General features: G+C 40.9%; 1 protein-coding gene across 1 annotated transcript; it reads right to left on the bottom strand.

The window, feature by feature from the left end:
* Positions 1-18,109: 18,109 nt before the first annotated feature.
* LOC142143202 (uncharacterized) lies at positions 18,110-109,481 on the bottom strand. Its single transcript, XM_075200915.1, has 5 exons — positions 109,019-109,481; positions 108,730-108,813; positions 107,933-108,136; positions 91,156-91,222; positions 18,110-18,392 (listed from the first exon to the last, which is right to left on the bottom strand). The coding sequence occupies exons 1-5, from the start codon at positions 109,479-109,481 to the stop codon at positions 18,110-18,112; spliced, it is 1,101 nt and encodes a 366-aa protein (XP_075057016.1).
* Between the last annotated feature and the right edge of the window lie 34,698 nt (positions 109,482-144,179).

The following is a 144,179-nucleotide window of genomic DNA, read 5'->3' on the forward strand; positions in this document are numbered from 1 at the left end:
TGACCGTACGCTGGGCCCGGAAGGGACAGTGGAGAATGGTTAAAGCACTGGGCCAGATGGAAAGCCACACGTCCTCCCACCCGGTAAGTCCCCGTCATACCCGAAGGTTCCAGAGGTAGTGGTTGGGCTCCTCGCTGGCATTGCAGCACAGCCCTTTTGAGTTCCGGGGGGTTACCCACAGTTCCATTTGGGTGTCTGTTCCTGAGTTCCGGCAGGTTAGCCTGATGGTTCCAGGGCAGACAGTATACCGTGGGGTAGGGCGTGGTTTACCTGAGTTCCAGCAGTGTTACTGATGGTTCCAGGTGGAAACTGCCAGACTCGGTGACGCTTTGCTGGCAAGTGTAACCCTGTCACTTAAGCTGCTGGGTGATGCTCACCACTTGTGACTAGGCAGTTTGGGCGAGAACGTTCTCTGTCCTAAATACTCTCTGCCCCCATGTTCAGGCTAGAGTAAAACGGGGTGATGATGCGTGGAATCGAGCGAGTGTCTCCGTTCCAGGTCATAGCCCCGGTCATAGCCCCGGACAGCCCCTTCTCTCTTCCCCTTTTCCCTACCTTGGTGTGCACATCTCCCGCTTTTGTCTTGTCTGCAGGAGGAAGGGGAGCAATCGAACCGAAGTACAGTGGTGGCTTACTGCAGCCGGGGAGAGCAACACCTTTCATAGCAGTCCCTTGGGATCAGGTGAGTACCTTTAGTGTAGACCAGGGGGGCTGCCCCTGGTCTATACTATATTTGTGTGAAATGATAACCATGTTGTATCATAGCCCCCCACTGTCTAAAGTGCCCCGACCCTCCCAGTGCCTTTTGATAAATCCCATTATAATCAGTCAGGTATGTAAACAAAATAAAGTGCTGTAGGAAGAAGGAACATATAAAATAAAATGCAATATAAAGTGAGGCTTTTTGCCCTGCCTCCCACATAATCATTTCCTCCCAAATATAAAATCAGTTAAAGTTTCTGAAGGTAGTGGGATATTACAAAGTGGTTCTGAGGAGTGTCACATTAAGGACCGGGATGTTTAGAAGATCTTATTCCATTTGAGTTATCAACTGCCATTGCTATTAACTGTCAACTGGCATTGCTGTTGCCATCTCAGTTCCTCCTTTGGCGATCTCCACTGCTTCCTTGGTGACAGCTGCTGCTGCCATGGGGTACATATGTTCTGGCTATGTTTCCAGCAGAGAACATGATACTAACTAAAGTCAGACTCCAGGCTACTTACAGCTACACCTAGTTGGCAGTTAATAACAATAGTGTCAGTGCAGCATAAAAGCAAATGCCTTCTCCACAACAAAAAGAGGATAGCAGTTCAGTTATTATAAATGGTAAATGACAATTATGCTCAACATGGCATAAAGCTTGTCTGCAGTACTACCTCAAAAGCTATCAATTATCTAGATGAAGTTATCCAAAAAACAAAACAAAAACTGAGGAGGATAAATTGCTTTACATTTCTTGACACCAATCACATGACAGTTTGAAAACTTTTCAGGGACTAATTATTTCTGTAGGACAACTACTATCATTTCAATAATGTATGTAATGTCCGGTCATGGATTTGTCTAGCATAGTGATTATCCAACTGTGAGAAAATCCTCGCTAGTCATTTGAGATGAGGATTATTTGCCTTAATAAAACAGCTATACAAATTGGATATGGCAAGGTGCTCAAACCTGAATGGGAATAGACAAAAAAACAGGAAGAAATATCTAAATTAAGAGCAAGTGAAAACACTATTTCTTATCAATATTTATTAAAAACTGTATGTTACTGTTAACAAAAAAATATCATTTAATGAGGGATGCCAAACATATACAAAGCAAGAGCTTCCACATAGATGTGGCACATGCATGTATTTGGCAGCAGTTCAGTGACCATGATAGCGCACTTTGCTAGTAATGTTTCAAGAGCACTGGTGTCTAAGGTGAAATTAGTATGGAGCACCAATGAAAAAACATCATCAACAAAGAGCAACAGTGAGCAGAAGTGCACACTGTGATATCCATGCAGAGTTTTCCACCACCAACAACCAGGAGTCAGTTGAGTAATGGACCTGACTGCTTTTAGTTGACTTTGCAAAAACATATACTATGTGGATTTATACACAGTGATGTCACAGTAGCTCGAATGACTTCATCATTAGGAAACTGTCCTGAATGTATGGGAGAAGTTTCAACAGTCTGTAATGGAGATAATATGTAATCAATTTTAGGGTTTTATACATATTTGTTCTGAGCCTGATGGGACCTGGATGTGGGCACATACTCATTTGTCCATAGGAATAATAGTTTCTTTGTTGAATTAAATGATATAAGTTAAGCCCATTGTGGAAACAAAATAGAGCAAAATGACTAATACTTTTAATTTTTAAATCAGGCATTGAAGCTCTTACGGCAGGAAATTGTTCTCTTTCTCGGTATCATGGTATTTTTTGCAAACACAAACTGTCTCTGGAAACTGCTTTATGTTCTTCTCCAGCTCCTGTGAGACACAAACTCTGTTATAAAGACAGATACCTGCTAGGCAGACATGAACAGGTTTAGTGTTTGTCATGAGCCGCGGATCCACTGCTGGCCGCCGCGGCTCGTTTCTGTCTGCTTTGGGCGTCCCGGTCCTCACCATGACGACCGGGACCTCACTTCCATCCCGGTTGCCTGGGCAACAACCGGGACGTTTGGTTCTCCCTGCCGTTGCGCTTGGCCATCTGTCTAACAGCCGGGTGCGCGCGCAGGTCTGTATGGGCTCAGCTTCCTATGGCTGATTGGGGGAGATTGTATTAGCCATTGCTCATCTCTTCCGGATATGAAAAAAGGTTCATATTGCCCTCAAACAGGCCTTGTTCAAGTCTAAACATTATGCTGATCTGCATCGCGGACCATGTCGTTTTAAAGTCTGTGACAAAATCTGGCTGTCTACACGCAACATCAGACTCAAGCAGCCCTGCAAGAAGTTAGGTCCCAGATTCATTGGACCCTTTGTCATTACTAGACAAATTAGGCTGAATTTTCCTCCTTCACTCAAGATCCCGAATTCCTTCCATTGCTCCTTACTAAAAGCTGTTACATGAACTCATAAGTTCAGGCCACATCAAGTCCATAGGCCTCATCCTGTCACAGTCAAGGGACACCAAAAATTCATTATCGAAAGAATCCTCGACTCCAAAAAGGTCCATAGTCAAGTTCACTTTCTGGTCCACTGGCAGGGTCACGGCCCAGAGGAATGTTCTTGGGTGCCACAAAGACATCTACATGCTGACAAACTTATTAAAGACTTCTTTAGGAAATTCCCTGGGAAGCCAAGATGTCGGGGTACCTCGACCCCTCCTCAAGGGGGGGGGGGGGGGGTACTGTCACAAGCTGCGGCTCCACTGCTGGCCGCTGCGGTTCGCTTCTGTCTGCTTCAGACCACCATGACGACTGGGACGTCACTTCCACCTTCTCCGTCCTTGTTGCTCGGGCAACAACCGGGACGCTTGGTTATCCCTGTCACCGCCACCGGCCAGCTGTCTAACAGCCGGGTGAGCGCAGGTCTGTATGAGTTCCGTCTCCTATGGCTGATTGGGGGAGATTGTATTAGCCACCTGGGTTGAGTATTGCAGCTGAGCACCCTGCATTTTCATTGGGCCACATGACTATTAAAAGCAGGGAGGGCTTAGCCTCACTGCCAGTTATAGCTTTCAGTCTCTGGTTGCTGACCTGCTCCTTTCCTCTGCTTCTGTGCTATTTTGGATTGATTCTTTGTGTATGACCCCTGGCTTGCTTACTGGACTTTGTTGGATTGCCTGTGACTCTGGCCTCTGCCTGTTCTCCGGATTCGTTGGTTTCTGCCGGCCCTGATCCTTGCCTGACTTCACTCAGCTGCCTGCTGTTGCCCCTCTGACCTCGGCCCGTTTATGGACTCCACTACCTTCTACCATCAGGCCCTCGCCTGCGCTGCAGTAATATTATAAACTTGTACTACTCTGAGTTAAGATCTGGGGCATCTGAGTACCTGTGAGCGCGTACAGCTCTATGGGAAAGACGGCTGCTATAGGTGAAGACCTCTCCTGCCTGTTCTACGAGTTTATGATATTTTCTGTCAGCCCTAACAGTGTTGTTTTCAAAGAAATTCCTCTATGTTATGTGTAAATGGTTATAAGCTTCTATATCCATGTAGGCAGTAGTTGGACAAGACCAAAGTCCACATTCTAGCACAATTTTAAAACCACATTGTCATGGAAAATGTAACCATTAAAACCAGGATATAAAACTATATTGTAAATAAGGTGAATGGGGATTTGACTATAGATAACCCTGGAGCCAATGTCCCATCCCCATTGGGATTTTGGGGCATGCACGGGCTTCTTCTGATACAGAACATTCATCTTCAGACAGATGAATTTTGTCCTAGTTTGACTTTATCAGTGGTTGTATATTATGTGAGTTCTACCTTGTTTGCAATACGGTAAAAACCTGAAGTAACTGATTGGTCCTGCCTTTGTAATAACACAAATGTGGAAAATACAAGACAAAGCGACTGGAAGTGTACTGGACATTTCAATGTTAAGGTTTAGTACATGTTTATTATGAGCCTGTTGGGACCTAGATACAGGCACATACTCATCAATCCATAGGAATAATTGTTTCTTGTTGAATGAAATGATGCTAGATAAGCCCATTGTGGAAACCAAATAGAGCAAGTGAGACATTTTTTTTTAATTTTTGAATCAGACGCTGGAGCTCTTCTTGCAGCAATTTGTTCTCCTGTTGGGTATCATGGGCTTTCTTTTTCTCAAACACAAGCTGCCTCTGGAAAATGTTTTGTGGTAGTTCAAGGGTCTTCACCAGCTCCTGTGAGACAAACTCTGTTATAAAGACAGATGACTGCTAGGCAGAGAGGAACAGCTTTACTATTGTTTTCAAAGGAATTTCACTATGTTATGTGTAAATGATTATAAACCTCTATTTCCATGTAGTCAGTATTTGGACAAGACCAAAGTTCACATCCTACCACAATCCAATTGTTTGTTTTAAATCACATTGTCATGGGAAATGTAATCATTAAAACAAGGATATAAAGGTATATTAGAGCCCATGGGACCCATTCCTGGGGCATGGCACGGGCTTCTTCTGATACAGAACATTCATCAGCAGACAGATCAGTTTCAACCTAGTTTGACTTCATCAGTGTTAGTATGTTACATTAATTCTATCTGCTATGCAAGATGGTAGAGACCTGACAAAGCAACTGATTGGCCTGGCTATGTAATAACCCAAATGGGTTAAGGTGGAGCACTTCAGGGGCGAATGGAGAATTGTCAGGGGGGGGGGGGGGTTCCCCCCCGACCCCCAAAAAAAACCCACCCCCCGCGAGAGCTGCTCCGTTTCTTCAGAGCTGTCCTATACAACAGCCGCGGATGCTTCTTTGACAGCGCCGCGGCTGCTGTATAGGACAGTGCAGCTATAGCGGCCACTTAGTTAGCGCAGGGGGGGTTTCTGGAGACTCAGAAACCCTCCCTGCGTGCGCCACTGCACTTCAGACAAAGCGACTGAAAGTGTACTGTCAGAATGCATTTATTTCCACTTCCATTTTTTTCCTCTCCAAGTAGGAACCAGCGCATACAATCAGGAAATAAAATTACACCCAAATCATACTTATAGCCCAATATGAAAGCAGTTTTTCCCCCAACCGTGTCTACTCTGTTCCTTTTACTTAACAATCAACTCCTATTTCTAGGCTATAAAGCTAAATAGTAGAACTCAACAACACAGGAAAGTATATAATATTATAAAGTATGACAGAGACATATAAATAGTTCACTGTCTATGTCCCCCTTACCCTCCAATACCTTAATTAACATACTTAATTTAAACTAGCTTATCTAAAATAAAACCATGGAGACATAAATAAGGCAAATTAAAAGGTCACAGTTTTATTAAAACTTAAATAACCTTTTTGATGGTGGAGAAAGGGCACTGCGGTACAGCTCCCAAGCTGAGACTAGTAAGCAACTTAACTAAGGCGAAACAGCGGTGTCTCCATTTAACAGTTGATCTCCATCCCTAAGTGTGTAGTATGCGCTACTTGGCGTCAGTGTGCCTGTACCCCCTCTAACTTACTCTCGTCCCCGATCACCGGGCCGGACAAGGGACCCTCCTCGCTGAAGGGCCGGAGAGTTCCTGCTGCCTTGAAGAGGACAGTGACCTGTGGCCAAAGAAAAACTAGCGCCTTCTCAGCCGCTGATCGCAGTGCCTTCCTACCAACTGTGCCTGTTCAGTGGCGAATCCGAAAAGCGGTTAAAACTTCCAAAACTAGTCTAGCTATTCTTAGGTGTGGGCGGGTTGGATCTCGTGAAGCAGAGTGATGCAACCAGGAAGTGTTGGAACCTGTATGCACTACCAGGACCCTCCCAATATACCATCATTGGTCGGGCTACGACTACAGTTAACCCATTAAAGGTAAGTGTAAATTCGGGTGAAATAACTGTCACTATTTAAGTGCGTTTGGCTTAGGACCTCACTTATCATAAATAGTTCACTGTGTATGTCCCCCTTATCCTCCAATACCTTTACTTAATTTAAACTAGCTTATCTAAAATAAAAACACGGAGACATATATAAGTTTGGCAAATTAAAATGTCACAGTTTTATTAAAACTTAACCTTTTTGGTGGTGGAGAAAGTGCACTGCGGTACAGCTCCTAAGCTGAGACCAGTAAGCAACTTAACTAAGGCGAAACCGCCGTGCATGTGACAAAACCGCCGTGTATCCATTTAACAGGGGATCTCCATCCATAAGCGTGTAGTATGCGTTACTTGACGTCAGTGTGCCTGTACCCTTTCTAACTCACTCTTGCCCCCGATCGCCGGGCCCTCCTTGCTGAAGGGCCGGAGAGTTCCTGCTGCCTTGAAGAGGACATTGACCTGTGGCCAAAGAAAAACTAGCGCCTTCTCAGCCGCTGATCGCAGTGCCTTCCTACCACTCTGCGCCTGACAGACACCGCAGCCCGCCATAATCTAACCACACATGACAGCACACCTTCTCGAGTCCTGCTAACAAATAATCCTATGGCCTCTTCTGTAAGGTGAACCCCATCCCATCTAAAAAGGTGAGGTGAACCTGTCCCTAGCCCCGGATGATTGATCGCGAGACCCCCTAATAATCTGGCTACCTTACGAACGGTGCTATTCAGCTTCCTCGCTTTGGTGGACATGGTGGTCTTCAGAGGAATGGCGGACCTCCATGCTAGTTGGGGAATTAAAGCTGACCAGCCGATGATAATGGCTGGCCACCTGGAGTGAATCCGCTGTAAATCTTCCCTAATTTGTATAATCAGGGCGAGGGATTTACGTGTCCCTAAATCGTTACCCCCGGCATGGATAATCAGTACGTTGGGAGCACCCCGCTGCCTAATTAGGAGAGACAACCAGGGCAGGAGGTCGTGCCATCGCAGCCCCCGTCTACCAAGCCAGAACCCAAGAAAGAACTCTGTCTTGACATATGACTTGCTTAGCTCGCAGGCCTGAACCGGTGTGTGCTCTAGATTTAGCCACAAGCTCCAAAACGCGAAATGCGCCATAAAAAACGCCAAGGTAAAGGCCGTGTGGAACAATAAGCATTCATATACGTCTGACGTGACCTGCCCTAGTGTATGCATCACCCTAGCCAATATGGGGATGGTTATGGGGAGGTGGGGGTCTGCCGGTGTGGGCCCAACTTTGGACCATCCTTTTCATCATCATCATCATCATTTATTTATATAGCGCCACTAATTCTGCAGCGCTGTACAGAGAACTCATTCACATCAGTCCCTACCCCATTGGAGCTTACAGTCTAAATTCCCTAATATAGACACACACTTACACACAGACAGAGAGGGAGACAGACAGACAGAGAGGGAGACAGACAGGGAGAGACTAGAGTCAATTTTGATAGCAGCCAATTAACCTACCAGTATGTTTTTGGAGTGTGGGAGGAAACCGGAGCACCTGGAGGAACCCCACGCAAACACAGGGAGAACATACAAACTCCACACAGATAAGGCCATGGTCGGGAATCAAACTCATGACCCCAGTGCTGTGAGGCAGAAGTGCTAACCACTAGGCCACTGTGACTGAGAAATCCTTTTAAGGCCTTGGAAATAATAAAGCTTTTAGTCACGTCTAAGGAACCCTGTAAATGTGCCATGAAGGAGATACCCGCCAGTGTGGATGACATGCTAGTCTTCAAAGCCCCCCGGGAGTACTTATCCCACATAAATTCGATGATGGCCTCCTTCTGACCTAGTTTGGACTGGTCCATGTGACTGAGAAATTGTACCCATTGGCTCCAGGCTGCCCGATATGTCTGCAGAGTCGAGGGTGCTAACGCGAACTCAACCAGTCCCCTTATGCCGCTTGATGATCTGCCAAACACAAGAGGGATAGGGAAGGTCGCGGCTGTCGGCCCGGGGAGCCAACTCACGGAACCTATTCCACTGAAAGCAGAAAAGTGCATTGGCAACGTTGTTTTGTACCCCTGGAACGTGTGCCGCGTTGAAAGAAATGTTGTGTTGGAGACATCGTAGTATAAGGTGGCGCAACAGGGAAATAGCATGATGTATTGAAGCGCTTATTTATAGATTTAACTACCCCCAAATTATTGCACCAAAAAACTATGCGCCTGCCCTGCAATGAAGTCACCCACAGTTCCATGGCCACAACGATAGGGAATAGTTGAAGCACTAACAGATTCTTTGTTATATCCCCCGTGTGCCAACTAGCGGGCCAACGTTTCGCGCACCAGTGGCCATCTGTCAGGTTTGCACACAAAAAAGTGGGTGGGATCCTGCTGTCTTAATTGGGATTGGCTAGCGTTCCCTAGAGGCGCGGAGTCTAACAGGGTGGAAGGTATTCACCAGGGAATCCCGCAAGGGGATGCTTGAAGGGGGGGACTCTGAAACGTGCCGGGCGGGGAGCGTGTCTCTTGGGTCTGGGCATGGTGCTGGAGGGGAGAGGGGGGTGATGCGGAGAGGTGGGAACAGTAACTGGGCTGAAAGTGGGTTGAAGTGGTAGGGTGGAAGAGATAAGGGAAAGGGGAGAAGAGGAGGGGGGCGGAAGAAAGGGTTTGGACGAAGGGGTTAAGTGAAAGGAAAAAGAGGTGATATAAGAGGTGCATGAGGAAGAAGGGGAAAGATGTGTACTGTGCTGGAAAATAATAGTGTTGAAGGAGCTAGGAAAGACAGAAGAGGGGATTTTGGTACATTTCTGAATCTCTTGCTGCAGGCTCTCCCACTGGATACAGGATCACGTGAAGCAACCAGGAAGTGTTGTAACCTATATGCACTACTAGGACCCTCCCACTCTACCATCATTGGTCAGGATACGACTACAGTTAACCCATTAAAGGTAAATGTAAATTCGGGTGTAATTACTGTCACTATTTAAGTGTGTTTGATTTAGGGCCTCACTTGTCATACTTGTTTCTGCAACACTGTTTTATACAGAAATCAAACAATGCCTCATTAGGAAAAAGGAATACCTGGAATCTTCTTTCTTGTTCTGCTTTCTAAAAGAGACAACTTTCTTAGCTCCTCCCATTCAGCAAGGTGTCTTTTTTTAGAAAGCTGCTTTATCTGCTTTAAAGCACCATTTGTCTTGTACAGTTTTTCCTCAGCGTTCTTCAATCTTTTTTTCTCAGTATTCCTCTCACTTTCCTGGGAGTTCCTTCAATGTCCGGATCTCATTATTATGCCGTGATATGAGCTGTGAGGTCTCATTTTCTGTTACTTCAAACTTGCTAAGGATCTTTTCTTGCCTGAACTACAACCTCTGTGAGATCTTGTTTTCTTTCTGAATTTCTTCTACTTTAATTACAAGAGTTGAGCTGACAGGACCATCAATGTCGTTTGGAGGGTAATTTTTGTTTAGGCTCTGGGAACAAAATCTACACCGTAGTTCCCTTTTATGGGATGGATATTTAAATCTCACTTTCTTTATAGCTGTTATGACAAATAAGAGAATATTGATACGTTAATCTTAAGTTTGACAAGCAATAGGATCCCTTTCCAATTTGGTCACACAAGTGAGTGGCTAATATTCGGTGAAATCCAGGTCAAGAAGCCAGAGCACAACTTGATAGTGCAATTGGCACATGACATAAAAAAACAGCCACATAGAAGTGACCTACTAACTAGAGTTATGAACAGGGCTGCCAAGTACTGGTACAACAACTTCATGGGGCCCCCTTGTAGTTAAGAATGTAAAAAAAAATTGCACCGCCGGGGGCATGGCTATTCATCATTGGGCGCGGCTACCAGGTGAGAAGCACTAGGCCACCCTCCTACAGAAAAAAAACCTGCATTATTGTGTACACAGTTGAACAGTCACCAAAAATTGTGATTGGCCCACTAGAATCACATTTCACAGACTCTCCTGCTCTCTCCTACCTGTTCTTGCCCCTTTACCACCTGTGGCTGCAGGTTTCTTTAGTTGCGGCTTGTCTGGATGCTGGAATGTTGGGGGCCCTATTTGGAAAAAAAATCGGCACATTTAGAAAATTATAATCAGCCCTGGAGTTAAATCAATAGCACCCACAATGAATAATTAGGCCTTCCTCCAGCCCCAACATTAAAATAATAGTATTCCCATTTAATAAATAAACCTATTTCCCTTCCTCCAAACAGCCCCAGCATTAAATTAATAGTATTTAGATATCAGAAATATACTTATTTCCCACAACCATCACTGCCATTAAATAATTCATAGTCACATTTAATAAAGAGAGCTCATTCTCCCCAAACTCACCCCCACATTCAATTGCCCCCAAATCACCCCATCTTAACTTAATAGTCCCCACTATTAAATTGCCACACCATCACCCCATAAACAAAATTGCACCCAATAATTAGCCACCACCTACCTCACACTATATTTCCACAAGTCTCCTGTGCCATCACACACACATTACTGTGCCCCTTCAACACCACGTTGTGCCCCCTTATGATCACACTGCGCCCTCCATGCTGCTTTTCCCCCTTCATCACACTGTGCCATGCTGCTCCCCCCTCTCCTTCATTACACTGTGCCATGCTGTTCCTCCCCGACTTCATCACACTGTGCCATCCTGCCCCCCCCTCTCGTTAATCACTGTGCTATACTGCTCTCCCCTTCATCACTGTGCCATACTGCCCTCCCTCTCTTTCGTCACTGTGCCATGATGCTCCCCCCTTCATCACACTGCGCCATCTTGCCCCCCTCAGGGGCGCACGGAGTATTGTCGGGGGGGGGGGGGGGTGTTTCTCCTCGCCGACCCGAAAAAAAGAAAAAAAAAAACCAGAGAGAGAGCTGCTGCACTCCGTTTTGCCAGCGCTGTCCTAAACAGCAGCCACGGCGCTGTCTAAGAAGCGTCTGCGGCGGTGCTGTATACAATACAGCACCGCCGCGGACGCTTCTTTGACAGCGCCGCGGCTGCTGTATAGGACAGTGGCCACTTAGTTAGTGCAGGGGGGGTTTCTAGAGACCCAGAAACCCCCCCTGCGTGCGCCACTGCCCCTCTCCTTCATGACTGTGCCATGTTGCTCCCCCTCTCCTTTATCACTGTGCCATCCTGCCACCCCTCTCCTTTATCACTGTGCCATGCTGCTCCCCCCCCTCTTTCAATGTGCCATGCTGCTCCCCCCTCTCCTTCATTACACTGTGCCATGCTGTTCCCCCCCGACTTTATCACACTGTGCCTTCCTGCCCCCCCTCTCGTTAATCACTGTGCCATACTGCTCTCCCCTTCATCACTGTGCCATCCTGCCCCCCCTCTCTTTCGTCACTGTGCCATGCTGCTCCCCCTTCATCACACTGTGCCATCTTGCCCCCCTCTCCTTCATCACTGTGCCATGTTGCTCCCCCTCTCCTTTATCACTGTGCCATCCTGCCCCCCCTCTTTCAATGTGCCATGCTGCTCCTCCCCTCTCCTTCATCACTCAATGCCTTTCTGCTGCCCCCCCTTTAATCCTCACACTGTGCCTCTCCCCCCTTCCTGTTTCATCATACTGTGTCTTTCTCCCCTTTTTTCATTATACATTATATTTTCCTTATTCCCAGGGGCGGATTGGTCATAGGCCTTTTTCGGAAGTTTCCCGGTAGGCTGGTGGCTTAATTAGGCCGCCCGGAGGCTGCCTCATGTATTACTTTTACTATTGCTACCGGGCGTGGGGTGGAGGCCGGCAGTACTGGTGGATGAACGCGGGGGGGGGAAGCTGTGAGATGCGGGGACCAATGAGTGGCACTTGGGGATCTTAGCGGAGCCGGTGGGGGCTGGCACTACTGGTGGAAGATTGCAGGGCTTGTGTGTATGTGAGATGCAGGGAGTGATGAGCGGCACTTGGGGATCTAAGCGGAGCTGGTGGGAGCTGGCACTACTGGTGGATGATAGCAGGGTGTGTGTGTGTGTGTGTGTGTGTGTGTGTGTGTGAGATGCGGGAAGCGATGAGTGGCCCTTGGGGATCTAAGTGGAGCGGGTTGGGGCTAGCATAGCAAATTGCTGGTAATCTATTGCTGAGTGGGAAGATGCTTGATAAATGTCCATGTGTGATGACATCATACACTTGTGCAGATCCAGTGTAACGGCGGTGGGGGGTGGGTTGGAGGAAGAACATTTCCTCTGACTTCCTTCACATGAAGAAAATGTACACTACATAGTAGGTATGTAAATGCTGGTACTCACAATAACATACTCACTAGCACCATATGTAGACTATAAATGTAGATTATATACATGTATCTAGCTCATCTCTGAATATATACTGTCCCACTGGCAGCATAAGTAATCACTTGCTAAGTGTAGAAAAATAAACAGTATTGCTGCAGATATAGAATTCTATGCTATCTCTACCAGAAGAAAATAATTGTTAGTCATGTACTTCAATATATAAGCCCGGGTTGCCCAACTAGCCATTCGCCATAAAATGTTTTGGTCCCCCACCATCCAACTTCTATGGCTCTAGTGCAGTGGTGGGCAACAGGTGGCCCTCTGATCCTCCACCTGTGGCCCTCAGGGGGGTGTTGCCATCAAAAGATTGTATACTGTTTGGTATCCGCTGTCGGCTTCCTTGCCAGGAGGTGGTCCAGTCAGTGGAGAGATACAGGTGATTTGCAAAGCTGTCTGCTGCTGGGTTGGGGGCTGCGGAGGCTTTTTACAAGACTTCATCATGCAGTGATAATTTGTACTCAAAATGGAATCAGGATCAAATTAAGGTAGGAACAACAGGTAACAGACTAATGTGCTAATGTAAGGAGTACACATAAAATACACAAATTATCCTGTTGAAGCCTTTTTCTTATTAATGGGTATTTGGTTTCCTTACATCAACATTACAGAGTTTCATAGCAATAGCTGATATGTGCCTTCAAATTACAACCTTCCATCTACAATTGGTCCAAAAAAACATATAGTAATATTTGTAAAAATTGTGATATACTATACAACCTGTAAGTTAATTGTGTCCCTGGATATCTTATGGTAAGTTCTTTTTTAAAAACTACAGGTACACACACTGGGCGCGCACACATACAGGGACAGACACACTGGGTGCACACATTTACAGGGGACAGTATGGCGGTTACAGGAATGCTCTCTGCATTGTATGGTGGACACAAGAATGTCCTCTGCATTGTATGGAAGTTACTAGGATGTTCTTTGTACTGTAGGATGGTCATTAGGATGCTCTCTCTATTGAATGGTGGTCACTAGGATGCTCTTTGTAGTATATGATGGTCACTAGGATGATCTCTCTATTGTATAGTAGTCACTAGGATGCTCTTTATATTGTATGATGGTCACTAGATTGCACTTTCTGTTGTACGATAGTCACTAGGATGCTCTTTGTATTGTATGATGGTCACTAGGATGCTCTCTCTGTTGTATGGTGGTCACTAGGATGCTCTTTGTATTCTACATTGTAACTGCATTATGGGGAACAGGTGCAATCTCCTAGCATAGATGGTAGTGTACATAAGTAGAGAAGTCACACAAGTCCAAGTTTCTAGTACAATTGGCCTCAGCCAGTTTTATTAAACAGAGAAAACAAAAACTTTCAAAATAAACCCCTTGCCAGTCTGCCACTAACTGAACACACACATACAAAACATAGAGTTAATTGCTTATCATTTGCAGAGTCTCTCAGGAGGCATCCAACCTCCTCCCTCCTGCTTTTTAAACACACACACACACAGGTGCAGTTGCAAATCAGCCTACGCTTAGGTTGGAGGCCCAAATGACCCAGAATGGTCTTCTGGGCCTCCAATCTGATGATGAATGGAGCCCACCCTCTCTCTCCATTCATAACCCCAGGGACCCATACCAGTTTTTCCTACAGCTGAGAAACACACTTTGGGAAGCTTTTTCCACACACATAATCTTCATGGTGTTTTAATGTACACAAAGCAGAAAGCCTGGGACATATGCCTCTGCCATTCAGCACTTTCCCAGTGCTTCTGTCGCAATATGAATCTCTAATACTGGCCAAATTATCATGTGGAACAGTATAAACTTTGCAATACAATTTGTATGGCGCATCCACAGGAGTATTTTCTTTTAATTCTTGTAAAAAAACATTTTTGTGATTGTTCATGTTAGTGTGTACAAGTACCCTTAACCCCAAGAAGAGGGGTTTGGGAGGAATAGAGGGAATTGGGAGAGTAGAACCTCTTCTTAGGTTTAGGGTACACATCACCATGGTTGGGACACCCTAAAGTTTTGCTTACAGGTGGGCAGAGGCAATGTGTCTTTTCTTTAATTTACATTGTTAGTGTTATGGCCACCAATGCGTCATAAACTTGTAGAGATAGCAGAAGAGGTCTTCACCTATAGCAGCCGCCTTTCCCATAGAGACTGGTTATGCTCACAGGTACAAATATGCCCCAAGGTCTTACACTCAGTGTAGTACAAGTTTATGGTCACACAGCAGCACTCAGGAGTGAGAGGTAATACACGGAGTAGGGACAGGCCAGAGGTCTGCAGACTGGAACAGAGAAGATAATGTCTGATTGGCCTAACGGAGCACAGGTGGAGACGTCAGGTACAAGCAGGGTCAAGGCCACAGGCAATGGTTCTGAGTCCAGGTACAGGTAGAAGGTCAGGGCCACTAGCGATGGTTTAGAGTCCAAGTACAGGCAGCAGATCAGAGCAACTAGCGGTGGTTCAGGGTCCAGGTACAGGCAGAAGGTCAAAAACGACAAAGCAATCCAAAGGTATTCACCCAGAGCAGGACAGCAAACTGGTGTCAAAACACTATAACTGGCAGTGAGGCTCAGTCCTCATTGCCTTAAATAGTACTGAGGGCCAATGAGTATATAGGGTGCCCAGCCGCATAATCAGCCAGGTGGCTGTAATATAAATGGGCCAATCAGCCAGGGAAGGCTGAGCTTACACAGCCCTGCGCGCGCGTGCCCGGCTGTTTGACAACTGGCTGGGCGCGGAGGCAGGAAGCCCCAGGCGTCCCGGTGTTTGCTTAGGCAACCGGGGCGAGGAAGCCGGAAGTGACGTCCCGGTCATCATTGTGACGACCGGTACGCCCGCAGTGGAGACAGGCAAGCTGCGGCGGCCAGTAGTGGAGCCGCGGCTCTTGACGGTTAGGGAAAGTTTTGAACCAATGGGAGATCCAACTACTATTCAATTAATGCTAACCCTGTTATCTCCCTGCTGATGAATTAAGCTGCTCCACTCACAAAGTCAATGCATGTACTCCACTCACTGGTGTGCTGACTCTGCCTGCTTGTGTTTGCTTTGCCTACTTGTGTGTTAGCTCCGTCAACTGTGACAGGTGGACTCTGCCTACCATTGCATAATGCATTTGCCTTGCCTAACACCGATGTGCCTAGGGCTAATGGAGTGCTAACTCTGCCTAGTATAGGCTCTGCCTGCCATTTATTTGGTCCCGACTACATGAGGCCACTTTCAAACATTTATCCAGGGCCACTTTAAGTTCCCAATCTGCCCCTGCTTCTTCCTCCCCCTTTTCCACCATACTGTGCCCTTCTCCCCTATTTTTTCCTCATACTGTGCCTTTCTCCCCCACTTTTTCCTCACACTGTGCTTTTCTGCACATTCCTCCCTTTGCCTCCGTTCTTTTACTTACCTTTGCATTAGCTTCTTTCATCTCTTTTATTTTCGGTCATCTCTGCGCTGCTCCTCACTGAATGTTGGGCGTGACTTGATGATGTCACGCCTGACATTCAGTGTGAACGGAGCAGGGAGGAGGGAAGAGGGACGCCGGTGTCGCAATCACGTGGGTATATGTATTTTTTTAAAAAATGTAACTACCCTGCTCCCCCCACCAACAAAGGGGTGAAGCTCCGCCCCCCCTCAAAAAAAGAAATAAAATAAAATATTTAAAAAATACAAATAATAAAAAAAACATGGACAGTGAGAACCTGGGCCGGGCCCCCTGGAATCTCTGGGCCCGGGTAATTAGTACCCGCCCCACTCCCCCTCTCGGCGGTCCTGGTTATGAACACAGGCAAAAATGATCGATTTTAACTGGATAATTCTCAGGGACCTGATCATTTTGGGACCACACACGTATCGATATCAGAATCAGACAATTTTCCAATATCAGTGCATGAGTAGAAAGCCTATAGATATTCTCTTATCTACATATATGAACATTATTTTAGTGAGGAAATTATTTTTTTAGCTACTAAATAAATATAGTAATCTCAGAAAAGTTTTTCTGGTGCTAATTGAATGTCACTATTTTACTTTAACGTTATCTAATTCTTATCAAAGACTTGGATTGTTTATATACACTACAACATTTCTGTCACACTTAACTCACAATCTAAACAGTATCGTCCCCAAACATTACTTTTAGGGCACGATTTAAGTGCAAAACAATAAAAAATACAGATGTTTTAGAACCCTTTCTAAATGCTTACTGGCTTTATTTATAGATATTTCATGAAGAAACTACCACCAAGAACAATAACCTTCACCCCCATATTGACAGACAAATTGTTCATTTTACATCAGTGACCTGAGATTACTACAAAGTGACTCAAAGCAAATGCCAAGTCCACTCTGATTTTGATAGGACTGGAAGGTCACACCCAGCCTATTTGTAAAGGAAAAATGTGTTTGGTCACCTGTAGCCAAATTGGGAACAGATCCAGACTTTCAGGAGTTATGAATTACAACCAGATCACAGAGTATGTGAGGAACTTTAACATTATTCTTACCAATACATGGTCTATTCATAAACCAACTACTGTTGATTAAATATTTCAATGCATACTGCAGATTTCATTTTAAAAAAAAGCATATGAAGTCTGGGACATACACCTACATTGTTCCCAACTAACTTTGTTACAGTAGACCAGACGTTACTGTGAGCCCACAAAGATGAACAGCAGCTAGTAATGGCAGCTGTGAGTTTACGTGCATGTCATCATTGTTGGACCCATGAGGGCAGTCAAAGTGACTGGTTTGGTTCCTGTGACTCTTATGGCTAAAACACATAGTTACAAATTGGTCATGTTCTTTAATGCAGACATATACTTGTAAAAAGCCTTAAAAGGCTAAATGTGGTCTGAGGGCTTTAAAATCATTAGCACAAATAGTTTATTGCACTAGTGATTTCAACCCTGCTGATATCAGACAGATAACAGTAGGGGAGAGTATATGCACTGCATAAAAATATTACTACTGCTGGAAGAACAGAACATTCGGAAACAGGTACCGTTACTTATGTACCCTTATACCCTTTCGGCCTATTATGCCAATTTAGATTACAAAAAAACACTTTGCAGTTGATAAACTATGTCTCTTTAGTTGATCTGTTACATCTGAATTGTATCTGAATTGTCATAAAGTTATACATATTTTTTGACTGTAAATAACACATTATAAGAAATGTAGATATACCTCATGATAAGGAATTTATAAATGGATGGAACATACTGAGAAAAAAATTGATAAAACACTTAAATTGGTTATGTACTGGAGTGACAGATCTAATTTTGTAGCTAGTCTTTTTTTACTTGGAGCTGGGTGTTGATGATCTGTCAGACCCATATGCTGTGTTATCACCATCATCACCAAAATAATAAGAGTCACTATATTCATCAATAATAATAATAATAATGATAATAACTATAATCATCAATATCTGGACTTATCCTGAGTGCCTCTATCTCTTCCCTTGTTAGCCATAGTCATATCTTGGTCATCCTTCATGTTGCTGCTTCTATTTTTCTTTGTAGTGCAGGCCAGTTTGCTGGTAGACTCCCAGTAAGATGTACCTGTTCCTTTATGTCCACCAGTCTCATCATACTGAGAGTAAGGGCTGCTGCTATTTACATTCTTATAAGCAAGGCTGTTTTTGTCACACTCCGAACGGCATTCCGGCACCTTTTTCACAAGGGTTTGCGGCTTCTCCACCGGCCTTTAAAACAAAAAAAATCAACGCAAACACCTTATGTCCGGCGCGGCTGCGCCCTCCTCCCTTCTCCATTTGCAATGAATGTCGGGCGTGACGTCATCACGCACGTGGCGCCCGACATTCATTACAGACGGAGCAGTGAGGAGCGGTCAGCCACAGTTTGAAAGAAAGGGGAGATTAAAAAAAAGGCAAAGGGGAGAAAAAGAATGAGAAAGGGGCTCATAAAAGACATAAAAACAGCATGATGTGTGCAGTGTGAATGTGGGGTGACCTAAAAGGTTTATTATATAATTTGTATTAAAAGAAGGAAAGCATTATTGATTTTTTTTTATTGCAGGGGGGCTCCAGACATGCTAGCACCAGCCCTGTCTATAGCAGCACCGCATCTGTGTGCGTCCTGCTTCCGGCAGTGACGTCACTCACTCTGTCAGTGAGAGGAGCCGCGAGCTTGCAGCGAAGTGAGAAAAGAGCATGTAAGGTAAGTACAGAGCATGTAGCATGAGCCTGCTTTGTAATATGTAGGTGTTATTTAAGGTTCTCCATCAAGGTGCCGTATTGTCCTTTTATGTCAGGTCAAGTTTTTTCCAGTTTAAATTATAATTTTAAACCATTACATCCGTATTTAATATGGTGAAAAGCAGTATACTTAACAGAGAGGAGCTGCGTGCAACAAATTAAAGGTATGTTAAGAACTGAATATATATTTTTTTTCATAAAATATTAACAAGATGTGAGTTCTGCCTCCTTTTTTATTACAAAAATAAGCACTGCTTATAAGTAAATTACGCTGATGATGAGGATTCTGGGTATGCTACATTACATATGTTCTACAAGGTAATAGGTTTAGTAAACAAGACAATAGATTATAAATAAAACACCTATACACCTTTCCCTGAGAAATGTCCGCCTTTGGGTGCCATATCTCCTGTAAGAGGAAGTGTTACATGTCTGTGTCTGCCCATGTAGATTATTATGTAAGGTTATTACAGGAATGTTTAGATTTTAGACTAGCAGTTCCCAATTTTATTGATGTTGTGATTCATGTGTGACTCTCCTGCCATATGATTAATATTTTATAACAAACCAATGTTAAAATGACTGAAATGTCTCATAGGTAACTGCTCACCTTTGCTGTTTTAACTGCCTTCTGATCCATCCTTTTCATACCACATTCTTGCTATGGATTCCAGCTACATATTTTACCTAGTATACAATGCTCTGTTCCAATGTTTTTTTACATAATATAAATAAAGTTTATTGTAAAAGAAAAGTAAGCATGAACTAGAGGAACGGAGCTCTGTACCAAGGAAACTGGTTAGGTTGGGAGATATAGGTTGGGAAGTTCGTTTAAACAAAAGCTATTTTTTTTTTTTTTTTATTGAAAAATGTAGCTGAAATATGGCTTATTTATGACATCTTTTAAAAGTTATAATTTCAAAAGTCTTGTGATATATCTCAACTGGACTTGTCATACACAAATAATTATATTCTTGACCAACTGCTTTTCAAAGAGTGTGAGTTAGTTTATAAAAAATAAATAGCAGTTTATATGTACTATAGGAATACCAATATCATGTTTACATGTTTATAGTAGTAATAATGATGCCAGAGGTAGATGACGTGTGGCTCTGCAGCAGTTGTGGTCCCAACAAGCCACTGTAGCTGAAATACCACTATTCTGCCTACTGTTGGTCTAAGCTGAATAGCAATATACAGTAAGTAAAGCCTCTAGACCACACTTATCATGTAATAATTTCAGTAACTGTTGTTATATTAGTCAAGCAACCAAAGAACAAATATTTTGCTCCCATTCTTACTATTCTTTTATTTCAGGTTCTCTTGTATGTACATTATTATTTCCCATGTTATTATTATTAGCTTTCATTTATACGGTGCCACAAAAGGTCTGCAGCACCGTACACAGAATGCATTGGATGAAACATAACTGAGTATATAAACAAAGTGCAATTAAACTAAATTAAATTAAATTCACAACCCAGCTGAAAACTAGTACACCGGAAAATACAAGAAAACTTTAGAGACTAGAAAAAGGAAGGTTGAGGGGGGTGCATACTAAAGCAAGCTGAACCTGCACCCAAGAGTGTGAGGGAAATTAACAGGATCAGAGACCGTGATGGGGATGCAGAGGCAGGGGAGTAGGAGACAAAGGGCAGGGACCCAGTGTCAATGTACAAAAAGGAGGCTGAAATTACACGAGGATAAGACAGACCTGCTCGGGGAAGTTTACCATCTAAAGAGAGGGGGCAGACTAACAGGAAACACAAAGAGAGAAGTCAGGGTGAGGGGACTAGAAGTCTGTAGGGAGAGATGAGCGAGTAATATGGAAAGTACCATGATTAGTGAAGAAAGATCATAAAGAGGCGGGATGAGGAAAGGACAGAGAAGGTCAAGCAGAGGAATGGTAGGTTGTCCTGAACAGGTGGGTTTTGAGGGATTGTTTGAAGATTTGCAGGCTAGGGTATAGCCTGATAGAACGAGGGAGATTGTTCCAAATAAGGAGGGCTGCATGGGAGAATATAGTTCCCATAGTTATTAGCAATAAAAAAAAGGGTGTTGCAATTACAGCACTCCAGGGTGGAAAATATTCTAGTTCCATCTTTGAGCATGTAGTATGCATGTTATTTGCTTTTATTGGAGCCATACAACTTGTGTAATTCACATTTAATTATGTAATGTAATTACCATTCAGCTGTTGTCCTTTTTCACTGACAAGTGCAGGTTCTGGTCAGATTTTCAAATTTGCTCAGGTCCAGCCTTGCAGAGTTCCCCTCCTGCTGCCTCTAGAGCAGGGTTTCCCAAACCCAGTCCTCAGGGCTCCCCAACAGTGCAGGTTTTCCATATCTCCTTGCTGGAGCACAGGTGTATTCATTACTGACTGACACATTGTAACAGATCCACAGGTGGTCCTAATTATGTCACATGTGATCCAGAAAACCTGCACTGTTGGGGAGCCCTGAGGACTGGGTTTGGGAAACCCTGCTCTAGAGTATGTCTGTCATTGTTGGAAAAGATCTTTGACTCTGAAAGCCACTCACTTGTATTACAGATAACCTCCAGCAATGAGGTAGTGATGTCACTCCTCACAGGAGCTGATCATGTGTTAGATAGGTAGCCCTGATTGTCTTCATTCACTGACAGATTATATCAGTAATTATATATAACCAGGGCAAAATTAAAATGTGCAACTCTTATGTATATAAGTGTACCAACAATTAATACACTTTTTTAGCCCATCGCCATTCCTTTGTCTCATTTCTTCTTATCCATCCTCCATGTGGGAATAAAAGGAGCAGAGGGTGTACAGATTTTCTGAATAAATTCATAGTTACATATTCTCCTAGAATATCTGGAAAATTATTGGGAGACCTCATGGACTCCTAGGAGAGCAGCTAAGCTTCCAAAATAGTTATCACTGGCATGCAAAGTGAGCAGGGATGTGTCCTGATGATCACACTGATCATGACACTGTGTACTGTATTGTTCTCCTGAAATATGCCCTTAAGGCGAAGTGCTTATACCAATGTGGTTCATGAAGACTGGCTGAAATATGCATATATGTCTATTAGGAGGTGTTAATCCTCACTGATGATGATGACTTACTATAAAACCAGAACATGTGCGGCTGATGCACAGGCGGATGAATGTCGCGGGATGTGCACGGCTCTACATATAGTCAGCTTTTCTTCAATGCACTTTGTTTAAGTATAAGGTACTCCCATTTTTGCAACCAACTCTGCATCAGCCCCATAGTATTCAGTAATATGAACATGCATTCCCCTTTACAAGAGCTACAATGCCAGTGAGAAGTAAACCTCAGTAGTCGATCATCTACATACTGTCGCAGTCAGCAAATTGGATAAAGTCATTTCAATTAAAGTCTAGCAAACTTGGTTGTCTTTGTCTGAAAAGATGTGTACGGTACGCTACGGCGTACAAGGGCACGCTACGGTGTGAAAGGGCGTACGCATCCACTACACGTGGCAGCAACAGTAATTGGTCTTTTACCATACATTCGCACAAACACGCATACTTATAAAATAGTACACATTAATGGTAGTTGCAACACATAGTCAGTTATGTCAAAGTATAGTAGTATTTATATGTTATATCAGAGTTACATGCATATTAGTGAAATGCACGGAACGGGTTGAAGGAATAACATCATGAGTGGTATCATAATGAACCTTGTTACATATCCTACTGTTTGGTTCACTCTGCGAGGGAATCGCAGAGTGCATACACAAGTTATGAATGATAGGGAATTATGAACTACTTAAGACTAAGGAATCTTGGCGGGAAGAGCAGAGCATACCCCCTGCAGAGATGACCCCCTCCTTTGGATTCCTTAGGATGAACCAGCCAATGATTGACAACCCCTTGGACATTCCTGAGACTTGGACCAATAGATGCAAGCTATACCATCTTCATTGTATTACTGTATTTGATTGTGTATTTAAGCAGCAGCTTGGGATCCAGTATGCAGACATCTTGTCCCCAGACTTCAGGATTGAATGACTGCACTGGGTCCAGAGCGCCTGCGATAAGTAACGGCTGTATTTACTATTACTTCGCTTGAGCATATTATTCTACTTATTGCGAATAAATCTTTGTGCATTGGAAACACAAATCGAGGTTCGACAATCGTTATTGGTTAGCGACAATACGCACATAACAATTTGTGGGCTCGTGAGCTTTGGAGGTTTCGTTGCCGATGATACGCAAGACCAACGGATTTCGGTTCCGCAGCAAAGGTTGGAGACGCGTCATATATGGGTAAGAAGGCATTGTGTTCAAAACCTGAATTTTACTCTGTGTTGTGAAACCGAATGTCCATTTTGCATTATCTAGGGCACGCTAACTAGAACCTAGGGACAAAAGAGAAAACTGTTTCTTTTTTCTGTCATTGTGCGTTTTAACTGTATTGCATTGCTTAGCGTATGTGCATTTCCTGCTGTGCGTACGCGAACTTCCGGTAGATTTGCCACGTGGTTAAACAATCGTTTTGATAGTTATTGTACATGTATAGTATAATTACTTGTGAAAGCCTCTGAGATATTACTGTTGTTGGGAACTTTTGATTTTCTGCGCAGAAAAGGTGTATAGTGTGTGATGTTGTAACGTAGATACACTGTTCATTATTCATTGTGCTCAGTTGCTGTCTGACGAGGCGGATTGCCCAACTGAAGGACGGTATACAGGGCCGGTATACCGAATGCGAAAACCGGGTTTTCGCAAAGCTCTACCAATAGATCGCAAGGTTTGCTAATAAATAGTATTTGTAGGCAGTGCGATCTAACCGCATCTTTAGTGCGAATTGGTGAAGCAGCTAGGAGGAATTATATTGGAAAGGCTGGTTGATTGTATCGACTTTGTTCTCCCAGTTATAATAAACTCAACAGATTTTTGTGGTTGAGCCAGGGTATCGAGGAGCTGATAGCCCTTGGGGCCCACAGTGATATTTCTGTATTAGGGATCCTCGCCGGATGCAAGAAAAGCGAGTGAACGCGGCTAAAGGAAATACGTTCACCGAGCATTAGAGATCTCTAGCTGTGATTGTAGCAACAGAGTTGGAATTGTTAGTCGGAAGGAACAGAGCATCACGGTGTGTCTGTGTTCCGGGTAGAAGGTATATTGTTCAACATGGGTGCTAAGCATACGCTAGAGATGGTCAGTGTACTGCCTAAGGAAGGCCCTATTGGTTCAGCGAGGTTTCTCATGTGTAAGAAATATGGTGCATATGCAACTTTGTATTGTGACACGTTGGTCAAGATGACCAAAGATTGTGATAGGCCTTTACCAACAATAGGAAGATTTAATGCAGAGGTACTAAATACTGTAAAAGATAAAGTATGGTTGATCAAGTCAACAAAAAAGAGAAATAGACATAATGATTGTTTAAAATTGTGGCAAATGGAAGGTAACACGTGGCAGAGCAGCGAATACAATCCGGAAGTAGGCGTGGCGAAAAGTGCGCGCAAGGTGGATGTAACCGTTGAGAAGTGTGGCGAACTCAGCGCAAGCGCGCCCCCGCCACCTTATGTGGCGGGAGGGGTAAGTACAGCCATTGTTAAAACTGAAAATAGAAAAATTGCTAAGTTGTATCCTGTTTTAAGCCAGTTTAAATCAAGTGTATCTGAAAATGAAGATGAACCCACTGTGATTTCGGCCATTGCCCATGCTGTTAGTGTACTAGAGGCTCAGCGCAAGTACGAGAAAATGGCTGAGATAGGTGAGAGTAGCGTGATCACTAGGAGTGAAAGCGTTCTAAATCTAGAACCAGCAAATCCTGTAGTGTCCCCTGAAGTCAGTGTACCAGAGGGTGCGTTCCCAGTCCGCACAATATCAGTTCCCAATGGGAAACCGGATAAGGATGGTGTAGTTCCTTTAAGAAATGTTACAATGCATTGTCCCTTGACTAGATCAGAATTACGTTCCATTATGACTGATTTCCCAGATCCTAAAAAAGAGTTGGCTAAGTGTCAGAAATTTGTTAAAGACTTAGGAAATGCCCATGAACCAACCAATAAGGATTGGCATGTAGTGTTAAGGGCGTGTCTTCCTCCCAATACTAACATACAAAAATTCATTGAAGATTGTTTGTTGGAGGAAGATGACACCTTGACCGATGAGATTAACCAAAAGAATATAGAACAAATTGTCAAACACTTAGCCATCTATTTTCCAGTAGTAGTAAATTGGAGTAAGATTTTCCCCATTAAACAAAAGGATAGTGAAACAGCAGCAGATTACTTCACTAGAGCTATAGCAGCGATAACACGGTTTACTGGGATATCCAACATAAGTGAGGACCCACATCACAGAGAGGTAGGTGTAGAAGTACTGATGGATGGCCTTAGAGAAAATTTAAAGACAAGAGTACAAACCACATTACCTAATTGGAGAGGTGTCACGGTAGACTCTCTTAGGGAGTCTGCTGTGGAGCATGACAAAAACCTTTTTAGAAAAAGGGAAGAGAAAAGTGATAGGTTAATGACGGTAATTATACAGGCTCTAGAAGGGGTGCATACACGACCACCAGCATACAACCCATATAACAAGAAACCTAAAGTGATCAGGTGTTTCAACTGTAACGAGGAAGGACATTACATGAGAGATTGTAAAAAGGAAAGACTCAATACACAGAAGGGTGGGTCACATAGATATCCTCCAAGGAGGGATTCACATAGACTAGAAGACTCACATCTACCCGCGCATATTACAGCAGCAAATGCTGAGCGGGAAATCAATAGTCAGCGCTAGGGGTCAGGTCATACCTGTAGTCTACAGCCAGTGAGGTTAACTGAGAGTCAGAGTGAAGAACCAAAAATGATAGTTGACATAGCTGGTAGGAAAAAACTTTTCTTGTAGATACAGGGGCGGCCCGATCTGTGATAACCTCTCCTTTCAATCTACAGGTGACCAGTAAAACCATTCCAGCTATGGGGGTAACGGGAAAAGTGTTACATTATCCTCTAACTAAACCCGCTGAAGTTGCTATTGGGCCTCTGCATACTAAGCATTCGTTTCTCTTGGCTGCAGCGGCTCCTACTAACTTGCTAGGGAGAGACTTGTTATGTAAAATGGGATGTGTCATATACTGTACTTCTGATGGTGTGTTCTTAGATATACCGGAGAAGGTCGCACATGAGGTACAGGATATATTGGATACCCCTCAAAGGTTAATGTTACACTCTCCTGTTATAGAACAAAGTCCATTTCAAGTAAAGGGGATGTTGCTGGAAATACCAGGTTCCCTATGGACCAGAGATGGACAGGACACTGGACTGATGGCAAACGTAGCCCCTGTCATGGTCAATCTAAAAAGTGGTAGGATAGCTCCAAAAATCCCACAGTATCCATTAAAACCAGAAGTGGAACTAGGGGTATATCCTGTTATTGAGAGGCTGTTACAACAAGGGATTTTAATTCGTACAGCCAGTACAGCAAATAGTCACATTTTCCCTGTGAAGAAGAATGGGGGGAGGGGCTATAGATTAGTCCAGGACTTAAGGGGAATTAATAAAGTTGTTGAGAGCCAATTCCCCGTAGTGCCGAATCCAGCTGTCATCCTCATGCAGATTCCACTGTCTGCCAGTCATTTTACTGTCATTGATCTATGTTCTGCTTTCTTCTCAGTCCCTCTTCACCCTGACTGCCAATACCTTTTTGCATTCTCCTACAGGGGAGTGCAATACACATGGACCAGACTACCCCAGGGGTTCATTGACAGCCCCAGTATTTTCTCCCAAGCCTTACATGACTGTTTGCAATCCTTTCAACCCCACAATGGGTCTGTTCTAATTCAATATGTGGACGATTTGTTGTTGTGCTCTGATTCTTTTATGTCATGTTTACATGATACTAAATTGTTGTTGCTTCATCTTTCACAAACAGGGCACAAGGTGGCAAAGGATAAATTACAGCCATGTCAGACTAAGGTCAAATACTTAGGACACTGCCTCACTAAGGGGCTAAGACACCTGACAACCGACAGAATTGAGGCCATACAACACATGACTCTGCCGCAGAGCTAGAAGCAGATTCGTACTTTCTTAGGGATGTGTGGATACTGTAGATCCTGGATCCCAGGTTTTTCTATTCTGGCATTACCATTGCAGGAGCTAGTCTCTTCCTCAAAACCAGAACGTGTTGTACACACAGAAGAGTCAGAGCAAGCGTTCTTTAATCTTAAAGATAGTCTGACTAGAGCACCTGCATTGGGAATACCTGATTATGAAAAGCCTTTTGAGCTATTTTGTACAGAAGCTAATGGTTGTGCAGCAGGTGTCCTCGCACAGAAACATGGTGACGCTAGCAGACCGGTAGCATACTACAGTGCACAATTAGACAATGTGGCAAGATCACTCCCAACATGTCTCAGAAGTGTAGCAGCAACGGCTCTTCTGGTGAGTAAGAGCGAGGAAGTAGTATTAGGACATAATTCAACTATCTATACACCCCATGCTGTATCAGCTCTGTTAAATTCAGCCCAAACCAGACATGTTTCTTCAGCTAGATTCACAAAGTGGGAACTAGCCCTGATGGCACCCTCAAACATCACCATCAAATGATGTAGCACCTTAAATCCAGCTACATACCTTCCGTATGTGTCTCTAGAGACACAATGGGTGGGAGGTGAGGAGACCCTGGTTGATGATGAGTTTGGGAAGAATACTGACATGCATGACTGTATGGAACACCTGAATCAGACCTTTACTGCAAGGCCCGACATATGTGACACCCCCTTAGAAAATGTAGATTTTACGTTTTATACAGACGGAAGTTGCCATAGACAGAGACAGGAGAGCTATGTACTGGTTACGCTGTTGTAGACGATCAGGATGTGGTAGAAGCTGAACCCCTTGGTCCACCTCACTCAGCCCAGGTGGCGGAACTAGTAGCACTAAGGAAAGCTTGTGAATTGGCAGAGGGTAAGTTAGCCAATATATATACTGACTCTAGGTACGCCTTTGGGGTAGTGCACAATTTTGGGGCCCTTTGGCGTCTTAGAAACTTTACAACAGCAGCAGGTACACCAGTGGCACACTCACAACACATAAAAGGACTTCTGACTACAGTTACCCAGAACAGTAGCCGTCATAAAGTGCAAAGCCCATACCTTTGAAGAAGACCCAGTGTCATTGGGCAACAACAGGGAAGACGAAGCTGCTAAATGGGCAGCAGGGCAACCTATGACTGTATCGACCAAGACTATAATGGTTTTTCAGACATTAGACATGCAGAAATTAATTGAAATGCAAGATTTGTGTTCCCTGCAGGAAAAGGCGGTCTGGAAGGCGAAGGGATGTGGTCAAGAGTCCTCAGGACTCTGGAGGGATGGACAAGGTAAGCCTGTAGCTCCCCGAACATACTATCCAAGCCTTGCTGAAGCAGCACACGGTCTGACTCACCTGGGTAAAGAAGGTATGTGCAAACTGGTGAGAGCATACTGGTGTGCTCCCGGACTTTCCTCTCAGGCTGTTAGGAAAGCAATGTCATGTCTTACTTGTTTGAGGAAAAATGTTGGGAAAACTATTCCAACTGAGCCATCCCACATCCCTCCTACAGACGGACCTTTCCAGGTAATGCAAATTGACTATATCCAATTACCACCGTGCAGGAATTTAAAGTATGTGTTAGTGTGTATTGATGTGTTTTACGGTTGGGTAGAAGCATATCCGGCAGCCACTAATACTGCTGTGTTCACTGCAAAGAAAATTGTACAAGACTTTGTGTGTAGGTTCGGTATCCCTAGAATCATTGAAAGTGATAGGGGTACCCATTTTACTGGTGATATCTTCCAAAATATGTGTAAACTCATGGGAATCAGTAGCAGACTTCACACCCCTTACCGACCACAAGCCAGTGGTAAGGTGGAGAGAGTAAACGGTACTATAAAGAACAAGCTGGGTAAGATAATGGCTGAAACTGGGTTGGCATGGCCTGAGGCTTTGCCATTGATCCTCCATAGCATTCGGACCACTCCTAGACCTCCTCTTAATCTGTCCCCCTTTGAGATACTGTTCGGACGACAACCTCATTTGATCGTGAGTCCACAAGGCGACTTGAAGTGTAATAATGAAGTGACTGTACAATATCTTATAAGAATGAGTAGACAGCTAAAACAACAACAACAAAAACTAAAAATGCTGTCACCTGGTATGCCAGAAAAGAACTGTCATGATGTTGAACCTGGAGACTATGTTATGATCCGCAATTTATTACGTTCAGGTTGTTTAACAGACCGTTGGGAAGGCCCGTACCAAGTGCTGCTGACCAGTACTACATCACTGAAGGTTGCAGAGAGAGACACTTGGGTCCATTCCACCCACTGCAGGAGAGTCCATAATCCGGAGAAAGTGCAAGATAAAACGAAGACCGACGACACAGAGCTGTCACTTGTGAGCCTGTTCCGGGAGACCTAAAGCCTGCAGTCGAGACACCTGAACCAGAGACGTTGCCTCAGAATTATCTTTCCAGCGATGGAGTGGCGGTTTTTGTTTTTCTTTTGTTCCAGGATTTTCCTTGTTTTTACTCTTTCTAGGACATTCTATTTTTGTGAAGGAGGATGGAGGACGGAGGAGAGTTCTGGGAGTGATACGGATGAAATGGAGGCCGAAGAAAAATTAATAGGATACTCAGAGCAGCCCATTATCAAACTTGGTCCAGGGGTTATGAAAAGGTCTGCTTGCTCAGGAACTCGGAGGCAGTGTGAGGGGCTATTGTCTGATGAGTATTGTATCTGCAAGTCCTGCGACTCCCTAGTTGAAGAGAGATGCATCCAACGATGCCAGTCCCCCAGTACTCTGAATATAGGCGGGCATCCTTTGGAGGATTATCACTCCCTGGTGGGTAAGGTGCTTAACCAAACTGAGTGTTGGGTGTGCTCTCACGTGCCTCAAGGGCAGCATAATATAGGACTAGTGCCATTCCCTCTAAACATATCTGAAGTACTCGAATTGAGGGGTGGGAGGCCCATAGACGGGAGGTACAATAACACTAGGTCCCCTAGTCTGACGCTTCGACAATACTCCATAGGCAGATCTTTGCTGTGCCTAAATATATCTCATGCAAAGCGCCTGGAGAATTGGGAGGTTGACCTATCAGATCAGACAATGGCTTGCCACACTCATTTTAGAGGGAGACTCACAAGGTCACTACTAGGCAGGAATGTTGATGGAAGTCACAAATTAGGGCATATAACCAAACATAAGAAGGTATCCATTGGAAAAGTCTCTACAGATAAATGTAAAAATGTCATTAATGCCGACACGTGTCTAGAACAAATGGAGACACTGGGCATGGGTAGTTTTATCAAAACTCTGTGTGATATAATTCATGGGCATACTGCTCCTTATGTTCTCCCTGATGATGTGTATTTTGTTTGTGGGAGGAAAGCTTATTCCTGGGTGACTCCGAGTTCCAAGGGCTTGTGTTTCTTAGCTAAACTGGTTCCTGAAATCATGACTATTACTCATGAAGAAATGGTTGATATTCACAAGACTACATCACCACTATACATAAACACACAGTATGAACACCGTGGCAAGAGAAATATGATTCCTGGTGAGGAACCCATAGCTACAAAATTGATTAGTGAAACTGCTGGTTTCCAAGTTATGGTTGCTCTAGAACTCACCAGGACCGCTCGGGGAACATTAAACTTTAAATATATCCAAGACCTAGCTAAATTAATAGATAATATCACCGAGATGTATGATGACACTTTCAGGTATACTGGAAGGGAGCTACAAGCGTACAAGAAGGAGTTGGTGCAACATAGACTGGTACTAAATTATCTCACCTCTATTACTGGTGGGTACTGTGTGACACTGGCCACCCAGTTCGGTGTCAAATGTTGCACGTACATTACTAATAATACGGATGACCCTAAAGAGGTTATAGACCGGAAGATGGATGAAATTTTACAGCTGAAATGGGAATTTCGAAAGAGCCATAATTCTTCGTTATATGAGGTCGGGGAAAAGGTGGCGGGTTGGTTCTCGTGGTTGAACCCTGTGAAATGGTTCTCCGGTCTGGGGGAGTGGGTACAGGAAATGGTTGCTAGTGTAGGTAAGCTCCTTCTCCTTATACTGGGTGTCATCTTAGCAATTGGTTTAGTTGTCAAATGTGTTCCTACTGTGTTGAAGTGTGGAAAACGGTCTCATAGGAGTAACACTGAGAAAGAGACTGAAAGGGTGGTACCAGATACCGAGATCATGGTCTGTGAAGAAGTATTGTATAATCCTGAACTTGAAACGGTGATTGGGTGATAGTTTATTACACTATCAAAGGGTGGAGCTGTCGAAGTCAGCAAATTGGATAAAGTCATTTCAATTAAAGTCTAGCAAACTTGGTTGTCTTTGTCTGAAAAGATGCGTACGGTACGCATCGACGTACAAGGGCACGCTATGGCGTGAAAGGGCGTACGCATCCACTACACGTGGCAGCAACAGTAATTGGTCTTTTACCATACATTCGCACAAACACGCATACTTATAAAATAGTACACATTAATGGTAGTTGCAACACATAGTCAGTTATGTCGAAGTATAATAGTATTTTTATGTTATATCAGAGTTACATGCATATTAGTGAAATGCACGGAACGGGTTGAAGGAATAACATCATGAGTGGTATCATAATGAACCTTGTTACATATCCTACTGTTTGGTTCACTCTGCGAGGGAATCGCAGAGTGCATACACAAGTTATGAATGATAGGGAATTATGAACTACTTAAGACTAAGGAATCTTGGCGGGAAGAGCAGAGCATACCCCCTGCAGAGATGACCCCCTCCTTTGGATTCCTTAGGATGAACCAGCCAATGATTGACAACCCCTTGGACATTCCTGAGACCTGGACCAATAGATGCAAGCTATACCATCTTCATTGTATTACTATATTTGATTGTGTATATAAGCAGCAGCTTGGGATCCAGTATGCAGATATCTTGTCCCCAGACTTCAGGATTGAATGACTGCACTGGGTCCAGAGCGCCTGCGATAAGTAACGGCTGTATTTACTATTACTTCGCTTGAGCATATTATTCTACTTATTGCGAATAAATCTTTGTGCGTTGGAAACACAAATCGAGGTTCGACAATCGTTATTGGTTAGCGTCAATACGCACATAACAATACACATTCACATGTATGAATTATCCATCCAGTTGGTGTAAGACAATTATAAATCTGAAATTATAAATTTAGGTGTTTATGAAGTGTGTAGTTATTTTAGCATAGAAGACAATGATGCAAGAATGTAGAGGACTGGGTTTGGCTGTTTCTATACATTTAACTGGACTGAATGTTGACATGTTTAATTTGGAACTGATTGAATGCTTCTTCCAATGGTTTCACATAACTTACCTTCTACTAGTGAAAGATATGCAATATAAAAAGCATCCTAGTTACATAGAATTTAGAGAGAATCCTAGTGGACAATACAAATCATACATTATAGTAAAATCATAAAATATGGAGAGCATTACAGCAATAACCTCATATTTATATTGACACGTTGTAATCACTAGACTGTTGCATCTTAGGTGTAGCAAAGAGGGAGGGGCTTTATTATCTCCCCAAAAGCTATAGGGTTCTCTCTTCTCAGATAAGGTTTGGGGTTTCTTCATTTTCTGATGATAATGGTGTACAGTCATGGCCAAAGCTTTTGAGAATGACACAAGTATTGGTTATCACAAAGGTTACTGCTTTAGTGTTTTTAGACCTTTTTGTCAGATGTTGCTATGGTATACTGAAGTACAATTACAAGCATTTCATAAGTGTCAAAGGCTTTTATTAACAAATACATACAAAGTTTATGCAATATTTGTAGTGTTTACCCTTCTTTCTGAAGACCTCTACAATTTGCCCTGGCATGCTGTCAATCAACTTCTGGGCCACATACTGACTGATGGTCGCCTATCGTTGCCTAATCAATGCTTGAAGTTTGTCAGAATTTCTTGGTTTTTGTTTGTCCACCCGCCTCTTTAAGATTGACCACAAGTTCTCAAAGAGATTAAGGTCTCTAGAGTTTCCTGGCCATGGACCCAAAATTTCACTGTTTTGATCCCCGAGCCACTTAGTTATCACTTTTGCCTAATGGCAAAGTGCTCCATCATGCTGAAAAAGGCATTGTTCTTCACCAAACTGTTTTTGGAGGGTTGGAAGAAGTTGCTCTTGGAGGATGTGTTGGTATCATTTATTCATGGCTGTGTTCTTAGGCAACATTATGAGAAGACAATATGCACTTATGACCTACTGGTTTCAGTTTATTTCTACAGACTGATATTCTCCAGCTTATTATTCATTCTAGATATGTAATATAGTATCATCATTTAAAGCATATAAACTATGTACACTATGTACTACAACTTCAAGTGAAGTATTGCCATTGGGACATATGGGCCCCTCTTACTGGGGTCCAAATTCTTCATATCAGTGAGAAACACACATTACACTGCCACTGATTGCCTCCTGTTATCAAGATTTTAGGGTGTCCAGTCCTGGAGGTGGGTAAGCCCTGCCCCCAAGAAAAGGTTACACCCTCCCAATGCCCTCTGTACCTCTTCTTGGGGGCAGGGTTCTTTTCAAATATGAAAATACATCATTTGACACATAACTGCCATTACTTGTAAACTCTATGATCAACAACTCAACACATGCTTTTTTTTTTATTGAATTAAATAAAAAATATGCCAGAGAATTTACCATGTAAAATGCATTGGAATCATGACAAAGCAGGTGTTGTGCTATTTTAAATAATAATTTACCATGTACTAGTGATAGATATGCAAGATAAAGATCATTCTAGAGACATACAATGTAGAGAATTCTAGTGTACAATACAGATCATGCATTATAGTGAAAATCCTAATATATGGGTAGCATTACAGCAATAACCTCATATCTATATTCACACGTTGTAGCCACTAGACTATTGCGTCTTAGGTGGAGGAAAGAGGGAGGGGCTTTATTATGTCCCCAAAAGCTATAGGGTTCCCTCTCCTCAGATAAGGTTTAGGGCTTCTTCATTTTCTGATGATAATGGTGTGGGCAGGTTTGCAGTCGATCACGTGGTTAACTTTGTTATCCTAAGGTATGGACGAAACCCACAAGCAATATCATCAAATAGATCTTCACAATATGCAGAAGCTAGGCAATTACGTTTTAGCTGGAGGAGAGAGCAAGGGGATTTATTATGTCACCCAAATCAATAGGGTTTATTCTCCTCAGTAAAGATTTTGGCCATCTTCCTTGTCTGGTGATGGTGTTGTAGGCTGGTCTGTAGTCGATCCCGTGGTTGTCGTTGTTATCCTTTCAAATGATCATCACCGACAGGCAATAAAATCGAATACATCTTTACACATTTTCACCACTAGGTTATTGCTGCTTAGGTGGAAAAGTCATCAATGACCAATACATATTCAAAATTTTGACATTCTTAAACATTTTGACTTTCTGTCATATGTATAAGACTTACAATATTTGCAAATACAAAGATAACATCATCCCACATTTTCTGGTATGGGACACCATGAGAATCATGTGATCAAGAGAAGACAATATGCACATATGAGCTACTGGTTTCAGCTTATTCCTACAGAACGATATTCTCCAGCTTATTATTCATTCCAAATATGTAATATAGTATCATCATTTAAAGCATATAAACTATGTATACTATATACTACAACTTCAAGTGAAGTATTGCCATTTGGACATATGGGCCCCTCTTACTGGGGTCTAAATTCTTCATATCAGTGAGAAACACACATTACACTGCAACTGATTGCCTCCTGCTATCAAGATTTTAGGGTGTCCAGTCCTGGAGGTGGGTAAGCCCTGCCCCCAAGAAGAGGTTCCACCTTCCCAATGCCCTCTGTACCTCTTCTTGAGGGCAGGGTTCTTTTCAAATATGAAAATACATCATATGACATATAACTGCCATTACTTGTAAACTCTATGATAAATACTCAACACATGCTTTTTTTTGATTGAATTAAATAAAAAGTATGCCAGAGAATTTACCATGTAAAACGCATTAGAATCATGGTAAAACAGGTGTTGTGCTGTTTTAAATATCAATTTACCATGTACTAGTGATAGATATGCAAGATATAGATCATTCTAGAGACATACAATGTAGAGAATCCTAGTGTACAATACAGATCATACATTATAGTGAAAATCCTAATATATGGGGAGCATTACAGCAATAACCTCATATTTATATACACGCGTTGTAGCCACTAGACTATTGCATCTTAGGTGGAGGAAAGAGGGAGGGGCTTTATTATGTCCCCAAAAGCTATAGGGTTCCCTCTCCTCAGATAAGGTTTAGGGCTTCTTCATTTTCTGATGATAATGGTGTGGGCAGGTTTGCAGTCGATCGCGTGGTTAACTTTGTTATCCGATGGTATGGACGAAACTATAAGCAATATTATCAAATAGATCTACACACAATGCAGCCACTAGGCAATTGCGTCTTAGCTGGAAAAGAGAGCAAGGGGATTTATTATGTCACCCAAATCAATAGGGTTTCCTCTCCTCAGTAAAGATTTTGGCCGTCTTCCTTGTCTGGTGATGGTGTTGTAGGCTGGTCTGTAGTCGATCCCGTGGTTGTCGTGGTTATCCTTTCAAATGATCATCACCGACAGGCAATAAAATCGAATACATCTTTACACATTTTCACCACTAGGTTATTGCTGCTTAGGTGGAGAAGGCTGGAGGAGCTGTATTGTGACCCCAAATGCTACATGGATCTCTCTCCTCGGTAAAGATTTTGGGACCCTTCAATATTTGTAGATGGTGATGTAGGCAGGTCCATAAAGATTTCCTGTATGAACTAATAGAGACAGGAACCCCAAATCTTCTTACAAATTCTATCAGTATTTTCCTATAACACAGTGTTGACTTCCACATTTACACTTGGATAGGGTTTAGTTAAACAAGTCATCAATGACCAATACATATTCAAAATTTTGACATTCTTAAACATTTTGACATTCTGTCATATGTATAAGACTTACAATATTTGCAAATACAAAGATAACATCATCCCACATTTTCTGGTATGGGACACCATGAGAATCATGTGATCAAGAGAAGACAATATGCACATATGAGCTACTGGTTTCAGCTTATTTCTGCAGAACGATATTCTCCAGCTTATTATTCATTCCAGATATGTAATATAGTATCATCATTTAAAGCATATAAACTATGTATACTATGTACTACAACTTCAAGTGAAGTATTGCCATTTGGACATATGGGCCCCTCTTACTGGGGTCTAAATTCTTCATATCAGTGAGAAACACACATTACACTGCAACTGATTGCCTCCTGCTATCAAGATTTTAGGGTGTCCAGTCCTGGAGGTGGGTAAGCCCTGCCCCCAAGAAGAGGTTCCACCTTCCCAATGCCCTCTGTACCTCTTCTTGAGGGCAGGGTTCTTTTCAAATATGAAAATACATCATTTGACATATAACTGCCATTACTTGTAAACTCTATGATCAAAAACTCAACACATGCTTTTTTTTGATTGAATTAAATAAAAAGTATGCCAGAGAATTTACCATGTAAAACGCATTGGAATCATGACAAAGCAGGTGTTGTGCTGTTTTAAATATCAATTTACCATGTACTAGTGATAGATATGCAAGATATAGATCATTCTAGAGACATACAATGTAGAGAATCCTAGTGTACAATACAGATCATACATTATAGTGAAAATCCTAATATATGGGGAGCATTACAGCAATAACCTCATATTTATATTCACGCGTTGTAGCCACTAGACTATTGCGTCTTAGGTGGAGGAAAGAGGGAGGGGCTTTATTATGTCCCCAAAAGCTATAGGGTTCCCTCTCCTCAGATAAGGTTTAGGGCTTCTTCATTTTCTGATGATAATGGTGTGGGCAGGTTTGCAGTCGATTGCGTGGTTAACTTTGTTATCCTATGGTATGGACGAAACCTATAAGCAATATAATCAAATAGATCTACACACAATGCAGCCACTAGGCAATTGCGTCTTAGCTGGAAAAGAGAGCAAGGGGATTTATTATGTCACCCAAATCAATAGGGTTTCCTCTCCTCAGTAAAGATTTTGGCCGTCTTCCTTGTCTGGTGATGGTGTTGTAGGCTGGTCTGTAGTCGATCCCGTGGTTGTCGTTGTTATCCTTTCAAATGATCATCACCGACAGGCAATAAAATCGAATACATCTTTACACATTTTCACCACTAGGTCATTGCTGCTTAGGTGGAGAAGGCTGGAGGAGCTGAATTGTGACCCCAAATGCTACATGGATCTCTGTCCTCGGTAAAGATTTTGGGACCCTTCAATATTTGTAGATGGTGATGTAGGCAGGTCCATAAAGATTTCTTTTATGAACTAATAGAGACAGGAACCCCAAATCTTCTTACAAATTCTATCAGTATTTTCCTATAACACAGTGTTGACTTCCACATTTACACTTGGATAGGGTTTAGTTAAACAAGTCATCAATGACCAATACATATTCAAAATTTTGACATTCTTAAACATTTTGACTTTCCGTCATATGTATAAGACTTACAATATTTTCAAATACAAAGATAACATCATCCCACATTTTCTGGTATGGGACACCATGAGAATCATGTGATCAAGAGAAGACAATATGCACATATGAGCTACTGGTTTCAGCTTATTTCTACAGAACGATATTCTCCAGCTTATTATTCATTCCAGATTTGTAATATAGTATCATCATTTAAAGCATATAAACTATGTATACTATGTACTACAACTTCAAGTGAAGTATTGCCATTTGGACATATGGGCCCCTCTTACTGGGGTCTAAATTCTTCATATCAGTGAGAAACACACATTACACTGCAACTGATTGCCTCCTGCTATCAAGATTTTAGGGTGTCCAGTCCTGGAGGTGGGTAAGCCCTGCCCCCAAGAAGAGGTTCCACCTTCCCAATGCCCTCTGTACCTCTTCTTGAGGGCAGGGTTCTTTTCAAATATGAAAATACATCATATGACATATAACTGCCATTACTTGTAAACTCTATGATCAACAACTCAACACATGCTTTTTTTTTATTGAATTAAATAAAAAGTATGCCAGAGAATTTACCATGTAAAACGCATTGGAATCATGGCAAAACAGGTGTTGTGCTGTTTTAAATATCAATTTACCATGTACTAGTGATAGATATGCAAGATATAGATCATTCTAGAGACATACAATGTAGAGAATCCTAGTGTACAATACAGATCATACATTATAGTGAAAATCCTAATATATGGGGAGCATTACAGCAATAACCTCATATTTATATTCACGCGTTGTAGCCACTAGACTATTGCGTCTTAGGTGGAGGAAAGAGGGAGGAGCTTTATTATGTCCCCAAAAGCTATAGGGTTCCCTCTCCTCAGATAAGGTTTAGGGCTTCTTCATTTTCTGATGATAATGGTGTGGGCAGGTTTGCAGTCGATCGCGTGGTTAACTTTGTTATCCTATGGTATGGACGAAACCTATAAGCAATATAATCAAATAGATCTACACACAATGCAGCCACTAGGCAATTGCGTCTTAGCTGGAAAAGAGAGCAAGGGGATTTATTATGTCACCAAAATCAATAGGGTTTCCTCTCCTCAGTAAAGATTTTGGCCGTCTTCCTTGTCTGGTGATGGTGTTGTAGGCTGGTCTGTAGTCGATCCCGTGGTTGTCGTTGTTATCCTTTCAAATGATCATCACCGACAGGCAATAAAATCGAATACATCTTCACACATTTTCACCACTAGGTTATTGCTGCTTAGGTGGAGAAGGCTGGAGGAGCTGTATTGTGACCCCAAATGCTACATGGATCTCTCTCCTCGGTAAAGATTTTGGGACCCTTCAATATTTGTAGATGGTGATGTAGGCAGGTCCATAAAGATTTCCTGTATGAACTAATAGAGACAGGAACCCCCAATCTTCTTACAAATTCTATCAGTATTTTCCTATAACACAGTGTTGACTTCCACATTTACACTTGGATAGGGTTTAGTTAAACAAGTCATCAATGACCAATACATATTCAAAATTTTGACATTCTTAAACATTTTGACTTTCTGTCATATGTATAAGACTTACAATATTTGCAAATACAAAGATAACATCATCCCACATTTTCTGGTATGGGACACCATGAGAATCATGTGATCAAGAGAAGACAATATGCACATATGAGCTACTGGTTTCAGCTTATTCCTACAGAACGATATTCTCCAGCTTATTATTCATTCCAAATATGTAATATAGTATCATCATTTAAAGCATATAAACTATGTATACTATATACTACAACTTCAAGTGAAGTATTGCCATTTGGACATATGGGCCCCTCTTACTGGGGTCTAAATTCTTCATATCAGTGAGAAACACACATTACACTGCAACTGATTGCCTCCTGCTATCAAGATTTTAGGGTGTCCAGTCCTGGAGGTGGGTAAGCCCTGCCCCCAAGAAGAGGTTCCACCTTCCCAATGCCCTCTGTACCTCTTCTTGAGGGCAGGGTTCTTTTCAAATATGAAAATACATCATATGACATATAACTGCCATTACTTGTAAACTCTATGATAAATACTCAACACATGCTTTTTTTTGATTGAATTAAATAAAAAGTATGCCAGAGAATTTACCATGTAAAACGCATTGGAATCATGGTAAAACAGGTGTTGTGCTGTTTTAAATATCAATTTACCATGTACTAGTGATAGATATGCAAGATATAGATCATTCTAGAGACATACAATGTAGAGAATCCTAGTGTACAATACAGATCATACATTATAGTGAAAATCCTAATATATGGGGAGCATTACAGCAATAACCTCATATTTATATACACGCGTTGTAGCCACTAGACTATTGCATCTTAGGTGGAGGAAAGAGGGAGGGGCTTTATTATGTCCCCAAAAGCTATAGGGTTCCCTCTCCTCAGATAAGGTTTAGGGCTTCTTCATTTTCTGATGATAATGGTGTGGGCAGGTTTGCAGTCGATCGCGTGGTTAACTTTGTTATCCGATGGTATGGACGAAACTATAAGCAATATTATCAAATAGATCTACACACAATGCAGCCACTAGGCAATTGCGTCTTAGCTGGAAAAGAGAGCAAGGGGATTTATTATGTCACCCAAATCAATAGGGTTTCCTCTCCTCAGTAAAGATTTTGGCCGTCTTCCTTGTCTGGTGATGGTGTTGTAGGCTGGTCTGTAGTCGATCCCGTGGTTGTCGTGGTTATCCTTTCAAATGATCATCACCGACAGGCAATAAAATCGAATACATCTTTACACATTTTCACCACTAGGTTATTGCTGCTTAGGTGGAGAAGGCTGGAGGAGCTGTATTGTGACCCCAAATGCTACATGGATCTCTCTCCTCGGTAAAGATTTTGGGACCCTTCAATATTTGTAGATGGTGATGTAGGCAGGTCCATAAAGATTTCCTGTATGAACTAATAGAGACAGGAACCCCAAATCTTCTTACAAATTCTATCAGTATTTTCCTATAACACAGTGTTGACTTCCACATTTACACTTGGATAGGGTTTAGTTAAACAAGTCATCAATGACCAATACATATTCAAAATTTTGACATTCTTAAACATTTTGACATTCTGTCATATGTATAAGACTTACAATATTTGCAAATACAAAGATAACATCATCCCACATTTTCTGGTATGGGACACCATGAGAATCATGTGATCCAGAGAAGACAATATGCACATATGAGCTACTGGTTTCAGCTTATTTCTGCAGAACGATATTCTCCAGCTTATTATTCATTCCAGATATGTAATATAGTATCATCATTTAAAGCATATAAACTATGTATACTATGTACTACAACTTCAAGTGAAGTATTGCCATTTGGACATATGGGCCCCTCTTACTGGGGTCTAAATTCTTCATATCAGTGAGAAACACACATTACACTGCAACTGATTGCCTCCTGCTATCAAGATTTTAGGGTGTCCAGTCCTGGAGGTGGGTAAGCCCTGCCCCCAAGAAGAGGTTCCACCTTCCCAATGCCCTCTGTACCTCTTCTTGAGGGCAGGGTTCTTTTCAAATATGAAAATACATCATTTGACATATAACTGCCATTACTTGTAAACTCTATGATCAAAAACTCAACACATGCTTTTTTTTGATTGAATTAAATAAAAAGTATGCCAGAGAATTTACCATGTAAAACGCATTGGAATCATGACAAAGCAGGTGTTGTGCTGTTTTAAATATCAATTTACCATGTACTAGTGATAGATATGCAAGATATAGATCATTCTAGAGACATACAATGTAGAGAATCCTAGTGTACAATACAGATCATACATTATAGTGAAAATCCTAATATATGGGGAGCATTACAGCAATAACCTCATATTTATATTCACGCGTTGTAGCCACTAGACTATTGCGTCTTAGGTGGAGGAAAGAGGGAGGGGCTTTATTATGTCCCCAAAAGCTATAGGGTTCCCTCTCCTCAGATAAGGTTTAGGGCTTCTTCATTTTCTGATGATAATGGTGTGGGCAGGTTTGCAGTCGATTGCGTGGTTAACTTTGTTATCCTATGGTATGGACGAAACCTATAAGCAATATAATCAAATAGATCTACACACAATGCAGCCACTAGGCAATTGCGTCTTAGCTGGAAAAGAGAGCAAGGGGATTTATTATGTCACCCAAATCAATAGGGTTTCCTCTCCTCAGTAAAGATTTTGGCCGTCTTCCTTGTCTGGTGATGGTGTTGTAGGCTGGTCTGTAGTCGATCCCGTGGTTGTCGTTGTTATCCTTTCAAATGATCATCACCGACAGGCAATAAAATCGAATACATCTTTACACATTTTCACCACTAGGTCATTGCTGCTTAGGTGGAGAAGGCTGGAGGAGCTGAATTGTGACCCCAAATGCTACATGGATCTCTGTCCTCGGTAAAGATTTTGGGACCCTTCAATATTTGTAGATGGTGATGTAGGCAGGTCCATAAAGATTTCTTTTATGAACTAATAGAGACAGGAACCCCAAATGTTCTTACAAATTCTATCAGTATTTTCCTATAACACAGTGTTGACTTCCACATTTACACTTGGATAGGGTTTAGTTAAACAAGTCATCAATGACCAATACATATTCAAAATTTTGACATTCTTAAACATTTTGACTTTCCGTCATATGTATAAGACTTACAATATTTGCAAAAACAAAGATAACATCATCCTACATTTTCTGGTATGGGACACCATGAGAATCATGTGATCAAGAGAAGACAATATGCACATATGAGCTACTGGTTTCAGCTTATTTCTACAGAACGATATTCTCCAGCTTATTATTCATTCCAGATATGTAATATAGTATCATCATTTAAAGCATATAAACTATGTATACTATGTACTACAACTTCAAGTGAAGTATTGCCATTTGTACATATGGGCCCCTCTTACTGGGGTCTAAATTCTTCATATCAGTGAGAAACACACATTACACTGCAACTGATTGCCTCCTGCTATCAAGATTTTAGGGTGTCCAGTTCTGGAGGTGGGTAAGCCCTGCCCCCAAGAAGAGGTTCCACCTTCCCAATGCCCTCTGTACCTCTTCTTGAGGGCAGGGTTCTTTTCAAATATGAAAATACATCATTTGACATATAACTGCCATTACTTGTAAACTCTATGATCAACAACTCAACACATGCTTTTTTTTGATTGAATTAAATAAAAAGTATGCCAGAGAATTTACCATGTAAAACACATTGGAATCATGACAATACAGGTGTTGTGCTGTTTTAAATATCAATTTACCATGTACTAGTGATAGATATGCAAGATATAGATCATTCTAGAGACATACAATGTAGAGAATCCTAGTGTACAATACAGATCATACATTATAGTGAAAATCCTAATATATGGGGAGCATTACAGCAATAACCTCATATTTATATTCACGCGTTGTAGCCACTAGACTATTGCGTCTTAGGTGGAGGAAAGAGGGAGGGGCTTTATTATGTCCCCAAAAGCTATAGGGTTCCCTCTCCTCAGATAAGGTTTAGGGCTTCTTCATTTTCTGATGATAATGGTGTGGGCAGGTTTGCAGTCGATCGCGTGGTTAACTTTGTTATCCTATGGTATGGACGAAACCTATAAGCAATATAATCAAATAGATCTACACACAATGCAGCCACTAGGCAATTGCGTCTTAGCTGGAAAAGAGAGCAAGTAGATTTATTATGTCACCCAAATCAATAGGGTTTCCTCTCCTCAGTAAAGATTTTGGCCGTCTTCCTTGTCTGGTGATGGTGTTGTAGGCTGGTCTGTAGTCGATCCCGTGGTTGTCGTTGTTATCCTTTCAAATGATCATCACTGATAGGCAATAAAATCGAATACATCTTCACACATTTTCACCACTAGGTTATTGCTGCTTAGGTGGAGAAGGCTGGAGGAGCTGTATTGTGACCCCAAATGCTACATGGATCTCTCTCCTCGGTAAAGATTTTGGGACCCTTCAATATTTGTAGATGGTGATGTAGGCAGGTCCATAAATATTTCCTGTATGAACTAATAGAGACAGGAACCCCAAATCTTCTTACAAATTCTATCAGTATTTTCCTATAACACAGTGTTGACTTCCACATTTACACTTGGATAGGGTTTAGTTAAACAAGTCATCAATGACCAATACATATTCAAAATTTTGACATTCTTAAACATTTTGACTTTCCGTCATATGTATAAGACTTACAATATTTGCAAATACAAAGATAACATCATCCCACATTTTCTGGTATGGGACACCATGAGAATCATGTGATCAAGAGAAGACAATATGCACATATGAGCTACTGGTTTCAGCTTATTTCTACAGAACGATATTCTCCAGCTTATTATTCATTCCAGATATGTAATATAGTATCATCATTTAAAGCATATAAACTATGTATACTATGTACTACAACTTCAAGTAAAGTATTGCCATTTGGACATATGGGCCCCTCTTACTGGGGTCTAAATTCTTCATATCAGTGAGAAACACACATTACACTGCAACTGATTGCCTCCTGCTATCAAGATTTAAGGGTGTCCAGTCCTGGAGGTGGGTAAGCCCTGCCCCCAAGAAGAGGTTCCACCTTCCCAATGCCCTCTGTACCTCTTCTTGAGGGCAGGGTTCTTTTTAAATATGAAAATACATCATTTGACATATAACTGTTATTACTTGTAAACTCTATGATCAACAACTCAACACATGCTTTTTTTTTGATTGAATTAAATAAAAAGTATGCCAGAGAATTTACCATGTAAAACGCATTGGAATCATGACAAAACAGGTGTTGTGCTGTTTTAAATATCAATTTACCATGTACTAGTGATAGATATGCAAGATATAGATCATTCTAGAGACATACAATGTAGAGAATCCTAGTGTACAATACAGATCATACATTATAGTGAAAATCCTAATATATGGGGAGCATTACAGCAATAACCTCATATTTATATTCACGCGTTGTAGCCACTAGACTATTGCGTCTTAGGTGGAGGAAAGAGGGAGGGGCTTTATTATGTCCCCAAAAGCTATAGGGTTCCCTCTCCTCAGATAAGGTTTAGGGCTTCTTCATTTTCTGATGATAATGGTGTGGGCAGGTTTGCAGTCGATCGCGTGGTTAACTTTGTTATCCTATGGTATGGACGAAACCTATAAGCAATATAATCAAATAGATCTACACACAATGCAGCCACTAGGCAATTGCGTCTTAGCTGGAAAAGAGAGCAAGGGGATTTATTATGTCACCCAAATCAATAGGGTTTCCTCTCCTCAGTAAAGATTTTGGCCGTCTTCCTTGTCTGGTGATGGTGTTGTAGGCTGGTCTGTAGTCGATCCCGTGGTTGTCGTGGTTATCCTTTCAAATGATCATCACCAACAGGCAATAAAATCGAATACATCTTCACACATTTTCACCACTAGGTTATTGCTGCTTAGGTGGAGAAGGCTGGAGGAGCTGTATTGTGACCCCAAAAGCTACATGGATCTCTCTCCTCGGTAAAGATTTTGGGACCCTTCAATATTTGTAGATGGTGATGTAGGCAGGTCCATAAAGATTTCCTGTATGAACTAATAGAGACAGGAACCCCAAATCTTCTTACAAATTCTATCAGTATTTTCCTATAACACAGTGTTGACTTCCACATTTACACTTGGATAGGGTTTAGTTAAACAAGTCATCAATGACCAATACATATTCAAAATTTTGACATTCTTAAACATTTTGACTTTCCGTCATATGTATAAGACTTACAATATTTGCAAATACAAAGATAACATCATCCCACATTTTCTGGTATGGGACACCATGAGAATCATGTGATCAAGAGAAGACAATATGCACATATGAGCTACTGGTTTCAGCTTATTTCTACAGAACGATATTCTCCAGCTTATTATTCATTCCAGATATGTAATATAGTATCATCATTTAAAGCATATAAACTATGTATACTATGTACTACAACTTCAAGTGAAGTATTGCCATTTTGACATATGGGCCCCTCTTTCTGGGGTCTAAATTCTTCATATCAGTGAGAAACACACATTACACTGCAACTGATTGCCTCCTGCTATCAAGATTTTAGGGTGTCCAGTCCTGGAGGTGGGTAAGCCCTGCCCCCAAGAAGAGGTTCCACCTTCCCAATGCCCTCTGTACCTCTTCTTGAGGGCAGGGTTCTTTTTAAATATGAAAATACATCATTTGACATATAACTGCCATTACTTGTAAACTCTATGATCAACAACTCAACACATGCTTTTTTTTGATTGAATTAAATAAAAAGTATGCCAGAGAATTTACCATGTAAAACGCATTGGAATCATGATAAAACAGGTGTTGTGCTGTTTTAAATATCAATTTACCATGTACTAGTGATAGATATGCAAGATATAGATCATTCTAGAGACATACAATGTAGAGAATCCTAGTGTACAATACAGATCATACATTATAGTGAAAATCCTAATATATGGGGAGCATTACAGCAATAACCTCATATTTATATTCACGCGTTGTAGCCACTAGACTATTGCGTCTTAGGTGGAGGAAAGAGGGAGAGGCTTTATTATGTCCCCAAAAGCTATAGGGTTCCCTCTCCTCAGATAAGGTTTAGGGCTTCTTCATTTTCTGATGATAATGGTGTGGGCAGGTTTGCAGTCGATCGCATGGTTAACTTTGTTATCCTATGGTATGGACGAAACCTATAAGCAATATAATCAAATAGATCTACACACAATGCAGCCACTAGGCAATTGCGTCTTAGCTGGAAAAGAGAGCAAAGGGATTTATTATGTCACCCAAATCAATAGGGTTTCCTCTCCTCAGTAAAGATTTTGGCCGTCTTCCTTGTCTGGTGATGGTGTTGTAGGCTGGTCTGTAGTCGATCCCGTGGTTGTCGTTGTTATCCTTTCAAATGATCATCACCAACAGGCAATAAAATCGAATACATCTTCACACATTTTCACCACTAGGTTATTGCTGCTTAGGTGGAGAAGGCTGGAGGAGCTGTATTGTGACCCCAAATGCTACATGGATCTCTCTCCTCGGTAAAGATTTTGGGACCCTTCAATATTTGTAGATGGTGATGTAGGCAGGTCCATAAAGATTTCCTGTATGAACTAATAGAGACAGGAACCCCAAATCTTCTTACAAATTCTATCAGTATTTTCCTATAACACAGTGTTGACTTCCACATTTACACTTGGATAGGGTTTAGTTAAACAAGTCATCAATGACCAATACATATTCAAAATTTTGACATTCTTAAACATTTTGACTTTCCGTCATATGTATAAGACTTACAATATTTGCAAATACAAAGATAACATCGTCCCACATTTTCTGGTATGGGACACCATGAGAATCATGTGATCAAGAGAAGACAATATGCACATATGAGCTACTGGTTTCAGCTTATTTCTACAGAACGATATTCTCCAGCTTATTATTCATTCCAGATATGTAATATAGTATCATCATTTAAAGCATATAAACTATGTATACTATGTACTACAACTTCAAGTAAAGTATTGCCATTTGGACATATGGGCCCCTCTTACTGGGGTCTAAATTCTTCATATCAGTGAGAAACACACATTACACTGCAACTGATTGCCTCCTGCTATCAAGATTTAAGGGTGTCCAGTCCTGGAGGTGGGTAAGCCCTGCCCCCAAGAAGAGGTTCCACCTTCCCAATGCCCTCTGTACCTCTTCTTGAGGGCAGGGTTCTTTTTAAATATGAAAATACATCATTTGACATATAACTGTTATTACTTGTAAACTCTATGATCAACAACTCAACACATGCTTTTTTTTTGATTGAATTAAATAAAAAGTATGCCAGAGAATTTACCATGTAAAACGCATTGGAATCATGACAAAGCAGGTGTTGTGCTGTTTTAAATATCAATTTACCATGTACTAGTGATAGATATGCAAGATATAGATCATTCTAGAGACATACAATGTAGAGAATCCTAGTGTACAATACAGATCATACATTATAGTGAAAATCCTAATATATGGGGAGCATTACAGCAATAACCTCATATTTATATTCACGCGTTGTAGCCACTAGACTATTGCGTCTTAGGTGGAGGAAAGAGGGAGGGGCTTTATTATGTCCCCAAAAGCTATAGGGTTCCCTCTCCTCAGATAAGGTTTAGGGCTTCTTCATTTTCTGATGATAATGGTGTGGGCAGGTTTGCAGTCGATCGCGTGGTTAACTTTGTTATCCTATGGTATGGACGAAACCTATAAGCAATATAATCAAATAGATCTACACACAATGCAGCCACTAGGCAATTGCGTCTTAGCTGGAAAAGAGAGCAAGGGGATTTATTATGTCACCCAAATCAATAGGGTTTCCTCTCCTCAGTAAAGATTTTGGCCGTCTTCCTTGTCTGGTGATGGTGTTGTAGGCTGGTCTGTAGTCGATCCCGTGGTTGTCGTGGTTATCCTTTCAAATGATCATCACCAACAGGCAATAAAATCGAATACATCTTCACACATTTTCACCACTAGGTTATTGCTGCTTAGGTGGAGAAGGCTGGAGGAGCTGTATTGTGACCCCAAATGCTACATGGATCTCTCTCCTCGGTAAAGATTTTGGGACCCTTCAATATTTGTAGATGGTGATGTAGGCAGGTCCATAAAGATTTCCTGTATGAACTAATAGAGACAGGAACCCCAAATCTTCTTACAAATTCTATCAGTATTTTCCTATAACACAGTCTTGACTTCCACATTTACACTTGGATAGGGTTTAGTTAAACAAGTCATCAATGACCAATACATATTCAAAATTTTGACATTCTTAAACATTTTGACTTTCCGTTATATGTATAAGACTTACAATATTTGCAAATACAAAGATAACATCATCCCACATTTTCTGATATGGGACACCATGAGAATCATGTGATCAAGAGAAGACAATATGCACATATGAGCTACTGGTTTCAGCTTATTTCTACAGAACGATATTCTCCAGCTTATTATTCATTCCAGATATGTAATATAGTATCATCATTTAAAGCATATAAACTATGTATACTATGTACTACAACTTCAAGTAAAGTATTGCCATTTGGACATATGGGCCCCTCTTACTGGGGTCTAAATTCTTCATATCAGTGAGAAACACACATTACACTGCAACTGATTGCCTCCTGCTATCAAGATTTAAGGGTGTCCAGTCCTGGAGGTGGGTAAGCCCTGCCCCCAAGAAGAGGTTCCACCTTCCCAATGCCCTCTGTACCTCTTCTTGAGGGCAGGGTTCTTTTTAAATATGAAAATACATCATTTGACATATAACTGTTATTACTTGTAAACTCTATGATCAACAACTCAACACATGCTTTTTTTTTTATTGAATTAAATAAAAAGTATGCCAGAGAATTTACCATGTAAAACGCATTGGAATCATGACAAAACAGGTGTTGTGCTGTTTTAAATATCAATTTACCATGTACTAGTGATAGATATGCAAGATATAGATCATTCTAGAGACATACAATGTAGAGAATCCTAGTGTACAATACAGATCATACATTATAGTGAAAATCCTAATATATGGGGAGCATTACAGCAATAACCTCATATTTATATTCACGCGTTGTAGCCACTAGACTATTGCGTCTTAGGTGGAGGAAAGAGGGAGGGGCTTTATTATGTCCCCAAAAGCTATAGGGTTCCCTCTCCTCAGATAAGGTTTAGGGCTTCTTCATTTTCTGATGATAATGGTGTGGGCAGGTTTGCAGTCGATCGCGTGGTTAACTTTGTTATCCTATGGTATGGACGAAACCTATAAGCAATATAATCAAATAGATCTACACACAATGCAGCCACTAGGCAATTGCGTCTTAGCTGGAAAAGAGAGCAAGGGGATTTATTATGTCACCCAAATCAATAGGGTTTCCTCTCCTCAGTAAAGATTTTGGCCGTCTTCCTTGTCTGGTGATGGTGTTGTAGGCTGGTCTGTAGTCGATCCCGTGGTTGTCGTGGTTATCCTTTCAAATGATCATCACCAACAGGCAATAAAATCGAATACATCTTCACACATTTTCACCACTAGGTTATTGCTGCTTAGGTGGAGAAGGCTGGAGGAGCTGTATTGTGACCCCAAATGCTACATGGATCTCTCTCCTCGGTAAAGATTTTGGGACCCTTCAATATTTGTAGATGGTGATGTAGGCAGGTCCATAAAGATTTCCTGTATGAACTAATAGAGACAGGAACCCCCAATCTTCTTACAAATTCTATCAGTATTTTCCTATAACACAGTGTTGACTTCCACATTTACACTTGGATAGGGTTTAGTTAAACAAGTCATCAATGACCAATACATATTCAAAATTTTGACATTCTTAAACATTTTGACTTTCCGTCATATGTATAAGACTTACAATATTTGCAAATACAAAGATAACATCATCCCACATTTTCTGGTATGGGACACCATGAGAATCATGTGATCAAGAGAAGACAATATGCACATATGAGCTTCTGGTTTCAGCTTATTTCTACAGAACGATATTCTCCAGCTTATTATTCATTCCAGATATGTAATATAGTATCATCATTTAAAGCATATAAACTATGTATACTATGTACTACAACTTCAAGTAAAGTATTGCCATTTGGACATATGGGCCCCTCTTACTGGGGTCTAAATTCTTCATATCAGTGAGAAACACACATTACACTGCAACTGATTGCCTCCTGCTATCAAGATTTAAGGGTGTCCAGTCCTGGAGGTGGGTAAGCCCTGCCCCCAAGAAGAGGTTCCACCTTCCCAATGCCCTCTGTACCTCTTCTTGAGGGCAGGGTTCTTTTTAAATATGAAAATACATCATTTGACATATAACTGTTATTACTTGTAAACTCTATGATCAACAACTCAACACATGCTTTTTTTTTGATTGAATTAAATAAAAAGTATGCCAGAGAATTTACCATGTAAAACGCATTGGAATCATGACAAAACAGGTGTTGTGCTGTTTTAAATATCAATTTACCATGTACTAGTGATAGATATGCAAGATATAGATCATTCTAGAGACATACAATGTAGAGAATCCTAGTGTACAATACAGATCATACATTATAGTGAAAATCCTAATATATGGGGAGCATTACAGCAATAACCTCATATTTATATTCACGCGTTGTAGCCACTAGACTATTGCGTCTTAGGTGGAGGAAAGAGGGAGGGGCTTTATTATGTCCCCAAAAGCTATAGGGTTCCCTCTCCTCAGATAAGGTTTAGGGCTTCTTCATTTTCTGATGATAATGGTGTGGGCAGGTTTGCAGTCGATCGCGTGGTTAACTTTGTTATCCTATGGTATGGACGAAACCTATAAGCAATATAATCAAATAGATCTACACACAATGCAGCCACTAGGCAATTGCGTCTTAGCTGGAAAAGAGAGCAAGGGGATTTATTATGTCACCCAAATCAATAGGGTTTCCTCTCCTCAGTAAAGATTTTGGCCGTCTTCCTTGTCTGGTGATGGTGTTGTAGGCTGGTCTGTAGTCGATCCCGTGGTTGTCGTGGTTATCCTTTTAAATGATCATCACCAACAGGCAATAAAATCGAATACATCTTCACACATTTTCACCACTAGGTTATTGCTGCTTAGGTGGAGAAGGCTGGAGGAGCTGTATTGTGACCCCAAATGCTCCATGGATCTCTCTCCTCGGTAAAGATTTTGGGACCCTTCAATATTTGTAGATGGTGATGTAGGCAGGTCCATAAAGATTTCCTGTATGAACTAATAGAGACAGGAACCCCAAATCTTCTTACAAATTCTATCAGTATTTTCCTATAACACAGTGTTGACTTCCACATTTACACTTGGATAGGGTTTAGTTAAACAAGTCATCAATGACCAATACATATTCAAAATTTTGACATTCTTAAACATTTTGACTTTCCGTCATATGTATAAGACTTACAATATTTGCAAATACAAAGATAACATCATCCCACATTTTCTGGTATGGGACACCATGAGAATCATGTGATCAAGAGAAGACAATATGCACATATGAGCTACTGGTTTCAGCTTATTTCTACAGAACGATATTCTCCAGCTTATTATTCATTCCAGATATGTAATATAGTATCATCATTTAAAGCATATAAACTATGTATACTATGTACTACAACTTCAAGTGAAGTATTGCCATTTTGACATATGGGCCCCTCTTTCTGGGGTCTAAATTCTTCATATCAGTGAGAAACACACATTACACTGCAACTGATTGCCTCCTGCTATCAAGATTTTAGGGTGTCCAGTCCTGGAGGTGGGTAAGCCCTGCCCCCAAGAAGAGGTTCCACCTTCCCAATGCCCTCTGTACCTCTTCTTGAGGGCAGGGTTCTTTTTAAATATGAAAATACATCATTTGACATATAACTGCCATTACTTGTAAACTCTATGATCAACAACTCAACACATGCTTTTTTTTTATTGAATTAAATAAAAAGTATGCCAGAGAATTTACCATGTAAAACACATTGGAATCATGACAAAACAGGTGTTGTGCTGTTTTAAATATCAATTTACCATGTACTAGTGATAGATATGCAAGATATAGATCATTCTAGAGACATACAATGTAGAGAATCCTAGTGTACAATACAGATCATACATTATAGTGAAAATCCTAATATATGGGGAGCATTACAGCAATAACCTCATATTTATATTCATGCGTTGTAGCCACTAGACTATTGCGTCTTAGGTGGAGGAAAGAGGGAGAGGCTTTATTATGTCCCCAAAAGCTATAGGGTTCCCTCTCCTCAGATAAGGTTTAGGGCTTCTTCATTTTCTGATGATAATGGTGTGGGCAGGTTTGCAGTCGATCGCGTGGTTAACTTTGTTATCCTATGGTATGGACGAAACCTATAAGCAATATAATCAAATAGATCTACACACAATGCAGCCACTAGGCAATTGCGTCTTAGCTGGAAAAGAGAGCAAAGGGATTTATTATGTCACCCAAATCAATAGGGTTTCCTCTCCTCAGTAAAGATTTTGGCCGTCTTCCTTGTCTGGTGATGGTGTTGTAGGCTGCTCTGTAGTCGATCCCGTGGTTGTCGTTGTTATCCTTTCAAATGATCATCACCAACAGGCAATAAAATCGAATACATCTTCACACATTTTCACCACTAGGTTATTGCTGCTTAGGTGGAGAAGGCTGGAGGAGCTGTATTGTGACCCCAAATGCTACATGGATCTCTCTCCTCGGTAAATATTTTGGGACCCTTCAATATTTGTAGATGGTGATGTAGGCAGGTCCATAAAGATTTCCTGTATGAACTAATAGAGACAGGAACCCCCAATCTTCTTACAAATTCTATCAGTATTTTCCTATAACACAGTGTTGACTTCCACATTTACACTTGGATAGGGTTTAGTTAAACAAGTCATCAATGACCAATACATATTCAAAATTTTGACATTCTTAAACATTTTGACTTTCAGTCATATGTATAAGACTTACAATATTTGCAAATACAAAGATAACATCATCCCACATTTTCTGGTATGGGACACCATGAGAATCATGTGATCAAGAGAAGACAATATGCACATATGAGCTACTGGTTTCAGCTTATTTCTATAGAACGATATTCTCCAGCTTATTATTCATTCCAGATATGTAATATAGTATCATCATTTAAAGCTGATAAAGAGTGCATAAATAACCTATTATTGGGACTAAGGGTGGTAACTAAATACTTGATAATCTGGTTTTCAGCAGTTGGCCAGTAATTAACATATGAAAGCCTATAGCAAGCTTCCAGACTCCGCCCACAAGAGGTGTTTAGTAGACAAAGAAATTAGCCTGGACACTTTTACTCCATGCTGGATTTCGGACTGATAGGTAATGTAGCTTCTAGGTGAACAGGCCTACTTAGGCCCTGACTAGTATGGAGTGTGCATGACATGAAAGGTGAGTGTGAGCATGTTATAATGTTTTGTTGAATGGAGGACATAAGAATGAATGATTATTTGTTGTAAGTGATATGAAAGTTTAAGTGAGAATGAAAGTTTGGATTGATTGGATTGATATGGACAGAGTTATATGGACAGAGTTACATAAATGCATGCCTGGTTGGGATAAATGAAAGCATTTGTGTTTATACATAGTTAATGCTGTGCTGTGACTTGTGGAGTGCTGTACTATACATAGTCTGGATCCTGGTTGGGATAAATGATAGCATTTGTGTTTGAATTTGGATCGATTTGTTAGGCTTTGGGAATGGAGACGTTTGTGCTATGTGTGAAATATCAGGTGTTAAAATTGGCCAGTGGACATTGTGCGTTTACTGCTGAATATAGAGCTATTTGTGGTGGATTGGCTAAATACTGCTTGTAATGAGTAATGGGTCTGTACTGAGTTCACATTGTTTAGTAACTGTAATTGTTTAGTAGGCCTTGTGGGCCTACAAGCATGGCAAGTCAGCCATTTTGGATGGTGACTACATTGCATAGAAAGTGATGGATTAGGAAGTGATCAGATTGTGGTTAAGTGATCAGATTGTTAGATATGCATAGAAAGTGCAGGTTATGTTGGTTTATGCATAGAAAGTGTAGTAGTTTGAACTGGTTGAAACCATGTGCTTGAAAATGGCTGCTAGACTTTAAGTGAGGTATGTTTGTGGTCTGTATGGATTCTCCCCCCCCCCCCCTTCACTACACAATGCACACACACACACACACACCTTTAGACAATAGTTAGTCAAAATACACACAATTACATATATATCTATATTACAGGCAATAAGTATGATATATATTGCACTAAATCTATATTGTGTGTACAATATTGTTACGCTGTTTATTGTTCTATAATATAATACAACACACTTTAAACAAATCCTATATCTTGTCGTGATTATTCTTGAAACTTGTTGATATAAAGAAATATAAAAATTATATTTCATGGGTTAATTCAGAAATACCTTTTGCGAGGAGTTGTTAACGGTATTAAATGGTCATACATATATTTGCCAGTATATTAAGGAGATTGTAACCCAAAAAGGAGAAAAGGAAAGATACTTTCCCAATGGCGAGCCCCAGCCCGAACTGTTTTTTTTATATAATTTTTTTGAAGATATAGTGGTGAAATTACTGTTATATTGTAAACTTTTTTTGTTTGATAGAGGGGCGGGAACGAAGGTGGTAATATTTGTGTGATATTACCGTACGCCTTTTCTAGAAAGCGGTTTTGACAAGTAACATTGTTTCATCTGTGTCCTGAAAGATAAATAATTAATTACAGCGAATCTAGATTATGATTTTTAATTTTTAATTTTCATAATGTGTTGGCAAATAGACGTTTAATAACGGGAGTTGTATGTATCTGTTGAACAATTCTGTATTTTTAGGTGTACTAAGATGGCTATTGCTTTGTCTTCACTTATAATACAGGGTAGTTGGAAGGACTTGTGTTTACTTAGCGGTTATATTTATAGTTTCAATCTGATTCTGTGGACTGGGGGGACAGATACTCAGGAGAAAATCCTTCCTTTTTAATCCCCAGAATCAAATTTAGTTATAACTTCTCCTGTGGAAATTTATATTTTAATTAGGACTTTTTGCATAACCAAATTTGCAAGTTATGTGATAATTAGGGATCATTTAAATCACATAATAATTACACCTTGTCTACAGAATAGGTTTGGAGAGGTAGTTTTGGATACTTGGCGGTTTTTGTGAAGGGGTGTGTGAAATCTGGGTAATATAGAACCCTGTCAAACAAAAGAATCGCGGGAGTAGCGCTCACGGATTCTTAGCAGGAACGCATAAGCGTGAAAGCTGGGACACCCTGTCCTGTATTGTAGTGGTAGGAGGTGATTGTTTGGAAGATTGTGTAGAGAGAGGTCTCTAAAGTACATCGGAGATGTCACGGGTGCGTATTATTCGACGTGACGAAAATAGCGAAAAAGGCGCAAATTGTATTATACGCCGATAGTTACTTTGGGTTGATACAATATTTTTATGTTATATGGATAGATCAAGTTGCTTGTATCTTGTAGATTAAGTATACTAGGTAATCCATAGAGGCATTCCGATATGTAACTTCTGTAGAAACACGCCTATGACAGTTGTTTAGTGGGTACGGCTACGGCGACACTTAAATTATGAGCGGATCATGCGCAATGGTTCCCCGGTAAAGCCATTATTAGCGATTTTGGCTGGGTGCAACCAGATCTGCAAAACGAATTTACCAATCATTATACGATTGAGAACAGCATTTCCACTCAGTAGACAGGGGGATACTCACACACATTATTAACACACAAGTCTATAACATGGAACATATGGATTTTATTTTTTTAATTACTTTGGAAACTCGCAAAGTGTGGTATGTTTAACCTGTGTGTTTAACCCTGCTAAAACGTATAGTGATCACCAGTAGTAAGCTTATAATCAGGTTATGTATTGATAAGCTAGGTGTAATTACGTGGACCGTATCACAGGTCGCGGCAGGTAAAATATGAATATTTATATTATTCAAGATGCCACAGATGTAGTATGTCTAAATCAAGGTCTTTTAGTAAAGCAGGTCACAGGTAGGTATGTACATGGCTGCAAAAGACTTGATTTTAGATGGTAAAAAAATATTACATTATAAATTCTAAGAAATAAGGTATTATATGTACTCAGAGCATTGAACACTTAATTGCCCTTGTAACATAAGTAATAGGGAATAATAAGTAAAATTTGGGTTTTGTCATTGGAGATAGTTGAATGTATACAAGGAGACGTCCTTGCTGTTAGGTCAACAAATGAAAATTGATTTAGCCCTTGCAATGTCTGAGATATATATATATGCATTTGTTTTAAAACTGTATATGAGGACATATGGGATAATAGAGAGGTGGTATTTAAAATCCTACTCATTTTAAAAACCCAGGTATATACAGGTAATTTATAATGGTATATTGTAAAGAACAAATAATATTGGTAACAGACACACTACCTAGTGGTTACAAATATATATTGCAGCCCCTTCATCAGAGTTTGTACTCTGGAAATGGGCGGGATAAAATATAGATCTGATCATTTTACATGTCATTATTTTGGAGGTGTTTGGCAACATGTAGCATTAGAATTAATGAAACCCCTGGATAATGGTAATGTGTTTTATTGCCTAGGGATAAAAAGGTGGATCCTAATGCACAGTGGTATATGCCACTCAAAAGTGTGACATGAAATTTCCACTTATGTAAGGTTACACAGCAACTGATAAATGCCATCAGAACTGTTGTATCATTACATAAGGACTAGGTAGGGAAACACACAATTGTATGTAGACATGGTTAAACTAGAGTCAAGGAGAAACCCAGGGCATGAATATTAGTGCTTGTTGATGACAGACACAAATTTCTAAAGTTTGTGTTCATAAATACCCATAAAACCGAGTTAAATAAAATTAAACCCCAGTGAGTAGTAGTTTTATTCACCAGGATCAGGGGGACTGATATGGATCTTATAGTAGATTAAGCAGTGATTGTTTACCAACTGCAGTAAAAGTTTTAAAACAAAATAGTAGTTTAGTGATTTTGTTGCATTAATCTTTGCTGGCCAGTAGGGGCAATAGCGCACCTAAATCAGTTTTCTTTCTTAGAGAGAGAACATCAGTAGTGGATATACAGATCCGCTACCCAGCAAAGATGGTTATGTACAAAATGTCTAATGCTTTTAAGTGTTTAAAGAGGTTCTTTAGAGGGAAATTGCCATTACCAATATACTAAATGGGTAAATCTCTAAACATCGTGTGTCCTTGGAGATATGATAAGGTAAGATGACGTTATGTGACATAAATGTATTATGTATACTCACATTTCTTTCTGTCTCCGCAGGTAACTAAGAACAGGATTCCTTTGTTTCTCCTTCCCAACTGATACATAGATCATTGGAAATGAGAAAAAGGGGGATAATGGTAATGCTAAGAAAGGTATAAAAATTTGAGTTTCCCAGGTACATGGAAACTTTGAAGGAATTTTTATGGTATTGTAATAAGATAAGTCAGTCTACAGATCCCTGGTGCCACCTAGTGGTCAAAAATATGTGAAGTTTAGTCCATAATACTCGCAAAGGACAGAAAAATGTTTGGTTTTTTTTCAATTCCATAATGATGGTAACACCTGGAATGAAATTCGTAAGTCATCAGAGGGGACGGGATAGGATTCTAACCATGCTCGGAAGGGAGAATTCCCAGAAGAGTATTTTTGTTTTTCTTCCCCTATTAGGAACCAAGAAGTGGACAGCTGCAGAGGATATCGGAATGCTACAAGTGGACCGGACGCAGGAACGACAGATGGGTAGGAAAAAGTAAAAATTTCAAAACAACTGATATTTTTCTTTTCTTTCCTACAAGATGGATGAGAATTAAGACGGTGCCCAGCTGTAGCAAATGATATCCCTGACAGATGACACGAGATCCTGAGATGGTCGTTAAGGACACAGAATGGCAGGACTTGGACACAGATGAGATCCAAACCAGATGTCAAAGATGACTGTACCCCACAAGACCCCCCCCATTGTACTTGGCGAAGATGATGACATCATGAAGAGACACCAAAGATGGAACAACCTTCGGACCTTAGATTTATTTGTTGAGGGATAATTTATTGGGGAGTACCTTGACATGTGTTGATTTTTTCTCCTAAGACTAGGTTTTTTTCATCAGACATGGCAACGTAGGAGATCCATTAGCGTCTTCCCCCATTCTTTCTTGATATTTGTGCTAAAAATTGCCTTACCATAATTAATTCCAAACTCAAATATATATATTAATATGTAGCCTTATTGACCACCTGTTCACACACACTCATACATGTTACATACAATCACTAGGAACACTAGGGACACTGATAAGAGATGACAACAGATATCTGTCAGTCTAACTGTAATGACAGAAAACTGACATCAGGGGGAATGATAAAGAGTGCATAAATAACCTATTATTGGGACTAAGGGTGGTAACTAAATACTTGATAATCTGGTTTTCAGCAGTTGGCCAGTAATTAACATATGAAAGCCTATAGCAAGCTTCCAGACTCCGCCCACAAGAGGTGTTTAGTAGACAAAGAAATTAGCCTGGACACTTTTACTCCATGCTGGATTTCGGACTGATAGGTAATGTAGCTTCTAGGTGAACAGGCCTACTTAGGCCCTGACTAGTATGGAGTGTGCATGACATGAAAGGTGAGTGTGAGCATGTTATAATGTTTTGTTGAATGGAGGACATAAGAATGAATGATTATTTGTTGTAAGTGATATGAAAGTTTAAGTGAGAATGAAAGTTTGGATTGATTGGATTGATATGGACAGAGTTATATGGACAGAGTTACATAAATGCATGCCTGGTTGGGATAAATGAAAGCATTTGTGTTTATACATAGTTAATGCTGTGCTGTGACTTGTGGAGTGCTGTACTATACATAGTCTGGATCCTGGTTGGGATAAATGATAGCATTTGAGTTTGAATTTGGATCGATTTGTTAGGCTTTGGGAATGGAGACGTTTGTGCTATGTGTGAAATATCAGGTGTTAAAATTGGCCAGTGGACATTGTGCGTTTACTGCTGAATATAGAGCTATTTGTGGTGGATTGGCTAAATACTGCTTGTAATGAGTAATGGGTCTGTACTGAGTTCACATTGTTTAGTAACTGTAATTGTTTAGTAGGCCTTGTGGGCCTACAAGCATGGCAAGTCAGCCATTTTGGATGGTGACTACATTGCATAGAAAGTGATGGATTAGGAAGTGATCAGATTGTGGTTAAGTGATCAGATTGTTAGATATGCATAGAAAGTGCAGGTTATGTTGGTTTATGCATAGAAAGTGTAGTAGTTTGAACTGGTTGAAACCATGTGCTTGAAAATGGCTGCTAGACTTTAAGTGAGGTATGTTTGTGGTCTGTATGGATTCTCCCCCCCCCCCCCCTTCACTACACAATGCACACACACACACACACACCTTTAGACAATAGTTAGTCAAAATACACACAATTACATATATATCTATATTACAGGCAATAAGTATGATATATATTGCACTAAATCTATATTGTGTGTACAATATTGTTACGCTGTTTATTGTTCTATAATATAATACAACACACTTTAAACAAATCCTATATCTTGTCGTGATTATTCTTGAAACTTGTTGATATAAAGAAATATAAAAATTATATTTCATGGGTTAATTCAGAAATACCTTTTGCGAGGAGTTGTTAACGGTATTAAATGGTCATACATATATTTGCCAGTATATTAAGGAGATTGTAACCCAAAAAGGAGAAAAGGAAAATACTATAACAAAAGCATATAAACTATGTATACTATGTACTACAACTTCAAGTGAAGTATTGCCATTTGGACATATGGGCCCTTCTTACTGGGGTCTAAATTCTTCATATCAGTGAGAAACACACATTACACTGCAACTGATTGCCTCCTGCTATCAAGATTTTAGAGTGTCCAGTCCTGGAGGTGGGTAAGCCCTGCCCCCAAGAAGAGTTTCCACCTTCCCAATGCCCTCTGTACCTCTTCTTGAGGGCAGGGTTCTTTTCAAATATGAAAATACATCATTTGACATATAACTGCCATTACTTGTAAACTCTATGATCAACAACTCAACACATGCTTTTTTTTTATTGAATTAAATAAAAAGTATGCCAGAGAATTTACCATGTAAAACGCATTGGAATCATGACAAAGCAGGTGTTGTGCTGTTTTAAATATCAATTTACCATGTACTAGTGATAGATATGCAAGATATAGATCATTCTAGAGACATACAATGTAGAGAATCCTAGTGTACAATACAGATCATACATTATAGTGAAAATCCTAATATATGGGGAGCATTACAGCAATAACCTCATATTTATATTCACGCGTTGTAGCCACTAGACTATTGCGTCTTAGGTGGAGGAAAGAGGGAGGGGCTTTATTATGTCCCCAAAAGCTATAGGGTTCCCTCTCCTCAGATAAGGTTTAGGGCTTCTTCATTTTCTGATGATAATGGTGTGGGCAGGTTTGCAGTCGATCGCGTGGTTAACTTTGTTATCCTATGGTATGGACGAAACCTATAAGCAATATAATCAAATAGATCTACACACAATGCAGCCACTAGGCAATTGCGTCTTAGCTGGAAAAGAGAGCAAAGGGATTTATTATGTCACCCAAATCAATAGGGTTTCCTCTCCTCAGTAAAGATTTTGGCCGTCTTCCTTGTCTGGTGATGGTGTTGTAGGCTGGTCTGTAGTCGATCCCGTGGTTGTCGTTGTTATCCTTTCAAATGATCATCACCAACAGGCAATAAAATCGAATACATCTTCACACATTTTCACCACTAGGTTATTGCTGCTTAGGTGGAGAAGGCTGGAGGAGCTGTATTGTGACCCCAAATGCTACATGGATCTCTCTCCTCGGTAAAGATTTTGGGACCCTTCAATATTTGTAGATGGTGATGTAGGCAGGTCCATAAAGATTTCCTGTATGAACTAATAGAGACAGGAACCCCCAATCTTCTTACAAATTCTATCAGTATTTTCCTATAACACAGTGTTGACTTCCACATTTACACTTGGATAGGGTTTAGTTAAACAAGTCATCAATGACCAATACATATTCAAAATTTTGACATTCTTAAACATTTTGACTTTCAGTCATATGTATAAGACTTACAATATTTGCAAATACAAAGATAACATCATCCCACATTTTCTGGTATGGGACACCATGAGAATCATGTGATCAAGAGAAGACAATATGCACATATGAGCTACTGGTTTCAGCTTATTTCTATAGAACGATATTCTCCAGCTTATTATTCATTCCAGATATGTAATATAGTATCATCATTTAAAGCATATAAACTATGTATACTATGTACTACAACTTCAAGTGAAGTATTGCCATTTGGACATATGGGCCCTTCTTACTGGGGTCTAAATTCTTCATATCAGTGAGAAACACACATTACACTGCAACTGATTGCCTCCTGCTATCAAGATTTTAGAGTGTCCAGTCCTGGAGGTGGGTAAGCCCTGCCCCCAAGAAGAGTTTCCACCTTCCCAATGCCCTCTGTACCTCTTCTTGAGGGCAGGGTTCTTTTCAAATATGAAAATACATCATTTGACATATAACTGCCATTACTTGTAAACTCTATGATCAACAACTCAACACATGCTTTTTTTTTATTGAATTAAATAAAAAGTATGCCAGAGAATTTACCATGTAAAACGCATTGGAATCATGACAAAGCAGGTGTTGTGCTGTTTTAAATATCAATTTACCATGTACTAGTGATAGATATGCAAGATATAGATCATTCTAGAGACATACAATGTAGAGAATCCTAGTGTACAATACAGATCATACATTATAGTGAAAATCCTAATATATGGGGAGCATTACAGCAATAACCTCATATTTATATTCACGCGTTGTAGCCACTAGACTATTGCGTCTTAGGTGGAGGAAAGAGGGAGGGGCTTTATTATGTCCCCAAAAGCTATAGGGTTCCCTCTCCTCAGATAAGGTTTAGGGCTTCTTCATTTTCTGATGATAATGGTGTGGGCAGGTTTGCAGTCGATCGCGTGGTTAACTTTGTTATCCTATGGTATGGACGAAACCTATAAGCAATATAATCAAATAGATCTACACACAATGCAGCCACTAGGCAATTGCGTCTTAGCTGGAAAAGAGAGCAAAGGGATTTATTATGTCACCCAAATCAATAGGGTTTCCTCTCCTCAGTAAAGATTTTGGCCGTCTTCCTTGTCTGGTGATGGTGTTGTAGGCTGGTCTGTAGTCGATCCCGTGGTTGTCGTTGTTATCCTTTCAAATGATCATCACCAACAGGCAATAAAATCGAATACATCTTCACACATTTTCACCACTAGGTTATTGCTGCTTAGGTGGAGAAGGCTGGAGGAGCTGTATTGTGACCCCAAATGCTACATGGATCTCTCTCCTCGGTAAAGATTTTGGGACCCTTCAATATTTGTAGATGGTGATGTAGGCAGGTCCATAAAGATTTCCTGTATGAACTAATAGAGACAGGAACCCCCAATCTTCTTACAAATTCTATCAGTATTTTCCTATAACACAGTGTTGACTTCCACATTTACACTTGGATAGGGTTTAGTTAAACAAGTCATCAATGACCAATACATATTCAAAATTTTGACATTCTTAAACATTTTGACTTTCAGTCATATGTATAAGACTTACAATATTTGCAAATACAAAGATAACATCATCCCACATTTTCTGGTATGGGACACCATGAGAATCATGTGATCAAGAGAAGACAATATGCACATATGAGCTACTGGTTTCAGCTTATTTCTATAGAACGATATTCTCCAGCTTATTATTCATTCCAGATATGTAATATAGTATCATCATTTAAAGCATATAAACTATGTATACTATGTACTACAACTTCAAGTGAAGTATTGCCATTTGGACATATGGGCCCTTCTTACTGGGGTCTAAATTCTTCATATCAGTGAGAAACACACATTACACTGCAACTGATTGCCTCCTGCTATCAAGATTTTAGAGTGTCCAGTCCTGGAGGTGGGTAAGCCCTGCCCCCAAGAAGAGTTTCCACCTTCCCAATGCCCTCTGTACCTCTTCTTGAGGGCAGGGTTCTTTTCAAATATGAAAATACATCATTTGACATATAACTGCCATTACTTGTAAACTCTATGATCAACAACTCAACACATGCTTTTTTTTTATTGAATTAAATAAAAAGTATGCCAGAGAATTTACCATGTAAAACGCATTGGAATCATGACAAAGCAGGTGTTGTGCTGTTTTAAATATCAATTTACCATGTACTAGTGATAGATATGCAAGATATAGATCATTCTAGAGACATACAATGTAGAGAATCCTAGTGTACAATACAGATCATACATTATAGTGAAAATCCTAATATATGGGGAGCATTACAGCAATAACCTCATATTTATATTCACGCGTTGTAGCCACTAGACTATTGCGTCTTAGGTGGAGGAAAGAGGGAGGGGCTTTATTATGTCCCCAAAAGCTATAGGGTTCCCTCTCCTCAGATAAGGTTTAGGGCTTCTTCATTTTCTGATGATAATGGTGTGGGCAGGTTTGCAGTCGATCGCGTGGTTAACTTTGTTATCCTATGGTATGGACGAAACCTATAAGCAATATAATCAAATAGATCTACACACAATGTAGCCACTAGGCAATTGCGTCTTAGCTGGAAAAGAGAGCAAAGGGATTTATTATGTCACCCAAATCAATAGGGTTTCCTCTCCTCAGTAAAGATTTTGGCCGTCTTCCTTGTCTGGTGATGGTGTTGTAGGCTGGTCTGTAGTCGATCCCGTGGTTGTCGTGGTTATCCTTTCAAATGATCATCACCAACAGGCAATAAAATCGAATACATCTTCACACATTTTCACCACTAGGTTATTGCTGCTTAGGTGGAGAAGGCTGGAGAAGCTGTATTGTGACCCCAAATGCTACATGGATCTCTCTCCTCGGTAAAGATTTTGGGACCCTTCAATATTTGTAGATGGTGATGTAGGCAGGTCCATAAAGATTTCCTGTATGAACTAATAGAGACAGGAACCCCAAATCTTCTTACAAATTCTATCAGTATTTTCCTATAACACAGTGTTGACTTCCACATTTACACTTGGATAGGGTTTAGTTAAACAAGTCATCAATGACCAATACATATTCAAAATTTTGACATTCTTAAACATTTTGACTTTCCGTCATATGTATAAGACTTACAATATTTGCAAATACAAAGATAACATCATCCCACATTTTCTGGTATGGGACACCATGAGAATCATGTGATCAAGAGAAGACAATATGCACATATGAGCTACTGGTTTCAGCTTATTTCTACATAACGATATTCTCCAGCTTATTATTCATTCCAGATATGTAATATAGTATCATCATTTAAAGCATATAAACTATGTATACTATGTACTACAACTTCAAGTAAAGTATTGCCATTTGGACATATGGGCCCCTCTTACTGGGGTCTAAATTCTTCATATCAGTGAGAAACACACATTACACTGCAACTGATTGCCTCCTGCTATCAAGATTTAAGGGTGTCCAGTCCTGGAGGTGGGTAAGCCCTGCCCCCAAGAAGAGGTTCCACCTTCCCAATGCCCTCTGTACCTCTTCTTGAGGGCAGGGTTCTTTTCAAATATGAAAATACATCATTTGACATATAACTGCCATTACTTGTAAACTCTATGATCAACAACTCAACACATGCTTTTTTTTTATTGAATTAAATAAAAAGTATGCCAGAGAATTTACCATGTAAAACGCATTGGAATCATGACAAAGCAGGTGTTGTGCTGTTTTAAATATCAATTTACCATGTACTAGTGATAGATATGCAAGATATAGATCATTCTAGAGACATACAATGTAGAGAATCCTAGTGTACAATACAGATCATACATTATAGTGAAAATCCTAATATATGGGGAGCATTACAGCAATAACCTCATATTTATATTCACGCGTTGTAGCCACTAGACTATTGCGTCTTAGGTGGAGGAAAGAGGGAGGGGCTTTATTATGTCCCCAAAAGCTATAGGGTTCCCTCTCCTCAGATAAGGTTTAGGGCTTCTTCATTTTCTGATGATAATGGTGTGGGCAGGTTTGCAGTCGATCGCGTGGTTAACTTTGTTATCCTATGGTATGGACGAAACCTATAAGCAATATAATCAAATAGATCTACACACAATGCAGCCACTAGGCAATTGCGTCTTAGCTGGAAAAGAGAGCAAAGGGATTTATTATGTCACCCAAATCAATAGGGTTTCCTCTCCTCAGTAAAGATTTTGGCCGTCTTCCTTGTCTGGTGATGGTGTTGTAGGCTGGTCTGTAGTCGATCCCGTGGTTGTCGTGGTTATCCTTTCAAATGATCATCACCAACAGGCAATAAAATCGAATACATCTTCACACATTTTCACCACTAGGTTATTGCTGCTTAGGTGGAGAAGGCTGGAGAAGCTGTATTGTGACCCCAAATGCTACATGGATCTCTCTCCTCGGTAAAGATTTTGGGACCCTTCAATATTTGTAGATGGTGATGTAGGCAGGTCCATAAAGATTTCCTGTATGAACTAATAGAGACAGGAACCCCAAATCTTCTTACAAATTCTATCAGTATTTTCCTATAACACAGTGTTGACTTCCACATTTACACTTGGATAGGGTTTAGTTAAACAAGTCATCAATGACCAATACATATTCAAAATTTTGACATTCTTAAACATTTTGACTTTCCGTCATATGTATAAGACTTACAATATTTGCAAATACAAAGATAACATCATCCCACATTTTCTGGTATGGGACACCATGAGAATCATGTGATCAAGAGAAGACAATATGCACATATGAGCTACTGGTTTCAGCTTATTTCTACATAACGATATTCTCCAGCTTATTATTCATTCCAGATATGTAATATAGTATCATCATTTAAAGCATATAAACTATGTATACTATGTACTACAACTTCAAGTAAAGTATTGCCATTTGGACATATGGGCCCCTCTTACTGGGGTCTAAATTCTTCATATCAGTGAGAAACACACATTACACTGCAACTGATTGCCTCCTGCTATCAAGATTTAAGGGTGTCCAGTCCTGGAGGTGGGTAAGCCCTGCCCCCAAGAAGAGGTTCCACCTTCCCAATGCCCTCTGTACCTCTTCTTGAGGGCAGGGTTCTTTTCAAATATGAAAATACATCATTTGACATATAACTGTTATTACTTGTAAACTCTATGATCAACAACTCAACACATGCTTTTTTTTTATTGAATTAAATAAAAAGTATGCCAGAGAATTTACCATGTAAAACGCATTGGAATCATGACAAAGCAGGTGTTGTGCTGTTTTAAATATCAATTTACCATGTACTAGTGATAGATATGCAAGATATAGATCATTCTAGAGACATACAATGTAGAGAATCCTAGTGTACAATACAGATCATACATTATAGTGAAAATCCTAATATATGGGGAGCATTACAGCAATAACCTCATATTTATATTCACGCGTTGTAGCCACTAGACTATTGCGTCTTAGGTGGAGGAAAGAGGGAGGGGCTTTATTATGTCCCCAAAAGCTATAGGGTTCCCTCTCCTCAGATAAGGTTTAGGGCTTCTTCATTTTCTGATGATAATGGTGTGGGCAGGTTTGCAGTCGATCGCGTGGTTAACTTTGTTATCCTATGGTATGGACGAAACCTATAAGCAATATAATCAAATAGATCTACACACAATGCAGCCACTAGGCAATTGCGTCTTAGCTGGAAAAGAGAGCAAGGGGATTTATTATGTCACCCAAATCAATAGGGTTTCCTCTCCTCAGTAAAGATTTTGGCCGTCTTCCTTGTCTGGTGATGGTGTTGTAGGCTGGTCTGTAGTCGATCCCGTGGTTGTCGTTGTTATCCTTTCAAATGATCATCACCGACAGGCAATAAAATCGAAAATATCTTCACACATTTTCACCACTAGGTTATTGCTGCTTAGGTGGAGAAGGCTGGAGGAGCTGTATTGTGACCCCAAATGCTACATGGATCTCTCTCCTCGGTAAAGATTTTGGGACCCTTCAATATTTGTAGATGGTGATGTAGGCAGGTCCATAAAGATTTCCTGTATGAACTAATAGAGACAGGAACCCCAAATCTTCTTACAAATTCTATCAGTATTTTCCTATAACACAGTGTTGACTTCCACATTTACACTTGGATAGGGTTTAGTTAAACAAGTCATCAATGACCAATACATATTCAAAATTTTGACATTCTTAAACATTTTGACTTTCCGTCATACGTATAAAACTTACAATATTTGCAAATACAAAGATAACATCATCCCACATTTCCTAGTAAGGGACAACCTGAGAATCATGTGATTAAGAGAAGACAATATGCACTTATGAGCTACTGGTTTCAGCTTATTTCTACAGAACGATATTCTCCAGCTTATTATTCATTCTAAATATATAATATAGTATCATCATTTAAAGCATATAAACTATGTACACTATGTACTACAACTTTATTATTTGTATTATCTTTAACTTATAAGGCGCCACATAGGGTCCGCAGCGCTGTACATACAGAAAACAGAGACCCAAGACACAAAATGATACAGAAAGAACAAATATATATATACAAACACAGGTAACAAGGTAAAGCACATCAAATTATTTCTGGGACAACTTCAAGCAAAGTACTGCCATTTGGACATATGGGCCCCTCTTACTGGGATCCAAATTCTTCCTATCAGTGTGAAACACACATTACACTGCCACTGACTGTCTCCTGCTTTCAAGATTTTAGGGTGTCCACTCCTTGAGGTGGGTAAGCCCTGCCCCCAAGAAGAGTTTTTTCCCTACCAATACCCTCAGTACGTCTTCTTGGGGTCAGGGTTCTTTTCAAAAATGAAAATACATCATTTGACATATAACTGCCATTACTTGTAAACTCTATGATCAACAACTCAACACATGCTTTTTTTTGATTGATTTAAATAAAAAATATGCCAGAGAATTTACCATGTAAAACGTGTTGCAATTATGTCAAAGCAGGTGTTGTGCTGTTTTACTTAATAATTTACCATGTACTTGTGATAGATATACAAGATAAAGAGCATTCTAGTGACATACATTATAGAGAGACTCCTAATGTACAATACAGATCATGCATTATAGTGAAAATTCTAATATATGGGGAGCCTTACAGCAATAACCTCATATTTATATTCACGCGTTGTAGCCACTAGACTATTGCGTCTTAGGTGGAGGAAAGATGGAGGGGCTTTATTGTGTCACCAAAATCGATAGGGTTCCCTCTCCTCAGTAAAGATTTGGGGCGTCTTCCTTGTCTGGTGATAGTGTTGTAGTGTGGTCAGTAGTCGATTCCGTGGTTGCCGTTGTTATCCTTTCAAATGATTACCACCCACAGGCAATAAAATCGAATACATCTTTACACATTGTAATCACTAGGTTATTGCTTCTTAGGTGGAGAAGGCTGCAGGAGCTGTATAAATGCTACAGGGTTCCTCTGTAAATATTTTGGGACCCTTCAATGTTTTTAGATGGTGATGTATGCAGTTCTGCATTGATGTCCTTGGTGAATTAATATAGAAAGGTTCCCTAAATCTTCTTACAAATTCCATCCGTATTTTCCTACACCACTCTGTTGGCTTCCACATTTACATATGGATAGGCCTTAGGTAAACAAGTCAGCAATGACCAATACATATTCAAAATTTTAACATTCTTAAACATTTTCGTCATATGTATAAGACTTACAATCTTTGCAAATGCAAAGATAATATCATACCACATTTCCTGGTATGGGACACCCTGAGAATCATGTGAGCAAGATAAGACAAAATGCACTTTTGAGCTACTGTTTTCAGCTTATTTCTACAGAACGATATTCTCCTGCTTATTATTCATTCTAGAAATGTAATATTGTATCATCATTTAAAGCCTATAAACTATGTACACTATGTACTACAACTTCAAATGAAGTCCTGCCTCTTGGACATAAGGGCCCCTCTTACTGGGGTCCAAATTCTTCCTATCAGTGAGAAACACACATCACACTGCCACTGATTGCCTCCTGCTCTGTAGATTTTAGGTTGTCCAGTCCTGGAGGTGGATTAGACCTGCCCCAAAGAGAGGATTCACCCTCTTAATAACCTCTGTACTATTCTTTGGGGCAGGATTTGGAATATTACTTTATTTACTTTTAAACTCTAGGATCAACAACAACTAACAGATGCTTTTGTTGGTTCTAATTCTTCTAAAACACTACTATGAATTTGCCATGCAAAACATATTGCATGTAAGTAAAAATATGTAATATGCTATTTTGCATATCATAATTTGTCATGTGCTAGTAACTGATATATACCATGGAGAGCATGTTACATGGTATGCATAAAGCATCTTACTGTCTGATATACAATACAAAGAGCATCTTACTGTCTGCTCTGAAATATAGAGAGCATTCTAGGTAATGTTTACAATGGCTAGAGCATTCTGTGATCACCATACCATGCAGATTGCTTGTGCGTGTCTTACTATACAAAGAGCACCTTAGGTGTTTTCTAATTCTCTGGCCAAGTGAAGACACTCTGTATTCGTGGCCGGAATCTACAAGGAGAAAATATGTGGTGATTGTGGGTTGTTTTTGACTTAAGGATTTAAAGCATGAGGAAATAAGAGGCTCTCTTTTGATTTTAATGATTAAGAACTTCGTGAAAAATAGAGTCTTTAATTTAAATTATGGTTTTATCACAATACCTGTTTTTCCCCAATATTTTTATCAAGCACTACTGGTCCCAGCAGTCACTTTATACCAAGGTATGCTGGTGCTTGTAGTTGTTAAAGCATCAGAATGCCAATTTGGGTCTCACTAACCAACATGGAGAAATTTTCCCACACTATGAACAATCAGAGTAATGCCACTCTGTATTGACTAGTCTGACAGGCAGTAGCGGAGCATATCCTCAGCATCCTATATGTTTGTTCTAATTTCAAAAGCATTTAAAGCCTGGAGAAATAAGAGGAGACCCCAAGGATTTAAGTAATAACTACATTGGTTAACAACAGTCTGTAGGGGTGTTTTTATTTGTCTGAATAAAGGCTGTTTTGCAATGTGCCTGTGGCCCCTTATGCAATACTGGCTAGAAATGGTTAAAGTAGTCTTTGTGCTTCGCCACATGACCTGGCTACTCACATATGTGCAGTGAAACTGGAAGCCCTGACTTGGGCTTTCAGTTCCATTTGTTAAAATTGTTTTTAAAAAGTATTGAAAAAAAGCATGAACAAACGCCATCCTTAGATCCACAAAATAGTTTTTTGCATTCGGAATGGATTGGCTGGAGACTGCTTTGCATACGGAAAATAAAGTAAACTCCTTTTTTGAAATATGGGAAATTTTTATTCAAATTTTCTCATGTTTCAAATTTACAAGTTGGTATGAGAAAAGGATAAAGGACAGGTTTAAATACCCCCCCCCCCCCTATTCAATTATCAAATGAAGTAGGTTCTATGTAGAATGTGTTTTATTTTTTTTGGAGTAGGCATAGACTCCATTTAAATAAATTAACTGCTCCTGGAAGATGTATTTAAAAATGTATTTACAAATGTATTTAAAATTGAGTAAAAATATTTAATTGAATATGTAAAGATAATAAATAATATTTTTAGTATTCTGTTAAGTTGCTTATGTATTGTATAATCATATTGTGTGATATAACTGTAATTTATATTTTATTTTTCAAATTAATAATAAAAAAAACCAAACTTAATTAATTTGCTGGCATTCTGATTAAAAATACATTAAGCATTTTTTCTATGAATATAATCTGCTATCACCATCCTATATGCCATACCTAAGCAGTTCTTTGCTGCCTGGGATTGCTGGAACCAGTAGTGCCACACACAAAAATGCCTTTTTACAATACTTGTCACTGTTACCCCAAACTCAAAATGTTGGGAGAAGCCTCAGTTCCACCATTCTGAACTGGCTGGGACTGTGTTACCTTATGACAGGGTGACCCCATGCTGCAGATTATCCAGTTATAATGTGACCAGCCCAGCCTGTCATAGTCTGGTACTGCATGCTTTTGAGGAGGGATCCCATACTATCCATCCCCCGCAATTGCCACTACCAGCCAAGCCTATTTGTGCTGATGCTTAGGTCACTATTTTTTTAAACAGTAAAATGCTATTAATCATCATAAAATTGATAATGATGATAAGTATCTCACATGTGCTGTTGCTTCATGATACGCCTTAAACATATATTCATGAGGAAATATGTTTATTTTGAATTTATTTTGAATTGCACATATTGTAAAATATATACAACTCAAAATAAACACGTAAATGTGCTCTCTTTGCGGCATGTGTTTTACTCTTTGATTTGGACTCAAATGCGTCCACCTCTTATTGAGGCCACATCTATACACTGTATTTTGAGTTGCATGTATGTTAAGATAAGTGGAACTAAACATATACATGTAAGACCGCCTGTCTGAAGTCCACAACATTATGGTCAACTCTAAATCAGGCCCTAAGTGTAGAAAATGACAGTAAAATTACATGCGATCTTAGCAATATGTGTGAAAGGTAATTTTAGTTGTGGTGTTTTGATTCTAAGCTAAATAGTATAATTCTAATAAATACATAAAATAAACATATATCAGACCTGGAAATATTTTCTCTTCATTGAGGACATTCACCAGTTCATTTTTTGTTGTAGTTTTGTTTGTGCTTCTTTGAAGGGTCCTGATATTTCTGATTGTACCTGATGAGCCAGAGCATTTCCTGATCTATAATTAATCCTGGACCAAGTAACTCACTTGCTGTGAAGAAAGTGACTGGGTGCACTGGGCAGGAGACACTATCTATACTCCCACTGAGCTGACATCACAATGTGGAGCATCATAGTTGGTAACCGTGGTAACCAAGCAACTGATCTACTGCTTGGTTACCATGGTAGATACTAACATCACATACTCCATGTTGTAATGTACAGTCACCCCCAAATCATATCATAACATATATGTGTCAGTTGTAGAGTTAAAAAATATAATGTACTCACTAAATATATAGGGACACTCCATTAAATCAAAGAAATCATATATTCTGCAATTGCAAGCAAGGACGTGACCAGGCTAAGGATAGTACATGGTATAACATATTTCTACTTCAGGGTCATAGTAAGTATAACTTCTGTTATTATTTCTCTCTTGTTAACTCCAATTTTATGATTTGTTCTTATTTGTGAATTTATTGCCATTCTTTTAACAGGACTGTGACATTTCAATGTGTCCAGTTTTCAATTGTAAAGTGCTACAGAATATGCTGGCGCTATATAAATAAATGATGATGATAATTAAAATCTATATAGTGTTGTGAATCCCAGACAAGCCTAGGGCATCAGGGTTTAGTGGTGGGTATGTATGTGGTTCCTGTAGATGGACTAGGACCAGAAAAAGTGATTGAAATTTTGGTATTTATTTTCTACTTTTCAAAATAAATGAATGCATTAAAATACAAAACATTTTTAGCACAATGACATCTATACTATACTGCCAATTGTGGGCCTGATCCTGAGTTGGCTACATATTCCTTAAAATTTACACTAAAAAAAGCAGCATATAAAAATAGCTTATTTACGCATATGCGCCAATATGTCAGATACACTTACACCTAAATCAACCCTAAATGAACAGGTGCATATAATGTATATTAGTTTGCTAATGTATAGTGCAGCATTTGCCATATTCATAAATTAACGCTATTCATAATTAATAAAGATCATATTGTACTTGAATACAGTAATGTGAGATTAGCAATTCATATTTCTGGTGCACTGCCACTCCCCATTAACAACTGTTTGGGTTTATGTGTAACATTATTATCACTGCCTTATTAAGTTTGTATTAATTGTCTATGTATTCGCAATTTACAAATGTTATGTGATTGTCCCATTTGTAACCAATAAACACATTTTTTTACCTCAATATATTTTCTCTTCACCGAGAACATCCACCAGGTCATTTTTCAAGTTGTTCTAGTTGTGTTTGTTCTTGTTTGAATGGTCCTGATATTACTGATTGTACCTGATGAGCCAGAGCCCTTCCTGATCTATAGTTAATCATGGACCAAGTAACTCACTTGCTGTGGAGAAAGTGACTGGGTGCAATGGGCTGGAGACACTAACTATACTCTCACTGAGCTGACATCACATTGCGTAGCATCATAGTTGGCAACCGTGGTAACCAAGCAATTGATGTGCTGCTTGGTTACCATGGTAGATACTAATATCACATACTCCATGTTGTAATGTACAGTCACCCCCAAATCATATCATATTGTAGAATATAATACACAGTATATGTGTCAGTTGTACAGTTCAAATATATAATGTACTCACTAAATATAATAGGGACACTCCATTAAATCAAAGAAATCATATAAAGCCTAACAAAATCATTTACACATATTTTGCAAACTGGTGAAAACATAAGATAATAGGGTTCAAGTAAAGCAAAGACCTAGGCACTCTCTGAAGCAGCAGCAGATTTAAAGTTAAGGTGTCCCTTTAAAAACCTCTAAAAGGTGATTCACGTAGGTGAAATAAATCAAATGTAGGCAGGGCCAACACAAAAGTAGGCTGGTTAGCAGACTGTTCTCCATAGTCACACAGATGGTAGGTGAGGCCAATGTAACACGCAATGGTAGGCACCAATAGTGACCATCACTCAATACAGAGAGATTCATAGTGTCTACCAAACAATACAGGGAGCATCCTAGTGAATGCAATACAATACAGAGAGCATCTGAGTGATCACCATATAATGCAGAGAATAATTCACAGACACACACCCAGTCTGTGCTCAGGCTCCACCATGAGGGGGAACCACACAATACATACCAGAGAGTTGTTTACTTATCCACACAGCTTCTTACCTGTCCCATGTTCCCAAATATAGCCCCCACAGCTCATATCCCTTAGGACTTTCCAGCAGCCAGTTCTACAGCTGCATGTGCCACAGAAGCTCAATTCACGTTGAAGATATGGTAATTGACATTCTCTATTTGTGCAGAGAAAAAGAAAAGTATAAAGAAAGTAGGTCACAGAACCTAATCGACCAAAGGGACTTCCTGTAGCTCCTAACCTTCAACTCCTTCTTACTAGTTATACATGTTCCCCCTAATCCACCTTACTTGCTGAACAACCACTCTTCACTAGCCCCTACCTCCTTGCTTCCACCTCCCCTCACCTTCCCTCCAAGCTTCCACTCAGCTACTCGATCTCTTATGAAATCTTTTCTTCCCTAACTCTCCTAAGCTCCTCATCATCATTGATACTTGTTTTTCGTCCTCTGACACATATCCTACACCAGGGGTGGCACGCAGCTCCCTGCATTCTTTCACGCCGCTCCCTGCATTCTGGCACCCCAGCCAACTGTCAAAATAACCTACCTCACCAACACTGAACTGCTGTGCATGCGCAGTTCAGTTCATCTCTGCGACACTGAACTGCTGCGCAGTTCCTCTCAAGCTCCATTGCGGAATGGATCCACGCTGTGTCTGCAATCGGTAAGTTGCATAAACGTAGTTTGACTTTGAAATAGCAGTACCTATTTTTTGGTACAGCAGCAACAGTGAACGTAGTTTGACTTTGAAATAGCAGTATCCTCAATTTGGAATACAAAGCATCACATAAGTTGGTAAGTTCCACTCAATATATGAAACAGAATATATTCCTTATCTCATGAGATCGTTGCAGAGAGGAACAATTACCTACACCTTCTATATATTCATAACAGGTGAGGCCAATCTTTATATAGATGAAGATATTCTTGCATATGGATCCAATATGATACAGATACCCAAATAATAATTAAAAATTAAAAAGTATACATTTCCAATATCCAGAAACCGAATACATGCATGATTCAAAAATTAAGGGAAGGGGAGGGATTAAAAATAGATATTGGATAATAGTAATACACCTGAACAAATAGAATGGAAAAAGTGCATAGAAAAACTTGCTGGTATTGTTGTCCACCGTATGGTTAACGATACATCCAAACACATATATGTAGAGTATAGTTCCACCTATGCATAGGTAACTGTTGTCATCTATAACTCCTTTGTATCATGTATCCGCTTGTTGAACTTAGAGTCCATATGTATAGCAGTAAAACATAACCACGTGTGGCTGTCTTGTAGTGACTTATGCACTCCGGAAAATATAAAATAATAGGGCTTACCCGACTTGATCCGTGACTTAAAGTATAACCGAAATTCAAATACAATATACCGTCCCCTCCTGGATGATTTCCATAAATGGAGCGAGACGGAGTTTGCCCAGGTTGGATCTGTGATCCGAAGAGTGCGTATGACGCAAGCACGTTTTTCCGTCACCTCGTATCTGGGGATACACCCCTTGGTTGCCCAGGAACCAAAGTTTCGTTGGAAATAAACCAATTAGTTGCAGCGGAGGCTGTAGTAGGTATTAAAACACTCTCCTTTACCTCTCACTTCTTCACACAGCGCTATGTTTGACAATAATATGGAGAGGAACCCTGCTGACGCGTTTCGTCCTATATCCTAGGACTTTTTCAAAGCTGTTATTTCTGCACCTTTGGTTCCTATTTAAGGGATAAGTGGGCGTAATCATCCTCACACATATTAGTGTCTTAAAGTGAACTGTTCCATTATTTCTGGAAGGAAGCCAGATGACATCTGATAATCACTCCAAATTACAATGATGTATAATTCCACATAAACGTTACCCAATCGGATAAATTTAGTTATTTTTATATATTAATCCATTCCTTTTTCTAATGCACATTTCATACAACAATACATTTTAAAGAAAAGAGAGATGGACCCAGATTGAATCTACTTCACACGGGCTTAGCCCATAAATCCACCATTCTTGTGGTTCATATAACGTTTATAGTACTATACATCACCCTTATTCGAATGTTACAATAATATGTATAATATAATATATTTTCCTCTGGTAAGTATTTATTAATTTATGCAGCTTTACTGCTTTTGTAACTCGATCTGATCCTTCTTATCTTATATCTATAAACTTAATTGAACACCACATACTATTCCGTGAGCTCCTAAGTCTGGTGTTTTTACAATTCTTATAACACATCGGTTACAAGGTTGAGCCTCATTGCATTTTAAAAAGAGATATAATATCAAATAGTCCCCTCGTATAGAGGGTGACCATTTTAATCGCAAAATTCCAATGCTTCATTCAAACCTCTCGGAGAAAGGGTCCCTAATTTAAAGATCCAAGAGGATTCACATTGACATAATCTCCGGAATCTATCCCCTTTTCTCACAGTAGGCAATACCTGTTCCAAACCCGTGATCCTAAGACACCCTGGATTTTTTCTGTGTACCTCCAAATAATGTCTCGAATGAAGCATTGGAATTTTGCGATTAAAATGGTCACCCTCTATACGAGGGGACTATTTGATATTATATCTCTTTTTAAAATGCAATGAGGCTCAACCTTGTAACCGATGTGTTATAAGAATTGTAAAAACACCAGACTTAGGAGCTCACGGAATAGTATGTGGTGTTCAATTAAGTTTATAGATATAAGATAAGAAGGATCAGATCGAGTTACAAAAGCAGTAAAGCTGCATAAATTAATAAATACTTACCAGAGGAAAATATATTATATTATACATATTATTGTAACATTCGAATAAGGGTGATGTATAGTACTATAAACGTTATATGAACCACAAGAATGGTGGATTTATGGGCTAAGCCCGTGTGAAGTAGATTCAATCTGGGTCCATCTCTCTTTTCTTTAAAATGTATTGTTGTATGAAATGTGCATTAGAAAAAGGAATGGATTAATATATAAAAATAACTAAATTTATCCGATTGGGTAACGTTTATGTGGAATTATACATCATTGTAATTTGGAGTGATTATCAGATGTCATCTGGCTTCCTTCCAGAAATAATGGAACAGTTCACTTTAAGACACTAATATGTGTGAGGATGATTACGCCCACTTATCCCTTAAATAGGAACCAAAGGTGCAGAAGTAACAGCTTTGAAAAAGTCCTAGGATATAGGACGAAACGCGTCAGCAGGGTTCCTCTCCATATTCTTGTCAAACACAGCGCTGTGTGAAGAAGTGAGAGGTAAAGGAGAGTGTTTTAATACCTACTACAGCCTCCGCTGCAACTAATTGGTTTATTTCCAACAAAACTTTGGTTCCTGGGCAACCAAGGGGTGTATCCCCAGATACGAGGTGACGGAAAAACGTGCTTGCGTCATACGCACTCTTCGGATCACAGATCCAACCTGGGCAAACTCCGTCTCGCTCCATTTATGGAAATCATCCAGGAGGGGACGGTATATTGTATTTGAATTTCGGTAATACTTTAAGTCACGGATCAAGTCGGGTAAGCCCTATTATTTTATATTTTCCGGAGTGCATAAGTCACTACAAGACAGCCACACGTGGTTATGTTTTACTGCTATACATATGGACTCTAAGTTCAACAAGCGGATACATGATACAAAGGAGTTATAGATGACAACAGTTACCTATGCATAGGTGGAAATATACTCTACATATATGTGTTTGGATGTATCGTTAACCATACGGTGGACAACAATACCAGCAAGTTTTTCTATGCACTTTTTCCATTCTATTTGTTCAGGTGTATTACTATTATCCAATATCTATTTTTAATCCCTCCCCTTCCCTTAATTTTTGAATCATGCATGTATTCGGTTTCTGGATATTGGAAATGTATACTTTTTAATTTTTAATTATTATTTGGGTATCTGTATCATATTGGATCCATATGCAAGAATATCTTCATCTATATAAAGATTGGCCTCACCTGTTATGAATATATAGAAGGTGTAGGTAATTGTTCCTCTCTGCAACGATCTCATGAGATAAGGAATATATTCTGTTTCATATATTGAGTGGAACTTACCAACTTATGTGATGCTTTGTATTCCAAATTGAGGATATTTCAGATTTTTCATATATTTGTTATATTAGATGGTGTATGAATAAAATTTCAAATTCAATATTTAAATTTGGCTTCATCGAAAATTGTATCCTATGATAGGAATAGAGCAATATCTGTATTGTGGGTGCCCCAGCGCTGGACTTACAATGTGCATTCTTTTGATTTAACGGTTTGGTGAACCGTGTTCTAGCTGCAGGGTCATCTACTTATTTCCATTTTTCATTTTGGAATCCACTCTTTATTGACTATTAGCGCCGGGGGGATCCCTTAGGGGATAATTGTTGTCTATTTGAAATAGCAGTACCTATTTTTTTGGTACAGCAGCAACAATAAACGTATTTTGACTTTGAAATATCAGTACCTATTTTTTGGTACAGCAGCAACAGTGAACGTAGTTTGACTTTGAAATAGTAGTACCTATTTTTTGGTACAGCAGCAACAATAAACGTAGTTTGACTTTGAAATAGCAGTACCTATTTTTTGGTACAGCAGTAACAGTGAACGTAGTTTCACTTTGAAATAGCAGTACCTATTTTTCGGTACAGCAGCAACAATAAACGTAGTTTGACTTTGAAATATCAGTACCTATTTTTTGGTACAGCAGCAACAGTGAACGTAGTTTGACTTTGAAATAGCAGTACCTATTCGGTATTTCATGGAATTTATTAAAAGTTAAGTTTTAATTAACGGACATTACCTGAAATAAAGATTAAAAGTGAGCTTCAGTGCACGTTGTAAACAAACTTCTTGATCTTCTGGTGGACAGCTTTATTATTGTCAAGAAATAATCCTTGTCTGAATTTATTATGTCAACATTTTAACATTGTCGGAAGTGTTCCTATTGTTGGGAAATAATCCTTTTTGAAATTTATTAAGTCAACATTTTAACATTGTTGAAAATGTCTCAATTCAGATTATTGCGTGTCTACATTTTCATTGTGTCGGAAATATAACTGCATACATTTGGTCCTTATAGGCATTTTTGTGTTGGGATTTCTTCTGCCTGAGCTTTGACAGCCAGAATTTCATACCCAACCCCAAAATCACTATTAGTACTGGATAGCTTTCTGTTATTAGTATGTGACCTTTAGGCCCAATACATTTTTATACATGTCTTATCTTTGAACATTTCACACAGGTGGCAGGACTTTAAACATCATTTGAAGGACAAACTCAGAGACCATTGCAGGCAGGCTAGGGGTACCCCAGCTGCCTTGGACCTCAGTCCCCTGGAGACCATGGCATTCTCTAGTATAGATGTGCAGTTGGTGCAGGACATGGAGTGGATTGACATTGGAGATAGCCCCCCCTAACCACTCCTCTATTCCCCTGCGGTAAATTGCAGTTCACAATACATCCATAAAGAATTCCAATGACTAATGAACAACAATAGTTTTTTTCCCAAAAAATATGCAATTCTATTTTTAGCACTTGTCAATTTAAATGCAAATAAAACTCCTTAATCCTTTGCACTTACACTGCAACCTAGCTAGCCTATTGTAGAATCTGGGCCTAGTCTTCAAGATTACTGAGTATTTTCAAAGGAGATCCCTTAGAGATTTCAAATGGATGCCTAGCTAAAATTCCACTCAAGACATAGATATGCTGGTTTTTAAATCTATATAGTAAAATAAGTTTTTAATTTTTTATAAAAGATGACCCCACATTTACACACCAACTTTTATTAAAACAATGTATAATCAAAAATATTGAAAATGTTTTGAAATCTACTAATATGATGCAAAAACATTGATGTTATGGAGTAAAACATAAATGCTTTTATTATTTTTATTTTCATCCACTATGTTAGCTGAAGATGAAAATAAAGTGGATAAAGAGGAGCACATCGTGGAGGTCACCTGTGATGTGTAACACACATAGATGAGGAATCAAGGAGCAATGGGCTGCCTTCAAACCTTCAAGAATTCTATGCCAATGTACTGGTGAGGGTCTCCACAAAGAGAGAGAGACAAAACGGAAAGATGATACTCACTGGACAACCACCTCCTCCTACAGATGGCCATCTGCAATCCCGGGAATGGCGTCTAGAAAAGACAGCCCGCTCACAATGACGTCAACCAGGATAATATGTACTTCCCACACTAGTGCTAGCTACAATAACAATTACTATGTTAAAAATGTATAAAAATGATTTTAAAAGCAGAGACACTTTCAAACATGTGTACACCTATGAAGTGCAAGTAAAATATTAAGGAATGCACCCACCTCTTTGGTAGAACATTCCTCTAATATAATGTACAATATTACCTGTCAGCGAAAAAGCACAGTTTTGAAGAAATGGCACCATAGTAATCTCCTGCTGTTGGTCTTATATACTGTTGTATAATGAGATGAGTGTGTGCAGGTGTGTTGGTTTGCTGTGTTTGGTCACCACTATCATCCATGACTTAGACTTGACCTTGAAAAGGTGCAAACCTTACACCTGAAAAACAGCGCACTTCTGCATGCACCAGAGCTTCAAACGCATGTATCTGCCGGGGAACGCATTTACGGAACATTGACTCCTTGCTTCTGCCCCTTCCCCACCCCATTTCACCCAAAGTCGTAATTTGTCATACGTTTCCTTTGCGGTTAAAGTTGAATTGGATGCTGCTGCATTCTCTAGCGTATGCTTCAGTTCTGGACATGTGCAGAGCGATTCTACGCAACATACGCAACCTATCGTTATTTATGCTCCTTAATGAATCAGGCCCATAGACTTTAACAACAGAAAAGAGCCTATAAGTCCATTTTGTCTGTCCCTTTGTTGCATATGTTTATTTACTAAGCCTTAATAGTAATATGTTTGTGCCAATATGTTCTGCCCCACTGGCTATTGTCATAGAGAGTATGGGTGGGGAGAGTTGCTAATCACAGAAATGTGTTTAAAAAAATCTTACCTAATATAATATCCAAAAATGCTTTACAAATGTGTAGGGAGAGACTGAATATAGTTGCATTAAAGCTTAAACAACATGTCTATATAGGTTACCGGAACACTATGCTGGTGGGGAACCATCTGCAAATGTCCCACTGTTGTCATCACCTATATGTAAGTGCAATTTTAATGTTTAAAACATTTTTTAATAAATTTCTTGATCTATGTGTAGTTTTGTATTTTAAAGATCTCTGATTTACCCTTTATACTGTACGTCCTGATTCATTAAGGACCCTAATGCCAATACGCAATGTATTTTGCTTAAAATCTCTCTGTGTATGCCCAGAACCAGATCATATGCTAGTGAACACAGCAGCGTCCAATTCATCTTTGAGAGCAGGGGACCCTTGCTGCAGCCTACAATTTTATGGTCAGAATGGGGAGAGATATCGTATATGTACATAGTCAATGTCCAGTAAGAACATGCCAAGGTCAAGCCCATGCAGTGACATCCAATTCAAGTTTTGGACATCTTAAAGGTATTCTTATTATTATTATTATTATTATTTATTTATAAGGCGCCACAAGGTTTCCGTAGCGCCGAACACAGTACAAACAATGGACAGTACAGGGAATAACAGTACAGAACAATAAACAACTAGTACCAAAACTTCAGAGGCTCCAGGCAAAGCAGATGTAATGGAGTAGGAGCAGAAGAGAAGGTAGAGAGACAGGAGGGAGAAGGGCCCTGCTCAAAAGAGCTTACATCCTAAAGGGAGGGGAAACAGACAGCCGGCACAAAGGGAGTCAGAGGGGGGGGAGCAAGCGTGCACCCCAACAGAGGAGGAGCAAGGGGATGGGAGCGAGCATGGAGAGAGGGTTAGGTGGAAGACTGGTAGGCTTTAAGGAAGAGATGGGTTTTGAGTGCCCGTTTGAAGGAGCACAAGTTAGGGGACAAACGGATGGAGTGTGGGAGGTCATTCCAGTGGAGGGGACACGCTTTTCTGTCGTAACAGTTGTTCCAGCTACAGGTCAGGTGTAAGTGACTATTACTAGTGATGATGGTCGCATATGCATGCTATATCATGTGTTTGCAAGAGCAACTGTAAAAATACATTTTATGTACAGTAGACATTCATAACATCTTCATAAATGTATTTTATGAGAAAAAAAAGAAAAATAAATGTTGTTTTTTTCTCTAATGTTATGTAATTAAGGACTGCATTGTTAACAGGTGACACTCATTGAATACTTTTTTTCTGTGCACTCTTTCGGGACTTTATTTTACATATATGTATTAGACATATCCATCAGTGCATTTGTCGATTAGAGGAAAGTGCCCTTGACCTGTATTTAACAAAAGACATATATTTACTGTACATCCGCTCCTTGTTGAATGTCGGAACGTGCGAATACCTCATTTCTATGCAGTTTTAAAAAATGCACTTATTAAAGGCATTTTATCCCTGTTAGATACCACAACAGCCAGCACCGCAAAACCCGTAGTCTGCTCTGAGGTCTGGTGTTCGCTGGAGCCCCTAGTGATGGGGACAGACTTGGCCGCAGACAACAGAGGGTCGTGAGTTGTGCACTGACTGGGGAGAACCCAGCGATAGAGTATAGGAGCAACCAGCGGAGTGAAGTCCAAGCAAGGGTCAAGGGCCAGCAGAAAACAGAGTATCCAGTAGACGAGCCAAAGTCAGAGGTCACAGGCAAAATGCCAGCGTCAGAGTCCAGGCAATAAATCGAGGGGCACAGGCAGACAAACGTAGTCAATATTCAGGCAAGGGTCGGCAACGGTAAACAATCAGAATCCGAATAGAGCAGAGAGCACGAGGCACAGCAGGCAAGTATACAGCAAGCAGGAACTATAACCGGCAGGGAGGGCTTGTCCCTTCCTGCCTTATAAACAGATGAGAGCCAATCAAAACCTGTCCTAGGCAACGGCCGGGACCAGAAGGAAATGACGTCCCAGTCATCATGACGACGGCTGGGATGCCGAGCCAAACCCGGAAGTGAGTCGTGGCGGTGCCCAAAACACTGTCCAATGCAATTATAGTGGTTCCAAAACACATGGATATCTAATTGCAAAATATAGCAGGATTTACAGCAAGCATTTATTATGCGTTAAAGATGTTACAATAAAGCAGGAAAGTAAAAAAACACTGAATACATTACATTTTTGCTAGCTTCACCCAGGCCCAGGGGATACAGTCATGGTCATATGTAGTAAGGATCAGAAAGCCAGCTGGGGAAGAGGCTTGCATATATATACAGTTTCAGTACAATAAAAAACTACTGATGATGTCACTATGTACACAAGCATCATGTCTAGGGGTCTTCATTGGCTCAGGGTTAATGATGTTACAGTTGCCTGCAGTTCATAGGCTAATTCAAAGGATTCCTTTGATAAGGAGTCACCACCTCACCCCCAACTGCTGAACACATGTGTTGTTTAAGTAAACTGACCCAAACCAGCTCTAAACAAACTTAAAACACAATGTCATTTTGATCATTCAATCTTTATTCATTAAGATCATTATCTTCCATAACTATTGATCACAGGAAGCGATCGCAAAGCTGAAAGTAGCGGATTAGAGATGGCAATGTGCAGATCAAAATGACACTAAACATGATACATTTCCTATATCATGAGCCTTAGATACTTTTAATATATTATCATTTATGTATAAATAATCTACATTTTACTAATAAATAAATGTGGATTGGAACCTTAATAAATGTGTATTATTTACAAGTGTAAGTGCAAATGTAAATGTGTGTTATTATCCCTTGCGATTGCGTCATATTATGTGGCGTACTAATCGCAATCACACAATAAAAGAATATTAATCAATTTTGTTTACTTCATCCAATTATTTGACTTCCACACACTTGAACCAGGCCCTACATGTTCAGGTTTTGAAGTTTTTTCACATTTAGTTATGTGCATATGTAGCCCATGCATCATTTCAGTAGCCCCTCTCTGATTTCTGTTTTCTTTTATTAATGTATTTTTAGAAATAGAACCTCCAGAACTGTACGTGTGGAAATATAATGATCCTATACAACTAACTTTTTACACTGCATGTTTACACTGCTTGCTTACTTTCATATCTCAAACTATATCTTTTTTCCTCTGTTGTTTTTGATATTGCACCACCATTCTTTTTGTATTGTACTTTTGGATGTCTGTGCCCCACAAGAAATATTTTACATTTTGATGTATTTAATTTAGGATCCCACACTTTAGTCTATTATTCTATTTGCTATAAATCCTTACACTTTTTTTTACCCCTTCTTCTGAGTTTATACTACTGAGTAAAACACCGTTTCCTTCCTTTAGACAAACCTTTGTCCATTCTACTATCTTCATCAAATCCAAACTCATTTTCTATATGATTTTAATGTCATACATATCAAATGTCTTGTTAAAACCTGAATCAGCTATATAATGTTATCCGTGTGGATATATCACGTTAGTTACCAAGTTTAAAAACAAATCTAGATTTACTCAACATGTAGAGAAAAAATCAATGTTGCCTTGGATTTTATACTTTGTTTGACAAAATGTTTAGTTTTTGTAAAGTGATTCCATAATTTTATCAACTAGCAAATTTACCATTTATGAGAATACATACCTACACATGTTATTAGTTTTTGCTAAGTACCACTAAGTATAATTTGGGCCTGCACTCTCAGAGCTACAGTCATGTCCAAAAGTTTTGAGAATGACACAAGTATTTGCTTTCACAAAGTTTGCTGCTTTAGTGTTTTCAGACCTTTTTGTCAGATGTTGCAATGGCATACTGAAGTAAAATTACAAGCATTTCAATTACATTAAGTTTATGCAAAGAGTCAATATTTGCATTGTTGACCCTTCTTTTTGAAGACCTCTACAATTCGCCCTGCATGCTGTCAATCAAGTTCTGGGCCACACTGACTTATGGCCATCCATTCTTGCCTAATCAATGCATGGAGTTTGTCAGAGTTTGCAGGATTTTGTTTGTTCTCCCACCTCTTGACGATTGACCACAAGTTCTCAATGGGATTAAGGTCTTGGGGAGTTTCCTGACCATGTACACGAGCCACTTAGTTATAATTTTTGCCTTATGGCAAGGTGCTCCATCATGCTGGAAAAGGCATTGTTCATCACCAAACTATTTTTGGATGGTTGGGAGAAGTTGCTCTTGGAGGATGTTTTGGTACAATTCTTTATTCATGGTTGTGTTCAAAATTGTGAGTGAGCCCACTGAGAAGCAACACCACGCATGAATGGTCTCAGGATGCTTTACTGTTGGCATGACACATGACTAATGGTAGCGCTCACCTTTCCTTGTCTGGATAAGCATTTTTCCAGATGCCCCAAGCAATCTGAAAGGGGATTCATCAGAGAAAAGGATTTAACTCCAGTGCTCAGCAGTCCAATCCCTGTGTCTTTTGCTGAATATCAGTCTGTCTCTGATGTTTTTCCTGGAGAGAAGTGGCTTCTTTGCTGGCCTTCTTGACACCAGGCCATGCTCCAAAAGTGTTCGCCTCACTTTGATTGCAGATGCACTCACTCCTGCCTCCTAATGTAGCGTCGGCGACCGTTAGGCTCTGCCCTCCTTTGATGCGAGTGCCGCGTCCTTGGTTGGGGGCGTGGCCACGGACACCACACATCTGGAGATAGATGTGGTCAAGAGTGCACCTCAAAAGAGGGGGAGCAGGGCATGTCACTGTATTTGCTAAAATTGTTATATCATTTTTGAAATGTTGCATTTATGTGATACTATGATGCCGTATAATGCTATTGCTATGTGATTTGACATGTCTTAACTGATGATGGGATTTTCCATGTTTAATATGCATATTTTGCTGGTTTGAAGTGTCACTTGCCTGTGTGAGTCAGGTGTGGATGGGTGATTGAGTGTGCAACAGTGTCTAGATGAAGGTAGTTAGTCAGACATAGTGGAGATGCCTGTGTTAAGAGGGGGATAATAGAGCGTCGGCGGCTCTGCCCTCTGATGACGCTTCCTTGGTTGGCGTCGTGGCCACGGATGCCGCACATTGGGAGACAGACGTGGTCAGGTGGGAGCAAGAGTCTATAAAGACTCTGGCTTCCCGCCATCCAGGCAGTGAAATGGCAGCTGGGACCCAGGAGGGAGGTAGTGGTCCCGGGTCCCCGGCAAATGAGGAGGGAGGCGGCAAGCGCAGCGAGATGCAAAATAAATATATGACCCCTGTAGAGGGACAGTGCCCTCAGAAAGTAGTGCCTGGAAGGGCAATAAAGTAGGGAGGCGCGATAAGTGCCGCGAGATGGCACTAACCAGAGCCGGATTTAGACCTCATAGGACTCTAGGCAGGATACTGGTTTTGGGTCCCCTCCCTGAAACAATCCATAGAACTATATTTTTGCAGCCTACCATATACCCCTATAGTTAAGTGAAAGTGAAAGCATGTGCCGCTGCACAGCGGCGGCACGCCGCCAAAGGAGGTGGAGGCGTGGCTTGCATCTTTGGGGCGTACTTAACATGTGAAAAACCCCTAAATAATTACAGAGCAGTCCCGTTTTTTAAGTAGTTGGGTCAAAACAACCTAATTAGTATTTAAGTCAGGACAGAAATACTTATTAAGCTGTTTGCAAAAATAATACGCATAAATCCAAGGATGTGCCCTTGTCACTTTTGTCCCTTAATCATCACACTATGCCCATTTATTGCCACTTTTGGCCCTTCACAATATCACCTCTGTGCCCCTTCATTATATCACCTCTGTGCCCTCTCACTGTATCACCTCTGTGCCCCCTCACTGTGTCACCTCTGTGCCCCTTCACTGTATTACCTCTGTGCCCCTTCACTGTGTCACCTCTGTGCCCCTTCACTGTGTCACCTCTGTGCCCCCTCACTGTGTCACCTCTGTGCGTCCTCTGTGCCCCTTCACAATATCACCTCTGTGCCCTCTCACTATATCACCTCTGTGCCCCCTCACTGTGTCACCTCTGTGCCCCTTCACAATATAACCTATGTGCCCCTTCATTATATCACCTCTGTGCCCCCTCACTGTGTCACCTCTGTGCCCCCTCACTGTGTCACCTCTGTGCCTCTTCACTGTGTCACATCTGTGTGTCCTCTGTGCCCCTTCACAATATCACCTCTGTGCCCCTTCATTATATCACCTCTGTGCCCTCTTACTGTATCACCTCTGTGCCCCTTCACTGTATTACCTCTGTGCCCCCTCACTGTGTCACCTCTGTGCCCCTTCACTGTGTCACCTCTGTGCCCCCTCACTGTGTCACCTCTGTGCGTCCTCTGTGCCCCTTCACAATATCACCTCTGTGCCCCTTCATTATATCACCTCTGTGCCCTCTCACTATATCACCTCTGTGCCCCCTCACTGTGTCACCTCTATGCCCCTTCACAATATAACCTATGTGCCCCTTCATTATATCACCTCTGTGCCCCCTCACTGTGTCACCTCTGTGCCCCCTCACTGTGTCACCTCTGTGCCCCTTCACTGTGTCACCTCTGTGTGTCCTCTGTGCCCCTTCACAATATCACCTCTGTGCCCCTTCATTATATCACCTCTGTGCCCTCTCACTGTATCACCTCTGTGCCCTCTCACTGTGTCACCTCTGTGCCCCTTCACTGTGTCACCTCTGTGCCCCCTCACTGTGTCACCTCTGTGCCCCTTCACTGTATTACCTCTGTGCCCCCTCACTGTGTCACCTCTGTGCCCCTTCACTGTGTCACCTCTGTGCCCCCTCACTGTGTCACCTCTGTGCCCCCACACTGTGTCACCTCTGTGCCCCTTCACTGTATTACCTCTGTGCCCCCTCACTGTGTCACCTCTGTGCCCCCTCGCTGTGTCACCTCTGTGCCCCTTCACTGTATTACCTCTGTGCCCCCTCACTGTGTCACCTCTGTGCCCCCTCACTGTGTCACCTCTGTGCCCCCTCACTGTGTCACCTTTGTGCCTCTTCCCTGTGTCACCTCTGTGCCCCTTCATTATCACCTCACCCTATGTGCCTCTGTTTTACTTCCCTGTTTTTTTCTCTTTTGTATTCCTCTTTTCTGTCTTCTGGTCTTCCTGTCCTCTTTCTTCTCCAGCGCACAGGTCCTCGGTTAGTCCTCACTGTGGCCGGGAACAGACTTAAAAAAAAACAGTCACGTGATCGCGTGACAGGTCCCGGCAGTTTCTCCTCCTCTCTGCTTTCCCTGACTGAGGAGGAGAGACTGGCGGGACCGGTCACGCGATCACATGACTGTTTTTTTTTAAGTCTGTTTCCGGCCACAGTTTATTTTAGTATGTCGGCGGACAAAGAGGGATGGCAGGTGGAGGGGAGCGCTCCTTTACCTTGCCTACCCCGCTCACCGCCAGTCCTGACTGGGCCCTCTGGGGACCGCTAGGCCCTAGGCAGTTGCCTAGGTTGCCTAGCGGTAAAACCGGCCCTGGCACTAACAGATCCCTCTGAGGGTAGTAAAAGTTCTTATTGATTAAGGGCAGCAAGGGAGCCCTAATGTGGGGAACAGTCATGCGGAGGGGGATCCCCACCATTAGGGGTACCCCAGAAGAGGCAGTAATGCAGATAGAGAGTGGCTGGAGTGATGAAACACATGTATGACAGTGGGCAGGAGGGGGAGAGTCCCCCACTACAAAGGCCAGCAGGAAGGTAGAGCCTTAAGAGGAGAAGCTGCTGAAAAAGTGTGCGTGAGAGAGAAAGGCCTGGATGGATGGCAGCCAGAGACTCTGGATAGGGGTGAGTGAGTGGCAACTGCCACGGAAGCACGTCAGTACGACAGCAGGGTGGAAAGAGAATCCCTGAATAGAGTACCGATGAGTGTTAGCACCTGGGGAGAGAGTGCATGGTCAGATGCCCTGTTACACTTATTCAAGTGTCCTAAGCATAAGGAAAAGTGTCATGTGTAACAGTACAGTTGGACCCTGCATCCAGGGGAGTACTGTAAGTCAGCAAGACAGTATATGTCTAAAATAAAGTCATGCGGAGATCCCTGACAACAGGGATATGCAGCAGCTATAAAACGTTTTGAAAGTGTTCCCCCAAATAGTAAATGCAGCTTCAGCAGAGAGATGAGGGGAGGTCCCTGGAAATGGAGAAACACTCTGTACAGCACCGGTAGGAGCCCCTTTGGAAACAGCCCCCATACTTGAAGGGGGGTCACTGCATGAAGGCAGTATGGCAAGTTGAGAAGCAGGGTACCTGACGTAGGGGGTTCTCTCACTAAGCACAAGTTTAGTGCGAGAACCTCTGGACCATGCCTACCATCTGTCTGTATATATGATTGGATCTGCTGATGTTGTGTAATGACTGTACCTAAAATATCGGATGCGTGAACTGTCAGAAATATTTTTCTGCTGCAAAGTATGTGCTGGAGGAATTAAAGTGGTCATATAATCTTTACCTGCAACCATTATGCTCTTTTGAGCTGGAGGAGTTAAAGTGATCATGTAATATTTACCATGCAATTGTTATGCTCTTTTGTGCTGGAGGAGAAGAGGAGTTCAATAAAGTGTTTTCCTGTTTTGAACTGAGATGGCCTGGCGCCCAATATTTCTTTGCACTGCACCACACCACTGCACTAGAGTCTGTCTACAGGTGACTGTGTTAAACACCCGTGTATTCGGGGCGGTCCTCTGGTATGGGTTGCCCATACCCACCAGCTAGCCGGGGTAAATCGTAATAACTAAGTAATGTAATGCCTGAAGAGCGACCCTTCACACTGCCATTCCTGAGCCAGCTCTGCACTGGTGGTGCCCCGATCCAGCAGCTGAATCAACTTTAGGAGACGGTTATGGCGCTTGCTGGACATTCTTGGGTGCCCTGAAGCCTTCTTCACAACTATTGAACCTCTCTCCTTGAAGTTCATGATGATCCGATAAATGGTTGATTTATGTGCATCTTACTAGCAGCAATATCGTCTGTGAAGCCCTGTTTGTGCAAAGCAATGATCATCATCATTATTTATTGCATGTGTTTCCTTGCAGATAACCATGGAAGACAGAGGAAGAACAATTATTCCAAGCATCACCCTCCTTTTAAAGCTTCCAATCTGTTATTGTAACTCAATCAGCATGACAGAGTGATCTCCAGCCTTGTCCTCGTCAACACTCTCCCCTAAGTTAATGAGAAAATCACTGACTTGATGTCAGCTGGTCCTTTTGTTGCAGGGCTGAAATGCAGTGTAAATGTTGTTTTTGAAATAAAGTTCATTGTCATGGCAAAAAGGGACTTTGAAATTAATTGCAATTCATCTGATTACTCTTCATGACATTCTGGAGTATATGCAAATTGCCATCATAAAAAATAAGGGCAGCAGATTCTCTGAAAAATAATATTTGTGTAATTCTCAAAACTGTTGGTCATGACTATAGGCATAACATTTCTCTTCAGGGAGAAAAATGTGCAAAGGAAAGATCAATTGACTGCAAATAATGTAATAAATTTTTGTCTTGATCTGATTGTTCCTCTATTTGCCCTTTTCTCCGTAAAAGCTATCATGCTGTGTACCAATCATTTATTCCACTAGGCTGAGCCACATGCAAGTCATTGGGCAGTACTCAACCAAGACTTTGTAAACGAACCTACATTTATTTCTTGCTGAGCCTTATAGCTCCCATTATTTACTTCTAAATTGCATCTCTAATTCTCTATCCATTAAGTGACAAACAAGCTGTGAAATAGAGCCAAAAACTTGCTTAATGTGTTTTCTAATCATTTGCAATGTCACTAAATAAATTATTGAGCTTGTGGAAGCTGGTTTCATGCCAGACAAAGTCTCTAAACTCCAAAAAAGAAAGAAGAAACCAGATGGTCTTTCATTTTGGATGAGTGTTTGCTAAAGTCCGGTTCTTGAACAACCTAAAAATGTCAGTTGTGCAGAAGAAACAATGATGGTCATTTATGCATTGAATAAAGAGCAACATAATCTCAAAAGTACTACTACTGCATTTTTGAACGACAAGTATATGGATGTGGCAAAATATGAAGTGAGTAAATTTTGCAAAGGGCATTGAACTATCCTTTGAGTTTCAAAATAACATTTTTTTAAAATTCTCCCAACAAGTTAAATGCGGGGAAGGGAGGATTTAACCCGACCCCTACCATCACCAGTGTCTGGCCATTTACCTGTCACTTAACTCAATAGCATTCACTCTCATTGGTGTGTTCTCTGAGTATGTAAAATATTCCCGGTCTGTGGGGATCAATACACAATGGGTGACAAGACACAGCAATTGAGCACTTAAACACAGAGGCAGCCTTGCTCACATCTGGGTCCTATGGGAGCTAGTCCCTGTGGTGTGGGGTTTAGTGATTTGTAAAGTATTATTGGAAACTGGAGTTCTCCTTTAAGTGGTCAGGGAAGGAGAATACAAATATATAAAGGGTATTCCTGATTTGGCAAAATTACCTGAAATGTACACCACTCTGGAAATGTAAATCAACCCTTTTCAATAAAGTTTAACTTAAGTCATTGCTTTGTGCTGGTGCAAGTATAGCACAAGTAAGGCACAAAGTATATTCATATGTGTAGTGTGCAATGTGACTGACCTTTGCTATAGTATGTACAGTGTCTCCTTGTTCATGTTCGAGTTTGTAAAAGTCAGCGCTATTGGGCATATGTGAATGTGCTGTGTAATTCTCCAGCATCTCTCCCTCCTTAACTAAATTCCAAATGACACCTCCACAAATGTAGTTTTAAAGACCACTAAATAAATAGATGTGGATGGCTTCAGTGGAAGAAAAAATTGTTATCACATGCAATTGCTGATGATTCATCCCCCCATATCCTCTCTTTTCCAGTTACTACATGATAGTTATTCGTGTTCCTAATCTAAACTGACAGTGCAATGCAGAGTGGATGCTGATAGCTGCTGTGAGTGGAACTGGCAGCAGGATTGGGGGCTGGCCACTGAGCAATGGGAGCATGACCATGGTACAATGGGGGCGTGGCCATGGCACTATAGGACATGGTCACACCCCAGAGCATGCCTAGCACTCTTGAATTGCTAGGCTGACCAGTTCTCCCCTCCAAACACCATTTCTGGCACCCATTTACCGCTGCTCTACCATGCTGAGTAGCAATGAACAGTATACCTCCCAACTTTCCCACCAATCGGGACAATTCTTTCCCGATCGAGATGGCGGGACATAGCCCTCAAATCGGGACTGTCCAGCCTAAATTGGAACAGTTGGGAGGTATGAATTATGCACTGGTTGCTGGTTGGCTGACTTCAGGCAGGGATGTGTACTTGCCTGGAAACAGAAGAAAGGAAGCCTGGCTCTTAGCATAGTCATGACGTCGGAACGCTGTCAGTACAGAGGAGCCGAGAAGAAGAAGAGAAGTGAGCAAGAAGAGAAGTGAAGGTATTTATATTAATTCAAGAGAATGGGCAGAGAGGTGGCTTTAGAGAACAAGGGGGGAAAGGTGACCGGAGAAAACTGTGGAAGAGGTGGCAAGAGAAAACGGGGAAGTAGGGGCTGGAAAAAATGGGAGAGGGGGCTGGAGAAAACATGGATAGAGAAACGGGGGAGTGGAGCTGGAGAAAATCGAGGAGAGGTGTCTAGAGAAAACAGGGGAGGGTGAGCTGGATAAAATGGGGGAGGAGTGGCTGGAGAAACAGAGGAGAGGTAGCTGGAGTCAATGGGGGTCGGGGGGGCTGTACAAAATGGAGGAGAGGGGACTAGAGAAACTGGAGTAGGGGAGGTTGGAAAAAATGGGGGAGAGGTGGTTGGAGAGAATGGGTAGGGAAGAGATATCTGGAGAAAATATTGGGGGAGAGGTGGCTGGAGAAAATAGGAAGGAGAGGTGACTGGAGAGAACAAGGGTAAGATTTAAGGAGCTGGGGGTTGGAGAGGTTATTAGCAATAATAGTCTTTATTAAAGGTAGGGGAAATGTGTAAGCTATTCATTTAATTTTGGGGCTCATAGGGAAATGCATATCTCACAAAATGGAAATATTATTAATTTAGTGTCAGGACTGGCAGAGGGGAATATGTATGGTTATTAAATGGGAATGTTATTAATTTAATGTTGGAGCTGGCAGAGAGGAATATGTATGGTTATTAAATGGGAATGTTACTAATTTATTGTTGGAGGTTGAGGAATATGTTGGTCTATTAAATGGCAATACTATTAATTTAATGTTAGGGCTTGTGGAGGGACAAGTAAGTCTATTTATTAAATGGGAATATTATTCATTTACTGTTGGGGCTGCTGGCGGTGAAGGAAAATTTTGGTCTATTAAATGGGAATGCTATTGATTTAATGTCGAGGGTGGTGGTCGTTTGCAATCAAAGTAAGCATCTTTTGAGTGCAAAGGGCACTTACTACTGCCTAAAATTTCAGGGAGTGACAGGGCGGGGAAGGACCGTTTTGCAATAATCAATTTACAGTAAGGGCGTGTCAAGCTCAGGTGCACGCAGCCACATCATGCTCTGGGCTTCGCAAATTTACTTGTTTTTCTGTTGCATCTCTTGCTTCAGTTACAGGGCTAGTCTACGTCCTATGGGGAAAATGTATCAAGCTGCGATTTTGGAAATTCCGCAATTTTCTCAGGAGAGTTGAAACTTGCCGATGTATCAACCTGAGATTTGATGTAAAATTGCCGGAAATTAGTTTTTTAAAAAATCGCTGGTTTCCAACTCTCAGCAAATCGTTGTTCCAATTATTCCCCACTATAGCTATACAAGTCTCCAAATGTCTGAAGCTCCGATTTTGCTAACTCGATGGAGTTTCAAATAAATATTGCCAGATATTTATTGCTGTTTCCTAGATGCGTGATTAGCAAACACGTCACTGTTAAACTTTTGACAGCCGCCGGGACCTTTATAGCCCTGTACTGTAACAGTCATATGTTTGCTAAGCTCGCATCTAGCAAGATGCGTGTTGTATTTGGCAATTTTCACTTAAACATGGGAGAGTTGGCTACACAGGGGTGTGTTTCAATTCCCAGCAAATCGCTATAGATGACCAGTGATTTTGAAGATCAGAGTAAAAAACGCAGCTTAATACATCTGTCGACTTAGGGACTCAAATTGCAGATTATCACCCGCGATTTTCCGCGGTTTTAAAGCTCTGACAAAATCGGAGCTTGATACATTTACCCCCTAGACTGACTAAGACTAGTGATGACAGTCTTGTAGGCATGCTATGACATATCTTTGCAAACAGGAGTAACTATAAAAAGGTATTTTATGTCCAGTAGACATTGAGAATATCCTAATAAATGTATTTCATGTGGGGGCGCGAGTGGGGGGTTAATGTAAACAAAACAAAAAACTTTTTTTTGCTTTTTTTTTTTACTGTTTTATTATTAATGCCTTTATTATTAACTGGTAACATTAATGATTTTTTTTCTCTGTGCGTTCTTTTGCAAATTTATAATCCACATAAGCATTGGACGTATCCTGCACTGTCTTGTGTAGTAGAACACAGCAGACCTACACGAGAATTCATCAGCGCACGTGTATTCAGAGATGTTCCTTCTTGAATTTGGGAGTGTGTTAAGAAACACACTTTGCACTCAGTGGGCCTGAGTCAGTAAGGAAAGTAAGGCAAAAAAAGGAGTAAATGCTCTCCGGGAAAAACCATGTTACAATGCAAGGGGTGCATATCAGTTTATTATTTTACACATAAGATAAATACTGGTTGTTTTTTCATCTAGCATACAAATACTTGATAGTTTTATTTTTACACTGACATTTAAAGTTGATCTAGGACATGTCCTACCCCAACTATAAAGCTGTCCCCACATTTTAAATGCACCTCCCCTCCAATGCAACATGGTTTTGCTAAGGTGCAAAGTTACTCCTTTTTTATGCTTTGCTCTCTTAATCAGAAACTGATTCAAGGTGAAACACAAGTGTAAGCGTGACTGGTGATTGAAAAAGTTGCATGCAAGTATATGTGTATATACGCCCGTATTCAGAGTTGAAGATGCGTCCAAGACTGAATGAGTAGCAGATGTATCCACTACACAACAGACACAACCTTCAGACACTTACAACTTATGAAAATGTACAAAAACCTTTTATTTTATATGTTACAAACACAATTTACTATGAAGCATAATTTAAACTTGAACAATCTAGTTAATAAAGTAGGAAAAACTTCCCAACATGCATATGGCCGAGCAACTACTAAAATCTCAATAAGCATTTAGAATTGTGAATTGTTCACAAACCTCTAATTACAAGCGGTGTTCCGCATCATCATCATCATCCGCTATTTACACCTATCCCTAACCAACCACAAATAAAATAGTTTTTTCAGCCATATCTGTTACTACGTCCCAGTCTGGATCTGTACACAATTAGTCGAACACGCCTTCACTGTACGTTGCCTTTGTAGAACACCCCTTCCTTAACCTGTCATGCCTCTTCAGATAAAGGGATCTGCTTCATCAAGGCATGTATCTGCTGATTTTGAGTGCATCAAACGCAAAATCACTCTGCACATGCCCATAAATGGCAGATACGGCCGTGAATGCAGACCTTTTCCGTGCGGCAGCCCATGCAGAGGACACCTATTACAGTGTGTGTTTGGGGAATGACTTGGGCGGGGAAGGGGCGTGATGACGTATGCAATTTACAGTAGGAGCGTGCTAAACTCGAGCGCACGTAGCCACGGTCGTATCCAGCTCAACGGCTATGAAAGTTACTGGCATTTCTGCCGTATCTCTTGCACCAGATCTGGGGCTAGACTAAGAACAGCCGGAGGGTCCGGCGGCATTGCAGCCACCCAACCTGCTGTCTCTATACAGTGTAAAATGAAAGAGTTAAATAGTATTACCCTTTGTACTTTCTTGAAGCCCAAATAAATCCACAGGATCCAACTTGGCAAAATAAAAAAAAAACATAAACAGGACAGTGTTAACTATGATCCACGCTGTCATGGGAAACCACCTAGGATTAAATAGACCTTGCATCTGTTAATAAATCATTCTGCATGAGTTGATCCTACATAGACGATCATAGCTAATATCATCCTGTTTATTGTTTTTTTAATTTGCCAAGCTGAATCTTGTGGATTTATTTAGAATTCAATTTTTTCTACTACCTGTGGAATATATTTTGGGGTTTGTTAATATAGACAATCCAGTAATTGGAATGTGATTTTTTTGAACAGCTACAGGACCTGGGAATATTATGGGATTTTTTTATGGACTCAAGCATTATGGATTAAAAGCTTAGAAGATTTGATCGATTACAGATGAAGACATCAGATGGTAACTATAAGGGTATTAAAGTAATTCTATTGTTTTCAAATAAGCATTGCCCAAGCGATTGTATTGTGTTTCTAACGCACAAAGTGATTTATTTTAGCAGATGTAAAAAGTTAACAGTTCAATACATTATTATATTATGATACAGTACAGTACAGCCAATACCAAAAGTTACATACATACCGCGCTATTATCGCATGCACTCGCTGCGCTAACCACGGGCACCCCTGGACAGTGATTCATCTTTGAATACTGTGATCAGTGAAGTCTGAGGCTGGTGGGGGTGCAGCTATGATTATATACAGTACAGTGTTACACAGTGAACAATAGAGATGACGTAGCTTGCTTCTATAGGTCCAGATGAGGGTGGTTCCAGGGTAAACAGGTCATAGGCTGATTCAATCTAAGGAATCCAAAGGTGGGGGTCGTCTCTCCAGGGGATGTGCTCCAGTTACAATGAATTCATTAGCATTTCACATTCTGATATCACTCTGGCTATTTATTCCCTAACATCAATAACTAGAGTATGCAATATGCGATCTCTTCGGCGATGGAACCGGACAGCTGCTGATGAATAGGGGATTAGTATGATATCAGATATGAAACATTTCCCATAACCTGAACCTTAGATAACACTAAAGTGTACATATATTCATAATATATAAACTAGAGATTTCATGAATCCGAGCCCATCCGAACGTTTCCGATCCGAGCCGGATCGGGTATTGGCGCCAAATGAAAATCTGAAACCGAGGCTTGGAGTCATAATCCCACTGTCGGATCTCGAGATACTCGGATCCTATAAATTCCCCGCTAGTCGCCGCCATCTTCACTCGGGCATTGATCAGGGTAGAGGGAGAGTGTGTTAGGTGGTCCACTGTCCTGGTAGATCTCGTGCTGGGCTGTTTAGTTCTGTGCTGTACTGTGCTGTGCTGTGTTCTGCAGTATCAGTCCAGTTGTGCTGTGTGCTGTGCTCTGTCAATTTTGAGTTCAGTGGTGCTGCTGGGTCCTGTGCTGTGTCCTGTTCAGTCCAGTGGTGCTGTGTCCTGTGCTCTGTCCTTCTAAGGGCATAGTTATTTCCCCATTATTCCCCATTTTCAAAAAAATGAAAAAAAAGTTATAAAAAAAAATACAAAAAAATAATTAAAAAAAAAAATTAATTACAACAAAATTTGCAAAACCAATCCTGCAGTATAAGTCCATTGGTACTGCAATATTACCAAGTTCACACATTCAGCAGTAAAAGTCCAGTGGTACTGCAATATTACAAAGTTCAAACATTCTGCAGTATCAGTCCAGTGGTGCTGTGTCCTGTGCTCTGTCCTTCTGAGTTCAGTGGTGCTGCTGGGTCCTGTGTGCTGTGTCCTGTTCAGTCCAGTGGTGCTGTGTCCTGTGCTCTGTGCTTCTAAGGGCATAGTTATTTCCCCATTATTCCCAAGTTTTTAAAAAAGAAAAAAAAACTTATAAAAAAAAATACAAAATTTTTTTTTTAAAAAAAAGTAATTATAACAAAATTTGCAAAACCAATCCAGCAGTATAAGTCCATTGGTACTGCAATATTACCAAGTTCACACATTCTGCAGTATCTTGTGCTACATATAATGGAGACCAAAAATTTGGAGGATAAAGTAGGGAAAGACCAAGACCTACTTCCTCCTAATGCTGAAGCTGCTGCCACTAGTCATGACATAGGCGATGAAATGCCATCAACGTCGTCTTCCAAGCCCGATGCCCAATCTCCTAGTACAGGGCATGTAAAATCCAAAAAGCCCAAGTTAAGTAAATGTAGCAAAAAGAGAAACTTAAAATCATCTGCGGAGAAACGTAAAGTTGCTAATATGCCATTTAAGACACGCAGTGGCAAGGAACGGATTAGCCCCTGGCCCGTGTTCATTACTAGTGGTTCAGCTTCACCCAAGGAACTAAGCCCTCCTCCCCCCCCCTACAAAAAATTTAAGAGAGTTATGCTGTCAGCAACAACACAGCAAACAACTCTGCCTTCTAAAGAGACATTATCACAAATCCCCAAGGCGAGTCCAAGGGTGTTGGTGGTTGTCAAGCCTGACCTTTCCATCACTGTACGGGAAGAGGTGGCTCGGGAGGAGGCTATTGATGTAGCTGGCGCTGTGGAGGAACTTGATGATGATGATGCTGATGTGGTTATTGTAAATGAGGCAGCAGTGGGGGAAACAGCTGATGTCCATGGGATTAAAAAGCCCATTGTCATGCCGGGTCAGAAGACCAAAGAATGCACCTCTTCGGTCTGGAGTTATTTCTATCCCAATCCGGACAACAATTGTATTGCCATATGTAGCTTATGTAAAGCTCAAATAAGCAGGGGTAAGGATCTTGCCCACCTAGGGACATCCTCCCTTATACGTCACCTGAATAACCTTCATAGTTCAGTGGTTAGTTCAGGAACTGGGGCTAGGACCCTCATCGGTACAGGGACACCTAAATCCCGTGGTCCAGTTGGATACACACCAGCAACACCCTCCTCGTCAACTTCCTCCACGATCTCCATCAGATTCAGTCCTGCAGCCCAAGTTAGCAGCCAGACTGAGTCCTCTTCAATACGGGATTTATCCGAGGAATCCTGCAGAGGTACGCCTACTACTGCCACTGCTGCTGTTGCTGCTGTTAGTCGGTCAACTTCCCAGAGGGGAAGTCGTAAGACCGCTAAGTCTTTCACAAAACAATTGACCGTCCAACAGTCGTTTGCCATGACCACAAAATACGATAGTAGTCACCCTATTGCAAAGCGTATAACTGCGGCTGTAACTGCAATGTTGGTGTTAGACGTGCGCCCGGTGTCCGCCATCAGTGGAGTGGCATTTAGAGGGTTGATGAAGGTATTGTGTCCCCAGTACCAAATCCCGTCGAGATTCCACTTCACTAGGCAGGCGATACCAAAAATGTACAGAGAAGTACGATCAAGTGTCCTCAGTGCTCTAAAAAATGCGGTTGTACCCACTGTCCACTTAACCACGGACATGTGGACAAGTGGTTCTGGGCAAACGAAGGACTATATGACTGTGACAGCCCACTGGGTAGATGCATCCCCTTCCGCAGCAACAACAACAGCTGCATCAGTTGCAGCAGCTATAAAACGGCTGCTCGTGCAAAGGCAGGCAACATTGTGTATTACAGGCTTTAATAAGAGGCACAACGCTGACAACATATTAGAGAAACTGAGGGAAATTATCTCCCAGTGGCTTACCCCACTTAGACTCTCATGGGGATTTGTGGTGTCAGACAATGCCAGTAACATTGTGCGGGCATTAAATATGGGCAATTTCCAGCACGTCCCATGTTTTGCCCACACCATTAATTTGGTGGTGCAGCATTACCTCAAGAGTGACAGGGGTGTGCAGGAGATGCTTGCGGTGGCGCGCAAAATTGCTGGACACTTTCGGCATTCAGCCAGTGCCTACCGCAGACTAATGGCACATCAAAAAAGCATGAACCTGCCCTGCCATCACCTCAAACAAAAGGTTGTGACGCGCTGGAACTCCACCCTCTATATGCTGAAGAGGATGGAGGAGCAGCAAAAGGCCATTCAGGCCTACACAGCCACCTACAACATAGGCAAAGGAGTGGGGATGCGCCTGAGTCAAGGGCAGTGGAGACTGATTTCCCTGTTGTGCAAGGTTCTCCAGCCGTTTGAACTTGCCACACGAGAAGTCAGTTCCGACACTGCCAGCTTGAGTCAGGTCATTCCTCTGATCAGGCTGTTGCAGAAGCAGCTGCAGAAAGTGAGGGAGGAGCTGGTAAACCATTGCGATTCCACCAGGCATGTAGCTCTTGTGGATGTAGCCCTTCGTACGCTTTGCCAGGATCCGAGGGTGGTCACTCTTTTAAAGTCAGAGGAATACATTCTGGCCACCGTGCTCGATCCTCGGTTTAAAGCGTATGTTGTGTCTCTGTTTCCGGCGGAGACAAGTCTACAGCGGTGCAAAGACCTGCTGGTCAGGATATTGACCTCTGAAGAGGACCGTGACATCCCAGCAGCTCCACCATCATTTTCTTCCACATCTATGGCTGCGAGGAAAAAGCTCAGTTTTCCTAAAAGACCCGCTGGCGGGGTTGCTGAAAACATCTGGTCCGGACTGAATGACCTGCCAACCATTGCAGACATGTCTACTGTCGCTGCATTGGATGCTGTCACAATTGAAAAAATGGTGGAGGATTATTTTGCTGACACCATCCAAATAGACATGTCAGACAGTCCATATTGTTAATGGCAGGAAAAAAAGGCAGTTTGGAAGCCCCTGTACAAACTGGCTCTATTTTACCTGAGTTGTCCCCCCTCCAGTGTGTACTCGGAAAGAGTTTTTAGTGCAGCGGGGAACCTGCTCAGTGAGCGGCGAAGGAGGTTGCTTCCTCATAACGTTGAAAAAATGATGTTTATAAAAATGAATAATCAATTCCTCAATGAAGTACAGCACTGCCCTCCAGATAGTACAGAGGGACCTGTGGTTGTGGAGTCAAGCGGGGACGAATTGATAATGTGTGATGAGGAGGAAGTACACACTGTAGGGGGAGAGGAATCAGAGGTTGAGGATGAGGATGACATCTCTCCTCAGTAGAGCTTGTTTAGTTTGTACAGGGAGAGATGAATTGTTTTTTTGGTGTGGGGGCCCAAACAAACCAATCATTTCAGCCACAGTTGTTTGGTAGGCCCTGTCGCTGAAATGATTGGTTTGTTAAAGTGTGCATGTCCTATTTCAACAACATAAGGGTGGGTGGGAGAATCCAAGGACAATTCCATCTTGCAACTCTTTTTTTGGCATTATGTGACCATTCAACAGTCGTTTGCCATGTTCAAAAAGTAAAACAAAATGTCAACAAATTCAAAAAATTAAACCAAAAGTAAAATGCCCTGTCATAATTTAAAACAAGAGGTATTGACGTGCTAGAACTACTGTAGTGTTTATATGTTATAAACACTACACTTGGAAGTTGGAGGAGGTATTGTGGCCCCGGTACCAAATTTAGTACCGGGGCCACTCCACTATGCAGTCCAGATACAGGTGTATCAGATATTAAACAACGTTTACTGTTGTTGCAAAATTTTTAAATAATATTGTGGGGAACACTACACTATGCAGTCCATAAACTTTTATGGTAGAATTCAGACCCGTGGAGGGTTTTTTAATTATATTGTGGCCCTGGTGAAAAATTGTGTACCGGGGCCACCCCACGACGCAGTCAAGAGACTTTTTTTTGGGAATTCAGACCCGTGGAGGGTTTTTTAATTATATTGTAGGGACCACTCCTCTACGCAGTCCAGATACAATTTTTGGTGTAATTAAGACCAGTTGATGCCGGTTTTCTTATTATATTGTGGGGACCACTCCTCTACGCAGTCCAGGTACAATTTTTGATAGGATTCAGACCATTTGAGGGTTTTTAAATTATATTGTGGTGACCACTCCTCTACGCAGTCCAGGTACAATTTTTGGTGGGATTCAGACCATTTGAGGGTTTTTAAATTATATTGTGGTGACCACTCCTCTACGCAGTCCAGGTACAATTTTTGGTGTGATTCAGACCATTTGAGGGTTTTTAAATTATATTGTGGTGACCACTCCTCTACGCAGTCCAGGTACAATTTTTGGTGTAATTAAGAGCAGTTGATGGTTTTCTTATTATATTGTGGTGACCACTCCTCTATGCAGTCCAGGTACAATTTTTGGTGGGATTCAGACCATTTGAGGGTTTTTAAATTATATTGTGGTGACCACTCCTCTACGCAGTCCAGGTACAATATTTGGTGTAATTAAGAGCAGTTGAAGGTTTTCTTATTATATTGTGGTGACCACTCCTCTACGCAGTCCAGGTACAATTTTTGGTGTAATTAAGAGCAGTTGATGGTTTTCTTATTATATTGTGGTGACCACTCCTCTACGCGGTCCAGATACAATTTTTGGTGTAATTAAGACCAGTTGATGCCGGTTTTCTTATTATATTGTGGGGACCACTCCTCTACGCAGTCCAGATACAATTTTTGGTGTAATTAAGACCTGTTGATGCCGGTTTTCTTATTATATTGTGGGGACCACTCCTCTACGCAGTCCAGATAGAATTTTTGGTGTAATTAAGACCAGTTGATGGTTTTCTTATTATATTGTGGGGAATACTCCACTACGCAGTCCAGAAAGATACCTCGTTGCAACGTTTTGGACTAATAACAATATTGTGAGGTGTTCAGAATACACTGTAAATTAGTGGAAATGATTGTTATTGATTGTTATTGAGGTTAATAATAGCGTAGGAGTGAAGATAAGTCCAAAAACTTGATTTTTTAACTTTTTATGCTTTTTTCAAAAAAAAATCCGAATCCAAAATCTTAAATCCGAACCAAAACCTTTCGGCAGGTGTTTTGCGAAACAAATCCGAACCCAAAAACTCAAGCAAATCCGAATCCAAAACACAAAACACGAGACACCAAAAGTCGCCGGTGCACATCCCTAATATAAACTAATAATAAACCAAATGCTCATAAACTGTCTGCTCATAAATTACTGTGTAATGGATCCAATATGAATATGAATTACATAAATAAGTAAATGTTGTCATGCGAGTGTGTGCGTGCGTATTTGATCGTGCGATCGCACCACGCTCTGTTGGGTGGCGTACGGATCTGTGTTACGTGGCGTACAAATCGCAATCGCACGGCAAAACAATATTAACCAATATACTTTCATTGATCCAATTATACGACTTCGACAGTTCCACCCTTTGATAGTATAATAAACTATCACCTTAAAGATGTTATATGCAGGATCTCAGTACCACATTTCATTGCTATGTAATGCAAATCCCCCTTGGGGTATGACCACGCTGTTTGTAGATCTAAACAAGTTATCATAAGAGAGAGTCTTAATCCTCAAAACGATTTCTTCTTTTACTATAGACCGCACATTTCTGGAGCTTGGAGATAACCTTTTGTATGCCCTTCAAGGGTGCAATAAAGCACGTAATACATTATTTGGAAAGGTACAAGGTACAATAGAACATGTATCAGCTATACAGAATACTCTACTACAGTTCTTCAAGTTTAACAGGTTCTTCTGTCCAACGCATGTCTTTAAGCTCAGAATACATTTAAACACTTCATGTTCATCAATAGCATCATCCTATGTCTATCAATAATGTCATATACAATCTCCTTCAGCTTGTGTTAATATACACACTTCTAATAATGTCATCAGTTCTTTTCATCAACACTTGTGGGCGGGCTATTGTCTGTTCATTCTTCCCAGTCTCCCGATACTCAGATTTAACAGTGATCAGCTTGCAAAGCATTGGGAGACTTCAGACTAAGGGACCTAGGTGTCGTACTTTTTTTCCCCTAGTGACCTCCCACCCATAGTTCGGGTAATATTTAGTGGGAAGAGAACTAGTCCTACTTGATATAATCACTGAGGTATGTGAGAGCACGCCCAGCACTTTGTTTGGTCTAAAACCTTACCCTCCCAAGATTGATAATCATTCTCAAGGATGCCTGCTCAAGTTCGAATATTACTGGACTGACATCGCTGGGTGTACCTTTTTTTTTTTCAACTATGGGGTCACCGTACTTACGGACGTAATGCTACTCAGACAATAGCCCCTCGCACTTTCTCCAAGCTCCATGGTTTCCAAATTTTTCTTTACCTCTGAATTGAATAGAGTAATTGGCTGGACCGATTATGCTACTAACTTCTCCTTCATCCCCAATTCCTCAACATCATTACCTGAACCAGCCTCTGTCACCTGCTAATAATTAAAAGAATTGACCGTCCCGAGAAGAGAATGAAATGAAAGAACACAAAACAGGAAAAACTACAACTTCATGCTTGACAACTGTTTTAGCATTTGGCTCAGGTTCTACTAACTGCATTCGAGGCCTTCCAGAACAGACTCATGAGTGCCCTTGGACCCTTCTCTGAGTGTTGGCCCCTCTGCAGTGGGTGGAATGGGCACCAGTGTGTCTCTGCTACCCTTGAAGCCGTGATGCTGGCAGCCTACACCTGGTACCTGTCTGTCAAATAACCTGAGCCTAAGAAATTTCTGTTCCACAACTTACTCTCCCGATCCAACATCCTGACAGTTAGTGTGACTTTTCAGGAAACAGTGTTTTGGACGTTCTCGGTTACTGTCTCCCTATTTACCTTCTCTCAAGGTCTAACCTAGTCTCCCAGTTACAATCTCATCTCACGAGGGGTCAAGAACATTTCAAAAGCCGTCAGGTTGAGAGGCTACCCAGGAGTGATCTTTTGGTAGCGGGGAAGGACTAGTGGCCGAAGCTATCAGTCACTTCAATCAAGTTCCAACTCTTATTCTATTCAATTAGTTCTACATAGTACCACTACCTTATGTTCACACTGGTTTGTGGCTAATTGAAAGTATGTGATTTGTTACCACTACTCATACATTATACATCTGTTATCAATAACATGAATAACCCTATCATCTATTATAACTCTAGGACTATCACATTGAATAACAAAAGCTTTGAGTATGACACAGTAATACATTAGACACATTTCAATACACCTTTACCCAGACATATTTCATTGGTACACCACTGTATACTTGCATGGTGGTAATTGGATGACGTGGATTTGTTTCACCTGGAGAAATTCTTCAGGTAACCCAAATCTTCATATGTTAACCAATATGTGTATGTGTGTGTGTAAATGTTCACATTTTAGAACTAAAACAATACAACGAAAAAAAACCAAAAACATAGATTTGTTAGCTGTCACATAAAACCCTGCTGTCTATTTGACAGCTATGTTCGCCCTGGTGTGACAGCCATGTATGGTCGTGTGTGTGGACTTTACTAGCAGCTACTTCCGTTGGTAACTGTGTCACTGTATAAAGTCCTCTATGTAGTGTCCTACTCATGTGCTGGTATTGTTATAAAAAGATTTTTTCAGTCAACTCAACATCGCCCCCTAGACTAGAAAAATGCTGAAGATCAATGTATATCAATCGATTTTCCCTCTCCCAACTCACATGCCATTCTCAGTACCTCACATTCAGCTACTTGACTATGTGAGAAAGACAAAGGGGTCTATTTCTATAACACTTTCTTCAAATATAACAGTATCCAGTACATGTCTGTCTAACAGGAAAAAAAAGATAAAACACGAAAATTCTACATTTTCTAGGGTTTCACATTATGTCGTATCTTGTGGAACAGATCCTACTCCAATGTTCTACACAGAGATGCATATCTGTATGCTGAACTTCTAGCAATCTTCTGTCCTCCTGTCCTCTCCACCCTTTGTGCATCCATATAAAGGCACATTTTTGTACAGGAGGCATGAGCCACAAAAAACCCCCAAAAAAACAAAACAGATATGCAATCTATAAAACATGAATCGTATTTCCACAATAGAACCTTTCTGCTTAAAATCAGCAGTTTCTATACGCATGAAAACAAAACCCCTGACTGTTTCTGTGACTCATGTCAATCTAGTGTGTATCCCTGAATTTGTCTTATGTAAAAAAATAAAAATATGTCTTATCCTCATTGATGAGACTGTGTCTGTTTTTTATCTCTACCAGAGCAGAGAGAGAGGGAGGGAAAGAGAGGGGGAGAGAAAGAGAGAGGGAGAGACAAAGAAAGATAGAGAGGTATTTGCATAGATGTAAAGAATGAGAAATAAGAAAGCAATGAATAATGGGAATACAAAGGTTTGAATACAAACATACATGTAGAAAGGGAGATTTTACAACACAAATGACAGCTGGATTGGACTCTACTGGAAAATGGCTGTATTCATTCCACTAATCCCCTTAGCTATTTGCTAACTATGACCCCTCCCCATACTTGACTAGGGGGTCTTAAACCCACCGTGCAATCCAGTGTTGTTCGTCATTTGTTCATTAAGAACTCGGTATCACATTGATTACATACCTTTTCAACGAACTTTCCTAACTTATGATAGAGAAATGTAAAAATTAACTGTTGATGACTCATCTGAGATACATAATTATTCTCAGCCAAACAAATTATCATGAGTCACTGCAGCCTGAAACAAAGAGTGTTCCAATTGTCTATTGTTAATTTGTCTTTCAAGAGTGATTTTTTTTCTATTTCTCTATCCCACCCTTGTAAACACTAAGGGCTAGATTTACTATCAGGCGTGTTTGTAAAGCCGCCGACTTTCGGCGGGTTTGCCGGCGGTTTAGCCATCGCCGGATTTACTAACGCTAAACCCGCCATCCAAACGGCCAGAAATGATGTTTTCAAACCCGCCTCTGTATAAAGCGCCGTGACGGTTTCAACAATGCTCCACATACAAACAGCCGGATTTACTATTAGGGGGTTTATAAAGGCGCCGGAAAACCGCCATTCAAAAGACCAAAATGAAAGCGCTGCTTGTGAGCGGCGAGATTGTTCAAACAGTGTGCTGTTTGAGGTATTTGGTCAATCTGAACAGAAGGGAAAGGGCCATTTCATGTGCAAAGTTTGTCCCTTTGGGATTGTATATGTTAAAAGGCCAGTGTCTTGTAATGGCAGTGTAATTTGGGTTTCTTTTTCTCTTCTGTTTTCCCACGATGCAATTTTTTTACTAAGTTCAACATTTGTTTAATATTGCAACAAATCCCTTAACAGAGTGTAAAAGCAATTTTAACTGTACTCAATAAAGAATGGGTTTCTGGCTGATGACTCCTCTGCTGCATCCTCACACATCTGCACAGCACAAATTCAGGCACAAACCCACTAGTAGAGGTGTGTTATAGCGTACATTTGTACTTTGGTAAACCAGGTTCAGCTTACTAGAATAATCTGGTGGGGTGGTTATGTATGCACCTGAAAAGGGGTCTGATATTATCCTGGCTGGCTGTTTTATACATAATCTAGCATTACATCAATTTACCCCACCGATTAGTGCAGTACACACTGAAGCAGAAGGGGTCTGTGTCACATCTGGTGATGTGCAGAGCACAGAGGGCGGAAGGCAGATTAGAGTCCGTCTCATTACAAACTACTACACAATAGGAAAAACATTTATTTCTCTAAAATGTGTTTGATGTGAGTGCAATGTTTGTGACAGTCAGAGGGCAATGTGTAAATGATTTGAGTGCCTAGTTTTTTAAAACATCACTATACTCTTGTTTAATTAGCAGAAAATAAACACTGACACCATAGAAATTTAACTGCATTTATTGCAGTACAACACAATAAATAATAAAGGATAATGCTTATACAAAGTAAAAAAAGCATGAGGCAATAGTCATGTGTTAGCGCTAGCGACGCCTTTTTGCTTGCATATCGCTATGTTTTGCCCCACTCTGTCCTCTCCCTGGCCCACCCCTGGTGCGAGCACCTCTCCTTGGAGGAGTACTCTGTGCCGATCTGCTTGGCGTACTAGCGGTACTTGTGGTGGCCGAGGAAAAGGGTGAAGGCAAGCGGGCAATGAGTTCTTGCTGCAGTTGGCCTGCCAGCCGGGTCAGGTTCGCATTCCCCTCGCGAACGGAGGAATTTAATGCCTCCACAGCCCCAGTCATTTGGGCCATCTGCAGATTGGATTGCTCCCAGGCATTAGCCAGACGATTGATTGCAGCAGGAATTTGGCTATTTGTGCGGTGTATCCGCCTCAACTGGGCCGCAATTTGGGAAATGTTGTGAGTTTGGCTCTCCATGAAGACTGATTGCTGCTGCTGGAAAGCACCAATAGACTGCGCCATTTCACGGGCTGGGTCCATACTCTGAGGTGCCGGCTGCTGGTGTGCTGGGGCTTCAGCAGGGCCAGGTGCAACATCCTGGAAACCAGACACAGGGGCATCCACTGTTTCCAGGGTGATTATGGTTTGCTCATCTGGCTCAGGGGACATTTGGAGGGACTCCACCTGAGGTGCCTGGTATGAAGAGGGCCCTGTGTATGAAAATGACGGTAAGTATATAGGATATAATATGTTTGTATATTGCATTCTGAACACTTGATAGGAAAGAATAATCTTTACAAACTACAGATTGTTTCACAATTTTTGCATTAATTATTTATTGTCCTATGCTACCTGCTTAAGGATGCACATATTATCCTTTTAATACCCAGTATCATATGAACTATGTATGGTTGAGGGGGCTAAAAAAGCATAGTATTTGTAACCTACAAATATTGTGATTTATTACGCAATATCTGGCTAGACCGTGCCTTGGGGTACACAAATCCTATTTCAGTCCTCCCTCTGTGTAGTACATGCTGGGTATTTTGACTTAACTGCGTGTGTAAAAAAGTGAAGACGTTGCCTATAGCAACCAATCAGATTTGAGCTCTCTTTTTGTAGAATGCAATAAATAAAGTAAAGGTATATTCAGATTGGTTGCTCTAGCCAACATCTCAGTTTAGTAAATGTAGCCCTAAGGTCGCATAGCACACCATATTTTAATAAAAAAAATTTTGCCAGCAACATTTCCACAGAAAAACAATTAACTCCATTATTTAGCACAAAAACATAAATCACACACCTGCTTGCTCTTCTGTGGCCGAATCTCTGACTGAAGGTGGAGGTGTAGCTGTAGGAATGGGACTCAACTGTGGTCCAGGTGAATCTGGATGTATTAGAAAAAGCATACAATGTATTTGCAGCAAAAAGCCTTTTACAAATAATAAATCTTTGGAAGACATGTGTTTGCACATTAAAAAACAGTTATAAACAAAATTATTGCCCTTTACATACTGATTGAGTAAAAAAGACACTTTTACAATAAAAAAACATTTTCAATATTGTTAGCTTAAAAAGGACAAATCACTCACCAACTCCTTGGGCAAACGAGGGCGAATCTGTGTCTTGCACATTAATTCCCTCCACTATTTCACGGGGCATTATCTGCCGCAGCTCCTCCTCATAGCTGGTATATTCAACGCGAAGAGGGGGGCCACCACCCGTGCGTCTTGTGGACCTCCTTTCCTGGGCCATTTTTTCCTTCAACCTCCTCTTAATGTCCGAAAATCTCTTGCGGCAGTGCGCCACTGTCCTCTTTAGTGGGCCCACCGCGTTAACAGCGTCGCACACTCTCCCCCACAATTGGTGGCGCCGCCTTAGCGGAGTCCGGGCTGCCAGGTTCCCCAAGATCACCTCGTAGCAGGGAATGATATTGTGCACCAACACACAATTCTCATCATGTGAGAAGCGCACATTCCTCCCTGTCTTGGTCTTCCTGCTCTGTCCTGTCTCCTCAACCTCTCCCTCTCCCTCCTCTGACCCCTCAACCTCCATCTCCCTCTCCTCAGCCTCTGCTCCCCTCCTATCTCTGGACATTTTTACCCAGAAGACAGAAAAACACAAAACACTGAAGGACTTACAAACACAAAGAACAAACTACACTACCTACAGACACACTCTCCACACAGTCACACACAAGTAACACAGACAGAGGACAAGTCAAATACAAAAAATACAAGACAGAAAATAAATGAGAAAATAAATGTACAAAACAGGAAAAAACCACAGGACTACTCACACTTCAATCAGATATCGCTCCACCAATCCACCAAACACCAACTCTCAGCAAACCACTATCCTCCAAACTCCTCTCACAAAACTCCTCTAAACCCTATCAGAGAAAAAAGTGTCAGGCCAGTGGTTTATATAGGGCTTGTGATGTCAAATCTCCTGAGTTTGAAAATAGCCAATAGTAACAGGCCAGGAGACAGGTGTAATTTTCAAAAAAACCGCCTTTACACAAAAGCGCCGTCATTTAAAGCAAAAGCGCCATGTTCTATTCAAAGCCGCCGGCGGCTTTGAGCATTACATCCCGCCGTTACATCGCCGGCGGCTTCAAATTGAAGCTGAAATGCGCCCATTAGTAAATCCGGCTGTTTGCAATGCAAACACGCCGGAAAACCGCCGCGATGCATGGCGGTTTGAAGCCGCCATGCATCACGCCTGATAGTAAATCTAGCCCTAAGTCTATATTTCTTTCATGTACCCTTTATCTGTAAGAGGGAAACAAGATAGTTATCTCAAAACAGCAAACAAAACAAACATTTCCATTCTTTACCATCGGCCAGCGATTAGGAAAACAAGCATTTGACAACATAAAACAAACAAACAAAATCAATAAAGATTACCTTTTAAAGCAGTTTTTTTTCTTTCTAAACCTGCTCACCAATACTTACCACAGATTAACTCTAGGGTCGGCTATAGTTCTCCCCCAAAGTATTAGTTGCTATAGGGTGTGCAATCAATTGTTGGGGAACCTCTGAGACTTGTGTACGCCTCCTTTGTGGGTGTCTATATGATTTCCAACCCAGGTATCCCTTTTTCTCTCTACACAGTTCCTACTCCTGTGTCCCTTCTTAAGGCAGTAAAAACACGTCCTTGTCATGTCTGCACAATCTTTTGCTAGGTGTCCTATTTTATTGCATTGAAAACACTTCCTCAACTCATGTTGTTTCTTTTCCTTAACCCAGGTGTTATTACACAGTGGTCGTGTGTGCAATCCCTCTAATGCTGGGATACTTACCATCATTACCCTATCACTTAGTGCTTTTTCCTCTTTACATATATTTTTATCATGTCCTATAGCTGACTCCCTGAGAACACTTACAGTACTTCCTCTCCAGTATGGTAATGAAGTTTGCACCCTTCTTTTCAAATTTTCTCTGAGGCCATCCATTAGAGCTTTAACAGCAACCTCTCTGTAGTGTACATTATCCTTTATGTCTGATACCCCAGTATATTTGGCCATCGCTATCAGAGCCCTGCAAAAATAGTCTGTTGCATTTTCACTATCTTTTTGCTTGATAGTAAAAATTTTACTCCAGTCCACTATCACTGGAAAATATATGGCCAACCGTGTGATTATATGGCTAATATTGTCCTGATAATCATCCTCGGTTAAGGATTCATCCTCCTCCAACATACAATCCTTAATGAACTTTTGTAAATCAGTATTGAGAGGAAGACAGGTCTTCAATAATACTCGCCAATCGTTATTAGTTGGGTCGTACACATTACCATAATATCTAATAAACTTCTGACATTTGGTCAAATCCATCCTAGGATCAGGGAAATCAGACAAAATTGAAAATGTTTCAGACCTAGTGCATGGCTCATGCTTTGCTACATGTTTTAAAGAAACTTCATCATCTCTGTCCGCCTTCCCATTGGGAACTGCTGTTGTGCAGACAGGATGTAAGCCTACCAAATCACAATGTTCTGAACTAGTTGTTGAAATTGCTGCTGCAGTATAATGGATGTCTTCCTCTGTGTTAACCTTTACATTATTCTCACCACTTTCAGCCGCTGCCCCTCTTTGTGATGAAACATTACTTTTAACATTACTTAAAACAACATACAATTTACTAGTTACAGTTTTTACATTTTTGGTATTAGCTGTACTTTCCGCCCCGCCCGAATTTGTCGGGGGAGTGTTTGCGCTCAGTTCGCCACGCTTTGCAACGCACACTTCCGGAATGCTTGTTTCCGGTACGCTTACTTCCGCTGAACACGCGCTTCCTTGCCACGTGTGCCCTTCTTGTTGCCACAATTTTAAACAGCTATCATGTTCAATTCTTGTTTTTGTTGATTTAATCAACCGTACTTTATTTCTTACAATATTTAACACCTCTGACTCAAAACTACCCATGTTTGGGAAAGGTCTTTCACACTCCTTGGTCATTTTGACCCACTTGTCGCAATATTCAGTTGTGTATGCACCATATTTATTAAACATGAGAAATCTTGCTGAACTAACCGGCCATTCATTAGGCAGCACAACACGAACTATCTCTAGCGTTTGCTTCGCATCCATTGTGAAAACAACCTATTTCTCAACGCTACGCAAAAAGACTTTTTACCTGTTCTCCTTTCAAACAGAACCTACTAGCTTTTTTTTATCCGTGGATGGTTTCACAGGCTACGCCCACACACCTCCTAACACAGAAATATCATTGCGGACTAAAGGGCTATCAGCTCCTCGATACCCTTGACTCTACCACAAAATCTGTTTTCACCGTATACCCTGTATACTACTTATTCAAATCACGTACTTCTTCAATACACCGTATGCTACTCAAAATACCACATACTACCATAAAACCCACACCATATACAGCTTAGAATACCGTATATTACCAATAACACTGTATGCTACATAAAATTCCACATACTACTTGAACCCACACCATATACAGCTTAGAATACTGTATATTAAATATAACACCGTATGCTACATGTAAATTCACATACTACCAATATCACTGTATACCCTGTATACTACCTATTCCCACACCATATACAGCTTAGAATACTGTATATTACCTATAACACCGTATGCTACATACAAATTCACATACTACCAATATCACCGTATACCCTGTATACTACCTATTCCCACACCATATACAGCTTAGAATACTGTATATTACCTATAACACCGTATGCTACATAAAAATCCACATACTACCATATTAAACTGCACTGTATGTTACATAAAAAATCCACATACTACCTATAATAGTGTTCTTATTTTAAACACAACCATCCAGTCCCCCTGGTCAGGCAGCAACCAATATCTCTGTCTTATCAATAGTAAATCACCTCTTTGTCTGTCTTCAGCAGTATGCAAATTCTTCCCTTATCTATCTCTTTTCAACAGTATGCAAACTCTTCTCTTATCTTTATGCATAAGATTCACATACAACCTTTTGTTTTCTGCACAGAAAATAGATTTCCCAAACAATGGTAGTTTTACAGAGGTTTTAACAAATGCTTATATAACAGACTATGAACATATTAACACATATGTAGACTATGTTACATATATAACAGACTATGAACATGATTGTTTAAACACGTGGTAACAATACCGGAAGTTCATACACGCTAAACAAGAAGCACACATACACTAGGCAATGCAATACCCTTTAAAACGCAAAACGACAATTAAAAGAAACATTTTTCTTTCTTGTCCCTAGATTCTAGTTAGCATTCCTTCAGATTACGCAACTGCGGACATTCGGCTTCTCAACACAAAATGAACAACAGATTTTGAACACATTGCGTTCTTTCCGGTATGAGACGTGTCCGTCAATATCCACCCTTTGTTGAGGAACCGAATTCCGTCAGTGTTGCATACCTTCCGGCAACGTAACCTCCTAACTCAAGAGCCCCCAAATTATTAAAGTAATTCTATTGTTTTCAAATAAGCATTGCCCAAGAAATTGTATTGTGTTTCTAACGCACAAAGTGATTTATTTTAGCAGATGTAAAAAGTTAACAGTTCAATACATTATTATATTATGATACAGTACAGTAAAGCCAATACCAAAAGTTACATACATACCACGCTCTTATCGCATGCGCTCGCTGCGCTAACCACGGGCACCCCTGGACAGTGATTCACTTTTGAATACTGTGATCAGTGAAGTCTGAGGCTGGTGGGGGTGCAGCTATGATTATATACAGTACAGTGTTACACAGTGAACAATAGAGATGACGTAGCTTGCTTCTATAGGTCCAGACAAGGGTGGTTCCAGAGTAAACAGGTCATAGGCTGATTCAATCTAAGGAATCCAAAGGTGGGGGTCGTCTCTCCAGGGGATGTGCTCCAGTTACAATGAATTCATTAGCATTTCACATTCTGATATCACTCTGGCTATTTATTCCCTAACATCAATAACTAGAGTATGCAATATGCGATCTCTTCGGTGATGGAACCGGACAGCTGCTGATGAATAGGGGATTAGTATGATATCAGACATGAAACATTTCCCATAACCTGAACCTTAGATAACACTAAAGTGTACATATAATCATAATATATAAACTAATAATAAACCCAATACTGTCTGCTCATAAATTACTGTGTAATGGATCCAATATGAATATGAATTACATAAATAAGTAAATGTTGTCATGCGAGTGTGTGCGTGCGTATTTTACCGTGCGATCGCACCACGCGCTGTGTTAGGTGGCGTACGGATCTGTGTTACGTGGCGTACGAATCACAATCGCACGGCAAAACAATATTAACCAAAATACTTTCGTTCATTTAATTATACGACTTCGACAAGGGGTTTTAATATTTTTAATAAAAATATGTGGTGTAAACGAGGAGTGTCATTTATTTATTTTTTTGTTTAGTTTTTTTTTTTAATATTTATCAAACTAATGTGGTTTTCAAGAGGGGAGTATTTTATAAAATTTTACTTTGTGGTACTATATGGCTCAGCGGGCCCTGGGTGTCAGGGCAAGTTGGCATTTGTGGATCTCCATGAGCCAGCATACCCTAGCTACCATGGGTATGCTGGTGCTTGTACAAGCACCAGCATGCCCAGACTGTTAATGGCAGCTCGGTCTTCTAGTTCCACAAATTAAAATAAAGTTTTAAACATTTTCTTTCTTTTCACACTTTATTACTCCACATCCATAGCCCAGGGATGGGGAAGAGCCCTAATGCTTTCAGCACGTGGGGGCCAGCACATTTTTTTTTACAGACCTCACCGCCTAAGTAATTCAGCCCTGTGATGAACAGCCTGGGGCTGAGTTTCAGTATGGCAGTATGCTGTTGGTTCCCCGGCTATAGTGCCCGATTACCAGCACTAGGTTGGCAGCACAAGGGTTAACATCATTAAGAGGAGGAACCCCCATTTAATTTAATACTTACCTTAGTGAACTTATACGTATGGATGGTGCCTGGTGCAAGTTTGGGATCTATTATCTGGGTCAACTATATGAGGGAGGATCCCTACGATCCTTTAACTTAGATTGACACATGACATTTCTAGGATCTACTTTTTACAGATATCAACAAACTAGACATGCACTTACTTTTTAATTTAAATATTCTGCACCTCATATGTTGAGTGATCCCTTATGACTCTTATGAATGGGCTTCAGACCTCGTTATCATATTTTCTTAATGTATTCATATCTACTGAATGCGCTAAATATTGACGGCCTTCCTAAACTATGAACTGATCTGGGATTATTAGTCCATAGGGAATGGACTAGAGTCCTTGAGACTGCTTATAAAGTCACTGCATCAGCAAGATTTAGACAAATCCAATTTTTATTTTGCATAGGGCTTAATTTTACGCCAGTTAGTCTCTCCAAATGTAGTGTAAATTGGGTGGTAACTAAATGTGGAAGGCAGTGGGGCATCTTCTGTCATGTGCTGTGGGATTGCTCTTATGTAGCTGCATTCTGGGGAGAAGTCATAGACTGTATAATGAAACTTAATTTGGAAATTCCATTTATCAGTCCGAAAATGTGTATATTTGATTTAGGTCTAACCGAAAAGATACATAAACTAATTTGGCAGCTATTGTCCACTCTATGTTAGCTAAAGTTGTTATTGGCAGACAATGGATGGTACCAAAACATCCATTACTTGAAAACTGGATTGATCTGGTCAATGAAATAGTTGGTCACGAAAGATACATGTATACGAGTCATAAAAAAATTGGATAAATAAGAGAAAATCAAGTATCGTTGGCGGAAATCACCATTTGTTATTGAAGAACTACAAACAAATTAAATTGTTCTTGCATCTGCTAAAATCCTACATGCTGTTGCTGAATGACGAAAATGTCCCGAAATTACTCAAGCCACAAACAGCATCTCCTGCACGTCCCTGTCATTTTTTAAAAAGTTCTTTACCACCAAGTTGTGTGAGCAAAACAGGGAATGTGATGGAATTCAGCAAGCTGTAATGCTCTCATAGCAATAGTGGCATTATCAGAAATCAAATATCCTGTGGAGAGTCCATGTGTGATAAGCCATGTTGCAATGGCATCCCTTAGTTTTTTTAACAGGTTGAGAGCGGTATGCCTCTTAGTAAAGTCAGTTATACTCAGAGTAGGCTGCCTCTGAAAGATCTGACATTGTTTGTTAGATGCTGCTGCTGTTCCTGCTTGTGAAGGCGATTCCCCAACCCAGTGGGCTGTCATAGTCACATAAACTTTAGTTTGCCCAGTTCCGTTTGTCCACATATCTGTGGTTAAGTGTACAGTGGGTAGAATGTAGCCCAAAAATTATTGTTTTTCTAACCTAATGGTACAGGTGAGGAGTTGCTTGTCTAGTAAAATGGTGTTGAGATGGAATTTGGTAACAGGGACACAGAACCTTAATCAACTGTCTAAAAACAACTGCAACAATGGTGGGTATTGGATGCAGATCTAATACTAGCATAGTCGCCATGGCGCCTGTAATCCGCTGTGCTACTTGGTGACAGTTTGCATACTTGCTTCTCTTGCAAAGGATTGTTTAACAATCAACTGTTGTAAATTACTAGTAGTCTTCTTCTTGGTCTGCTTCTGGGATGAATTTCCAACACCAGCAGTAGCAGCAGCAGCAGCGGGCCTATCACTTAAGGATTCTTCTGAGGAATCCTAGATAGAGAAGGAGTCATCTAGCTTTAGCAAATTGGATGCAGGACTAACTCCGATCACTTGTGAGGATATTGATGAGGAAGGTGTTGGTGGTGTAGATTGCAGGTGCTGGGATCTAGCTGAGAGAAGGGTGCTAGCTGATGCTGGACTGCTTGTTATTTTTTTAGCATAAGTTTCTGGTTTTCTTAAAAGCTGCCATGAAACCGCTTCAAATGGCATAACATGGATGAGGTTCCTAGATGGTTAAGGTCCTTACCTCTACTGACTGTGGCTTTTCAAATGCTACAAATTGCTATACAACTGTTGTCAGGATTTGGGCAAAAATAACTCCACAAATAAGAGGTGAATTTTTTGGTCTTATGTCCAGGCATGACAATGAATGGCCTTCTTATTATCACTGGTGCAGGACTTACACAAACAACATCCTCATCATCGACATCCTCATTAGCGCCATCGTCAGCTACACAAATATCCCCCTCATCCTTTTGCAAATCCAAAGTGGCATCCTCAATTTCTATTTCACCAGCTATACTTGGCCTGCTCATCCACACATTTGTAGAAATGGTGAAAGGCTTCTTTATGAGTACAGTATCAGAAAGGGCAAGCTCAGGCATAGCATTTGTGGATAGACTCTCCTCAGGGATTTGTGACATTTTCAAACATACTGTTTGTTCTACTGCCTTACTGTTTTTTCCAACATGGCTTTTACACATGTAATTTTTTTGCCACCTCTTCTAGACTCTGAATGACAAGGTCTTGTACCATCATGACAGACAGATGATGCCTCATCGACAGTTGAAGAAGTATCACTCATAAATAAAGACAAAGACCTGAAACTTTCCTTGCCACTGCGTGTGTCGAATAGCATTTTGGCAATTTTATATTTTTCTACACTACACTTTCTCTTTATTAGAGGTGTTTTTTTCTTAACCAATGTAATATTTTTTTATGAATTTCAGTTTCCCTGACTTAAACCCACTATGCGCTGGAGCACAGGCTTTAGTAGATGATGTAGAACATCTAGTATCTTCATGACTGGTGCCAGCAGTTGGTTGGTGCTCTTGCTCTTCTATTGACTGATCTAGATCATATCGATGGCACTGAGACTGGAGAGTAACAAGAACTGCTAACCCTCCTGTTTCTGTGTGAGCAATGGCACTGAAGGCTGTAGAGTGACAAGAACACTGCTACCACTCCTGTTTCTGTGTGAGCAATGGCACTGAAGGCTGTAGAGTGACAAGAACACTGCTACCACTCCTGTTGCTGTGTGAGCAATGGCTCTAAGCAATGGCACTGGAGAGTAAAAAGTGACAATAACACTGCTACCCCTACTGTTTCTGTGTGAGCAATGGCACAGAGCAATGGCACTGGAGACTGGAATGTGACAAGAACACTGCTATGCCTGTTTCTGTGTGAGCAGTGGCACCAAGCAATGACACTGGAGACTGAAAAGTCACAAGAACACTGTTACCCCTCCTGTTTCTGTGTGAGCAATGGCACAGAGCAATGGCACTGGAGACTGGAATGTGACAAGAACACTGTTACATCTATTTCTGTGTGAGTAATTGCACTAAGCAATGGCACTGGAAACTAGAAAGTGACAAGAACACTGCTACCCCTCCTGTTTCTGTGGTAACTACCCTGCAGCAGGTGCAAAAGATATGACTCCTGACAAGTGTATATGCATCACAGTGCTGGCCAGTCTCAGCTGTATTTGTGTGAACACACTGTTACTGTAATTGGTCTACATTAGAACGTCCCTTCCATCATCTGTTCCACTTCTTCAGTCATATTAAGAGCAATTGTCAGATACAGGCAACTCTGAATATGCACATAGGTGTGTGCTCTATTTGTGGGCATGCACAATGTAAAATTTCCTAATTTACTCTATGCAAACTGACATAAGTACAACTCAGCAGGTAAGTTTTTACCTACCTTCTGGTATGTTTTGCAGTCAAATCTGGGCTGATGCCTAATGTTGTGGGAGTTTGCAATGTATTTTTGCCCACACCTGCAAGAGAGTCAGGGCTCACAAGTAAAGTTAAAGGATAGTTCCACCACAAATGTATTTGTATATGTTCTAACACAGAAACTGATTGAACCCAGCTGTAGCTCTGTCCTGTCAGTGTTAGAAATTAAGTCAGCAAGGCTTCAAACATCTTTTTCATCAGGATGTTAACAATGGAAAGGAGCACTGGTGAATTAAATTCTCATGACAATCCTATTCTTGTCTTAGTTGTTAACCAAGGGAGAAGATGCTTTGAATCGCTAGCTTGGATGTAACATGGAACCCCCATATTTCTGTTAGTTGGGGAGAAATGGTATGTTAGCTAAAAATACATTTTTATTGGGGTTATGCTTTATGTTTTGTTTTTCAACAACCAGAAATTTCAGCACATCCAACTTATCAATGAAACTGCAAAAGGAATATTCTTCTTCTCATAGTTTACCAGATAAACCTGAAGGAATGTATTCATGACAAGTTCTGAAAGGGTGACAAAAACAAAAGTTTTATTATTTATTGTTGACCAACCCATTCTTTATTTGATGATTAGTAAAACTGATATCAGTGATTATTTATTAATAAAACTGTCAGTAAAAATGTTAAACTTATTGCATCTCCTTTGCTCACATTAACTCGAATGTCCACTTTTGTTCCCAACCTACTTACATTAAACATACATAACATTAAGGTTACTCTTATGTCCTCTTCCTACTATTATTAGTACATTAACTCTTATGACCCAACTATCACTAATATTCTTTCTATGCTCCTGACCGACCATCACATTAACTGTAATTCAGTTCCCTTTAATCCCAGCGCTACTCCTTGTTCCCAAACCACCAACATATGTTTTTATTTTTGCTTGTTGTTTTGACAATATTCATGTACAATAGTCATCAGCTAACCTTTCAATGAAGATTACTGGAAGAAGCTCAGCTTTGTCTCTGCCTAGAACTCCTGTTGTGCATGTGAATTCTACTAGCCATTGCAAGTGAAAAACCTATGTAAGAACAACCTAGGCTTGGTGCACACTACAGGTTTTTCAGCCAATTATTGGGACAATCACCTGATAAACGACTGTTTAGCCAGATATCACATCAGTGTGTATACTTTTATTTATATATACACGATGAACGAGTCGTTCCAAAGTACAGATCGTCTTTTTATTTGATTGCTCGTCCTGTTTAAAAATCTCCAACCGCCTTCCGATCTTGCAATGTGCATGAATAAACAACCAATTCCTCGACCAACTGCCTATAGTTCCTCAAACAGCCACTCCTTTCTGTGCGTGTGTATGAAAATTTAAGATGCCTCTACTTCTCCCATGTCTTGCGGTGTCCGAACATCAGGCAAATGGGAATAATGTGCGTTTAATGGAGAAGCAATATTAAACCGGTTTTACACGCTACTTATGACAGTTATGTGTTACTGTATGCAAGTGTATACAACATGTATTCTGATGTTCAGCCCTTTAATTAAATTTCTTCGGCATATTGCTGCAGGGAGACAGTATATTGTTTCAGTGTGTAAGGAATCACAATCTTTTGAACCGACATTATGCCTGTCAAAATTGACATTCTAGATAAAACATTTGTCAGAAAATTCTGTAGTGTGTACCTAGCCTAAGTTAATAAATCTTGAATGGAAGATCTTAAAATAATCTTCCAGAAGTGTGGGTACCTTGTTTTGTGCGATTGACCTTTACATGTTAATGGTTATAAGATTTTATACCTCCTGACTTTGTCTTATTTCTGTTAGGTAATTTGACTTGCGTGTCTTCACTTCTTAGTATACCTTCTGTTAGTTTGTGCCTTATTTCTATTTTGCTGCTGTCAATGTTCTCCCTCAGTGACCTGTAGATATCTGCCTAGTAATCCTGTTTTTTAGTTTTTTTGGCATCTGTCTTATACACGAGATTTGTTGTAGCTACAAGTGTACTTGATAAGCAGTCTTCATTATGTCTGGGTCAGAAGGTGCTATTGTTTGTTGATGCCTATAATACAATGTCCTCTTCCCATTCTGGTTTTACACAAATGTACTGTGAAACCCAATAAACTAATCTGCTGAACAAAGATCACTTCCATCTATAAATTAACACACATCAAAAAATCTCCACACATTGTGTAAACAATATATATGTATGTCCTATTTTTAAAGTAAAACTAAATCCCAAAGAATAAACACACATCAAACACCACATCATCATCATCGTCTATTTATATAGCGCCACTAATTCGGCAGCGCTGTACAGAGAACTCACTGACATCTGTCCCTGCCCCATTGGGGCTTACAATCTAAATCCCCCAAAACACACATACAGACCAAGAGAGACTAAGGGCATTTAATAGCAGCCAATAAACCTACCAGTATGTTTTTAAAGTGTGGGAGGAAACAGGAGCACCCGGAGGAAACCCATGCAAACACGGGGAGAACATAGTATTAGAGATATGTGGGTTAGTTTTGGCTCTGTTGCCTCACTGTAAATAAACAAATTCAGAGTGATAACTGTTTCTTTTAATGTCTTGATATAATGGCTGTGTTACAGTCAAATTAAAATTTTGCAGACTACTTTTGTGAACGTGGTTATAGTAATGCCATAATTAAAGCAAAAGATTTATAACATTAATTATAGAGCGTTAAGATTCTAAACACTGATCTATTTAACACATTTTTCATTCACAAATTTTGGCAATAATTTCAATTTTAATATGACTTTATTAGTTTCTTGTTTGTATGTCTTGTGTAAATATAACTTATTTTCTTTCTGTAACTGTTTGCTATTTGTACCCTCTCTAAAACACTGTATGTAGCACCTGCTACTTAAATAGCTGCCAGAGCCACTAATACTGCAGCGATGTACAGAGAATTCACTCACATCAATCCCTGCCCCATTGGAGCTTACAGTCTAAATTCCCTAACACACACACAAAGACAGACTTTTGATAGCAGACAATGAACCTACTAGTAGGTTTTTGCAGTGTGGGAGGAATCTGGAGCACTCGGAGGAAACCCACACAACACAAGGAGAACATACAAACTCCACACAGGTAAGGCCATGGTCGGGAATTGAACTCATGACCCCAGTGCTGTGAGACACATGTGATAACCAATAAGCCACTGTACTGCCACAGCAAGAGCCACCTATTCTCATATATGACTGTGATAACTGGGTGTTTTATACTGACTTATTAAAATCTGTTTGTCTGATACCATGTTAATGTACCCCAGAGTGGAAGGCACTAAAAAGAGGAAGAAAACATCTTTTATAATTGACCTGATTGTCTATTTCTTGAATGCAAGCTATTTAAACAGATAAATCAAATTAGAAAGTTTGTTATTGCATATTGCAAATAGTACAATTATTGGTCCAAGTCAGCAACCTATTATGTAGAGTGAGGTATACGAAAAATTATGTCCAAATTCTGAATATATTTCTGAATAGCTGTTCAGACACTCAAACAAAGGCAACATACTGTAGAAAAGTTTACCTTTCTTTACAATTTAGTTTTCCATTTCAACATCTCTTTACACTAGAAATAATAACTGTCTAATGTTAACTTTGCATCAGTCATTCTATACATCCACTGCATTTTTCCTCTACTGTTGTACCATAGTGAATGACTCATCAAATAATCAAGGGTTAGAAATCAGTAGAAATGGAGAGAGATAATTGTCCTAAATTGTGAAAATGTGTGATGCACCTATTTCCTGCAAAATGGAAAACTATTATCTCAGTTCAGAGTTCTGCTAAAGATGTTCAATGAACAAATATGTAAAAAACAAATTTATATAAGGCCACAAATGACACACTGAGAAAGAAGTACAGGTAATCACATACTTGCCGACATTTTATAATTTACGTCCGGGAGATGCAAGGGGGAGGTGGGCGTGTAGGGGGCGCGGCTTCGAAATTCGCGTCATTTTAGCCCCGCCCCCGTGACGTGATGACGCAAATCGCGTCATTTTACAGCGGGGGCAGGGCCAAACGCCGCGATTCCCGGTGAATCGCGGCGTTTGAACCGAATTCTGCCCACTTCACTAGGAAGTGGGCAGATCAGGGAGATTGCCATACTCTCCCGGGAGTCCGGGAGACTCTCGCGAAATGCGGGAGTCTCCCGGACATTCCGGGAGAGTTGGCAAGTATGGGTAATCAGCACATATAATGACCTATTTTGTTATTTGAGTAGCACATTTCTTGGGCTGATAATGAAAGAAAAGTAACCTCTTTTGAGGCAAGTACTTACATATGTCACTCAATCCTCATTACTGCTACAGATATTACATCTCTTCTCACAGTTACAGAATAGTTATAATGAGCTAGTACTGCTCCTGTCTGGCAACCCAAGTGAATTGTACATAATATGAGTTGGTAGTAACATGAAGCTTCAGCACAGAAACCAGAGCCATAGCTAGACATTCTAGTGCCCTGGGCGAGAGGGTACAAGGGCACCCCTCTATCTTGGTGGTAGTGGTAGTAGGCTTTGATGGAGGGGGGCATAGACAGCCTGTGGTGGGGGTGCAGCCAGCCCTTTACAAGTGTCACGATACTTACCTTTCCACATTCCCCCGCCGCTCCGTCAGACCCGGAAGGCGCACTTCCGGGTTCGGCGGTCACGTGACCGCTACCTAGGGCGGTCACATGATCGCTACCAAGGCGGGGAATTCAAATGGGACACTGCATAAATACATAGCTCTGACACTTGGAGAGTGTCAGAGCAACTTACCAGTTCCTGGCTCCTGATTCCTGGGTCCTCCCTTGTTCCTGCTTCCTGTGTGTTGACTCCCAGTGTACCGACCCGGCTCGTTTACTCTCCTGGATTCCGTTGTCCTCCGTGTACCGACCCGGCTTGTTGACCTTCCTGATTGCCTGTGCTCCTGACCCGGATTGCCTCACGCTCCTTCCTCAATTCGTTTATCTGCCTTCCTGTGTACCAACCCGGCTAGCTGACCATGCTTCTGTTCTGGTGACCCGTGTACCGACCCGGTTTGATCGACTCCGAGACCGCTTCCTGATTCTGTCTGCATTGCCTGCCTGTGTACCGACCCGGCCTGTCCGACTACTCTCATCTTGCTCCTGCTCCGCTGTACTACATTTTGGGGCAAACCTGAGGACCGCGACCTGCGACTCCTGGCAGCAAAGCCCATCCCGCCTTGCGGCGGTTCTTGGTGAATACCGGGGAGATCGTTAGACTCCGCACCTCAAGTAAGCCAGCATTAATCAAGATTAGTAGTGAATCCAGTAAATCCGTTACAGTTTGCTCTGACCATGGATCCAGCGGCTAAAGATCTACTGGAGCATTTAGTGGGTAGAATGGACAAACAGGAGGCGAACCAAGAGCAACTTTTAAAATTTCTCCAGAGCCTATCTACTCGGCTGGATGTTGTTCAGAACACCTTAGTGGCCACCGGACCATCTGCACCTGTAATTGCGGCTTCGGACCATCCCTCCGCAGCAGCAGCTTCTTCCTCCCAATTGCGGATGCCTAATCCGCCTAAGTTCGATGGTGACCCTAAACTTTGTGGAGGATTCCTGAACCAATGCTCCATCCACTTTGAACTGTTGCCGGGGAATTTTCCTTCTGAGAAGGCTAAGGTGGCCTATGTGATATCACTGCTCTCTTGTCAAGCCTTAGCATGGGCATCCTATCCTGCATAATTTATCCACCTTTTTGTCCACCTTTAGGAAGATTTTTGACGAGCCCGGAAGGGTCTCCAATGCCGCTGCTGGGTTATTGCGGCTCCGCCAAGGAAACCAGTCTGTGGGTCAGTATGCGGTCCACTTCAGAACTATGGCCTCGGAACTCCGCTGGAACGATGAAGCACTTGTAGCTACATTCTGGCAGGGTCTTTCTGATCGGATTAAAGATGAACTGGTGTCTCAGGAACTCCCTGCATCTTTGGACGATCTTATCTCCCTCTGCGTTAAGATTGACTTACGTTTCAAGGAGCGTAGTTCTGAGAAGGAACAGTCTAGACGCAGTATGATCCGTCTAGCTCCCAACTTCCCAACACCTGTTCTTCCGCCCGAGGAATCGATGCAATTGGGAAGGACCCACTTATCGGCCGAGGAGAGAGAGAAGATTCCGAAACAAGTTATGTTTATATTGTGGAGAGAGCGGGCATCTTCTGAACTCTTGTCCCAAACATCCGGGAAATGACAGGGCCTAACGTGTTCAGGAACTGTGTCGTTAGGCCTCCTTATTTCATCTCCCTCAGTTCCTTATAGTAATGATTGTGTCACTATTCCCATTTCTTTACAGTCTGTACAATATACCTTTTCTCAGTCCGCACTCCTTGACTCCGGAGCGGCTGGGAATTTAATTTCGGTTGCCTTGGTAAAGCAATTCTCTATCTCCACGCAAGCTCTAAAACAACCTATCTCCCTATTAGCCATCGATGGGGGAAGAATCCTTGAAGGATCTATCTTTTTACGCACCACTCCTCTTCGTCTTCAGATTGGAGTTCTACATCAGGAGAGTATCTCCTTCTTCGTCATCCATAAAACTACCAATCCAGTTATCCTTGGACTTCCATGGCTCCGTCTCCATTCTCCTAACGTGGATTGGCAGTCCGGCCATATCTTATACTGGGGACAACATTGCTTTAATCATTGTCTATCGAGGGTGGTTCCCAAGAAGGATCCCAAATGCCACAGGAGGTTACCCTAGGCACTTCTTCCTGAACCCTACCAAACCTTTTCTGATGTCTTTTGTGAACAGGAGGCCACAAAACTCCCTCCACATAGAATTTGAGACTGTAATATAGATCACATTCCCAGCAAACCAGTACAACGAGGCAGAGTGTATCCACTTTCCGTTCCCGAATCCAAGGCCATGGAGGATTATGTCCAAGACAATCTCAGAAAAGGCTTTATCCGGAAATCCTCTTCTCCTGCTGGGGCAGGCTTTTTCTTCGTAAAGAAGAAGGATGGGGCCTCTGCCCTTGTATTGATTACCGAGGCCTTAATGCCATCACCGTAAAAAATCGGTACCCCTTACCACTAATCTCAGATTTATTTGTTCGGATAAAGGGGGCTACCATCTTTTCTAAATTGGCCCTCAGAGGAGCCTATAACCTGGTACGCATTAAGGAGGGGGATGAGTGGAAGACAGCCTTCAACACCCGGGACGGTGATTTTGAATATTTGGTCATGCCTTTTGGGTTATGCAATGCCCCGGTTGTTTTTCAAGGCTTCATGAATGAACTCTTTCAAGACATACTATACCAATGTGTGGTCATCTACTTGGATGATATCCTCATCTTCTCCAAAGACTTAGTATCACATCGCAAACATGTCTTGGAGGTTCTGTCCCGTATTAGGAAGAATCATCTATACTGTAAATTAGAGAAGTGCATCTTTGAACAAAAGCAAGTTCCCTTCTTAGGTTATATCATCTCTGGCACTGGATTGCAAATAGATCCTACCAAGTTAAAAGCCATACTAGATTGGCCTCAACCCTCGGGCCTTAAGGCTACACAACGGTTCCTGGGATTCTCCAATTACTATCGCCAGTTCATTAAAGGATACTCTACCTTGGTGGCACCCATCACTGCCTTAACCCGTAAGTCTGCGAATGCCAAAAAATGGTCTAGAGAGGCCACCCAAGCCTTTGCTACCGTAAAATTCTTCTTTTCCTCAGCACCCATCCTCCAGCAACCTGACTGTTCTCGCCCGTTCATTCTAGAGGTGGACGCATCCTCCGTAGGTACAGGAGCAGTTTTCTCTCAACGAGACGCTACCGGTAAACTACGTCCATGCGGATTCTTTTCCTGTCGTCTTCTACCTGCTGAAAAGAACTACGGTATCGGTGATAAGGAGCTCCTGGCCATCAAATTGGCTCTTTTGGAATGGAGGCATCTTCTAGAGGGAGCCCAGTTCCCCATCACCATCTATACTGATCACAAGAACTTGCTATATCTACGTACTGCACGCTGCCTAAATCCTCGACAAGCAAGATGGTCCTTATTTTTCTCCCGATTTGACTTCAACATTTCCTTCCGTTCTGGATCTAAAAATATTAAGGCAGATGCTCTATCTCGCTTATTTGATCCTGCTGACTCGGAACCCTTGGAGGAGAGTAAGTTTATTCTGGACCCTAGTCAAATATTGGCAGCAACCCATATAAAGAAGAGCTGTCCTCCAGGCAAGACCTTCATTTCTGCACCTCTTCGCATTAAACTCCTACGATGGGCTCATCGTTCCCTCTTCTCGGGTCATGCTGGCATTCGCAAGACTTGGGCCCTGTTATCTCGCAACTACTGGTGGCCTTCCATACGGGAGGATGTAAGGAGGTTTGTGTCTTCCTGCTCCATATGTGCCCAACACAAAACCCCCAGGAGGCGGCCTTATGGTCATATACTTCCATTACCAGTTCCTGAATACCCATGGTCATAAATCTCCATGGATTTTATCACGGACCTACCCCCCTCCAAGTCGTGTACTGTGGTCCTAGTGGTCACAGACCGTTTTTCCAAAACTGCTCACTTCTTTCCACTGAAAGGTCTTCTATCTTCCTCCTCGTTGGCTGATATTTTCATCAAAGAGATATTCCGCCTTCATGGTTGTCCTCATCACATTGTCTCGGATCGAGGATCTCAGTTTATATCCAAATTCTGGAGATCCTTCTGTCATAAATCTGGGATCAAGCTTAATTTTTCCTCTGCATATCACCCCCAGTCCAATGGTCTAACAGAGAGAACCAACCAGGAGTTGGAGAAATTCTTAAGAATATTAATTTCTGCCAATCAAGACAACTGGGTGGACCTCCTTCCATGGGATGAGTTCGCCCATAATAACCATTTTCATGAGGCCCTCTCTAATTCTCCTTTTTTCGTTCTCTTTGGCTGTCATCCCGGATTACCCACCTTTTCCCAAATTACTGCTTCTGAAGTCCCAGCGGTGGACTTATTATTTCGTAACTTTGCGCATATCTGGGAACAAACCAAATCAAGTCTCAGAAAAGCCATCTCTTGTTCTAAGGAGGCCTATGATAAAAAGAGAGGAGGCGGCCCTAAATTCTCCATCGGGGATAAAGTTTGGCTTTCTACACAGAACATTCGGTTAAAGGTTCCCAGCAAGAAATTTGCCCCCAGGTTCATTGGTCCATTTTCCATCTCAGAGATCATCAATCCAGTAGCTTTCAGATTAAGCTTACCACGTTCTCTACATATCCCAGATGTTTTTCATATGTCATTGCTGGAACCAGTGGTTACTAACCAGTTTTCCACCCCTTTTAGGGCTCCTCCTCCTGTTATTATTCAGAATCAGGGTGAATATGAAGTAAAACAAATCCTGAACTCCCGTAAAAACAAAGGTGGCGTTCAATTCCTAGTAGACTGGAAAGGTTACGGTCCCGAGGAACGCTCCTGGGTAAGAGCAGTCGACCTTCATGCCCCCCGTCTACTCAAAAGCTTTCATAAAAAATTTACCTGTAGACCTGTATAGGATTGCCTCACGCTCCTTCCTCAATTCGTTTTTTTGCCTTCCTGTGTACCGAACCGGCTAGCTGACCACGCTTCTGTTCTGGTGACCTGTGTACCGACCCGGTTTGATCGACTCCGAGACCGCTTCCTGATTCTGTCTGCATTGCCTGCCTGTGTACCGACCCGGCCTGTCCGACTACTCTCATCTTGCTCCTGCTCCGCTGTACTACATCTTGGGGCAAACCTGAGGACCGCGACCTGCGACTCCTGGCAGCAAAGCCCATCCCGCCTTGCGACGGTTCTTGGTGAATATCGGGGAGATCGTTAGACTCTGCACCTCAGGTAAGCCAGCGTTAATCAAGCTCGAGGTGTCACAGAGCAGAGACAGAGGAGTGACAGCGCAGAGACAGAGGAGTGACAGCTCAGAGACAGAAGAGTGACAGCTCAGAGACAGAGGAGTGACAGCTCAGAGACAGAGGAGTGACAGCGCAGAGACAGAGGAGTGACAGCTCAGAGACAGAGGAGTGACAGCGCAGAGACAGAGGAGTGACAGCTCAGAGACAGACACACACACAGGAGACTCCGCAGAGCCTTAACTTTTGGAGGACTTGAATAAGGTGGAAAAGTGGGGATATTCCAAAGATTTGCCTGACATCCAGAGGATTCCGCTGGATATCCTATATGCTGAGAACATCAGGATCTCTGGTAGGAATCCATTTGTACTATTTCCCACGGATGGTGATGGGAAGGGTTCAATCATTTTGAAGGAGATTACATCTATGGCACAGAAATAATCACCCTATTATAAGAACAGAACTGTGATTATGGACTGTTGTTAATTATTTGTTTTCCATGGGAACTTTTATGCGCTGAATGTCCTAATGTTTTGTTATTCAAGATTATAAATACCTTCCTCCACAGCAATCCATCGCCATTTGACAGAGGGTGAGAGCAGGGTGTAGTCACAGGCTGATTAGAGCAGGGACAGAGAATACAATATTCTTATTCCAATTGCTGTAACAAAAATCGCTAGAGAAGAGAGGAGGATAGAGGTTAATTTTATTTTTGTAATATTTGGCACTCCCCAGTGCTTTTGGGGTGTCCCCCATAATTGTGCATAAATATTTCTGGCTGTCAAAAGTCATATCTGTCAGCAGTATCTACCAAATGATTTTTAGCACTCTTCAGTGCTTTTGGGGTGTCCCCCATAATTGTGCATAAATATTTCTGGCTGTCAAAAGTCATATCTGTCAGCAGTGTCTACCAAATAATTTTTAGCACTCCTCAGTGCGTTTGGGGTGTTCTCCATAATTGTGCATAAATATTTCTGGCTGTCAAATGTCATATCTGTCAGCAGTATCTACCAAATAATTTTTAGCATTCCTCAGTGCTTTTGGGGTGTCCCCCATAATTGTGCATAAATATTTCTGGCTGTCAAAAGTCATATCTGTCAGCAGTGTCTACCAAATAATTTTTACCACTCCTCAGTGCGTTTGGGGTGTTCTCCATAATTGTGCATAAATATTTCTGGCTGTCAAGAGTCATATCTGCCAGCAGTATCTACTAAAGAATTTTTAGCACTCCTCAGTGCTTTTGGGGTCAGTGGCGCACACAGGGGGGGTTTCTGAGTCTCTAGAAACCCCCCTGCGCTAACTAAGTGGCCACTGTCCTATACAGCAGCCACGGCGCTGTCAAAGAAGCGTCCGCAGTGGTGCTGTACTGCCACGAACGCTTCTTAGACAGTGCCACGGCTGCTGTATAGGACAGAGCTGACGAAACGGAGCTGCATGCGCAACAGCTCTCTCTCGAGTTGTTTTTTTGTTTTTGTTTTTTTTGGGTCGGGGGAAACCCCCCCCCGACAATCCTCCGTGCGCCCCTGGGGGTGTCCCCCATAATTGTGCATAAATATTTCTGGCTGTCAAAAGTCATATCTGTCAGCAGTATCTATCAAATAATTTTTAGCACTCCCCAGTGCTTTTGGGGTGTTTCCATAATTGTGCATAAATATTTCTGGCTGTCAAAAGTCATATCTGTCAGCAGTATCTACCAATTAATTTTTAGCACTCCTCAGTGCTTTTGGGGTGTTCCCCATAATTGTGCATAAATATTTCTGGCTGTCAAAAGTCATATCTGTCAGCAGTATCTGCCAAATAATTTTTAGCACTCCTCAGTGCTTTTGGGGTGTCCCCCATAATTGTGCATAAATATTTCTGGCTGTCAAAAGTCATATCTGTCAGTAGTGTCTACCAAATAATTTTTAGCACTCCTCAGTACGTTTGGGGTGTTCTCCATAATTGTGCATAAATATTTCTGGCTGTCAAAAGTCATATCTGTCAGCAATATCTACCAAATAATTTTGAATGGATTCAAAGCAGTCCACATTTGATCAAAATGAGCAACCAGGTTCTGTCACCAGTCCTGATGTTAGTGTTTCCAGTACGTCATCTGGGCAAGGCGATGTCAAACTGCAGAGTGTTTCGAAATCAGTCCAAAAAACAAAATAAAAAAATAAATTTACTGTGTTGAAGCGAAAAAGAAGTGTTACTGAGCAAAAGGTAAGTGCCGATAAAAAAAAAAATTGCCAACATGCCATTCTACACACGCAGTGGCAAAGAGAGAATGAGGTCTTCACCTTTGGCTATTAGTGGCAGATCCCAAAAACTTACCGAGCCTACAGTTGGTGCGCAACTACTGTTACGCATCAAAGCCGAGCTGCAAGATAACAGTAAGGCATTAGAGGATAATGTTTGCTCTGAATCAGAAATGACACCAATCCCTGTGGAGAGTTCATCCAACAGTGGGATATCTAATCGTGAGCATTCTGTTAGTGTACCCATAAAGAAGGGTCCTTACAGCAGTTTTGCTGATGTGTGCCTGAACAGCCCGAGTGTAGCCGGTGATACACAAATTGAGGATGCCACTTTGGAAATAGAAGAGGATGAGGGGAAGATTTGTGGAGGTGACGAGGGCGCTGAGGAGGATGTTGATGATTATGATGCAGACAGATACCAAATTGCCTTTCTCAATTTCTATTTATATTCTAGATTATATAACGGCTGAATAGTTTTCTATTTTACTCCTAGTGGAGAGGGAATCTGATGCAGACAGATACCAAACTGCCTTTGTCCATTTCTTTGTATATTCGAATTTCTAGTTCCACAGTCTGTGCAGGCTGCTTTTTTTTATACAACTACAAGTAGAGGGTGGGGGGGGGGATAGATAGCCACCAAACTACCGTGGTCCATTTAATTTTACTTTCTAGTTCCACAGTCTGTGCAGGCTGCTTTTTTTAATATTCAACTACAAGTGTAGGGTGTAATATACACCCAAAGACGATAGCTACATTGCCAATAATCAAAGATGGAGGAGGTAGACAACCAGGTTTGTCTGTATAATTTGCAGACAAGTGTTCGAATTAAGGACGGCCTACCAGGGATTAAACTGTTTTTTTCATAATTTATTAGCTTTAGAATTACCTCACTTATCTAAGAAACTGGTGGAGCACTAAATTAGGCTATTTTAGCCCAAATTTTTTTTATTTTTTTCGAAAATAGCAAAACAATATATATATATATATATATATATATATATAATATTTTTTAGGGCAAAGTTACACTGTAGTAATGTATTCTGAATTGTCTAAAAGATAAATTACATGGGATGGCTTCATTCTAAGCATAGATATGTACCCCTGGGACTGTTTTCTCTGTGTTTTCAGTTATTAGATGGCTATATATTTTATATTTATGAGGGACAATGGTGTTTGAAGCATGGGTATGTAAACTGTGGAGTATTTACTATGCATTTCCAGTGTGAAGGTGGCCACCACACATATGGCCACTTAGCCCCCCCTCCCAGAGGAACAGACCAAGCTCAGTCTCAGTAAAGAAATTACCACCTATGCCTAATGCCACCTCCCACTCACAGACCTAGAGCACCTCTGACACAAGTCATAAGCGATGTCAAAGGCAAATCTTATTTCTATTACTGGTGCCACAAGCCTGCAGCATGAACTGACTTGTCACCATGGGCCTAAAGCCTGGCTTACTTGTCACCATAGGCCTAAATTGAATTAATTGCCTCCACAGGACTAAAGCCTGAATTAATTCCCTCCACAGGCTTAAAGCCTGAAATTGAATGTACCCACAGGCCTAGAGCCTGAATTAAATACTGCACCCATAAGCCTAATGCTCAGTGATAATTGCTCCCTGAAATTCTATGGGGCAATGATCCCTATCGTGTATTGGCACGACTAAGCACACATAGCGAAATGCGCGTCGGTGTTCCGCTGATTGTGTGCCTGGACTCCTGTTATTATAGGAATTTTTGTCCTATACTGCTCCAATAGATTCCAAGTTAGAAGGAGCAATAGTTAGAGAGCTAGCAATACACTATAGGGATCATTGCCCCATACCGCTCCATTAGATCCAAAGTTAGAAGGAGCAACAGCTAGGTAGTTAGCAAGACACGGTGCTTTATTTTATTAGAAGGTTCCTTCTTTAGCAGAGCTTGTCTACACCAACCTATTTATAGCTGCACTATACTGCATTGGTAGCGGTTACCATACCGGGAATCATTTATAATAATTCCGATGCAGCATGATGACATTATAATAGTAACCCACTACTAGACTACCTAGGACTAATCGCTGAACATTTACTATAGGAGGTTCAACTACTCAATCGGTGGATTTTAATACACACATTTGTTTTTAAATTAGTATAGTTGGATTTATTTTGCTTTTTTGTTTGTACCAATAAAAGTTAAGTTTTATGCTTACCCACCTCTCTCTATTCCTAATCTATTTAAATATTAGAGAGTAGTGTGCACCTGGTCCATTTTTTTGTTTTGTTTTCGGTTCATATTATCTATTGATGGTTGAGGCACCCTCTTTACCCATATGATTAATATATTATTTTTCAAGGTAATAAGTGAGGAGTTACTCTTTTTCATTGGTGCGACAAAACCCTTTTTTCCCTCTATCTTTAAATGAGAGAATAGTCAGGAGACAAGCCGGGTCGGTACACAGGATAATCCAAACAGAGGTGCCAGGGAACAATCAATAGAGTAGTCAGGGAACTTGCCAGGTCGGCACACAGAATCATCCAAACAGAGGTGCCAGGGAAGAATCAATAGAGTAGTCAGGAGACTTGCCAGGTCGGTACACAGAATACAATCCAATCCAGGAGATACTGAGGACTCACAAGGAAGGCTCACAGAGGAGGCAGCCAGGCACGGATAACTCGTTGCTCTGTAACAGATCGTGTGTCACAGCAGGAAGAAATAGTATTTTGAATTCCCCGCCCCTGAGTCAGGTGATCGCAGCCGGGACTACCCGGAAGTGCAGTGCGACGAGCGGGTAAGTGTAACAAACAGGAGCTCATTGCATCTCTTGTGATCTGGGGCAGGTGAAAAGAAAGAGATGACATAGCTCTTAAACCTAGGATCAAGCATAGTCAGCAAAATGTAGTACTCCAATTTCAAGATATTGATAACTCTTTGATCCTGACAAATCGAATAAAGTACTTGAGCTACAAGTCCGATATACTTAGCGTAATTGCTTTGTTTCATCTCCTCCTTCAATTTCTCAAGCTGCTTTTCCAAAAGTCTAATTAAGGGAATCACTTTGCTCAAGCTAGCAGTGTCTGAACTGACTTCACAGATGACTACTTCAAATCGTTTCAGCACAACACGGAAAGTATTCTCCACTGAGCTGGACTAAAATACATTCCCCCTTCTTTCCCAATGTTATGGCTTGTGGAGTAAGCATGGAGGGCTTTTCGCTATTCCTCCATTCTCACAAGCATATAAAGTGTGGAATTCCACCTTGCTTCAGTTGGTGGCAGGGCAAAATAAATTGTTCTGCAGCTGCAGCAATTTTATACATGCTGTTGCAGAAAGCCGAAAATGACCCAAAATTTTTCGGGCAGCAGACAGCATCTCCTGCACGTCCCTGTCATTTTTCAAAAAGCTGTGTACCACCAAGTTGATTGTGTGAACAAAACTGGAAATGTGATGGATTTCACCCAGCTGCAATGCTCTCACAATATTGGTGGTGTTATCAGAAATGACATATCCTCAGGAGAGTCCAAACGGGATAAGCCATGTTGCAATGACATCCCTTAGTTTTTCAAGCAGACAGTGACATGCAGGAGATGTTGTCTGTGTCTCAAAATAATTTGGGTCATTTTCAGCATTCTGCAAAAGCATGTAGGAGATTGCAGTAGCTGCAGGAACAATAAAGTTTGAGGGGGAATATACTTTAGTCTAGTGCAGTGGATAATACTTTCTATGTTGTGCAAGGTGCTGAAACCACTTTAGTAGTCAACTGTGAAGGGAGTTCAGACACTATTAGCTTGAGTCAAGTGGTTTTTGGAAAAGCAGCTAGAGAAATTGAAGGAGGAGATGAAACAAAGCAATTCCGCTAACTATGTAGGACCTCAAGATCAAGTACTTTATTCGCTTCGCCAGGATCCGAGAGTTATCAACATTTTGAAATCGGATCACTACATTTTGACAACTGTGCATGATCCTGGGTTTAAGAGCTATATTTTCTCTTTCTTTCCAACTGACCCAGATCTCAAGAGATGCAATGAGCTCCTAATCAGCAAGCTGACAGCTCAAGTGGTACATGACACGAAGACCCATCCTCCCTCAGTTTCTTTGGCAACTGCTGTTATGAAAAAACTAAGCTTTCCTAAGACACCCAGTGGTGATACAGATGAATGAGCACAACATTTTGACATTTGGTCTGGTCTAAAAGAATTGCCCAAAAATCGTGACAGCTGTCGTAAAATGAACTACAATTTCCACGAGGAGGTCTATTACTGACAATTACATCTAAGTACAGAGACTTCTGTAATGGTGGATTCCAGCGGGGATGAATTAATATTGTCTGAGGATGATGTACACACTGATGAGGTTGAGGATGATGACAGTGTAGATTGCAGGTGCTGGAGGAGGGAGTTAGCTGATGCTCGTATGCTTGTTAATATTTTGGGTGGGATGGCATTTTGGCAATTTTATGTTTTTCTACAGTAAACTTTCATCTTTATTAGAGAGGTGTTTTTTTTTCTTTAAAAATGTAAATTTTTTTATTTTTTACATTTTTGTTTTCCTGACTTAAAACCACAGTGCACTTGAACATAGGCTTTATAAGATGACGTAGAAGGATTAATATCATCATGACTGGTGAAAGCAGCTACTTGGTGCTCCTGGTCTTCTGTGGACTGATGTGAATCCATATGGATGGCACAGAGCAATGTGACTGGAGAGTGACAAGAAAAATGTGACTGGAGAGTGATAAGAACACTGCCACCCCTGTTGTTTCTGCTTCAGCACTGACAATGAGCAATCATCATCATCTATTTATTTATTTAGCGCCACTATTGTTCAGCGCTGAACTCATTCATAACAGTCCCTGCCCCATTGATGCTTACAATGTAAATACCCTAACATACACATACACAGACTGACAGAGAGACTAAGGGCAATTTAATAGCAGACAATTAACATACCAGTATGTTTTTGGAGTGCGGGAGGAAACCAGAGCACTCGGAGGAAACCCACACAAACATGGGGAGAACGTACAAACGCCACACAGATTAGGCCATGGTTGGGAATCGAACTCATGGCCCCAGTGCTGTGAGGCAGAAGTGCTAACCACTAAACCACAGTGCTGTGCTGCCCACAGCAATGGAACTGACACTGTAGACTGGCAAGAACACTGCCATCTCTCCTGTTTCTGCGTGAGCTTTGGCACTAAGCAATGTAAATGGAAACTTTTAAGAACACTGCCATCCCTATTGTTTTGTTTCAGCAATGACAATGAGCAATGGCACTGACACTGTAGACTGGCAAGAACACTGTCACCTCTCCTGTCTCTGTGTGAGCTATGGCACAGAGCGAAGTGACTAGAGACTTTTAAGAACACTGCCACCCCTATTGTTTCTGTTTCAGCACTGACAATGAGCAATGGCAGTGACACTATAGACTGCCAAGAAGACTGTCACCTCTCCTGTCTCTGTGTGAGCTATGACACAGAGCAATGTGACTGTCTTCACTGTACTGAGCTTACAGGCTGGATATTGACCCACAGCTGTTTGAACATGTCAAACATAAAAGATGCCGGTATCTTCCTTCACGACTATTATCTCACTGTGATCGTCAATTCCTACTGTTTTCTTTTACTTCAGTTTACTCTAAGACACAGAGCGGGTCTTGTGCTCAGGGCAACCATCAGGGGGTGTATATGGAACAGCTGTTAGGAGCCAAAATTGGTGAAAATATGGACAGTTTTGAAAAGATTATTAGAAAATAGACTGTAGTTGACTGGAAATCAATGTTAATGCTGTAAATAGTAATGTATGAGCAAAAACATCTCATAATTTTAACACTTTACCTACTTCATCATTACAGTTAAATCCAGATCCAAAAACAAAGACAATACCTTTCAGGATTTTTTGGCAAAACCAGAACCAAAACCAAAACACAAAGAGATTTTAAAGATTTAAAACCAAGACCAAAACAATGAGGTCCACGCACATGTCTAGTTTCTGTGTCCTTCAACAACGGGGTACTTATTTATTATTTTAATGTCATTCATCCCACAAAAAAACAAAACAATACAGAAGTAGCCATTTTCCCACTGGATACGCATAGAAAACTTTCCACAGTGTGCGCATAGTAAACAGTCCCAAGGGTACATATATATGCTTAAAGTGCAATCATTCAATGTAAATTAAAAATATGTAGCCATCTTCCCACTGAAAATGCATTGAAAACAGTCAAAGGTGTACATATCTATGCTTAAAATACCTTCATCACACATAAATAAAAACAAGTCTATCCATTCCAAACTGGAAACATATAGAAAACACACCACAGTGTACCTTACTATGCTTAAATGCATCATCCCACATACACAAATTATTTACCCTTCTGCCCACTAGAAATGCTTACAAAACAGTCCCAGAGGTTCAGATCCTTAAATTGAAATCTATGGGGCAGGGCCTTCTTACCTCTCTGTAGGTCTGTATTATCCAGTAATGTTTTATTACTTTGTTTATTCCGAATTTGCTGACACTATATAAATAAATGTTACTGATGATGATGATGATGATTTTGATGGTATCTATGCTTAAAATGCCATCACCCTGCATTATTATAAAAGATATAGCCATCTTCCCCATGGAAACACACAGAAAGCAGTCCTAAGTCTACATATCTAAGATTAAAACACCATTATCCCATATAAATATAAACAATATAGCTATCTTCCCACTGAAAACACATAGAAAACAGTCCCAAGTGTACAAATCTTTGCTTAAAACACCATCATCCCACATAAATATAAAATATATCCCACTGGAAATGCATAGAAAACCACCCACAATGTGTTTGGGATGTAACCAATGTGAGTTGGAACCAGTTGGATCCTGGCCAGGTTTAAGAGGGTTTAGGGTCCTTATCGGAACTTCTGTTGATGTATGTTGGGCAGGACATTGACCCAGGGAGCCTGTTCTGGGCCTGCATTCAGACACCCCTGCACTGATTAGAATAAAACCAATGCGAGGTGGTCCAGTTGGATCATGGCCAGGTTTTAGGGGGGTAGGGTCCCAGTCAGACCTCCCGTTGGTGTACACTGGGCAGAACTTTGACCTGGGAGCCTGTTCTGAGCCTTCCACTAGATGGATTTGGACTAAAACTTCACAGACTGGTAACATTGGATCCCAAAAGACATACTAGGGAGTTGAAGTTCCGGACGGACCTCCCGTTGGTGTATGCTGGAGAGAATTTTGACCTGGGGAGGCTGTTCTGGGTCTTCCACTGGATGGATTTGGATGACATTTAATATAAAAACAAAAAAGACACTGGCAGACACCTCATAGGTGTGTTGGAAGAGCTGCAATATGCTAATTATTTTTAAAAGGTTGACAGCTACATTCAACTAATTGATAACTTAATAACTGGAAGATTTAAGCCGGGGCAACGCTGGATACTTCAGCTAGTTATAAATATAAATCAGGTTGTCAGGACTCTCCAAAATACCATTTACTGTGAAAAAAATGTACATGCTATGCTAGTCTATAAGGAGTAAGATAGAAACACAGACTGATCCCTCTTCTTGGATTGCCAAATACCAGACAAATCTACAATAACAAAATATTATCCAATGTTCTTTCCAGACATCCAAAGTTTATTTATAAAAAATCTAAGAACTTGGACTCTCCTACAATACAGATTTATACATCAGGATAAAATAATGATTTCAATATTTTAAAGTCTGTTATAAATGTTGAAGGTGTCTACAGAACAGAACAGAACACACAGGGCCTGATTCATTAAGGAATATAAATGCAGATATCATCATCATCATTTATTTATATAGTGCCACTATATCAGCAGCGCTGTACAGAGAACTCATTCACATCAGTCCCTGCCCCTATGGAGCTTACAGTCTAAATTCCCTAACACACACACACACACACACACACACAGGCAGACAGACTAGGGTCAATTTGTTAGCAACCAATTAACCTACCAGTATGTTTTTGGAGTGTGGGAGGAAACCGGAGCACCCGGAGGAAACCCATGCAAACACGGGGAGAACATACAAACTCCTCACAGATAAGGCCATGGTCGGGAATTGAACTCATGACCCCAGTGCTGTAAGGCAGAAGAGCTAACCACTACGCCACCGTGCTGCCCATGCATGGCATTGTTTGCATGAAATTGCTCTGCATATGCCCAAAAATGGACAAGAACATACAATTCATCTATTGAGCGCAAAGGCCACTTACGACAGACTAATGTTTAATGTGTGGAACAGGAAGGGGAACGGACGTATGTACGTAGTCAATGTACAATAAGGGTTTTGACATTCAAGCTTTGGGCATCTCAAAGGTATGTGTTTTTCTGTCCTATCCCTTGCACCAGCTACAGTTCAGATGTAAGGTGTGAGTTACGGTGATGACGGTCTCATATGTATGCTAGAACATGTGTTTGCAATAAAGAGAAACTGTAAAAATTAATTTTATGTACATTAGACAATAATAACATCATGATAAATGTATTCTATGAAAAAAATAATGGAATAAAAAAACCTGCTACTATATTATTAACAGGAGACATTAATTGAATACTTTTTTTTCTACGCGTTCTACTGTAAGTTTATATTCTACATATGTATTGTATGTATTCAGCAGTGTATTGTGTCTTTTTCAGTACGACAAGTGCCGTAAAAGCAGAGTGTGTCTAGACCACTATTCAACAAGAGACGTTTCTACAGATCCACTTGTAGTTGAATAAAAACATTCATATCCCCGAATTATATGCGTTTTAAAGAAAAACCTATTTTACATTTGTTTTGTGTGCCTTTTTAAAACAGGCCCACAATGTACAACTGTTAGCTGAAAATCCTTAATAAGTAACCAATAGTACCTTTAAAAATGCAGCTTTATAACATGTGACACAAGAAATGTAGGACAATTAACAATGCTCCTGAAATACAGAACAATATCACCATTACATAAAGGATTCCATAATAATGACCAGTGAAAATATTTTTAGAAAATCCCAAAGACATTCCATAAGTTTACTCTCCGTGAAGTAGAAATTGTTATGCCTAAATAAAGAGATGGAAACCATAAAAACATGACTAGGATGCTGTAGTAATATATTTTTTAGCATGGAAACCTTATTGTCGAGAAATTAAAATGTCAAAACAGAAATGTTTGTTGGATTCCTATGTGACTCTGAATTGTGAAGACATAGTGTAGTTAATAGTAATATACCTCAATATTCTTCTCCACTACCTGGGGACCTTTCTATCACACTATTTTCCCTCTCTAAGCTTTGGAATTATGCTTTTATGTTTACGTTGTCTTGCTTGTGGTGGATAATCATCTGCGATCTTCCCTCCATATCAAAATTAATGAAACCACATTCATTTACCCTACACTTTTTATGTTTTCATTTCATATGTCTATTAAATAATGGATTTTACAGCATATATTTCTGTTTTTTATTAATTAGATATCCTCATATGTCTTAGTAATCTCTATCTCATTAGTGAACATGTCTGTGAAATAATATATTGAAAACAAAATGGCATAGTAAAAATATAAATTATTAAAAGTAAGTAGAAATGTTGCCCATCATTCAAAAAAAGATAGAGATCAGGGGCCTGATTCATTAAGGATCTTAACTGAAGAAACTTCTTATTTCAGTCTCCTGGACAAAACCATGTTACAATGCAAGGGGTGCAAACTAGTTTTCTGTTTTGCACATAAGTTAAATATTGACTGTTTTTTCATGTAGCACACAAATATCAACTTTAAATTTCAGTGTACAAATAAGCTATCAAGTATTTGTGTGCTACATGAAAAACAGTCAGTATTTAACTTATGTGCAAAACAGAATACTAATTTGCACACCTTGCATTGCAGAGGCGAACGCAGGATTTAGAAGGGGGGGTTTCCGCCCCCCCAGGAAAAAAAATAAATAGAGCGAGAGAGAGCAGCAGCTCAATTTCAGCGAGTCTGAATTCTACAGCAGCCGCGGCGCTGTCAAGAAGCATCCGCGGCAGTGCTGTAATATACTACAATACAGCACTGCCGCGGACGCTTCTTTGACAGCGCCGCGGCTGCTGTGGAGTACCGTTGGTTCCCGGAGGGGAGGGGTTTCTGGGGAACCAGAAACCCCCCCTGCGTGCGCCAATGCATTGTAACATGGTTTTGTCCAGGAAACTGATATAAGAAGTTTCTTAAGTTAAGATCCTTAATGAATCAGGCCCCAGTAGATTAGACAATACTGATACTACCAAATTACATGCAGCATGCACTAGGTCAGTGGATTTACATCTAAATGTGGTTTTGAAGCCCTTATTCCCCTTCCCCCGATCTCTTATATTGTTTAGATGTTACTTGTTTTCTTTTCATACATTTTAGAATGCCATTAATTTTCATACAAATTATTTTCAGTCTCTAAAATGGAAATTCCTCATTCCAAATAGAGTGCTGTTTTCCTATATATGCTATTTCCGCCCAATTTTAGCATATGGTCATTGAGTAATCTTTGGACACTGTAGAGGTTTTATTGATTCAGTGTAAGCTGAGAAAGTCATTATCTGCAATTTCTGTATATTTTTAAAATCATATTAACCCATAAACAATGACAAACCAGATGTATTTATAAAATTGTTAGTAAAAACATTTTTCACGTTTTGCCACTGGTAAATGGGCACCAATATGCTTAAAATAGAAATGAATGAGTAAATTGCAACACACTCCAAAAACTAAGGTCTTCAATGTTCTTATAAAAGGGTGTTGTTCTTTTATATTATAGTAAAGCAGTGATAGAGGTAAATGTGTAAGATACAAATCTCCCAAATCCAGTATGGTATATAGTAATTTATCAATGAGCAGTGATTTTTGTCAAGTAAACATGTACACATAAACATATATAGAAATAGCAGCTTCAAGTTGTATCTGTACAGTTTTACACTATGCCTAGAAGATCTGCCAAGAGCATATCATGGTACATGTCTTCTCTCCAGTTTCACCTATATATTTAAAATTTGAAGATACACACTGTGCAGAAATGTGTTATATCAAAGCAGGGGCAAATCCAGAGAGGGTTGATCACCCTACAATGCAGTGTTGGGCTCTGTCTGATGAGCAGGGTGCCGTCTTCCCCCCACAGGGTGGTTCAATTTTAATGTTTTTAGGCTGGCCACCTGTCTGCGGCCAAGCACCACAGAGATGTGCTCAGTGGCCAAATGGTAGGCACAGGATCCTGTCTGGGCACTCCACTTGTGTTTTATACACAATTAGACAGACCTGGAAGCATCGTCTGCCTGCTTTTTAGCCACCAGGCACTGCCATGCAGTGTGCAGATGTACAGTTACTTGGCATGACAGCCCTATAAAAACCATCCCCTGCCAGCCATATTTTCTGCCTTAACAAAGACCTTTCAGGGTTGAAATGTGTAGAGATGAGCGCACTCGGATTTCTGAAATCCGAGCCCACTCGAACGTTGCCGATCCGAGTCGGATCCGAGACAGATCCGGGTATTGGCGCCAAATTCAAATCTGAAACCGAGGCTATGACTCATAATCCCGTTGTCGGATCTCACGATACTCGGATCCTAGTCGCTAGTCGCCGCCATCTTCACTCGGGCATTGATCAGGGTAGAGGGAGGGTGTGTTAGGTGGTCCTCTGTCCTGCTATATCTCGTGCTGTTCAGTTCTGTGCTGTGCAGTGCTGTGCTGTGCTGTGCTGTGCTCAGTCCAGTGGTGCTGTGGCCTGTGCTCTGTCCTTCTGAGTTCAGTGGTGCTGCTCGGTCCTGTGCTGTGTCCTGTTCAGTCCAGTGGTGCTGTGTCCTGTGCTCTGTGCTTCTCTAAGGGCATAGTTATTTCCCCAATATTCCCAAGTGTTTAAAAAAAATAAAAAAAGTTATTTAAAAAAATACAAAAAACTAATTTCATTTTTTTTTAATTACAACAAAATTTGCACAACCAATCCTGCAGTATAAGCCCATTGGTACTGCAATATTACCAAGTTCACACATTCAGCAGTAAAAGTCCAGTGGTACTGCAATATTACAAAGTTCACACATTCTGCAGTATCAGTCCAGTGGTGCTGTGTCCTGTGCTCTGTCCTGCTGAGTTCAGTAGTGCGCTGGGTCCTGTGCTGTGTCCTGTTTAGTCCAGTGGTGCTGTGTCCTGTGCTCTGTGCTTCTAAGGGCATAGGTATTTCCCCATTATTCCCAAGTTTTTAAAAAATGAAAAAAAAGTTATAAAAAAAATAAAAATAAAATTTTTTTAAAAAAAATAATTATAACCAAATTTGCAAAAACAATCCAGCAGTATAAGTCCATTGGTACTGCAATATTACCAAGTTCATTGATTCAGCAGTATAAGTCCAGTGGTACTGCTATTACAAAGTTCACTGATTCAGCAGTATAAGTCCAGTGGTACTGCTATTACAAAGTTCACTGATTCAGCAGTGTATAAGTCCAGTGGTACTGCTATTACAAAGTTCACTGATTCAGCAGTATAAGTCCAGTGCTACTCTCCTCTGCCGCATATAATTTTTAAAGGCTTTGCCGAGTGTGTGTGGCTTAGGGGTATGCTCTCTTGTGCTACATATAATGGAAAACCAAAATTTGCAGGATAAAGTAGGGAAAGATCAAGACCCACTTCCTCCTAATGCTGAAGCTGCTGCCACTAGTCATGACATAGACGATGAAATGCCATCAACGTCGTCTGGCAAGCCCGATGCCCAATCTCCTACAGGGCATGTAAAATCCAAAAAGCCCAAGTTCTCAAAAAATAGCAAAAAGAGAAACTTAAAATCAGCTGAGGAGAAACGTAAAGTTGGCAATATGCCATTTACCACACGTAGTGGCAAGGAACGGCTTAGGCCCTGGCCCGTGTTCATGACCAGCTTCACCCAAGGATCTAAGCCCTCCTCCTCCCCCTCTACAAAAAATTTAAGAGAGTTATGCTGTCAGCAACAACAACAAAACAGCAAAGAACTCTGCCTTCTAAACAGATGACATCACAAATCCCCAAGGCGAGTCCAAGGGTGTAGTTGGTTGTGAACCCTGACCTTCCCATCACTGTACGGGAAGAGGTGACTCCATCCAGCATTTGCAGCACGCCCTCTGCATATGCTGGAAGGATCACCCACAGTCCAGTTACAGATTTGGCTAATGAAGGTGTGAATGTTGTACACCGGGAGGAGGATATTGATGTAGCTGGTGCTGAGGAGGATGTTGATGATTATGATGCAGACAGATACCAAATTGCCTTTCTCAATTTCTATTTCTATTCTAGATTATATAACGGCTGAATAGTTTTCTGTTTTACTCCTAGTGGAGAGGGGATCTGATGCAGACAGATACCAAACTGCCTTTGTCCATTTCTTTGTATATTTGAATTTCTAGTTCTACAGTCTATGCAGGCTGCTTTATTTATATTCAATTACAAGTGTAGGGCGGGGGGGGGGGGCATAGATAGCCACCAAAGTAACGTGGTCCATTTAATTACACTTTCTAACTCCACAGTCTGTGCAGCCTGCTTTTTTTATCTTCAAAGTATTTATATTTACAAGCCTTGCAAGCTAAATTAACTAGAGGTAGTGA

The sequence above is a fragment of the Mixophyes fleayi genome, chromosome 3 (assembly GCF_038048845.1).
Source record: "Mixophyes fleayi isolate aMixFle1 chromosome 3, aMixFle1.hap1, whole genome shotgun sequence".
Lineage (NCBI taxonomy): Eukaryota > Metazoa > Chordata > Amphibia > Anura > Limnodynastidae > Mixophyes > Mixophyes fleayi.

Coding starts and splice junctions, on each gene's coding strand:
- LOC142143202 (XM_075200915.1), bottom strand. CDS start 109,481: ATGGAGGTTGAGGGGTCAGAGGAGGGAGAGGGAGAGGTTGAGGAGACA. Junction 108,137..108,729: donor GGCCACAGAAGAGCAAGCAG/GTGTGTGATTTA, acceptor TTTCATACACAG/GGCCCTCTTCATACCAGGCA. Junction 18,393..91,155: donor GCTATTGAGTTAAGTGACAG/GTAAATGGCCAG, acceptor TTTGTTTTAAAG/GCCGGTGGAGAAGCCGCAAA.